Source organism: Carassius auratus, chromosome 4 (assembly GCF_003368295.1).
Source record: "Carassius auratus strain Wakin chromosome 4, ASM336829v1, whole genome shotgun sequence".
Classification (NCBI taxonomy): domain Eukaryota; kingdom Metazoa; phylum Chordata; class Actinopteri; order Cypriniformes; family Cyprinidae; genus Carassius; species Carassius auratus.
The window spans coordinates 1,387,059-1,520,775 of NC_039246.1; the positions used below are offsets into that span (position 1 = coordinate 1,387,059).

The 133,717-nt window shown below is 38.0% G+C and overlaps 6 protein-coding genes and 1 long non-coding RNA gene across 11 annotated transcripts; 4 read left to right on the plus strand and 3 right to left on the minus strand.

The window, feature by feature from the left end:
• Positions 1-18,541: 18,541 nt before the first annotated feature.
• LOC113066629 (gastrula zinc finger protein XlCGF8.2DB-like) lies at positions 18,542-26,750 on the minus strand. Of its 2 annotated transcripts, XM_026238573.1 has the most exons (3): positions 26,679-26,750; positions 26,071-26,391; positions 18,542-20,437 (listed from the first exon to the last, which is right to left on the minus strand). In XM_026238573.1, the coding sequence occupies exons 2-3, from the start codon at positions 26,312-26,314 to the stop codon at positions 19,536-19,538; spliced, it is 1,146 nt and encodes a 381-aa protein (XP_026094358.1). In that variant the 5' UTR covers positions 26,315-26,391; positions 26,679-26,750; the 3' UTR covers positions 18,542-19,535. The 2 variants fall into 2 exon arrangements, with proteins under 2 accessions (XP_026094358.1, XP_026094350.1); XM_026238565.1 differs by having other exon boundaries at positions 26,071-26,724.
• An 18,460-nt stretch (positions 26,751-45,210) lies between these two features.
• On the plus strand, positions 45,211-48,502 carry LOC113066098 (CD209 antigen-like). The gene is made up of 5 exons (XM_026237737.1): positions 45,211-45,490; positions 45,742-47,034; positions 47,170-47,285; positions 47,425-47,528; positions 48,061-48,502. The coding sequence occupies exons 1-5, from the start codon at positions 45,367-45,369 to the stop codon at positions 48,194-48,196; spliced, it is 1,773 nt and encodes a 590-aa protein (XP_026093522.1). The 5' UTR covers positions 45,211-45,366; the 3' UTR covers positions 48,197-48,502.
• A 10,672-nt stretch (positions 48,503-59,174) lies between these two features.
• Positions 59,175-67,489, plus strand: LOC113066740 (gastrula zinc finger protein XlCGF8.2DB-like). Of its 2 annotated transcripts, none has more exons than XM_026238752.1 (3): positions 59,175-59,293; positions 59,780-60,048; positions 66,033-67,489. In XM_026238752.1, exons 2-3 carry the CDS (start codon positions 59,892-59,894, stop codon positions 66,953-66,955), a joined length of 1,080 nt encoding a protein of 359 aa, XP_026094537.1. In that variant the 5' UTR covers positions 59,175-59,293; positions 59,780-59,891; the 3' UTR covers positions 66,956-67,489. The 2 variants fall into 2 exon arrangements, with proteins under 2 accessions (XP_026094537.1, XP_026094545.1); XM_026238760.1 differs by lacking the exon at positions 59,175-59,293 and adding an exon at positions 59,589-59,688.
• A 10,659-nt stretch (positions 67,490-78,148) lies between these two features.
• LOC113066513 (uncharacterized) lies at positions 78,149-80,865 on the minus strand. Its single transcript, XM_026238379.1, has 3 exons — positions 80,070-80,865; positions 79,549-79,831; positions 78,149-79,378 (listed from the first exon to the last, which is right to left on the minus strand). Exons 1-3 carry the CDS (start codon positions 80,381-80,383, stop codon positions 78,716-78,718), a joined length of 1,260 nt encoding a protein of 419 aa, XP_026094164.1. The 5' UTR covers positions 80,384-80,865; the 3' UTR covers positions 78,149-78,715.
• Positions 80,866-112,551: 31,686 nt separating this feature from the next.
• On the minus strand, positions 112,552-117,749 carry LOC113066953 (gastrula zinc finger protein XlCGF7.1). Of its 2 annotated transcripts, XM_026239104.1 has the most exons (4): positions 117,546-117,749; positions 117,115-117,214; positions 113,700-113,733; positions 112,552-113,615 (listed from the first exon to the last, which is right to left on the minus strand). In XM_026239104.1, the coding sequence occupies exon 4, from the start codon at positions 113,608-113,610 to the stop codon at positions 112,801-112,803; it is 810 nt and encodes a 269-aa protein (XP_026094889.1). In that variant the 5' UTR covers positions 113,611-113,615; positions 113,700-113,733; positions 117,115-117,214; positions 117,546-117,749; the 3' UTR covers positions 112,552-112,800. The 2 variants fall into 2 exon arrangements, with proteins under 2 accessions (XP_026094889.1, XP_026094884.1); XM_026239099.1 differs by lacking the exon at positions 113,700-113,733.
• A 740-nt stretch (positions 117,750-118,489) lies between these two features.
• On the plus strand, positions 118,490-130,042 carry LOC113067482 (uncharacterized). Its single transcript, XR_003279356.1, has 3 exons — positions 118,490-118,544; positions 124,245-124,383; positions 129,755-130,042. It is a non-coding gene; the product is annotated as an uncharacterized LOC113067482 (long non-coding RNA).
• LOC113066913 (uncharacterized) lies at positions 118,614-123,834 on the plus strand. Of its 2 annotated transcripts, none has more exons than XR_003279232.1 (2): positions 118,614-118,803; positions 123,672-123,834. XR_003279232.1 is itself a non-coding variant. In XM_026239043.1 (2 exons), exons 1-2 carry the CDS (start codon positions 118,645-118,647, stop codon positions 123,815-123,817), a joined length of 918 nt encoding a protein of 305 aa, XP_026094828.1. In that variant the 5' UTR covers positions 118,614-118,644; the 3' UTR covers positions 123,818-123,834. The 2 variants fall into 2 exon arrangements, 1 of the variants encoding a protein (XP_026094828.1); XM_026239043.1 differs by having other exon boundaries at positions 118,614-119,416.
• Positions 130,043-133,717: the final 3,675 nt, after the last annotated feature.

Here is a 133,717-nt window from a genome sequence, read left to right on the forward strand (position 1 = left end):
TCAAAGGCATCCAATATGGTTTTCCGGCCTTGACCCTTATGCACAGAGATTGTTCCAGATTCTCTGAATCTTTGCATGATGATAACAAAACTCTTCGCACTTTTCTCTGAGAAACTGAAAACTTTCTGATATTGCTCCACTATTTTTAGCCGCAACATTGGGGGAGTTGGTGATCCTCTGCCCATCTTGACTTCTGAGAGACACACACTGAGAGGCTCTTTTTATACCCAATCATGTTGCCAATTTACCTAATAAGTTGCAAATTGATCCTCAAGCTTTTCCTTTTACAGGTGTTTCTCAATAAATTAGGATGTCTTGAAAAAGTTCATATCAGTAATCAACTCAAATTATGAAACTCTGGTATTAAATAAATTCATTGCACACAGACTGAAGTAGTTTAAGGGTGCTTTTACACTGTGCTCGTTTGCTGCGGTCCGAGACAGAGCGTGATTATTCTCGGTGCCACCCACAATGTTGGTCTGCTTTTCATACTCAAACCCAGAAGCATTTGCAGTCACCTTACGTCATCGCAAACGCACACGTAAAACGCTTGGAGAACACAAGGCGACTGAGCATAGTTGTAATTTTTTTGTTATTTTATTGCTATTATGCACAACATAATAATTAATTTATTTCATTTTAATTTAATTTTGACTTTTAGGAGTGTGTGGAATCAACCTTGGCTCTCTAGTCTAGTTGTGCGCACCAGGGTCCGATGACAGCGTTCACATTACCGATTTTCATGCGAACTGTTCCCCGTTCCACACTAAACTGCCAGTGTGAAAGCCCCATAAGTCTTTGGTTCATTTAATTGTAATGATTCGGCTCACATTTAACAAAAACCCACCAATTCACATCTCAACAAATTAGAATATGGTGACATGTCAATCAACTAATTAGTTCAAAACACCGGCAATTGTTTCTTGAACCTTCAAAATGGTCTCTCAGTTTGGTTCACTAGGCTACACAATCATTATGCACAACCAACATCATTTTCCAGTAGGATTTGGCACCTGCCCACACTGCCAAAAGCACCAAAAGTTGGTTAAATGAAATTAAATGTGAACGGATTAAATGGATTGCCATTTTGAAATAAATTTAGTAGCAGAGCTGCTGCAAGCGATTTTTTTAATTTATTTTTTTATTAGTGCTGCAAAGAGAGAGAGCAAGAGAGAGAAAACTTTATTAATCCCGAAAGGATTAAAACATACAGCTAACAAGCACACCACATAGCTAACACACATAAATAAATAATTCAACATTTAAAACCTATGAAAAACATGATTAAGAGACCTAAGAGACATGATTATAACAAGATACAATTGCACAATTCAGGAATGTAGGGCAAAGAACAAACAGTTCAACAGTTTGACAGTCAACAGAGTTCATTAAAATATCTGACCGCTGCAGGAACAAAAGTCCTTCTCAGTCGCTCACTGGAGCACCGAGGCATAATTAAACGCTCACTGAAAGAGCTTCTGAGTCCATTAAAAACACTATATAGTGGATGGCCTTCAAAAAACATAACAACTTTTAATTTCGACCTCATCCTCTTCTCCACAATGACCTCAAGTGAGTCTGGGATAAGACAAATAACTGAACCAGCTCTCTTGATCAGCTTATTTATCCTATTTTTATCATCAACAGATAAGCTGCCCCCCCCAGCAAAGGACAGCATAAAAAAGAACACTAGCCAAAAAAAAACATCTAAAAGCTTTGTACTAATGTTAAAAGATCTCAGTTTTCTCAAAAATAAAAGTCTTGACTGAGCCTTCTCAAATCCATTTATCCTTCGCTGAAATTTCCGCGTCTTCATGGACAGAGCACGTCATGGTTGCTTAGCAATGACAGACGCCCCAGGGGCCCCAAGCGTTATGTACATTTAACTCTTCTGGCCTCTTATTGCTACCTGTCCCAAATGTTTTGGAATGTGTAGCTCTTATGAAATCCATAATGAGACAATGTTTGAGGCAAAATTTCAGAATGTCTCACTTTCAACATTTGATGTCATCTATAAGTTTATGAGATTTGTAAATTAATCCATTCCTTTTTTTACTCATTTGTACCCAATTTGAGTCAGGTTTGTATATTGTATATACTATAAATTAATATATTATATGGGTTTGTTTACACTTCGCAACCTCGTATTTCCAGACACGGGGGAAGCCTCGCGATACTTCACAACTCGATTTATAAAACATCCCCGCTGTCTGTACAAAACTATGTTTCTTTTGAATCGGCTGCACTACTCATCAGCAGTCCAACACCCACAGTTTTAGCTGTTATTTACCGGCCTCCGAAATACTGCAATACTTTTTTTTTTAAGTGAATTTTGTGCATTTTTAACCCATTTGTGTACCTTATCACCCAATCTTATTCTCCTGGGTGATTTTAACATTCATATGGATACTGCCAGTAACCCACTCACAAGGGATTTCAATTCTTGCTTTTTTTCAATTCTAACAGTTTTGGTCTCCAACAATATGTGAAATTTCCAATTCACTCTAAAGGCCACACTCTGAACCTCATCTGCTGTTCAAGCTGTCCGAGCGCATTTTGATGGAAGAACAAATTAATGGTAAGCATATCAATTTAAGACCTGGCTAAATGTTTTTTTTTATTACCTTGAATGGAAAATCAGGATGTTTTATGACTTTTTATGACCTTAAATACTTATTGTTAAATTTTTTACTTTTTATGGCCCCGCGGAAACCCTGCCTTCTGTTCTGACTTCCGCAATTGCTGATTTTCCACTCAGTGACCATCTCACTTCTCCTGAAAATTTGGTCTCCTTTTAGAATTAGAAATTTCTCAGTTAATTTATCAATCTAATTCTTCCACGTCTACTTGATCCTATACCAACTGATTTGGTAAAGGCCTGTTTTCCCTCTTTATCTTCTCTTATAACTCATACTATTCACACTTCTCTCAGCTCCGGCATTGTTCCATCATCTTTTAAAACAGCTGCCATAACCCCTGTTCTTAAGAAACTTGGCGCAGACCCAACAGTTTAGATAATTACTGTCCTATCTCAAATCTTCCATTTATTTAAAAAATTCTTGAAAAGGCAGTGGCAGCACAGGTTCATGCTCATCTTTGTAATAATAACTTGTATGAGTGTTTTCAGTCAGGGTTTCGTCTAAGCATAGCACTGAAACTGCACTAGTGAAAGTAACGAATGACCTGTTAATGGTTGCTGATGGCGGGTTGTTATGTATTCTTGTTCTACTTGACTTGAGTCCAGCTTTTAACACAATTTCACACAGTATTCTCTTGCATCGACTATCTGGCATTGGTATCACTGGTATTCCTTATGCCTGGTTCAATTCATACCTTTCAAACCGCACAATTTGTACAACTAAAGAAATGTAATTCCCAACCTTCTCCTGTTATCTGTGGTGTCCCCAAAGGCTCTGTCCTAGGCCCCCTATTGTTCCTAATTTACCTTCTCCCACTCTGTAATATTTTTTCAAAATTCGGTATTAAATTTCACTGTTACGCCGATGACACTCAGCTTTACATTTCTACAAACCCTGATTCCATTCTAACCTCCCACCTGTCTTACCAACTGCCTTCATTAAATAAATGTTTGGTTTTCTGCCAATTTCCTCAAACTTAATGACAGTAAGACTGAAGTACTCCTCATTGGTACTAATTCTACTCTCTCTAAGTCATGCAGTTTTTCATTATCCATTGATGGTTCTTCCATTTCTCCTTCCCGCCAGGCTAGGAACTTGGTGGTCATCTTTCACAGTACCTTATCATTTGATGCTCACATTAATAACATAACCAGGTCTTGTTATTTTCATCTCCGCAATATTGCTTGCCTCTGTCCATTTCTCACTCCGCATAGTTCCTCTATTCTTGTTCATTCGCTTGTCACCTCCCGTATTATCTGGTCTACCAGACAAATCTCTTCATAAACTCCAGCTGATTCAGAATTCTGCAGCTCGTATCATAACCCGGACTTCACCTATTGAACACATCACCCCATCACTTCAACAGCTACATTGGCTTCCTATCAACTTTCGGATTGAATTTTAAAATTCTCCTCCTCACATACAAATCTCTTCATAACTTTGCTCCACCTTACCTTTCAGACCTCTTACATCCCTACATGCTTTCTCGAACTCTCCGTTCCTCTTCACTGGGTCTCCTCCATACACCGTCAGCTCGCCTTACCCCCATGGGCCATAGGGCCTTTAGTCGTGTTTCTCCTCTTCTTTGGAATTCTCTCCCAGTCAACATCCATAATTCAGACTCTTTAGCTCAATTTAAAGTCAAACTTAAAACTAATTTATTCAGAACTGCTTATCTTCTATGATTACTTTGTGCACTCAAGTCCAGTATTTTTATTTTTTCCTTATTTATTATTATTGATGTTTTTTTATTGACATTGTTATTTGCTGTTATTTTCTGTTTTAATATTGTTACTGTTGTTACTTTTTGTACGGTGACCTTGAGTGGTTTGAAAGGCGCCTTAAAAAAAAGCATTATTATCATTTTTTTTTTTCATGTGGGATTGTGCTGTGATTTCAGCTATAATTTGGATGTAAATTAACTAAGGTTTGAACATTTCACATTTACATCACACCCTGAATGTAAGCCAGAGCAGAGCAGTCTGGACGTGAAGGTATGATCAACTGCTCTGACTTCAGCTGGCAGCGACTGCTGATTGAGGACTGGGTGTGTGTTTGGGCATGGGGGTGGGGTCCACGGCAACAATCCGCTGCTCATTGAGAAGAGTAAGAACGATATATGCTTTCTCGTCAGAGTCTCCAATAACAATAGGCTTGTTTGAGATGCGCCTCGCCTGAAATGTAAGCAAAATATAAGCTGCAGTGAGGGGAGGAGTTAAAAAAGTGCAGGCAAGCTGGACACTTCCTGAATCTCGCTGTGTTGTGGACTGCAAATGTCAGCAATGGATGAGATTCTGTTTCACGTTCTTTATCGCGTACAAAGTGGGTGCAATTGAAATGCCACTGCTTTTGCACAAAGATGGTTATGATGAGGAGAATCACCAAAGGTGAAGTGAATAAATGAAGTGAAGTAAATAGTAGGGATATAAATCTATCTGGTCTTGGTTTGTTGCAACGTGAATAGATCTAATGAAAATGAACAGTCCAGACTGCAGATAATTCAGCACTAAATAAAATAAAGGTTTAAAGGATTTCATTAAAATGTAAATGAAGCCAATAGCAAGTTGCTTTTGAGAGAGAGGTCATAAGAAATGTTTTCTGTCTCCTAGGAATGTCCCAAAAATTCCTCACTTTGTTGAGAATGTGGTCCATTTGTTCAGTCCTTCTGAGTTTCAAAGTCATTTCAGACTTTCTAGAGGGCATGTGGAGGTATGTAGGCAAACAAAACATCATGTTAGGCATATGCTGCCCCCCCCCCATGAAAGTTAATGTTTCCTTGTTTTTATTATAACTAATTTTTTTATCTTCCTAATGCAATATTTGTATAAATACAATTGGTCCTTTTTTCATGAATAAACAGCAGACTAAGGTGCCACTGACAAACCGTATACTTGCCTCTCTATGGACTCTTTCCAACCAAGAGTCCTTTAGAGCAGTGGTTCCCAACCCTGGGGTCGCTAATAATTTTCGAGGGGTCGCCAGTCGCCAATCATTTTTTTTTTTTAAACAGCACGATAAATTAATTCTGATTAAAATAATTCTGAAAAACAAAGTGTAAAAAAATTAAATATGACAAAAAAAAAAAATCCTTAACGCCGAGAATTTTGCAACATATCGCGAGAGTGGGAAGATACAGACGTAACTTCGAAAAAAAAACGAGGCAAAGAGAAAATATGGCAAAGCGGTGAGGAGAAGATAAAAATGAATGCGCTAAAAAGAAAACAAGGCCTTATTTAGACAGTTATCTTGAATTTGGTTTCATTGAAGCGATGGACAAGGTGAGAATTGAGTGTGTAATCTGTGGTGAGAGACTAGCGAATGAAAGCATGAAGCCCTGCAAACTAATGAGACATCAGAGCACCAAACACCCACAGACGGTGGGTAAACCTACAGAATTTTTCCTGAGGAAAAAAGAACTTGTTATGTCAAATAGACCCCAGAACATAATAGATGTTTTTACAAGAGCTGGAAATGAAAATAGACAGGCAACGGTTGCATCCTTCGAGTGCGCTCTCTTAATTGCCCAATCAAAAAAGCCACACACCATCGGGGAAACTCTGCTCAAACCCGCAGTGTAAAAATGGCAGAAATAATGTGCGGGGCACAGGCAGCTTCAAAACTAAAAACTGTACCTCTGTCTAATAATACAATAAAGCACAGAATCGACAGAATGGCAAATGATGTTGAGAACACACTGATTGAAAAGTTAAAGATGCACCCATTTTCCATCCAACTTGACGAAACGTCTACTGTGGCGGATGAAGCAGTCCTCATTGCATATGTGCAGTACGTTGATGACTCCGAACTAAAGCAGGACATACTTTTGTCGACTAATTTGTCTACAACAACACGAGGAGAAGATATTTTCCACGCGATTGACACGTACTTCACAAAGAATCAGATTCCCTATAATAATTTAGTCGCATGCTGCACTGATGGAGCTGCTTCAATGATGGGAAAAAACAAGGGCTTCAATGCACGTTTGAAAGAAAAAGCACCCTACTGTCTTGTGTTTCACTGTATGATACACCGTCAAGCCTTGGCCAGCAAACACCTCTCTGATGAACTTAATGAAACAATGAAGACAGTTGTAAAGATCGTTAACTTTATAAAAGCCCGCCCGGTAAACAAGCGAATCTTTGCGGAGCTGTGTGAAGATGAGGTGCATCAGACACTCCTCCTTCATACCGAAGTGCGCTGGCTATCAAGAGGCCAAGTGTTGGTTCGTTTTATTGAACTAAAAGAAAAAATAAAAGAGTTCCTGAAAATGAACAATCAGAAGCTGTTTGACGAAATGACAGATGCATTTCTCATCAGAACGTCATACTTGGCGGATATTTTCAGCCTCTATAATGAAACAAACAAGCGCATGCAGAGCGCGGATGCAAATGTGCTGGAATGCAAGGAAATTATTGACGCATTTGTGCATAAAGTGGACTTTAGGAGGAATAAGCTGATGAAACGAGACCTACACCATTTTCCATCACTTCTTAAACAGACCGGGGGAAATTTGCCTGAATCCTTGAGCAAGGAGTTCATACTTCACATGGAACGGCTACAGAAAGAGATGACGTCACGGTTTTCGGATGTTGATGAACATGTCGCTAAATGCGCATGGGTAATGGATCCATTCACTGCGCAGGAGGAGGACGTGGAGTATTTACAAGCGGAGGACGAGCTCTTGGATATCAAGTCTAATTCTCTTCTGAGGAGATTCTTCAATGAACACGGGTACAAACGGTTCCGGCTGGTGAAAGGACCTAACGTCGCACCCAAGCTTGCGCACCATGCTACAACCAGACTCATCCTGCCATTCGCCACAACATACCTGTCCGAGACTGCTTTTAGTTCTCTGGTAACCATCAAAACGAAGGCACGCAACAAGCTGGATGTGCACCATGACTTTCGTATGGCTGTCACGAAAATCATGCCTAATATACAATCTCTAGCCCTGGATATGCAGGCCCAGACTTCACATTAAATAGTCACATTAAAACAATTAAATAAGGGCTTTAATTCAACCAGGAACAAGAGAAAAGGCATGAAAAAACATAACTTACAATATGTAAATATTTATTATGCAGTGGTTATTGTTGTGTTTTAATTGGTGAATGTTTTTAGTTTTTAGAATGCAAAACAAAAAATACATTAATTCTCTGAATAAGTGATATTCATGTTAGTAAATTTTAATTTGCTTCTGTTTGTTCATCAGTTAAAAAGCACAGGCTGAAAACAAAAGTCGGTCATTGTGAACCCTTGCATGTTGTTACACGTTTAAGGTAATAAGTGAAATGGATAGATTTGATATTTACGCTAACAGATTAAAATGTGCTGTTATTTGCTCAACGGGTTTAGGAAAATAAATGGAATCTGTTGTTGGAAAAACTCAGTAGTTGCAAGTTGCAGTTAATTGTTTGCATTCTGGTGTTATTAAAAACTTAAACAACTGACAGTCACATTAAGCTGATGTCTATACTGGTGTATTTGAATGGGGGGGGGGGTCATGGGGGTCGTTAAGATTTTTCAGTGTTAAAATAGGGGTCTCTTGAAAAAAAGGTTGGGAACCACTGCTTTAGAGGAGTGGCAGACAGATTTAACATAACCAAATCTACAGTTTAACACACCTGCATGAGTTCTGTTCTCTTGTAATAACACATTTGTCACATTACATATCCTGGCCCAGAGGACAAGCCCTACACATATCACAGTTACAATTCGAAACAGCTGGGTTTCCTAAAACTGTCTGTGCAGTTGATGGATGCCACATTCCAATAGTAAAACCACACTGTGAGAATCTTGTGGCCTATATCAATAGGAAACAGTTCTATTCTGTTATTCTTAGAGGATTCTGTGTTCAGCGGCGGTTCTGTCATGTCAGTGTGGGTCACCCTGGTAGTCGGCATGATTCAAGGGCATTTCGGTTGTCAGAGGTAGGCCGACTTCTTGAGGAAGATCCACGTTCCCTGGTTCCTGAGGACATGCATATAATTGGAGATTCTGCATACCCTCTCTCGCTTCAGCTTATGAAGCCATACAGAGACAATGGCCACTTGACTGTCAGGCAGAGACGCTTCAATAGGAAACTGAATTCTGCTCTTGTAGTTATTGAGCATGCATTTGGAATTTTAAAATCAAAATTCAGGAGACTCTTCTTCTGCAGTCACAGCCTGTTGCATTCTTCATAACATCTGCCAGAAATCCAATGACCAAATTGACGAAGATCAGCAGTCAGATGTTATGGAGGATGACCCATACCCACCAGAAGCCCACATTCACAATGATGCATCACATCATAGAGATGCAATCTGTGGCCCCCTGTGAACATCACATTTACTTGTTGTACATTCAACAATAAGAACTTGTATAAACTTATCTTAATTAGCTTTTTGATTTTAATGTTTTGTGAGCTGATGGATGGGATTGTACAGGATTATTTTAAGCACTTACTATCAAATGATTGACATATATTCTGCTAGTCAACCACTGTTCCCTGTCTAGGGAGGAATGTTTTGTGTTATCTCTATAATAATGATGTGATAAGCAATAAAATGATGATACACATGGAAATGGGTTAAATTGTTAAACTTTTTTAATGTATCGATTATCATTTCCTGGGATTTACTGATTTATTTTGGTTGTTCAATGATTTCTCCAAGGAAGGTAAGAGATTTTTTTTCAAACATCCTTCTCCGCCTTTCTTTAAGCCTTCTTCAGCGCTCCAAGTCAGGCCACGCTAGTGACTCTAGAGCGGCTGTTCTCCTCTCTGAATGTGCTTCATAAACTTCACAGAATGTGGACGTTGTTTGTCTCCTTCTGTGCATTTTTTTGGAGGGCATAGCAGTGGAGGGACCTGGTTGTTCTTCTGGGAGAGGCTGTTCTTGGGAGCCTGTGGCCTGTGCAATTGAGGACTTGGTTTGGGATGAAGTAGTGTGGAACAGAGTCGAGCAGATTGTGCCTGATGGTGCACTCCCAACTCAAGGTTTCCCAAATAAGTCTTCCATTTCCTTTGAGAAAACATGTAAAATAATGTAAATAGAGATGCTTTAGAAATAATTTTTTTTATGTAAACCCAGTGATTTGCAGTAATTTCAATACAAAAAGCAGACTAACCTTGTAATACTCCCATGTAACTCTTTCCTCTCTTGTTAACCGACACCGGTCGTTAGCCCTTTTGTAAGTAGTGATCATGTTGCCAAGTTTTTTTGCACAATTTTTCATTGCTGATGTTGTAACCTTTTTCTTTGAAGGCTTGCTCCAGCTTTTAGTAAAATGCTATTTTATTTCTGTAGTACAAATTTTTAAATAATTTGAAATGTTATTATGGTTAAATAAAAATGCCTTACCTTGTTTCTGTGCTGCAGATCTCACTTGTTGCATTATATATGCTGCATATTATGCTACTATAAAAAACAAATTTTTAATCAATAAAAATAAAATGTATTATTTTTACATCATCAAGCAACCAATCTTGTTTTTTGTTTACTTGCCATTCTTTATTCTCTCAGCAATTTCTTTGCTTACTGTTAATGTGATTGCTCCCTGGGAGTCTGATAGTGTTAGTAACATATTCTCCATCTTGCTAAAATTGTTAACTTTGTGGATGCCTTTTATAATCAAAGCCATAATGAGAAATGATGAGCAAACAGATATTAAATTTGCATTGTTATCTCTAATTATGGGTTAAAAATTTAAGAGTGTGACATTCACGTTTAATGACCAATAAAATTGTGTACAGCTAATTAATATTCAAAAATTATATAAAACAAAAACACATTCTAAATTAAGAAATTAGCATGCATGTGTGGGTTTTGTTTACTGCACTCCTGGAATAAGACATACCTAGATAAAGACCTCGGATAAAAACACAAACATGAGGCCTTATTGTAAAACCAAAACATTAGATATGCATGTTTGAATCACAAATGTATTTAATGGATTAATGTTGTGCAAAAATGTAAATGTACAAAATTAACACAAGCATGCAATACAATAAAGAGAAAATTACAACAAAAAGAACTTAAAAACCAAGAAAATAAAAGGGTATATAAAGCACATGTCTTAATTGGCATGCATCTGATTTTTCTCAAACAAGCCTAATGACAACTGCTACATCAAATATGGTCAAATATTTGAAAGTTGAGCAGCGAGTTCATTGTCTATGGATACTGGAGAAAAGAAATCAGCTGTGAAATGCAATGATGTGGTTATGCCTTGGGGAGTTAGACCTATCGGACTGCACCATCTAGCGTTTCATCCCAGAACTTTGTATTTATACACACTCTTGAACTTTATTGGTCTGGACTGCTAACTGATTAAAGAGTTTCCTTTTCAGTTTCTGTAATTGGCAAAAAAAAAAAAAAAAAACTTTTATTAGCGGACTTGACTTTTGCTACAACAGCAACAATTTAAACATTTACAAAAAGTTTACAACACCACCTGTTAGAATTAATACAATTGAACCTCATTTAAATGAACACAATCCACATTATTGAAATGGATTCAACATCCTTCTGCAGTGAGCTGAATATCCTTTTTATATAAATACTTTAAATATTTCCACAAAAACAGTTCCTTTATGCAAAAATACTGGCCATAAAAAACAGACGAGGGATGTAACACAGTCCACTACAGGAGAGAAACTAGGGTTAGTTTGCTGACACTGAAGCTGTCCGATAGTATAAATGAAAATATGCAAAGAAGATTTAAGGTGTTGTAAGAGGTTAAGTCTGAAAGAGATCACAGATTTAACACGATGAGAATCCAGTCATCTGAACTCACAGGTACAGAGATTAATCAACAATTTATTAAAGTATATAAATCAATGTATGCAACAGGTTTTCTTTTCTTTTTTTTTTAACACTTTACAATTGTTTCATAGATAAACGACCATTTCAACTGAACCAAAATATAAATGTATGGTATTGTGAATGATAGTATGAATAAAGGTTCAATAATGGACTCAGAAGACCAAATAGAAAGGACTGTTGATATCTACATCAGTGCAGACGCTGTAAGAGACATGAAACACAAGAAAGACACAGAGGACTACAACACAACAAAATCCAACACACAGGTAACTGTGATTAAAGTAATAATTCATCCAAAAATTAAGAGTAAAATTTGTTTAAAGTTAGCACGTTTTCAGTTGATGTGAGCCGTATGAAATGAGGAAGTGAAGAAACTAACATATCTATCATCTTCAGTAAGTGATCATTTGAAGATCAGGAGCTCCAGAGCAGGTGTGGTGTGTTTGGTGCTGCTGTGTGTTTTCCTGCTGACCGCAGTCATAGTGCTGTGTGTCACCTTCAATCAAGAGAGACAACAGATATTAACTAAGATGACCAACCTCAGGGAGGAAAAAGACCATCTACTAACCAACAACCTGAACCTCACAGAAGAGAGAAACCATCTACTAACCAACAACAAGAACCTCACAGAAGAGAGAAACCACTTATCAACAACATACCCTTACAAAAGAGAGAGACCAGTTGAACTTAAGAAGGTTTTTGCGAGTAAGTTCCTTTAAGGCAGACTCAAATTTTAAAGTGGAATGAATTGGATCTGTTGTGCTGGCGTTATGTGGCTCATATTGAACTTGCTTTAGCATCATGTTTATAATGATTAATGATAATATTCAGTTGAGGGATGTCAACTGAGTCTAAATATTAATAGATAATTTAAGACATTATTGTAGTGGATAAGTAAATCGTTAAATAGGCATTGCAACAAGTGGCTTCATAAGTATTTGAGCATACAGACAAAATTAGACTGACTGAAATTGAAAATACAGATAGGTCAGAATGATGTTCAAGGATTGAGACATATACATACACTTTATACACACACAGACACACACAGATATATACATATACATTTACTCACGTAAATGATTATTAGGGACACCATACTAATACTGTGTTTAACTCCCTTTCGCCTTCAGAACTGTCTTAATTATACGTGGCATTGATTCAACAAGGTGCTGAAAACATTCTTTAGAAATGTTGGCCCATATTGATAGGATAGCATCTTGCAGTTGATGGAGATTTGTGGGATGCACATCCAGGGCACGAAGCTCCCGTTCCACCGCATATCAAAGATGCTCTATTGGGTTGAGATCTGGTGACTGTGGAGGCCATTTTAGTACAGTGAACTCATTGTCATGTTCAAGAAACCAATTTGAAATGATTCAAGCTTTGTGACATGGTGCATTATCCTGCTGAAAGTAGCCATCAGAGGATGGTACATGGTGGTCAGAAAGGGATGGACATGGTCAGAAACAATGCTCAGGTAGGCCGTGGCATTTAAACGATGCCCAATTGGCACTAAAGGGCCTAAAGTGTGCCAAGAAAACATCCCCCACACTATTACACCACCACCAGCAGTCTGCACAATGGTAACAAGGCATGATGGATCCATGTTCTCATTTTGTTTACGCCAAACTCTGACTCTACCATCTAAATGTCTCAACAGAAATCATCAGAGACTCATCAGACCAGGCAACATTTTTCCAGTCTTCAACTGTCCAATTTTGGTGAGCTCGTGAAGATTGTAGCCTCTTTTTCCTATTTGTAGTAGAGAGGAGTTGTACCCAGTGGGGTCTTCTGCTGTTGTAGCCCATCCACCTCAAGGTTATGCACGTTGTGATTGGTTGATTAGATAATTGCATTGATGAGAAATTGAACAGGTGTTCTAAATAATCCTTTAGGTGTGTGTATAATACTAGCCTAGTGGTTTTTGGATATTTTACTGCAAATACCTTAAATATTTTACCTTTAACTTATAACTTTAACCTCATTGTGGTTAGTCTGCACAAGATCAACAAGCTTGTCTGCTTTGCGGACACTTTAAATACAAGATAAGCATTCAATCTGCGTCAGAGCATTCATGAATCTTTTGCAGCATTGTTAGCAGGGCGGCAAGAGCGATTTTTGACACTCTCAATGGCGGCGGTGTAGCCAAGATGGCTGGGTACTGCTCTAAAAATCTCTTCATCATCAAGAAAAGGGAGTTCCACTGTGTTCTAACATCCAGAATCATGTTATGTTGTGGCAGATCTGAAACACAAATGCACATTTTGTATTACAATATACTTAAGAAGTTTGAAACAAACATAACTTTCTGAGATATATATTGACTACGCTACTTACTGAGAAGTTGCCGCTTCTCCCGCAGCACGGTCTTAGCTTTGGAGGATGTCCTCAGTCACAGTACAATAGATTGAAGTCTGGCACAACACTTTGTAATGGCCATGATGCTGTAAACCTTATGTGCAGCCAGGTTTAGGGTGTGGGTAAAGCACCCCACCTTTAAAAACGTCTCAAGTTACGAATGTAACCATGGTTCCCTAAGTAGGGAACGAGACACTGCGTCCAGTAGGGGGCGCTATGGGGAACACCTCGTCGTGACCCATGTTGGAAGCATAGATTGAAAAAAAACAGAGTTGGCCGGCAACAGCCTCTGACGTCACTACCGACGCAACTATAAATAAGCGCCAGGAGAAAACGTCACTCATTTCGTCATCCGAAGCATGGCAAGGAGCTAGAGGAGCAGTGTCTGGTTCCCTACTCAGGGAACCTTGATTACATTCGTAACCTGAGACGTTCCCTTTTAAGGGAACTTCAAACTGCATCCTCTAGGGGGCTCTATGGGGAACAGTATACCCACACGCCGCCACGCTGGAGGAGTGCAGGCCAGAATCATGGCAAATACTAAATACCAACTCTACCATTTCCATGGGAGTTACCCCTGGGATGTTTAGACGGCTGTCCATGACGTTATCCCTTATGGCCAAACCCCTAAGCTACAAACAGTTTTTATTTGTTAGGACCTCGGCCCGGGATAGAGCTAAACGCTTGGAATCAGGAAGGATTCCTTTAAAGGGATATGGCTAGGAACCCAGTATTTATACAAGGTCTTGCCTGTCACACAAGGGCTACTGCTTGCACTTGCATAAGCTTGATGAAGGAGCTTTCTCAACAGATCCCTGGTAGCAACACACTTTTTAGATAGGTATCCGAGGATACCTAATAGTGTGGCACCCAAGGTGTCACTTTCCCCCTCTTACTGAAGCAATATAGACTATAGATTGTCATCTTATCTATTATTACATTTAGTAACCTTTAATAAGCACTAAAACAAACAGTGGAAGTGAAAGAGACAAACTACTAAAAAGAGTTACTAAAAATATATATATTTCCATGCTTAAATTGTATTTGTTCAGTGAATACATCCAAATAATTTATTTGAAAACTAAAAAATGAATACTAAATGTTAATATTAGATAGGTTATTTAGATAATGTAGACATCACCGTAATTTATACAGATAGATTAAGTACTTTTTTAAAATAATAAATTATACTCTAGCCTAGCTGAAAATGCTGTTTTTATTTAAAAAAAAAAAAAAAACTTGTTCTTCAGAATTTTGAAAGTCAGCCCCTACATTGCAATGTCAATGTACAGTCGATCAGCTCAGATTCAAAGCATTAACATTTTTGAAATCCGGCAGTAAATAATATTTTCAAAAATTACTGATGTGAATCAGCAGAATGAGGCTCCATTTATTTTAATTATATACAATCAAAATACATAATAGCTAACATATCTGCATCACAAGCTGCGCTTGTTTAGCTTTTCGCTTAGCCTCCAGGGATGTACTCATTTCTGTGCCATTCGGCAATATGCAGGAAAGTTGCAAAGCCTGTGTTATACTTTCCGAGCCCACTATGGTAGGCATGATATAAAAAAGGGTGTGCACGGAGGGTCTGAGCGGACAACTGCGTGCCTCCTAGTTAGTAGGCTTCAAAAGCACCAATTGCACATGCGCAGGCAGTGTGAAGAAGCCTGTTGTTACTTAAACCTTTACAATCCTTCAATAAAACAATATGAAGACACCCAGATGTCCAATAATTCTGGGCAACTGTTTGTTCACATGATTGTTGCGGAGCAGACCATCAGTGTATGCTTTCAGTAATATAAATACAAAGTAATCGGCGTCTGCACTGTCCATGTACGCATCAAGATTGCTCATGTGAAAAGTATAACACAGGGTTAGAGGGTTAGTTTACCCGTGAATAAATATTCGTCCATCTTCTACTTGCCCTAGAAGCTTCCTAGGTGTATGTGACCTACCTCTTTCATAATTAGGGTTGAGAACCATTTAACTGTGTAAAAGACCTGGAACCGTTAGCAATTTCTAAGTTTTAGTTCCGAAAACGGTTCTGGTGCTACACGTGACCAAGCCCTGTGAGCAGCCTTGTACCAGTGTTCTGATGATTAGGCATTTCCCCTGAAGGATGTCCAAAACCAAATAACGGAGTCGCCGCCCTGCCTTTTTAACCTCTTAGCCTGCACCCCTTTTCCTGAAAGCCTCTCAACTCGCACGTGTCAGTGTTTATGAATAGATTAAATGAAACGGGACAAATTTAATCTTGACAAACTATGTATCATCATAAAGATCTAAGCCTTAAGCATCAACGACAAATCAATGGAAAGCTTATGAAGACTGTATTTGCTACATTTGTGTAAGCAGTACACATAAAAAACTTGAACATTAGAAACGCTGTACATCCCATAAACACATCCACAGCTGTAAATCCCAGTTTAGTTAGAAAGGTAAGGGTCCACTGAACGACATCTCATGAAGCAGGTTTAGTCCAACAAAGCAATAACGTTGTAATATGGATCATAATTCCTTTGTTTACTTTTCAGTTCTTCAGCGACAAAACTGTTTGCGTCCATTATGGAATAACTCACGGTCGGAAACTGCGTCTTGGTAGTAAAAAAACGGCATGGTTTTGTAGCGTACAGTGTCACAAACAGAATGAGACAATCCACCGGAACAAAGAATGAAAGATAGGCGACTGATAGTTTATTTGAATTTGAATTTGAATCTCCCTCGTGATGCGCTCTGACGCACCTGTCAGCTGATGGAGGCGGAACTTACAGCGATCGCCTTTGTCTTTGTTTCTTTTAATTTTCGACAGTTTTTTATATATGTGAGAGTGTGTTTTATGTTGAATATGAATGTATCTGCATGATTACCATCTGTTTGAGTGCAAATCAGCCCAAATCAGCTCACTATTACTGTATGATCACGGCTAACAAAGTGAACGCGTCTATATGAATAGAGAGAATGGATTATTTACTTTGGCACATTTGTGTTATTACCATCTGTATAAGTGGCCATCAGCACATCAGCACTTATTTGCCTCGTAATTCATTGTAAATACTGCATTTCTAGCAATCTCAGGATGTTCTGTAATTGGCAAACAAAGTTAAACCTTTTTTTATTTTTCTTATTATTCTTATTGTATTTTTCTAGTGCTCAAATAAATCACTTATATGATGTCTAAGTTTCTGTCTAGTGCTTTATAACTGAAAATAAAAACTATGCATTGGTATGTTTACTGACTAAATAGTTTGTAGAAGCCTTCAATATTATTGGGAAATATATTTTCTTGTATTTGGGGGGTGGGGGTCTAGACATAAATATTAGCAGGAGTCTCATTTTTCATGACATCTTATTCAGATTTGAAATAGAAACTTATGAGACATGTGGCTTTCAACCCATTACTTTTCTAGATTGCTCCAGGACTCATTTCGTGTATTTTCATATCAAATACAAAATATTTAAGTGTGGTAAAAAAAAAAAAAAATTCAAGGCACTTCAGTGTCTATAACTTTTTTATATTTTTGAGCATTATCAAGTCTGGTTTGAAAGCCCAAAGGGTCTTCTTTCCAAAGACACCAAAATTATGTTTGTAACACACTGAAGTAGGAAACTGTTACAATTATAAGTTTGGTAGAGCACTTTCATCTGTGAGTCCCATAATGGGGGGTGCTGGCTAACAGTTTAATTACTGAGCACATTGATTGCAATGACCCGCATACAAAAGACACGCTGCGCCGCATGGCGTCTGTGGCGAGTGGGGCGTCTGTGGCGATTTTTTAATTTGTATTCTGTAATATATGTTGAATCTTGACATTACCAACCTTTAAATTAAGTTGGCAGTAATTAATAAACCGTATTGAGCATTGAGTAGTGGAGTATTGTAAGTGATCGTAACCACAATTTTTGTAATAGTCATTTAATAATTCTAATAGAACCGGAATTGGAACTGGGAAATCTCTAACGATTCCAAACGTTATACAGAGTACTCTAATCGGTTCAAGTTAAATTAAAAGTTGTCCTTGCTCTTCCAATCCTTTCAATGGGGTACCCTGGTGTTTGTTTTCAACAGTTCAGAAGACATGAAATAAAGTGCGTGCATCTGTAATAAAACGTCCCTAACATGGCTCCGGAGGGTGAATAAAGGTCCCCTGTAGCGAATCTATGCATTTTTAGAAGATAAATATCCAGATTTCAAACATAATATATACACTTTTTTTCTCACTTCTGCTGACTGGGGAACTGGAAGACGTGCAGGAAGATGTTGTAGTTCGTCAGCCCTGCGTGTTTAGTGACAAGCATGGAGAGGGAACAAAATAAAACACTGGTCATGAATTAGAAGCATAAAACAAGGATTTTTAAAGGAAAATGGAGGATTTCTAAATAAGCCAAGAAGAGACTGGTTTTGAAGAGTAAGAACAATTTTTCTTATATCTTTGGATAATTCAGAAAGAGGAAAAGTCACACACACCTAGGCTGATTCGAGGGTGAGTAGAAGATGGACAAATTTTCATTATCGGGTGAACTAACCCTTTAACTGTACACAGTCTCTTCATGCATTCAGGAAGTGGAGAACCACATTTAAACAGTGATATTAACTGGTTCCTTTTTAGGCAAATATCCAATGGACAAAGAGCCTAGTCTTACGCTGCCCATCTTGATTGGTGAACTAGTGTGCATTAGCTTACGATTATGAATGGCCCCGCCTCGAAGCCTGAGAACCTAAGCAATTGCTTGCTTTGTTTATAGCCAACGCCAGCCTTGGGTGTGTTACTAGTGAACCGTCCATGATTAACTGTCCATGATAATCCATGTTATTTAACAAACAAACAAAAATTATGGTATATAATATTTCTATCTTGCAGACAACACCAATCTCGTTGGAGGTCCAAACCTTAAGAAGAACAACTGGCGGATGATGTGGGTAGTGGCCTCCTACAGTGTTCGGAAAGTGGAAAAAGAAAGCACTCCAAAACATGACTCTTAAGACCCGTTCACACCAAGGATGATAACTATAAAGATATAGTTCTTAAAATCGTTCTCATTTAAAAGAATGTCACCACAGCTATAAGAATGAAGGCACAGAGAAACAATATAGCTGGAATCACTTTCAGAACGATTTTTTCCAGCTGATGAACAATGAAAACACTGACAGCAATTCAGAAAATAAAAATGAATAACTTAGAAAAAACAGACGTCATATAGAATAAACAAATATTGTTTGTTGGTGTAGACGCTAATATCATCCTTGGCATGAACGTGCCTTTATGAAAGTCATAAAAAAGTAAGTACAATATGTCAGTGAATCCAAAATAATTGTTTGATAAAACTTGGTTTGTTTTTTTACAGAGGCAGTTCTGATGTCCAGGTCCTGGAATCCAGCACGCTTTGTGATTGAAAACATGTTTACCTGTGCTTTCACTCTCTAAAGATGAATCCGATACGCAGTGCAATGTTCATTGTTTCATTCAGTTTGTCCTTTTATCTATCAGTTTCTATTGTCATTGTGCCATTCAAAGCAAAGTAGAACATTATGTAATATAATGAGCATTAATCTGAATCAAATAGTGATGCCTTGATTCAATCAATTGATTAATTGGTACCATTAGAAATGGCTAAATTTTAAAACTCTTTTCAAAGAACAAAAACATCTGCATGACATGTTAAAATACTCTCTCTTTATCCGGAGTTAATGCACAGATGCTCAGTTTTTTTAACCCCATCACACTTATGAACTATGCCCAGAATGAGATTGCTGATGACGTTTCAGCTCTGGGATATATGCGAAACTGATATCACACTGATCACATGTGTACGGTTTCTCTCCAGTGTGAATCCTCATGTGATTCTTTAGGGTTCCTTTAACTGTGAAGCTCTTTCCACACTGAGGGCAGGTGAAAGGTTTCTCTCCAGTGTGAGTTCTCATGTGAATCTTAAGGTTTCCTTTGTTTGTGCTGCTCTTTCCACAGATATGGCACATGAAAGGCTTTTCTCCGATGTGAGTTAGTATGTGATTCTTAAGGTGTTCCTTGTCTGTGAAACTCCTTTCGCACTGATGACAGTTGAAATGGTTTTCCCTTAAGTGAATATACATGTGACAATTAAGGTTTTGTTTACTTCTGAACCTTCTTCCACACTGATCACATGGGAACAGCTTCTCTCCGGTGTGAGTTCTCATGTGGTCATTAAGGGTTGGTTTCCTCCTGAACCTTCTTCCACACTGATCACATGCGAACGGCTTCTCTCCAGTGTGCATTTTCATGTGGGTATTAAGGGTTGCTTGATGTGTAAAACACTTTCCACACTGAGGGCACATGAAAGGCTTCTCTCCAGTGTGAACTCTCATATGTTTTGTAAGGTTTCCATTTTCAATAAAACCCTTTCCACACTGTTGGCAGGTGAAAGGTTTCTCTCCAGTGTGAATTCTCATGTGGACCTTAAGTCCTAACTTTCTGGCAAAACTCTTTCCACACTGTTCGCAAGTGATATAACTTTTTTGTGAGGGACTGTTTTTAGTTTGAGCAACTAAAATATCGTTTGCCATTATGAAATCATTATGTTTCTCATACAGATGTTTGTCTTCCTTTACATCATGCAGTTCTTGACTCTCCTCTTTCAGCAGCGTCAGGTCTAAGGTAAAAACAAACAAATACACATTTAACCCCAGTTTAAATGGCACACATGAAAACATTTAGTTATTTTTAAAAGTTTTTGGGGCCAGCGCCCCTTACCTATTATCCAGATCCCTTACTACCCTATTAAATAAAATGTGTTTCTGCAGACCCAAGGGAGTGCATTAATAAACTTTTAATAAACTGAACAGCGCAAGCTGGAAGCAAGCATGCCTCACGCGAGCAGGGCTTATATCCTCAGAGCACTGACACTACACTAGTGATACAAAGCACAGGTCTCTTAAGAACAAATTATTATTAGGCTGTGCTGCTGTACGTTTTTATGACTGCCATATTTTGCAAGCAAATTTAGTGCATGTTATTATCTTGTGTAAAGTTATTGACGAACATGGCGGATAAAAGGAACTTTTTTTTAATTCATCAAAATATTTTAAAAGGTTTTCTGCATGGTTAAAATACGCTACACATTTAAATAAAAAAAAAATTTAGTAGAAGAAAAAGTGTCATGTACAAATCGCATTTTATTATTTCATTCAGAAATAGACCTAATGCCGACACAAAATGTTTACAAACATTATAATAAACACTGTAAACATAGCTAGGTTATTTTAGTTCGCCTCATTTCACAACAAATTATTTCAATTAACAGTATTTAGAAAATAAATTAAGAATAAGAAGCTATAGCAATATAAACGACAAGCTAAATCTAGTTTCTTTAGGTTAAAACAAATGTGAAACCAACGTTGAGACTCCCATTCAAAATAAAATCAAATGTTTCTGCATTCATGGTGTATCTGACTGTTAAAATATTTATTTTGTAGCCTACTACACTCACTTTCCAATATCCACGTAAAACAAAATGTTTTGCATAACATCATGGTGGAACATTGATAACGCTTAATGGCACATACCTTATACTACATTTAAACTGAGAAGTGTGTTTTTTTTCCCATATGTTTGACTGTATTTTATTATGGTAATGAACAGGCTGCATTATCAAGGTAGCAATGCTTATCCTTGCATGCATGCAGTGGAAGAAACTACTCTTTTTAGTCATAAAAATTATCTATTGTAAAAGGTTTGCCCTAATTTGTATATATTCACAATAGAAACAAAAATTTGTGCTTATGTAAAATAAGCTGGAATTCAAAATTGGATGCTACTTTCTGCCGTGTGGTTTCCTTTTGTGCAGCACGAAAATGAATCAATACTCTCCACACAATGCCACTTATTGCAGTTTTTCCTTAATATATTATCCAAGTTAAAATATATTTCTTGTTTAGTCTTCATTATATATAGATATATTAGTGGTGGGCATAGATTAATTTTTTTAATCTCATTGTGATCTTGAAATTAATCTAGATTAAAATGGCTCATTCGAATGCTGCCGACGGCATTCAGAATATGTGTGTTACCAAATAAAATTAACAAACAGTAAGTCTTTGAGAAGGGGTTTATCAAGCTAGATGGGGCATTAGAAAAGGGGCTCATCTCCTGTTTCCAAAATGCATCAAAAACTGTTTGAGAAAGCTGTAAACTAATTCCACATTGCACAAGGTGCAAACAACCTTACGCCTGTTTCACACGTACTCCGTCTTCAGTGCGTACGCGTTGTATATTTTTTTACACACCCATGTTAACGGATTCCAGTTGCATTCCAGGAGCATTGCGTCTGCAGCAGTGAAGCGATCATTTACGTACCGAGTAGCGAACTGCAAACATGTCCTGTGTGAAAGCACATCGAGTCCGTGCTGCACCACATACGTAACACATACGGACTGCATACACACTGCAGATGGAGTATGTGTGAAGCAGGCGTGAGCAAAGCTGTAGCTGGGGTCAGCGGGGACCCAGTGAAGGTTGTACCAGTGGGCCCTGTTTGAAATTGTTTAATTTGTATGTTCGATTATTTTTATTTATTTGTGCTATTTACACAAGTTTTTTTTCAAGTTTGTAGGTGTCAAGGTACAGAAACCAAATTGTTAATTGATTGATTGGTTAAATGAGTATGCTCCCAATTATTGTAGTTTCCTCTCAGGTGTGTTTGTCATGTGTCCATGCCATGTGATGTTCTATTTAAGCAGCACCTGTACCAATAAACAAATGACTGTGTTCTCACTGCAACCTGTGTGAAGCCTGTTTGTCTTTAGCCGGTATCTAGCCAAACTCAACACAAATAATTAAATGTAAAATAGCACTGGATAGTCTTCAATGTAAAAATGAAATATACAATCAAACCTACATTTATTCAGACACTTTCAACATGTCTCACATTATTACAGTTTTGCTATATATATAAAAAATATATATCTGGTGTCTGAATAATTTTTGGTAGAAAGAGAGCTCGGTTCAGTGTCGCTGTCTGTGATACGCGGCTCTCTCTCTCTCTCTCTCTCCGCACCGAACACAGCGTGAGTAACCAGCTACTCTGTTCAGCTTTTCCGCGTCTTGTGTTTGGATGCTTTAATGTTTAAATCGACAAGCGATAAGGCGTAAAACATGTGTAAAAGCTAAGCTTTCATGACTGTGTGCAGCAGTGGCCCGTCAACTGTCCTGAGCATCTTTTTAGGCTGTCCTCAGCCAGTCAGTTATGTAAAATATCAAGGTGAAAGTCATCATAGCCTGCTTAGAATTGACCCAGCTCTCAACCCAACTTTGAGAATAGATTAACGGCGATATTTTTTTAATCGCACGATAAGAGTCTTAAAAGTTAGTATTAAAAGTTAACAGCTGAAGTTGTTTCTGGATTAATGATTATTGGAGACGCGAACAGTTTCAAACGATTCAGTTCGATTTGGTGAACTGGTTCAAAAAGATCTGGTTACATCGAGTGATTCGATGTGAACCCGATATCACAAACTGCTTTGATTTGAACTCTCTCACAACAGACACAGAAGAGAATAATGCCGAATAAAGTTATTTTTGGACCAAAATGTATTTTCTATCCTTCAAAATATTCTAACTGACCCTCTGATGTCACATGGTCTACTTTGAAGCTGTGTGTACGGTCTACTGTCCATGTCCAGAAAGGTAAGAAAAACATCTTCAATGGAGGGACTGAGAGCTCACGGGTTTGGAACGACATGAGGGTAAGTTATTAATGACCTCATTTTCATTTTTGGGTAATTGTCCCTTTGGGTGAGCCATTCCCTAGTTTAATGTGAAGTAGAGGAGAATATTTAGGCCAAGTTCACGTAAAGTCTTCTCTCCGCTGCGGTCATCCATTCAGCATTCAAGCTGCATGTCACGTTTGGTTAGCGATGAAACTCTCTTCAAGATTGATTTAAAATGATTAAAAGAAAAGGCTCAATAAAGTATCGCACAGATGTAATACACTACGCATGACCATAGCCAGCTATGAGGTCCAGACCTCGGTACATTTTTTATGTTCGCAAATAAAATTTGTTCTGACTGACTAATTTGCAGCTAAACTCCTCATATGAATGTCTGCATGTATAATTCAAAATGTTTAGCGTCCGTGGTATGAAAATGATCGCTGCGAAACGCTTCCTAAGTGAACGAGTCTTCAGAGAGTTGTGAGCGAGAGTGCGAGACGCAGCCTCGATCCAGATCCAGCTATTACAAGCGTTTTTGACTTCGTTTTCCCACTAAATTGAACACTTTAGAAAGTTAATAAAGTAGGAAGCTGCGGTTTAGGGTCAGCCATAACTTTAATCTAATTACAAAAATATTTGAAATAATTTTGGTTTTTTATTTATAGGTTTTTGTTTATTTTAACAGCAACATTGCATCGCAGGCATTAGTCTAGCAGTTATCAAAAAATCAGCGGCTATTTACACTTAGTGCAAACATCTATAGATTCCATGTATACTCTGTTCAAATAGCAGGATTTTCTGATATTTATACGATCTGCAAATAGTGGCAATTATCTGCACCTCAGTATTGTAGTACATTATAAAACAGGATGCAATAATAACTTGAGTCTAATTTAATGGATGCCACCTTATTGGGACAAAAAAGCCTTCCCTGAACCTACCCTTAACTTTTTAATTAATTTACTTAATTTTCATTGAAAAAAAAATGCTTTTCTAATGAGATTTGAAATTTGAAAAGGGAGAAAAAAAAAATTCGCCAAAAGGTGTCTTCGAACCCAGGTCAATCACGTCAAAATATGTGTGAAACACATTTGACCTTCTGCGCCACTGGAGCTGACTGTGAGGTACTGTCTTTTGTAATTTGTACTGTCCGAAAATAACAAGTTTGGTGGGCAATATGCATGTTTGCATGAATTATAAACAAATTATCCACCACATAAATATAGTATTAACTAACTTTAATGCAATAAATAGGGTTTGATTTAAAAATGAGCATCCCTCCAAAAACATCTAGATTTCTGTCTCTTTTCAAGTGTTAACCCTCTTTCACACCGCAAGTGTGAGCTGCATTTTTTTCGGCGTCCATGTTAATCAATGAGTGCATTCACACCAGGAGCAGCGCGTGAACAGCAGTGCAGCGTGAGTTTCAGCATCCAGTCTATTTTTGCTGTGCAGCTCACGCTCATTTAAAGTGAAAGCACACTTTTGGACAAAACAAATGTGATTTAACAAAAAACACGGGATGCACATAAAGCGCTTTGCGCCATTCTTTATTGGAGCCATCTTTTTTGCTCTGTTCTATTATATGTTGCTGCCTTCATTACTACACTATGCATTTAAAATACATACATATATATATATATATATATATATATATACACACACACACACACACACACACACACACACACGACTCCTTGTTTTACATGAATTTGTTTTACAATACAAAGAGCAATGTGTAACCTTTAATCAGATTTTGTTCTACGCTTAACTTTTGTTTCCGACGACATGTTTCAGCAAATGTTTAGTTTAATTTTTTTTTTATAATTGTGCATTTACAATTTTTCAAGAATAGCTTTTGCTGCTGAATTACTAACCTAGTTTATAATATATATATATATATATATATATATATATATTTTTTTTGTCACCGATTAGGATTATATTTTTTCATTTGTAATTTTTCAATAAAATTAAGTTGTCTATATTTATTAGATTGTGTGTAACACAAAACGGATGATCAGGTGAATACACAATAGTATAGAAATTCTACATTAAAAAAAACAAAAAAACTGAGTTGGCATTGATTCTGAATTTTTTTTTTTTTTGCGTCCCTACTGACAGGTCACATGACCTACCACAGGCAGCTGCCAGATCACGTGACCTGTGAGTGATCTCCTAGCCCTTACGAAAAATAACCATGGTTTTATTATAGTAAAACTGTAGTGGTTTTTTGCTGTGTTGACTACCATTTGTATAACCACAGATTTACTACAAATACAATGGTTTAACTATGGTTAATATAGCAAAACCATGGTTAATTTGTGGTTACCATAGTTTAACTGGCTGACGAAAATTAACCATGGTTTTACTACAATAAAACCAAAAAACCATGGTTAATTTTCGTCAGCCAGTTGAAGATTGAACCCCTACTCCAAAATTAAATAGGCTAAACATCGATATCTATATAAATGGAAACACCACCGTTTTTCCACATTCCATTATGTTTTTCCCTCATCTGGACATTTTAATAAGGGTCAGATGAGTGATTTCAGTTTTGAGAATAAAAACCAACCTGTTTGTGTCTCAGTATCTTCTTGTTTGACTCTGAATGTTTCTTCAATCTTCATGTCTTCACTCTCTTCTTTCATAAACTCAATCTTTGTTTGTGTCTCAGTATCTTCATGTTTGATTCTCAATGTTTCTTCACTCTCTTCTTTCATAAACTCAATCTCTGTTTGTTCCTCAGTATCTTCATGTTTGACTCTGAATGTTTCTTCAATCTTAATATCTTCACTCTCTTCTTTAATAAACTCCATCCTTATAAAAAGTGAGTCACGTGGATCTCAGTCACTTCAGCAGGTGTTTTTTTGTGTTTTTAACGTTATACACTGCCCTGTTTAAGATGAGAATAATTAACAAAAAAGGAAGGTAAATCGAAATTTAATCTCATCTGTGGGTGCGTCTCAATCAGCTCCTTGAAACTAAATGTTCTTTCCTAGCAGCAAGTAATAATTTAAACAGCAGATTGCCAGTGATTGAATTCGTGTTAAACATAAACTGATTCACGATGTTTGGAACGAAATTAAACACATCTCTTCTCTGTTACTCGTGTGAGGGTGCGCTTTACTCGCACAAAACGGTTGGCATCAATTTAAACACTTTAATGGCGAAAACACAAACCTTTCTTCAGCAGAATGACAACAAACGCAGAAGCGCGGCGCAGCCTTATGACGTCACGCCATCCTATCAAAATAAGAGTCTTGTCTAGTGCAAGGTTTAAGTACATTAAATGTACACGCAGGGGAAAAGAGTGATGAAATATGCATGTTGTCCACTTAAGTGCTGAAAATACCTATCAGTGAAAAAAAAATTATATTGACAATCAGAAAAATACTTTGGCAAAATGTTTTGTATTTTAGAATGATTTGTGAACGATCATGTGACACTGAAGATAAGAGTGATATATTTGAAACTGCAGTTTATTTCTGCAATGTCAAAGTTGCATTTTCAGCATCATTAAAGTAGAAAACAGTCATTTTAAACTTGGTAATATTTCAGAGCACTGCTGTTTTTGTATTTTGTTTGAAATGAAACACTGCTTGCCTTAAACTCCAAAATATCTGTTCTAAACTACAGTTCAAATGTTTTAGGTTGGCAAGACTTTTATATACATTTTATAATGTGCTAAATCAAACGTTTGGCAAGCTCAAGCTATTAATTACTTTTTAAATATGTTAATGAATATTAACATTTGATTCATTATTTTGTCAGCTGTGTTACGGACAAATCCTGTGTCAAATGAAACAATGAAGTCATACATGTCTGATTACACATTTGTTTGAAAGTTTTTGAGTCTGTTCACCAGAGGTTATCTAACTGATTTGAAAAGATTAATTTGGGACTTCATAATGGGTGTACTGTGGGATGCTATCAAGAAGGATGATCCTTTTCTTTAACATAAATCCAGAGTATGCAAAATTTAGTGTTATTCACCATCTGTTTTTGTTTTTTTACAGTTGATCTCTAGGTGGGACCATTAACCCTTTAAATAGGCCTGTGCAAAAAAAAAAAAAAAAAGGGCTTAGTTCCTGGCTTGTATATGGCGTTATATGGAGTATAACAGCAAATTATAGTGTGTGTGTGTGTGTGTGTGTGTGTGTGAGAGAGAGAGAGAGAGAGAGAGAGTGTGAGAGACCTTTGTGCACTTACCTTGATGTACCTGAAAAAATCCAAATATGCACCTCATGTAAACAACAAAAAAAGAAGTATGTTTATGCACCTGCTGCCTTTTGATGGTGAAAAGTACAGATGGCCTATGTGTGAAATGCTTGTCTTTTCTTGATGGTAAAGCCAGTTTAAAACCTTAAAATCATGTTAAAAAAAATCTACTTTGCATCAAATATATGAACATAATGTTTTATGAGCCAAAATGCAATACCAACTTCAAATAAGCTGCAGCTCACTGGAGGGGTCAAGCTGCATAATCATTTATGAAAACTTCAGTACAAATCAAGCCCTTTCTCGTTTTGCTTGCTGCTCTTCTCACCATTAAATGACCAGCACGATGGCATGCAAGTGTTTAAATTCACGTACTTTGCTTTTGTTTAGTCTATACTTATCACCACCATTAAAAGGCAGCAGGTGCATAAACACACTTTTGTTTACTCGATGTTGTTCTGAGAGCTGAGAGTTTTCATCCCGAACATAACGAAAGGGTAGTGAATATGAACAATGCACAAGATATATATATAGAAACTACTGCCAGGTGGCGGAAACGGACGGATTGCGAAATTAATGGAATTATAAAATGAGATAGGAGTAAGTAAAACAACAATAACCTTATGATATAACATTGTAACATAAAAAAAGAACATAACATTTTTTACAATTTGTTAATTTTTAAAATGTAGGATAGTCTTAGGCTACAGTCTACTAAACAAAAATTTAAAGACCTTTACACAAAGAATCATATGTATGCAATTTTTATTAAACAGTAGATAAATATATGGCCTATATATATATATATATATATATATATATATATATATATATATATATATATATTAGGGGTGGGCCGTTATCGCCGTTAATGTGCTGCGTTAACGCGAGACTCTTATCGGGCGAAAAATAAAAAATATCGCCGTTAATCTATTCTCAAAGTTGGGTTGGGAGCTGGGTCTATACTAAGCAAGATATGATGACTTTCACCTTGATATTTTATATAAGCGACTGGCTGAGGCCAGCCTAAAAATATGCTCAGGACAGTTGACGGGCCACTGCTGCACATCGTCACGAAAGCTTATCTTTTTCACGTTTTTACGCCTTACCGCTTGTCGATTTAAACATTAAAGCTTCCAAACACAAGACGCGGAAAAGCTGAACAGAGCTGGTTACTCGCGCGCTCTGTTAGGTGCGGAGAGAGAGAGATCGAGAGCCGCGTATCACAGACAGCGACACTGAATCAATCTCTCTTCTGCGAAGTTCTCCTCGAAGTCCCTCCTGCACCTGAACGAACAAATACAAATCGCAGTTTCAACAAACACAAAGATGTCAAAGTCAAGTCAAAGTTTATTTATATAGCACAAATTTAACACAACTGTAGCTGATCCAAAGTGCTTTACAGTAAAACATGATTTAAAATAGAAAAGAGTGGAGATAAAAGCAAATATCATATACAACAGACAAATTATACATAAAACACCAACTATATATACATAAAAAGAATAAAATAATATAAATACATAAACAGTATCACTCAAAAGCTAAGGTATAAAAATATGTCTTTAAGCTAGTTTTAAAAACATCCAGTGATGGAGAAGCCCTAATACTCAAGGGTAGACCATTCCAGAGCTTTGGGGCAGCTACAGAGAAAGCTCGATCACCTTTTGATTTGCAGCGAGAACGAGGAACCGATAAAAGTAACTGATCTCCAGATCTTAATTGCCTAACAGCTGTGTAAGGTTTTACAAGATCAGAAATGTAATCCGGGGCCGAGTTATTCAATGCTCTGTATGCAAAAAGAAGGATCTTAAAATCTATTCTAAATTTTATGGAAAGCCAATGCAATGAGGAAAGGACAGGGGAGATATGGTCTCTTTTTCTAGTTCCTGTCAGCAATCTAGCTGCCGAGTTTTGAACCATCTGTAAACGGGAAAGTGTAGATAGAGGTAGGCCAATATAGAGCGAATTGCAGTAGTCTAGTCGAGAGTTGTTGGTAGCAGCAGGACCCAGTAGAAGCACTTCGGTTTTGTTTTCATTTAGTTGCAGTGAGTTATTTGACATCCAGGATTTAACTTCATTTAGACATGAGAACAGACGGTCTAAGGAAAGGTCGTTGGCATATTTGATTGGAAGATATAATTGAAGGTCGTCAGCGTAACAGTGATAATTTATATTATATTTCCGGAATATTGAACCTAAAGGGCGCATGTAGAGGGTTGTTCAGTATCCGTACAGACTGATAAAGAATTGACAGTAGAGTTTGAAATGAGATGTGAAAGAGCCCAATTCAGTACTCACGGTGTTCTGTTGTTCAGGGCTCACGCAGAGAAAGGTGTCTCAAAACACGAATTTGCTTATTTTTGCTCTTGTGCCGACAAATACATATAAAATATGTCAAAATATACACCTTGGAAATTATGCTCGAAAAAACTGTCAGTTATTTCTTACGTGAAAGTAAACAGTTGAGGAATAAAAATGGGATGTGTATTATATTGGATGCGTTCATCGTCTCTTAAAGTGACCGCGCCTAATTTAGCTACTGGCTGCTGTAATGTTAATCCAAGAAAATGAAAATGAAAATCACTCACTGCTCTTGAATGAATTACTTTGTAGTTTTAACAGTCAAACCAAAAATTATTCAGTCACCAGGTATATTTTTTGATATATATAGCAAAACTGTAATAATGTGAGACATGTTGAAGGTGTCTGAATAAATTAAGGTTTGATTGTATATTTCATTTTTACATTGAAGACTATCCAGTGCTATTTTACATTTAATTATTTGGTTTCTGTACCTTGACACCTACAAACTTGAAAAAAACTTAAACATTGGTGTGAAACAGGCCTAAGGTTGTTTGCACCTTGTGCAATGTGGAATTAGTTTATAGTTTTTCTAGATTAATTTCAAGATCACAGTGAGATAAAATGTTTTAAATGTTTTAATTTCATTTTCATTTCTGTTCATTCTTGGTTTAAAAAAATCTTCAGGTTCCATATGCAGAGCGAAATGGGAACGGTCCAGCATTTAGCAATAATTCGTATTAACTCTGTTATTATTCTTTGCATTTTTGAATTATGCCTTATGTGTGACCAAAAATTAAGTATTATTTGTTTCAGTTGTTTGATCGCTGGTGCCTCGCGCACATATTCACTGGAAACAGCAGTCGTTCACCAGACATTTGGCGTGAGCACTTTGACATATTGTTAATTATGATTTTTTTTTCATCGATACTGAAACGCACACAGCCTATTTACCTCATGAATAATAGTTAAGCTTCAAATGGGCAAAATCACAAATATGGAAACGTTTGGATTTCTCCCGATTGAGAAAGCCCAAGCTTACCTTATGCTTAGCTTTAAATTATTATTTTTTTTATTACTAAGCCTATATTATTATATACTGCAATTATATTTATCCATTAGAATCATATATTTTTAATTATTGTTTTGTTCTGATATGTTAAAATTTAAAGGATTTGTTGTAAAATATTTTCTTATAGCCTATTTTTTTCCTCTCACAAACTTTAGCGTTTTTATCAGTTTGTACAATTGTATTTTTTACATCAATTAAAAAAAAACATTGGCCTGAGTAATTTTGACCATTATAAAATTGTGACTTTAAAGATTAGTCATTTAGGAGGTGAAAATACTGTGAAATTAATAATGGCATGGATTTTAGAGCATAACAACTGAAAGTTTATGAAACATTAGCCAATAAAGCATTTTTTTAAACAACGGAACTTAAAGTTGTGAACTAAAATATTATTTCAACCATACAGCATGTGAATAAATAAAATGCATAACGTTTCTGGTGTTTGGATATGTACTTCAATATAATGAGCTCCAAGTTTAAGAATAGCCCTAGACTCGTTTTTCTCTTTCTCTCTCTCTCTCTCTCTCTCTCTCTTTAACAGCATTAGCTCAATGATATTCGTCTTCCTTCCGTTAGACTTTTCCTGCCTTGCTAAATGTTGGGCTCATGATCAAGTTCGCCTCAATCTGATTCAGTAAAGTCAAACCGCAGACAGTGAAGCCTCGGAGACCCGCGCGCTGTGAGGCGGGAACAGAGGACTCCGCTTGGTCTTAAAGCCTCCCGCAAACATCCACCATCACAAATAACAATGATTTTCGTAAAATAATGATTAATTATTAATTGATGATATGTTATTATCATTATGGTCCTGTGAAAAAATAATATGGCCTGCGAGAAAATTATGAAGTGTAGTGCAGGCATGTTTCAGCACAGTAACACACCGTTCCTCAGAGCCAAAACACAGACCGAATTCTGTTCAGCTGGAGGGGGTTGGATTTTGGATAGTTATTCATGGCTTGTGGGATCGAGATAAAGGTGTGAATTGCTCTTTCATATGGACAGTGTCTTGTGAGGCTTTCACTTGCTGAACCGGTTTATATAGGACTGTTGTTTTGGTTATATTCACAGTGCTGGCTCTCTCCGACGAGAGAAATGCAACATTCACACATTACACTATTCCTTTTCGTTTAAAAACATTTCAAGCTTTCTGTAGATATATTTTTAATCTATGTCAGACACCACGATATTATGTTAATTAAAAATTATACATTCATTATCATGTAAACATTAAAGTGATGAGACGGCACCTCCCTGTCATTAATGCACATTAATAATTTTTGCACAAACACTTGAATATGAGCTTCTTATCACGAGTAAAATTCATGCCAATAGCCAACATATTTAGCTTGATCAGAAGGTTGACTGCAAGAGTCGAGCGGGATGTTAAGAGTTTGTCCGTTTCTTTTACTGATTATTTTCGGGTTAAAGCATGATTTAAATTCACACTCAATCGCTTTCGCAATAATGCGTTCAAACAAATGTAATCTTACAGTGCTACACAGGGGCGGAGGCAGACAATGTAAACATTCGGGGCTTAGCCCAAACCTAGGGGGGTCCAGGGGCAAACTCCCCCGTGGAGATTTTTTCCCCCCATACGTCAGCTAAATGCACTATTTTGGATGCTGTTTGAGATAATAGAATGCCTAAAAATCAATACACTATCTGGGGAAAAAAAATCACCCAGTAGACTAGAGCCTACAACCTATTTTGTATTTAATTGTTCTCCAGCTATAGTGAATCCAAAACACCAAAAATGTTAAGGGTGACTCATTTTCACCCATGGCAACTAAAAAGAGGCAACCATTATCTGACTATTTTTTAGTTAGCCTATAAGCCTACATAGGAAATATTGGAATTTGGTGTAAACATCATTACTAATCTTAAGAGTTCAGTTCTGTTTAGTTTGTGCTTAGCTGACAAATTTGCTACATCAGAATCCATGCCATAATAATTTAGGCTGCTCTACTAGCAAACAGCAAATGCTGCAGTGCCAAGTAAATGTGCTCTTCAATACTCTGAATCGAATATCAGGCCAACAGAATAACATTTACTAAAATGATATGATATTTCTTTGGGAAATAGCACAGTATGATAAACAACATGACCATATATTACTGTGTTACGGAACTTTATTTGTTTGACTAACTTCTCTTAACTTCTGCTTTTCACTTCTTTCTCACTCCCCTCATCATCTCTCCTCCTCGTCCTCCAGCTTCTCCTGCTCCACGTGTATTCGTGTCCTCGCCTCTTCACTCAATTATTTTTCCTCCTTGCTCATTTTCAGACTTATCTCCTTTCTCCGAACTTATATTAAATATATACATGTAAAAAGCTATTAACCATTCAGAAATTCTGTATATCTAACTTATTTAGTAACTAGCATATTAAGTATCTCCATTCTTTTGCTACTTTTTCACTCTCCATTCTTTTCCTCCTACACACTTTCTTCTATTTCTTATTTGCATTCCTTTCCAACTGCCGTGCCTCCATTCTTTCTCTCGCAAACCCTTTAAATCTTTGCTCTCCTATTGTTGTCTTGATCAAGCATTTTTTGTCGTCTTCTATTTCTGTTGCGACAACACAAGGCTGTATCGACGTGGCTTTAATTGAGCGAATTTGTCAATAACGCTGTCAGGGTTGATGTCATTCAAATTGTCCTTTTCAATTGACATGATGGCCAGGTCGTTGAGCCTGTCTTGACCCATGGTGTTCCTTAACCATGTATGAAGACGGCGCAAGGCACTGAAGGAGCGTTCACAGCTGCAGCTGCTTACTGGAATCTTCAGGGCAACTTGGAAGAGAGCCTTCAGGGTGGGAAACATGTCTTCATCAAGCAGTTGGAACACAGTGGAGGTGTCAGGGACTGTCTCTTTCTCCATCCTTCTATTGATGAAACTTTTAGCCACTAGGAGTTCTTCTGGCTTCAACTGAATCTTGTAATGGGAGGCAAGGCTTTTGAGGGCTTCTTCAGAGAGAAAGGTCTCTGTGGTTGGGTTGCAAGCATGAATACCTGACATAAGTGCTTCTCCCAGTCCTGAAAACCGATGGGTGAGTTCCTCTACCTGGCATGGTCCAGGCATGGATAAAAAAGCTGTTGTCTCAATTCATCTGAGGTGGTCAGATTGGAGGTTGACCCACAGGCTGACTCCACCACAAAACCATCATATCTTTTTTGTTTTTGCCTGGGACAAACAGGGAGCTGGATGTCATTTGCCTCACATAAGGCCATGGCCCTCCTGAACACATCTTCACCACCAGAGTCTGTGCTGAGCTCTGTCAAAGTTTGAAGGACTGCCGTCTTGTACTGAACTGCTTTGCCCAAGTCCAAACTTTCCCCCTGCAGGTACCGGTGTAGACCTTCAGTTATGCCGAGGAGTTTGGAAAACATCACAAGCATGTAGAGTGTCTTTGTCTTGCAGAGCTTTGACCAGATCCCTAGGGCCATGGATGTGTTCATGTTGCGGAGATATGCTAAAATGGCAGAAAGGTTGTTCAAGACAGCATTGACAGACCTCACCTGGCACGCCCATCTTGTTGTGGAGAGCTGCACAAGTTCAGATGGCCTTAATCCAAGTTGTTTCTGGATTTCTATGAACTTGTTGTGGTTCACAAGTGAGTTGCTGAAAAATGTGTACACATTCTCCAGCAGTTCAAAGAATGCAGTAGCTTCAGGTATAGCTTTGCATGTGTAGCACAGAACAAGGTTGAGTTCGTGTGCATAGCAGTGCACATAAACTGCTTCAGGGTGTCGCTCTCTAAAGCGGGCTTGGACACCCCCCACTGCTCCACTCATGACAGATGCCCCATCATAGGCTTGTGCAACACACAGTAGGTCACCCAAGTTGTGCGACTGTAACATTGCCTCTATCTCATCTGCAATGGACTTTGCATCAAAGCCCTGTAACTTCGGAAGCCCAAGAAAACACTCTCGCACTACACCCTTTTGCGTAACAAAACGCACACAGACTGCAAGCTGCTCTGTGTATCTGTCTCTGGCCTCGTCTGCCATCACAGAGTACATCTTTGCAATCTTCATTTCCTTGATGATGCTTTCTGTGATTTCTTGTGAAATGCTGGTTATCATTTCATTTTGGGAAAATTGAGAGAGGTAAGTGGTATGAGAAGGGGGAGTATATTTTTGTAGAAATGGGTCAAATTGTTTAAGGAGCTTCATACATTCAATAAAGTTGCCTTGATTCTGGCTAGATTCCTGCTCATCATGCCCCCGGAATGGGATGCCTTGTTTTCCTAAAAAGGTGGTTGCTGCCACAATACGGTGAAGGTACTGACGCCTCTCTGAGATTTCTGCTGCACTAGCAGTTTTCAGCTGCTCAATTACATCCCCATGAGTTTTTGTGCTTTTCAAACTTTGCCAGCATGTCATGGTGGAAATGTGGAGGGCACTTCTTTCATGCTCCCGGAAGGATTCCAAAGCCCTCTTCCAATTTGAAAACCCAGAGCAACTGAGTGCATCTTTATTAGCGCGAATGTTTTGCCTTCCGTATAGGCGACATGAAAAACAAAATGTGCAGTTTCTGGTTACAGAGTGCTCCAGCCATTTAAATTGCTCAAACCATGCCTTGTTAAATGCTCTTTGTTGAGCTCCAAACTGGCTGAGGGGGTACTGTGGGAGATGAACCTGCTTTGGGCCACTTTCCGGAGTCCCTAGATCACTAACTGCAGTTAATCCACCTGCTGTCCCTTGCTGTGCTGCCTGTCCTTCCTCTTCCCTAGCTGACTCCTCTGTGTGACAAAATAGTCCCTCAAACACAGTAAAATCAGAAAACATTAGCTAGCGAATAGTGATGGGCGAATGAAGCATTATGAAGCTTTGGGGCTTTTTTTTTCTAAGTGCCAAAAAAGACTGGAAGCTTGGGTGGCTTCAAACTCGGCAAACATCTAGTGGCGTGTAAAACTTATAACAGCCCTTTTAGCCCAAAACGCCACCATAACTCGCTGATAATAATTTAAGTCTCATGTGTGCAATAAAAGTTCCAAAAACATGTGTCTTATTATTAAATATGTATACTTTTTGTTCAGAATTTCTGCATTAAATATAGATGATATTGTGTAATATGTTACAGTAAAATAATGATGCACAGTCCAAAAAGCTTATTAATTTAATTAGCAATACTCTGCTGCTTTATTCATTATTACTTTTCACCATAACAATTCATTTAATTATGTAAATACTAATACATTTATTATATTATTACAGGCACATCTCAATAAATTTTAATATTGTGGAAAAGGTCATTGTGCTGCACCACCAGAACAAGAATGACAGATTAAATTTGCAGAAAACCTTTGCAGGTGTTTTGAGTTGATTAGCTGATTAGAAATCTTGTCAGATCAGAGATCTTGTATAAAAAAAATATTTGTTCTAAAATTCTAATACATTTTGAGATAGGTGTACTGGAGTTTTGATTTCCATGATTTATCATTTTGATTTATCATCAAGATTAAAACAATAAAAGGCTTGAAATATTTTACTTTTTATGTAATGAATGTAGAATATATTAAAGCTTTACTTTTTAAATTAAAGTATGGGGGGAAAATAACTTTTCCACGATATTGATGCATCTGTACTAGAAATTGTAGTCATCAGGAGGAGGAAATATACTTTCTCATGTCTTTCTAATCTTCTTTATCGCTATATTTCTCAATTAGTCTCTTCTTATCCCACTAATGTGCCGAGATTAGCTGTAAAACATGCCCTGAGATAGTTTCGGTTTTACGTGTTTCGGTTTTACGAGTGAACCCCGCCCCCGCCCCCCAAATTATCCGACAAATCATCTGACAAATCATCCACCCATCTCTATTAGCAACTAGGCTAATTTATCTTAATAACACCTAACGTTAACTCTCTAGGTAGCCAGCAATACAGTCACGGATTCACAAACCTGTAACACTGTAACCTGCTTCTGAATCTCTCTCTGGCCGGTGAGGTTTATTGTTAGTGTTCCGTATAAAAAACTTTGTTATGTCCATAACTTCAGCCGGTTAGCCGGTGAAAAACAGTAGCCCGCCAGTAACAATAGTAGTAACTATAGTAACAATAGCCCGCCAGCCCCTGATGACAACGACGAAGAAGATTTATATTCTTCTTCGTTAGTTTTTATTGGCAGTTGGCAAACAAGCTGAGTGATGCGCGATGCATTACCGTCCGCCACCACGCACGGTATGTGCTTTTGTTTCATTTTTTGCCGCTCCAGTCAGAAAGACTGAGAGGAAATTAAACAAAGTTGAAATTATTTTTAAAAACCTAAAAGATTCGGGGCTTTTGACAAAACATTCGGGGCTTAAGCCCAATTAGCCACCCCCCCGCTCCGCCCCTGGTGCTACATTATCAGCATGCTATCTGATTTTGAAATCTTGAAGTTAATCGATCTGTTTAGATAAAATAACTGACAAAGTTATGCTCGACAAAGATGTTATGCTCGACAAAGATGTTATTTTCATCACATACAAAATTTTCACAGCAGAAAGCAGCAATTAAAGATGTAATGCTTACAATGTTATTAGTTTGGCATGTGATATAGGGAAAAGCTTAAGCCACTTTGAAACTCTCCTGTTATTTTTTTAATTATTATTATTATTTTATATGCTATGTTATGAACATAACATTTCAAACATACTGAAATACTTTATTCACAGAGTGAAGGCGGAGCGTGTTTCTGGTATCAGTGCGCACCGAGGGGAAGTTGTTGCTGCTCACAGACTCTGCTGCCGAGTGAGAGAGATGTTTAACCTGACGAAATGTAGACGACCGTGGGAACACAAGCACAGCACATCCGCCAAAAATCAACCTGCAGCAATGCTCGTTCATCGACTCGCCAAGCTTTACTTTTGTAGGTCGCATGGCAGTAAATAATTCGATAATATGACCATGCAGTCAATACAGATATTTAATAAAAACATTAAAAAGCAGGGCTGTAACATAACCCATTAAAAAACAAGCCAGGTCTACACCAAACACAAGTGGCATGATCCAACAAAAGACAGCAGAACCCAGTGATGGATACACTGGACTGATGCTCGTTCTGTTCATGATGAAATTTTCTGACACTGTGTTCAGATGATTTGACACTATAGTGTGATGTCATCAAGTTTAGACACACTTTTCGCTGTGGGACACAGATGACAACTCTGGCGTCCGGTGTAGACACACAGAAAGTTTCTGCTCTATTTACTCTATTTAAAAATCATCTTGTTGCATTTATAAATTTAACTGCTAAATGAATGATAAAGAACTATATTAAAACTTGTTTTGCAAAATTTCTTTGTCATTTGAATATTGATTTAAAAATTGGTTTAAATCATAAATCAGATTTTTTTTTTCAAAAGCAAGTAAAGAAGGTTGCCTTTAAAATCACTTAAGTTGTCAATTACTAAAGCTTTTTTTTTTTTTTCATCGTGTGAATGTTGTTGATTATAATGAGAGAAGTTGAGTTTAATCGTGAGGACGTTTTATTAATTCTTTAAAGTTTCAAAAATTTAATTGTGGCGGTTTAATTTTATTTGTTTCTTGTTTTAGGCAAATTAGGCCTAAATAAGGGGAACCAAATCATACAGTGCTTCACATTTAAATATGCAACAATTTCTTAATCAGTTTACGGATAAATGTTTTTTTCTCAATAGGTTATGTCAAAATAAAGGACAGGTAACAAATAACAAAAATGCATGTTGTTTTATTAAAGGAAAAAATATATTTATATTTAAATTATAAATTAAAATATAGGCATAATATTTTAAAATATTGACATTTTGCATATTAATCCATGTAGCCTACCTCCCTAAAATAGGCTACCACTTTTAATGCTCAGATGCTAAGTAAACCACAATTTCTTTAAAATAATGTAACGCATAATTAATATAATATAAATAATACTGCACACCTTTTAAATGTGTCAAATCTAAAATATGGTTTAATACCATCTAGCTTAGAAAATATAAGCACAGACTCAGGCACAGTCTTGACATTTATCCTGCTTGAATTTGTTCTAAGAAATGCACTTAACTTCATAAATACCAAACTTTCATCTGTGAATATTAAAGATTTAAACTATAGTGTTTTTCTTTCATTTTCCGTGACTGAAGCAGTGAAATGTAACACATCAGTGAGGGAAAACTGACATCGATTTGCGAAAATGTGCTTTGATGCGCTTGTTTGATAACTTGTGGTTAAAGTGCCACTCAGCGGTCAAAGGCTGCAAATGCACTTTATAAACGGCGCGGCGGCGGTAAAAGAGGCGTTTTCGATGTCTACTTAGTGTAAATGTCATGTGGAGGGGTAAGGAGGAACTCAAGTGCAGATAAGATGTACTGAACACAGGATTTATTTACACAAAAGGGGAAAACAAAACCCACGAGGGGGAAAACAATGACTAGGGCAGATACTAAATTACTTAACAAGACTGGGTAGACACGATAAATAAAGACTCGAAACACAAGAACACTAACTACAAATAAACAATTACAGGTCTCACAACATCTTCTTCCAAGAGCGACACAGAGTAACAATATTTCACAGGAACATGTAGAGACACATATCACAATGTGGAAACAATCACAATGAACCGACAAAAGACAGAGCACACTAGGGGATCTAAATAGGAGAACCAATTAAGACACAACAGGTGGAACAGATAAGGCAATCACGACAAAACTAGGATAGAAAGGGGGCGGGGCAAGGGGATGAGACAACACAAGCACATGGCCCAAAGACAAGGCCATGTGCTTGTACACAAAACACGGGTCTGTCAAGATCCTGCCTCAAGACTAGAGAAAAGTCAGGACATGAAGGCAGAATCATGACAGAACCCCTCCCTTAACCCCTTACTAGTAACCCCCCTTTTTTGGCATGGAGACCGAAATTACATACCCAAAATAAAAAGGTTTCTGCTCATGATTCTTTCTGACTAGATACATAATCAACCTTTGTTCACAAAGCTGACACTTTAAAGTTTACTGTTCAGGAATCAGAATCACTCAGACTGTTATGATAATAGAGATATATAAGCTCAAACATAAAAACAAAAATAAAAATATTAAAAACATATGTTTTAAATGTATTTAAAAAAATGTTGATGTAGGAAATGAGTTTGAAAACACAGTGTAGCTAAGGCCACAAGTCTTCCAAGACTTCATAAAAAATTTCATAATCGAATCTGTAAAACTGTGAATTTTATGAAATATTTTCTAAGGCCATGTCATGTGTTTTTAGAGAAGGCTAATCAGATTGATTTATGGCACTTGTCATCTCTGTAAGATCTCACATGTAAACTTTCCTGTGCTCTTTGTGTATGTTTCACTGTTGAAAACTGTCCGTTTCATGATTGTATTGTTCTCACCAAACGGTTCTTTCACACCTCCGCCAAGCATGACACATTATCCGCATTATTCTTTTATCATTATTCTTTTGTTTTTATTCCACCTTTATTAGCCTTGATTGTGGTTTTTCAGGCTTTACAAAGCAACAAAGCAGCGATCTCATTTCAGTCTCTCTTTGCATTTAGCCCTTATTTATCAAAAGTCTTACTATAAAAATACAACAAAACATTTTCTTACGACCTTACGTGAATTATTGAGACAAAAAAGCATTATGAAGAAGAAAAGCACCTGCTATTAGTAGCATTGGTGCTAACGTTAGCATCAAGCTACATCTGACAATTTATGAAATTATTAGTACACTTTTACTCAAAACTCACTTTAAACCCCGATCGAGTGTTTATAATAACTTCCTTTAGCGATCAGGGGTGGAATTTGGTCGTTTACTGTTGTAAAAATATGTTATTTGTAGCCTTTTTCATCGCTGCACAAGTTAGCATTTCCGATGTACATTTTCGATTTTTTTATAAAAACGCCCCAGATCTCAAGAAATTCTCATACCAAGCTTTACTATCGTAATCGCGGGTTTATTATTCGGTTATTTCGTGTGTACAGAGGTGTTTCAGTGTTGTTTTGGCCATATAACTACCAGGAAGTGTGCAGGAAGCATGTGACACGATGGGGCGGTGTCCAGATATGAAACTCTAAGATTGACGTTTGAAAGACCCAATCAGAGTCTGAGTCACACACCGCACGAGCTGCCGGCACTGCGCACACACACACAGATCACTGGGAGAGGCTGTTTATCATCTGATCGCGTAAATCCGTGGAAAATGAATAGAAATGACGATTCTGTCTGAAGAAATATGAAGTAAACATCAGTAAATATATCCATATATCTCCGCAGATATGCATCTTTGGTCTGTAAATCCTTATTGACGCTGTTCATTGAGTCTATGTGAACACAAATAAACCGCTCTTGACGTGACTGAATATGAGTGAGTTGTGAATTTCTATTCAAAATGTGGCATAATACGGATTTATTATTTTGCACTCCTGACATAAATCACTAAATATCTGTCACTGCAACAATGTTTTATCAAAATATTGGTCAAATATCGAAGCTTGAGTCTTTAAACTTTCCATTGATGCACAGTTTGTCCAGATGAAGTAAGACAGTGATGTTTAATGTGCTGTGAAAGTGAAACAATAATAAACTGGGGCCGTCAGCGATGTTTGCACGCAAAGGGGTTAAGGAGCGGCTTCCAGACGCTCCTCAAGGGAACATCAAACACGGGACATGACTGACTGAGACAGAGACAAAAGCCAACAAGACACGACAAATAACAACAAAGGCAAACATGAATATACTACGACAGGGTTAGGGTGACAAATCAAAAAATACAAACAGGGAAGGGGAGGAAGCGGGACAACAAAGTTCAAGGGGGGGGGAGTCCAGGGTGGGTGGGAGGGGGCAGAGGACAGATGACATGACAGGAGAAATCACAGGGCACGGGGCAACATCTTCTGGACTCTGGACAACATCAACTGGACACATGACAACATCAGTGGAGACAGAAACTGGGTCTGGAACCGCGCTAACTGCGGCTGGCTCGGGATCTCTGGGGACAGGGTCTGGGGACAAGACAGGACTGGTAGGGACTTCAAGGATCTGAACAAGACAAGACAAATAATCAGACAGAGCCCTGGCAGCAATAACAACAGGCATCTCCTTACGAGCCGAGACAGACTGTAACAATGCTTCTGCTGCAGAGTCGGCTGCGGCTCTCTCCTCCGCCCTCACGACTGAGGACTTGGAAACAGTTCTCTTAGTCGCCGGTTCGGGGTCAAGGGTCACTGCTGCTGGCTCGGGGACGCCGGCGCTCACCGCTGCTGGCTCGGGATGCCTCGCCGACTCAGGAGGAGACAGAGACGCAGGACCTGAAGACCCCTTCTTCCTCCTCTTCCTCCTTGGCCGCGGTGCAGAGGTCACAGCTGGGTCTGAGACTGGTTGGGGGAGTTCGGTCTCAGGCAGGGCAGACTCCCACGAAAACAGTCTCCCTCGCTTCTTGGGGAGACTGATGGGTGTGGGAGGCACCTAAGGACTTGGTGGGGGATGTGCCTGATCCCCCAGAGCGGCCACGGCCAGGATACGACCCTCTGGGATCACTGGCAGCTTGGCCGAAGGTGGGGACCTCGTGGGGGAAACTTGCGGCTCCTCCTGGGAAAACCTCTCCCACAGCTGGGCAAAATTCCGCAGGATCCACTCGCCTTCTGACGAGTATGGGAGGGCAACCCTCTTCATGTCGGTCGGGGATGACCACCAGCAGCGCCTAAGAGGCTCCACTCGCTGCTGATGATTGGACTTCCAAGAGCGACACAGAGTAACAATATTTCACAGGAACATGTAGAGACACATATCACAATGTGGAAACAATCTCAATGAACCAACAAAAGACAGAGCACACTAGGGGATCTAAATAGGAGAACTAATTAAGACACAACAGGTGGAACAGATAAGGCAATCACCAGAGATGTATAGTAACGAAGTAGAACTACTTCACTACTGTACTTAAGTACTAAAAGGCAGTATCTGTACTTTACTAGAGTATTATTTTTTTCTCCTAATTCCACTTTTACTTCGGTACATATTTTCGCTGAGTTTAATACTTTTACTCCGATATTTTTTTTATGTGCTGCATCGTTACTCGTTACAATTATAATAATGTTACGAATCATTCCATTACAAACCACTGCCAGAACTGTAGATGGCAGGTTTGATGAAGCTGGCACATCATTGAGCGAATCAAGCGAGACTGCGCGTGCTGACTGAACTGCTGTGAAGAGAGAGATGAACACCGAGCCGAGCCAGATAATGACTCGTTCACGAGTCAAGAACCGGTTGCATCGGTTTTCGGATGACCAGTAACGTTAGTTCTTTCTGACAGTTCGATTCAATAAACCAGTTGAAGAAAACAGTTCACCGGTTCTTTTGCGCTCGATGCAATGGCGTCATTGGCGTTGACTGCACATGGGCTCATAACATTAACACAGAATCAGTTCAGAATCAATCACCAAAAGAATCAGTTCGGTTCCAGACGCTCTGTGTGTCGGTTTGCTTCACGCTAAATCACACATGCGCAGTATCATCAGCTCCTCGGTTCACGAATCAGACGCGTCTGACAGAAACAGTTCTTGACTCGTGAACGAGTCATTATCTGGCTCGGCTCGGTGTTCATCTTCAGTTCTCTCTTCACATCAGTTCAGTCAGTGTACTGTTTGAGTCAATGAATTACTCCGGGATATTGGTTTGTTTTAACTCAGAGGGAGTGTCAGACACATTAAACAAGTTAACATCTTAATTCATCTGTGGATTAATGCGTATTGGAGACGCGAACTGTTTAAAACGATTCAGTTCGATTTGGTGGACTGTTTCAAAAAGATCCGGTTACATCGAATGATTCGTTCGCGAACCAGATATCACAAACTGCTTTGTTTTTAACTGTCTTACAACAGACACGGAAGAGAAGACAATGCTGAATAAAGTCGTAGTTTTTGCTATTTTTGGACCAAAATGTATTTTCAAGGCTTCAAAAAATTCTAAATGACCCTCTGATGTCTTAGGGGTTTGAAACAACATGAGGGTAAGTTATTAATGACATCATTTTGCAAATTGGGCTAACTAACCCTAGTAACCGTTCTTTTGTTTGCAAGAAGTTACAGTCAAAGGAATTGTGATTGTCCTTTAGGTTAATCATTTGAAATAGTAAAAACAATATGTTCAAACTTTTGACTACTTTCTTTATTAGCTACATAACACAATACTTCTACTTTTACTTTCAGTACTTGAGTAGTAAATTTTAAAATAGACTACTTGCAATTCTTAAGTACAAAAAATGTTGAATACTTTAGTACTTCTACTTAAGTGTGGTGCTTAAAGAGCACTTCTACTTCTACTCAAGTCACTTTTTTGATAGAGCACTTGTACTTTTACTCAAGTATGGGTCTCTAGTACTTTATACATCTCTGGCAATCACACAAAACTAGGATAACAAGGGGGCGGGGCAAGGGGACGAGACAACACAAGCGCATGGCCCAAAGACAAGGTCATGTGCTTGTACACAAAACACGGGTCTGCCAAGATCCTGCCTCAAGACTAGATAAAAGTCAGGACATGAAGGCAGAATCATGACAGTAAACCTAACCCTACCCCTAATTTATCCCTAAAATCAGAGGGGAATTGATAAGTTGAATAACAAGGGCATTGAAGAACCTAGCTCTGGTTGTAAAGCTAAAATTGACATTTCCTGTAAACGTATGCCTCAATTCTGATTGGTTGATTGGAATGTTGTTCCAGGATCAACCAGGATGTTGATTCAGGAACATGTTGCACTTGCTGAAATCACAATCACATACAGTATGTGGGCAGACTAACCAAAAGGCTATTGGTGCCAACCTGAGAAAATCCTTTTGACCTCAGGATCTGCGCTTTGGCTACATAAATTAAGCCAAAATCAGCCTTAATCTACTGCTGTGAAATGTGCAGTTAAGTATCACAATACAGAAGAACCATGATAGCCTAATGTGGTGGTTAAAACTTTTATTTTATGTAAAAAATGATAACATTGTGCACTGTTTCTGAAAGTAATTGTCCTGTTACTCCTTTTACAAGCATACGCTGAGCCTTCCTTAGGGCAGTGTTGTGACATACATGTTTCAGCAGATTTCCTTTTGAATTCAGATGCACTTGATAATAATTCAGAGCAACCTGATGTTGTGTGATGTAATTTCCTCCAAGTTCGGCAGTTTGAAAAAAAAAAGGAAAAGCATTAGAATAGCATTAGAATAGCAACTGTCTTTTGAGAGAGAATTTAGAATTTGAACACATCAAATCGCTGTTCATTTGAACAAAAACTAATCTCAAAGGAAGAGACAGTAGTAGTCATGGACCTAGAACAAGATGGTGAACAAAAGACCAATAGCAGCTCTAGTGAGAAGGAACTGGACAGAGATAAAGATATTTTAGATGATAAAGACCAGAACACCAAAGAGGGAGCCCAAAACCGCAGTAAGCAAACTTTTATTATTAATCAAAAGATGTGAAATATTTGAACTGTTGTTTGAATATTTTATTGGTGAGATTTGGCAGGTAAAATTTCAGTTTTTACTGAATATATTTAGTTTAGTCATTTTCAGTTTTTGTTTTCAACTATTGTATATTTTTTGATTTTTGCATTTATGGACACACTTTAAAAGTTCATATAGTTTAAATTAAAAAAATAACCTTCCTATTTAAGATTTTGCTTTTGTGTTTTGCAGGAGTGGTTTTGATTGTAGCATGCTTGGGCTTCATATGTATATTTCTTTTAGCTGCCATTGTAGTACTGCATATCAAACTCATGGCAGATAAAGATATAGAAGTTACACAGATGTTACAGTCCAATGCAAGATGTCAAACTGAGAAAGACCAGCTACAGCACACCATCAGCTCTCTGAGTGAGAAGAACCAGAAGAAAAGAGTCAACGATCCCACTTTTGAAATAAGCCAGTTACTGAGGAATTTGGACTTTTTCAAGCAGAAGAATCAGGAGTTGGAGAAAACAGTCGATCAGCTCTTTTCTGAAAAAAGCCAGTTAGAGAGAAAATATGATTATTTGAATCAGACGAAATTGGAGCTTGAAAAAACGTTCAACAATCTCACTTCTGAATACAGCCAGTTACAAAGAAGTTTTGAATCCTTGAGTCAGAAGAATCGGGAGTCAGAGAAAAGATTCAATAATCTTACTTCTGAGGAAATCCAGTTACAAAAAAATATGGAATCTTTCAATCAGAAGAATCAGGAATTGGAGGAAAAAAACAATCAGTTACAAAGAAGTTTTGAATCTTTGAGTCAGAAGAATCAGGAGTTGGAGAAAAGAGACAACAATCTTACTTCTGAAAAAAGTCAGTTACAGAGAAAATATGACTCTTTGAATCAGACAAAACTGGAGCTTGAAACAACCGTCAAAAATCTCACTTCGGAAAAGAGTCAGTTACAAAGAAGTTTTGAATCTTTGAGTCAGAAGAATCAGGAGTCGGAGAAAAGATTCAATAATCTTACTTCTGAATGCAGCCAGTTACAAAGAGGTTTTGAATCATTGAGTCAGAAGAATCAGGAGTCGGAGAAAAGAGTCAATGATCTCTCTTCTAAGAAAAGCCAGTTACAGAAAAATGTGGACTCTTTCAAGCAAAAGAATCAGGAGTTGGAGAAAAGAGTCGATCAGCTCTCTTCTGAAAAAAGCCAGTTGAAGGGAAGTTTTGACTCTTTGAATCAGACGAAACTGGGGCTGGAAATTCAAGTCAACAATCTAACGTCTGAATGCAGCCAGTTACAAAGAAGTTTTGAATCCTTGAGTCAGAAGAATCAGGAGTCGGAGAGAAGAGTCAATAATCTTACCTCTGAGAAAAGCCAGTTGCAGAAAAATTTGGACTCTTTCAAGCAGAAGAATCAGGAATTGGAGAAAAAAGTCAATGATATCTCTTCTGAAAAAAGCCAGTTACAGACAAGTTTTGACTCTTTGAGTCAGAAGAATCTGGAGTTAGAGACTGAGCTAAGCAAGTGTTTTAAGAAAGGTTTGTAGCACAGGATTAGTATGTAGTTGCAGTTTTCTATACAGTATAAATAAAATACAATAGTATTGTATTTAGTATGGAAACAGCTGGTATTCTTTTCATTTCCATTTTAAAAAGTGTACTGCTGTGTTTCAGATTTTTCAGGTTCAGGTTTGTTCTTGTCCAGTGAAGCAATGAACTGGTCTGACAGCAGGAAGTACTGCAGGGATCGTGGCGCTGATCTGGTCACTATCAAAAATATTGACAAGCAGGTGGGTTTAGGAGCAAATACTAGCAACTTCGTTCTATATCAGTTAAACAATCCCAGATAAAGAACGTTATTGAAGTTATAGAAATGTATTGAAGATCACAAACACTGAGATTCTCGCTCATGTCTTGTTTCATACACAGAAGTTCATTTCTTCATTCGTCAAGGACGTTGTGTGGATTGGTTTGTCTGACATAGAAAACGAGGGGAAAATGAAATGGGTGGATGAGTCATCACCGAAACAAGGGTAAGTTTTAAAACGCTCAAAGAAAACCACTGTGCAGCGTATGCATTTGTTTTAAACCTGTCTTTGTTTACTAGTTGCTTATTAGCATACTTATTTTTAACTTATCGGCTGCTTATTAGTACTAATAAAGCACATATTCTCCTGGTTTAAAAAACAGCATGTGCTGGTTAAGTATGTTTTGAAGCTGGGATGCTGGTTTATGCTGGTCATGTGCTGGCAATGGACCAGCATCCCAGCATCAAAACATACTTGACCAGCATATGCTGGCGTTCTCAGCAGGGCTTCGTGACCATTGTCATGCTTATGGACTTGTTTTGTGTGTTTTCTCCCCATGTGCTCCCTGTGACCCAGTTTCTAAACAACTACCTTGCTAACAATTAATTAGCAGCAAATTAGGAGTTTGAGGCAAATGTCGTAGTTATTGGTTTGTTAATAGCGAGAATTGATCCTTCAAATAAAGTGTGATCTTTCTTTGTATAATTGCATGACTTAGTAAATACTTGTTCAGGAACTGAATCTGTGCGTTATTCAGGTTTTGGGCTGGGGGCGAGCCAAATAATGCTGGTGGAAATGAAGACTGTGTTGAACTGATCCCTTCCTCTGATGTCCTGAAAAACTGGAACGATGCCTCATGCGCAGATAAGAAAAGAGGGATTTGTGAGAAGTAGCATTGCTTCCTTCATCTTCCTGATGTTTAATAATGCTTGAGCTATTTTTAGTTGTTTTTATATCATCTTTTAAGCTATTTTAATAATACAGTTGTAATTAATTTTTGTGGTTTTGCTGTGTTGGTTTCTTACTGCAGTAATAAATCTCACAGCACTCTGTTACACATGGACTGCATTATGGGTAATCTCAGACAATAACATTTCTTATGTTCTTCATCAGAAGCAGCTGTATGTAAAAGAGCCACACAGATGGGAAATCAAAAATTACCTGTATTACAGTGTATGATGTAGCTGTCCATCAGTGTAAACAATGTGCAAAGTAATTAAACCAAAAAGTACACTATTTATAAAGTTATTGGCTTCTAAAGTAAGGAGTCGACTCTGAATCGCTGAAACGAGTCGTTATAGATTTCAAATATTTTTCCCATCTCTATGTACGTCACTAGGAACACTTTGCATAATAATCTCCGCCTACCGTCCTGGGAGAAACTGATCTCTGACCTGCCCCCCCCCCCACACACACACAGACGCTCTGTTTGGTGTGATAGCATCATGTCGAGGAGACAGTGTGTTTTTAATTGTAAAGGCAAGTTTGTTTTATTTTCACTGCCAAAGAATGAAGATCAGAAGAACCAATGGCTAAAATTCATTTTCACCACAATACCAGAGCAGTAAAACAAATCCCTTTTGTTGTGTTCACAACATTTCACTGATGACTGCTTTTCTAATTTCGGTGAGTACAGCGGGATTTTCAAAGCGTTTGGCCATAAAAGATGGTTCATTACCAACTTTATTTAGACCAACGAGCATCTCAGAATCACAACGCGAAGTATGATTATGAAGTTATGTGTCTGTTTTCTCTCGAGCGTCTTATCAGTATGTGTGCTGTCTGCAGCCTGTCTGCGCTGATCGTCATGTACAAACACGTCATTAAAATGAAGTGTAACTCCGTGAATACTCAACGAAGAGACATGAGAGAGATATCTATAGAAAGCTTGACATGTCTACTTTAAAACTAAACAACCGAAAACAGATATTCTGTGATAAAGTAATCCATATGAAAACAACGCAATGTCTGTTTTTCTCGTCTCCCTTCATTATATCTAATGTGACCACACCCCCGCGCTGAACGCGTTATTCAGATTCAAACTGAAGCGCGCGGCTTTAACACACCCACACAGAAGAAAAAGCAGCGAGACTGTTCAAGTTTTTTATTTTACTGTTTGCTTCGCGATGAGAGGAATAAGACATAATTCACCCCAAACAGATGCTAACGCATAGTTTACCGTGGAGGTGTGTGTGGAACAACCAATCAAACCTTACTATGTTAGTTGACCAATCAGAACACAGTATGCTACCGAAAGGTGGGGTGTAAGGAAACTGAATCTTTTGAACAGCTTCGCGCGAACCGTTTGGGGATCTCTGAGAATTGAGGTAATTTTAAAATGATAATTTGACAAAATGAAAATGTTTTTTAACCTTGGATGGATTTAAACCTATTGTACAGGACTTATAAACAGTGATAGGAAGCTTAAAATTTTCATCTTACTGGCTCTTTAACACAATGTTATTCTAGCTGTTATCATGCTTCTAATTTCTTTATCTGAAGTGCTGAAGTGACAATCACAGTGTCCAAGTGTCCAGATTTAACTAATTCACCTATTTTATTCTGATATTGAGTGTCTGTAAAACTGGTTTTGAGCTGAAATGCTTTCTCTTTTAAATAAAACTTAAATTACCATTACCACAGTAATCCACCAGGATTTTTTTTTTATTCAACAAAAATGTCAGTTTATAGATATTTGTGTGTTTCTTTCATTATAAATTTAGAATTAACACTAATAACCCACTAATAACTGCACAAATAGACAAAGATTTTTTGTGCAGGCCTAGGCTAAATAAGTATAAAAATCTACGTATTCTCTTTTTTCAGTTTTTCTCAATCACTTTGGCTTAGTGCTCAAATGAGTTTTTATGTATATATTTATATATATATAGAGAGAGAGAGAGAGAGAGAGAGATTGCAACCCTAATCTATAGCAGCTACAGAAGTGCTGTATAAATACATTTATATTTGTAAAGTACATTTGTATTACATGTAAACCTGACACACAGTTGTTTGTGTATAAGCATTAGAAAGATATGTATGAATGAATGAAAACAACAGAATGTTTACATGTAACACATTACTACAAAAATAAATGTACTGTATAAATAAAAATGTTCATTTCCTTTTTGTGTACTACACATTTTTACCTAGTGTTGAAATACCTATCTAAAATGCTGTGGGATACACAGAAGAAAATGCATACAACAAATATGAAATAAAATATGCATATAACAAATATTTCCATGCTGCCAAAAGCTTCTGATGAGGATTTGCTCTGTTTAACTTGCATTAACTTCTCTGATAGAGGGTTCAAACAATAACCTTCCAAACCGTAATGGTACAAATAACTTTCTTTAGGTGAAGTTATCCACCCAGTGACAATAAACTTTTGTCGAACTAATCACACAATGTTTTTTGCACAACTTTAATCAACTGTTAAGGAATATTTTGCAAGGGAGTGAGGCACACCCGTTTTTCTGCAGTTTCACTACTTCATCTGTTAGAAGATTGATGCAAAGGGGAAAAACTATGTAAGTTTGCAGCATTTCACAATTTTATACTTTGTTTTAAAAAGAAATTATGGCCCATGTTTGGCTTTCACATTTTGTACGTTGATGCACTTGTTTTGCAAAAAGTAACAAAAAAGGCCAGCATTTGAAAGTTCAAATAGTGACATCTATGGGTGCCTTTAAAGGGTTACTCCATCACAAAAAAAAATTTTTTTTTTTTTTTGTCATTCATCACTTACCCCAATGTTGTTACAAACTTGTAAAAGCTTAGTTTGTCTTCGAAAAACAATTTATGATCTTTTGGATGAAAACAGGGAGGCTTGAGACAGCCAAATAAATAATAGTGTCAAGGTCCATGGAAATATGCAAGACATCTTCAGAATAGTCCATCTGCCATCATTGGTCTGCCACCATCTGTGTACTGCTCAGAATTGGCAAAATGGCGCTATGCTGATTTGGAGAGACTCAGAGCAAAGGAATTGTTGAATAAAGTCGTTATTTTTGTTTTCTTTGTGTATGAAAAGTATTCTTGTCGCTTCATAACGTTACGGTTGAATCACTGATGGCAGATGGACTATTCTGACAATGTCTTACATACTTTCCTGGACCTTGACAGTGTAAGTTATTTGGCAGTCTATGGAACAGTCACAGGCTATGGAATTACATTTGTTTCAATAATAATGAACAAAACTTTATAAAACTGAACGTAACTTTTTCAGAAACTATCAAAAATATGCCATTACAAAAGAAGAAAAACAATGAAAACGAAAAAAATGCAGTCAGTCGCACAAATTTAACAGCCTCTTCAAATATGTTTCATTCTTTGTTAATGTTTTTCAAAGATTCGTTTTCGCTAATCGTGGATTCTGAATGCATTGCCACCGATTTTGCTTACGTTTCGCAGTTTTTCGTTTGGTGTTTTGACACAAACCTCTCGTGGGGGCGGGGTTAACAGTGATCTACTCTGATTGGACAGTGAGCTTTTGATGGACAGGTGCTCTCTGACCGGGAAGTACAGACGCCACTCAGTGGCGCACATATTAGAATATAATAGACAATACCCCTTCGAACAGATGACCAAGGAAATAAGCTCGGCTAAAGCCTCGGCTGCAGAGGTTATTCTTTTGATAGCAGCACTGAAGCTTCTGCTGGGAAAAGAGGTGGAAACAGATCACGGTGTAAAAACATCTAAAAAGACTCTTTTGGAGGCTGTTAACAAGCGCTTTCGAGACACCGAGTCCAACCCTCTATACTGTATTGTAACTATACTAGACCCGCACTTTAAAGAAACATTATTTCGACGAAGAGAGCTGACGGAGATTGAAACATCTGGTGAAGGAAGAGACTCGATGGGGAGCGCACCGCAAACGGTGCTCGAGAAACGGTCACGTACAAGTGAGGAGGCGTACACTCCCTCACTTTCTGAGATGTTTGACGAAATTTAACAGGAAAGCACCCCAATTCGTAGCGGTGGTGAAACAAGCGCAGCCGCACAACAAATAGACATGTATCTAGCTGAACAACCCATTGCCAGAAGCGACAATCCTCTGGACTACTGGCGCGCAAACAAAGACCGCTTTCCATTGCTCGCACAGATTGCACGCAGGTATTTATCTGCCCCAAGCAGCAGCACAGATAGTGAGAGACTATTCAGTGCAGCATCTCATGTTCTTAAGGAGAAGATGAACCGTCTTTCTTGTCAAAAAGCTGAGCAACTTCTGTTCTTAAAGAAAAACCTGACACATTTACTTAAATAAACAGCAGTCAAATTTTCTGTTTATATAGTTACATTAAAATTTGCATAGCACTGCACAACTGTGTTTCCTAAGACTACATAGGCTTAAATGTTCTATACAGTTTGAGTTTGGTTCTATTGCTGTTTTTGCACTGTTGTTTTTCACAGAAATTTAAAATGCAAATAAATAATTGTTTACATGCAGCAACAGAATAGAGGCCCACTGCCATTTTGTGATATTTGTGTGCAGTTATTTAAATAATTGTGGATTGTTTTTTCCCCCCACAAATGTTAAACTATTTTATTAAATGGAAGAAAACTTGAAGAATAATACTATTTATTTTTTGTTAAAAAATATTTTAGTTTTTGTTATGTAACTGTAAGTGTTAATAAAAGTTTGATGATAATTCTATTGGTTTGTGATTTTTTTTTTTTTTTTTTGGATGTAAATCCCATGGCAAAACATAGAAACAAATAGAGACATCATTAGCATAGCTGCTGATCCAACAAAGTAAAATTAATAAGTTTAACTTAAGCTAAAGAATAAGAATGCACATTTGATCAGATGCAACTACACTCACAATTTAAGAGATACATTATTCGAATGCTTGGCGAAAGAGATGTGATTTTAATCTAGATTTAAACAGAGAAAGTGTGTCTGAACCCCGAACATTATCAGGAAGGCTATTCCAGAGTTTGGGAGCCAAATGTGAAAAAGCTCTACCTCCATATGTATGTTTATACCTTTTGTATGTTTTTGTTCTCTGCATTAATAAAAATAGAAAAAGAAAAAAAAAAGCTCTCAAGGTATATAATATTTGATAATATTTGACCTTTGTTTGTCTCAATAAAGATGAGCTTTCCAGGAGACAGAGACACGGAGCTGCATCATCTTCCTCCTCCGCTTGTCCTTCAAGGCAGCTTGAAGTAAGTTTGTGTTACTGGAGTAACCAATAACATTGATACAAGTTTTTCTTCAAGCTGCCTTGAAGGACAAGAGCTCATCTTTACAGACTGAGACAATCGAAGGTCAAATATTATTTACATATCTAGTAATACAAATCACAATCACGAGAGCTTTCCAATATACCCAACACTGGGTGACGTCTGTACTTCCCGGTCAGAGAGCACCTGTCCATCAAAAGCTCACTATCCAATCAGAGTAGATCACTGTTAACCCCGCCCCCACGAGAGGTTTGTGTCAAAACACCAAACGATAAACTGAGAAACGTAAGCGAAATCTGTGGCAATGCATTCAGAATCCACGATTAGCGAAAATGAATCTTTGAAAAACATCAACAAAGAATGAAGCATATTTGAAGAGCCTGTAAAATTTGTGCGACTGAGTTAATTTTTTTAGTTTTCATTGTGTTTTTCTTCTTTTTTAATGGCATATTTTTGATAGTTTCTGAAAAATTTACATTCAGTTTTATAAAGTTTCGTTCATTATTATTGAAACAAATGTAATTCCATAACAGGCCTCCAGGTTTTCACCCAGAATATCTTAAATTGTGTTCCGAAGACAAACCAAGCTTTAACAGGTTTGGAACAACATGGTGGTTAGAGAGTAATGACACAATTTTTCATTTTGGGATGAAGTATCCCTTAACGTCTGAAAAAAAAGTCTCCTGTCCAGTCTCTTGCAATCCATAGCCCAAATACATAATATGTAAATTTTTAATTTATGTGTACCAAATAGAAAAAGTGAATGCTGTGCATTTTCAATTATCATGAAAAGTGCAGCCAAATCTGAACATGGCTAAACATTTTGACATCTTGGTTAACCAACAACAAGAACACAAGGACTTTTCATTCTTATTTATGATAAATAGGCCTATATATTTTTTTATTACATATTTTTGAGAGATAAACTAAGGATTTTATGCAACACAGGCTTCTGCAAAGTAATCCATTTTGTGGTGGTGTTTGTAGGTGCAATCTGTTTTGAAAAATGCACTTACTGGTAAAATGTATCAAAGAAAAACTGTAAGAAAATGCCTTTAATTTGTTTTCATTTATACTCAAGCTGCTTATATTAACACAGTGAAAATGTCAGGAATGAAATGTCATATTTATTCATATTAATCATATTTAGGGTTCTATGAACAATTGGCACTGGTTTTATATTTGGATGTCATTGTCGTTTGTGGAAATAACAGATGCTTGTGCAGATAAAATTAAGACAGGATGCAGAAGTGACTTCAGCTATTTTCTTAACTTGCATTTATATATATATAAAAATAAAAGGGCTTTCTTAAATTTTAAGCTGAAACTGAAGTGGGTGTTATTTTCCAATTTTTTTTAAGAGAAGCCAGTACAGCCCAGTCATTTCAAAAGCAGTTATCTGATATGAAAAAAAAACTACCTATCTTTCTAATCTTTTTATATTCTGTCTGTTTTCTATTCATTTATTAAACAATTAAAAAAAGCAAAAATATGTCTAAAACTAGCTTGCTTTATCTTTTTTTTATTCAGTTTTATTTTATTTTATTATATTATTTTATTTAAAAAGCCCTTGCTATGTGTGATGCGTTTAGCTTACTGCGACTTATTATAGCACATGATGTACGATTGTTTGGGCTTGTAGTGTGTGTGTGTGTGTGTGTGTGTGTGTGTGTGTGTGTAGTCCCTCCCTACCTATGGGTGTCGATAATGGACAGTGTTATTCCTGTGGGTTTGCGGGATCCTGGTGCATGTTGTACCAATGGGCCCTGTTTGAAAGTGTTTATTTTGTATATTCGTTCTGTTTATTTGTTTGTGCTTTTTACACAGTGTTTACGTTTTTTCAAGTTTGTAAGTGTCCAGGTACAGAAATTGAATAATTAAATGTAAAATAGCAGTGTAAAAATTAAATGTACAGTCAAACCAAAATTTATTCAGACACCTTCAACATTTCTCAAATCTAAAGTTTAAATGCTAAACTGTCAGAACAAATTAATCTTGATAATATCATAACTTTGATATAAAGATGTAATGGATTACAATCAAACAAAACTTCAGATAAAACTGTCAATACTTTGACCAATTATCAAGCAATGATTAATTTTGTTCAGTCTATGGTGTGAAAAGTGTGTAAGGTCAAAGTGTCTGAATAAAGTTTGGTCCCAAATATATCCGTTTTCTTAATCAATTTCACTAGTAGTAAACTTTATGAAACATTTTTGGGTATAATATGTCACAGTTCACTTTATGTTGTGACATTTGACAAGTATGGCAAGTGGCAAGGCTTAATAACATGTGAAAATGATACGCTTTCGTGTCGACACGCAGCAGCGTTCTGTCAACTGTCCTGAGCGTCTATTTAGACTGACCTCAACCAAACGTTTGAGATCGCTGGGGGTCCACCTCTGCCGTGGGCTCCTATAATCGTCACCACCTTTCACCCCACTATCGACGGCCCTGGTGAGTGGAGCTCCACTCTCTAACAGGAAATATGCCACCTCCATAGTTAATTTTATCTTATCATCGCAACAATGGCGAACTAATGCTGTCGTAACATGCAGTGCAAGCAGAACGCACAGGACTTGCGTGGAATTACGCCCAAAAGGGTTCAAAAACTAGCGAGTAATGTTAGCTGATGTTGCATGAACACAGGTTGTTTTCACATTAAATTTTTCACTCACTTCCAGGGATAGGATTTGCATGGAGGATGGAGCACTCTATACATTTTAAATGAATGTTGCTACACTAAAAACATTTATTTTACATATGACATTTGTTATTCTGATTTTACATAGGTGCAGATTGCCATGCCATACTGCAGGGCATCACCACATTACCACTGCCCCAATTGTTCACAAACAGTTATAAGGAGAGTGGACATGGAAAAGCTTTGGGTGCTTTTGTGCTCTCATATTCGCTCTTTAGGCTAAAGTAAGGAGACTGCTGCAGAGGCATTTCTCAGAGAAGATACTCTGTGGGATATGATGGCATTCAAATATTTGGAGAGGCAAAGGCAGCTAATTGTTTGAAGAGGCAGAAGGCTGCTTGTGCAGTGCATGTTCCTCTTTGTGGCCTGTGGACTTTGGTGGGTCTCCATCACATATATGGTTGTTGATTCACCTGACAGGAGCCTGACATTCATAATTTTTGCCTATTTTGGAGGATAATCGTCACCTATGACACTCAACGGAACACCTGGTATTGACCTTGCTCAAAGCCACGGACATCTTGTCCACACATACACATACTAATGTGGCGTCTTTTCCAAACTCAAAGAGACCTCTTCAAGTCAGAGGTGACCATAACACCAAGCTCAGATGCTTGTAGTCTTCTCGACATCACTTGTATGAAGAGAAGTGTGCAGTACATTTTCAAAGAGAAAAAAATTCCAGAAGCGCTGCCAAAAGTTACAACATCGAGAATGAAGATGGCATACCCAAAGAAATTCTTTCCTCTTGAGACAACACGCCAGTTATGCACTGGACATCCTGTGCTTGCAGAGGCTGTGCTTGTTCCAAACACAATTCCAAAAAAGTTGGGACACTGTACAAATTGGTACATGAAAATCACAGATGTCAGGTGGTAAGAATCGAAACTCAAACGTAGTTTAGAAAACTAGTCCCGTCCGAATAGTGCTTATGTTGTATTCTGGTGCATTAGTCTCCATTAGTACCTCTTAACAAAGCACTGAGTAAATTGGTAGGACACATATGCAGCCTTTGTTTAGAGACCTTCAATGCATCTAAAACTAACAGTACATAAGCGTTTCCAAAAATGTTGTACAACTGAAATTGCATGTAAATGGCGTGCAGTAAAAAACGGGCAATAAAGATGCGCACCATCAATGCCAATTCAAGAGCAGAAGAAACTGCTGTTTCTGAATGCAGCCCTGCAAGATGTGGACTGCCAAACTGATTTTATGCTGAAGTCATCACAGAAAATGCAGAAGAGGGATGGATGCTACAATGCTTCGGCCAAGAATTTAATAACAATTCCTGGCAAGTCCAAGTTGGTCATCAATGTGGTCCAAGTAGAGAAGGAATGTCAACATTTAACAAGCAACAAGTTCCATTCTGTAGTCCAACACAGTACACCATCACACCTTTCTGAGTTTAAGTGTGAGAAATATTGGATGAGCTACAGTTCTCCAGTTCCTAAAATGTGCAAGTGCTGCAAACAGCATGACAAGCATAACACAAAAGGTGCAAGGGTCCATAAAAGAAAATCCTGGAGAAGAAAGAAGCCAGAGGGGACCATGGCTGGCCTGATACTTCTTAAAGCAAGGTCAAAATTATGGCATTTCCTATGTTCTGAAATTCATTCAGAAACACAGTGGTGTAATTAATCGACAGATTAAACAGGACTGGAGTTTTTGTGAATCACTAAGCAACTCTAAAGAAGGAATTTTAAATGTAAAATTTAGAATAGAATTTTAGAATGAAAAAAAAATAACAGCCCAAGCTTTGAAGACTTGTCATGTTAACTTCAATTCACACCGAGGGCACCAGTGCAGATCACAATTGATAATTTGGATCTCACAGTGGCACCATATACAATGACCACCAATGTCTGGACTACCGTTGGTTGCTGATGGTGGGGAACCATGAACGAGTGACAGCTGAGGTCTTACTCAGAGAGAGCTTGGAGTCTATAATGAACGTGCCACTGGCGGAAATTTTACCAAACTTGGAGGACAGACAGACACTTCACTCAGAATTTAAAGAATTGGTTTGTCGTGTAGTAGCTCAGCGTTTCACTGCCAATATTCATGCCAACCTCTTTTCTGTCAAATGAGAAGAAGCAAGATTGGTTTGATGAAAAATCCTTAACATTGTTGACACGTATATTCTCAATGAATTTTCAGAATTTCATAACATGTTGCAAGGCGATCTCCAGAGAGTACAGTTGTACCTCAACTAATTGAGTGTCAAATGCCGAGGTACAGCCATCCACCTTTCAAAAGTCAACACGATCTAACAGAGCATTTCAAGAAGGGCCATGACATTTCTGTGTCTGATCATACCAAGAAGAAGATTGTGTTTTCAATAATCACAGTGCCTTCTTAAAGATGGGCCTTTTGGAGCATGACTACCAAGTGTGAGAGAGGGGATTAGAAAAAAGGACATAGCGCCCTTAGGAAACTTGGCTATATTAAGGTTGACTATATATTTATCTTTTAAAAATTTCTTTGAGCTATACTAGTCACCATTCAAAGTGTCTCAAACATCTACTTTACAGACTACCTATGAAGAGGAAAAAACTATCTGCTGCTGCTTCCTCTGAATGGGAGAAATTAAAGGTTTTGATGGAGATGTCTGCTGTTTTTCAGACAGACAGAATCAGGCCAGTTACTGACAGCAGCTCAGGTACAAGTAACAGAGGAGCTGAGGTTAAATCAAAACAGTGCCATTTGTACTAAAGTAAAGAGAAAGCTTATGAATTACTTGTATGAAGAAAGCGATCATCCTGCTGTCTCACCATCTACCTTTAAATCACACTGAGATTTTATATTTTACTTGTAAATCACATTTGTCATTGTTTGGTTTTTAATACTGGTATGAATTGTTTCTAAACCCAGACATAAAGTTCTGCCTTTTAGACACAACCTCTTTCATTTTGTGTTCCCTTAATATTTCCAACGCATTATTAGACAACATGTTTTTAAATATGTACTTCATCAAGAAACCAACTCCTCTGGCATTTATGTTTGGATAATGACAGGACTTTTATTTTGATTTAGTGGTGTGACGTCATAGAACTGCGCCGCTTTCCGGCATCTTCTGTGATTCGGCTGAAGAAAGGTTTGTGTTTAAATTTAAGCTTCTAAATCAATGCTGTGCAGGCTATTTTATACGTTTTATAAGCCAGGTAAATTAAACGTTGTGATACTTTTTCTAATATAAATAAACGTTAGTTGTAATTTGTAAATGTAGCGAATCAGTTTATCATCAAGATGAGTTCACTCACTTGCAAGTAGAACAAGCCAAATGATTCGTTCACTCCTTTATGAAACTCCGACTCAATTGAACCGATTGATTCGCAAAACGATTCAGTGATTCGAATCGCAAACTCAAACGTGCAGTGATAGCTTTTACAAACCAGTAGAACATTTTCCGTAAAAACGAAATGTATTCATACAACAAATATTAAAGAGACATGTAATAATAATGTAAACATGTATGGCTAAATCTGAAATGTTCGTATAATATGTTTTCTTTAATCCAATTATAGTGCTAGTTTTGAGTGTTCTTTCGTGTTAACTGACCATTAACTATCACTCTTCCCAGTGCACTGAACTCAACTAGGGAGCAGATTGAGACGCAAGGAAGGTGTGTCCAAACACACAGGAAAACTCCTCCTGAATCATCTGAGATTCACTGACGAGACACACTAATTAAGATGGAGTTCATAAAAGAAGAGAGTGAAGATGTGAAGATTAAAGTCAAATATGAAGATACTGAGACACAAACGAATATTGAGTTTATTAAAGTAGAGAGTGAAGACATGAAGATCGAAGAAACATTTGTCAAACATGAAGATACTGAGACACAAACAGGTTGGTTTTTACTCACAAAGCTGAACTCACTCAACCTGATCCTTATTAAAATGTCTAGCTTCACAGAAATTAATAATATTATTGAATAATGCCACATGAGCATCCTAAGTTAAGCTGCTTTATTTGACTTGGAACAGGTCCTCGTGTTGAGATCACATGACCAGACAATAACATGTGTTTGTGTGATATATATATATATATAAAAAGACGTTCACTCGCTTCAGTGCCCTCCGAACCTCGTCCTCCAACACTGTGATCACATGATCATCGCTGCTCTGATGGCTGCTTCCTGATCAGCAGACTCGCACTGCTTAGATTGTTTTCAATGCGGCCGTAGAAATTGTTTAGCTCGTCATCCAGCGAAGGATCTGCTCTCACCTCTGCAGAGGTTTTATTTCTAAAGGCACAGATGGTCCTTAGTCCTTGCCAAATGTGTCGGGAGTCATTGAGTTGGAAATGAGACTCTTATGTGTTCCCTTCATCGGTGTTTGGCGGCTCTTATTGCGTGTAGGAGAGCATAGCACGATGCTTTTTACTCGCTCATGTAAGCAGCAGTGCATTTGTTTACTGCTGCACGGATTGATCTGTCCACCCACAATTTCTGATTAGAGAAGGTCCTTACAGTTATTGTTTCAGTTGCTTGTTCAGCTACCGTGTTTACAAAGTTTATTCATACATCCGTGAACTCAGTGACGTCAGATGAATTTGCCCAAAACATGTCCCAGTTAGGTATGTTGGTGCCGTGCCAGTGGTCGTCTTGTAGGCAAGCATCAGTACTTTGAATTTGATGCGAGCGGGTACTGGTAGCCAGTGTAACCTGATGAGGAGAGGAGTAACGTGAGATTTTTTTGGCTCATTGAAGACAACCCTCGCTGCTGCATTCTGGATCAATTGCAGAGGCTTGACAGTACATGCAGGAAGGCCCGCCAGGAGAGCATTACAATAGTCCAGTCTGGAGAGAACAAGAGCTTGGACGAGAAGTTGGGTGGCTTGCTCTGACAGGAAGGGTCTAATCTTCCTAATGTTGTATAAGGCAAATCTGCAGGACCGGGTCGTTGTAGCAATGTGGTCTGTGAAACTTAACTGATGATCCATCACAACTCCTAGGTTCCTAGCTGTCCTCGAAGGAGAAATGGTTGACGAACCCAGCTGTATAGAAAAGTTGTGATGAAGCAATGGGCTAGCTGGAATCACCAGGAGTTCTGTCTTCGTAAGGTTAAGCTGAAGGTGATGGTCATTCATCCAGCTGGAAATGTCACTCAGACAGGCTGAAATGCGAGCAGCTACTGTTGGGTCATCAGGCTGGAATGAGAAGTAGAGTTAGGTGTCATCAGCGTAGCAGTGATAAGAAAAGCCATGCTTCTGAATGACAGATCCTAATGACGTCATGTAGATGGAGAAGAGAAGTGGTCCAAGTACTGAGCCTTGAGGAACCCCAGTAGTAAGGTGTTGTGACTTAGAAACATCACCCCTCCAAGACACACTGAAGGATCTGTGAGAGAGGTAGGACTTAACCCACAGGAGTGCTGTTACAGAGATGCCCATCTTTCTGAGGGTGGACAGGAGAATCTGGTGATTAACAGTGTCAAAAGCAGCAGACATTTTATATAAATGTGTGTATATATAAATAAAATAGTTTTATAATTTGGTTCTCTTTCCCTTCTGTTAAAGGGATAGTTCACCCAAAATTTTTCCAAATTCAGTCCTTGATTCAAATTTCTCATAAGCTTAATAGATTTGGTCTAAAGAGAGAAGAATTACGTACACAACATGATTTATCATATTATTTTTTACTATTGATTATTACACAAATTCAGCAATGCTCTATATTAGCTCTATATATTCTATACTAGAAAATTGTAACCTGAGTATCAATGGCATAACATTGTGAATTATAATGATAATGTCCCTGAAGGTCAGGATATACAAGATAAAAGCAGAGGACCTAATACTGACCCCTGATGTACTCCTTATTTGTGTTTGATGAAATGTCTACGTGTTTGCACAAAGTATTCGCAGTCTGAGAGATTTAAGACCTAAAACATACTAATGCTTACTGACAAATTAAAACAATTCTCAAGCCCTCCAAAAGAGTGCTGTTATGTTTGTTTAAAGAATAGCACTAGAAAAAGATATACTCATGATAAGATGCCAAAAGCAGCTTATGTATAAGTTTAATAAATGATTGTGCTTAAATGCTGATTTAAAATTTTCATAAGTTTAAATCTGAATTTTCATCAATGTCAAAGGTCCGGAAAAACTGATTATTAATTCAATTCATGAATGGTTGGGTTTCATTTATTACAAAGCTTTTTTTCTCAGTAAAAATGCATAACAAATAAAGACTAATTTATAAAAATAAATAATAATAAAATGCCTTTTGCATTCAAAAAACTATAAGTGCAAAAGTGGCAAAACAACTAATTTCATGTCATTTATAGAGGTCTACGGATACGTGATTTTCTCTGGCCGATGCTGATATGTAGAAATCAGGGCAGCCAATGGCCAATTATGATACCAATTATTTTTTATTTTTGGTGGATATGTTTGGCCGATTTTCTTTTTTTCTCCATCATATAAAAGCAGAAGTAAATGTTTATTGCAGGGGAAAATATAGTAATAGTAACAGTAGTAGTAGCCTAATTTATAGTAATAATAGGCCTACATAGCTCAAAACTAAAGCACCTTCTCAAAATAGTTCTGAAGCATCCTTTTTGTTTGTTGACAGACACCAGTGTTTCCCAGACTTGCAATTGAAAATTCATTCTCCGCTGTTGGAGTGAGAGATAAAGTGGTTCCCTGGTTGATGGCTGTAATCTAATAAGCGCTGCTCTCACAAATGCTACTTTATTACAAATAACTCAATGTATGCAGGGTTTCCACGTGGTCTTAAAAAGCCTCACATTTAGTTGTATCAAATTTAAGGCCTTAAAAGTCTTAAATTGTACAAGAAAGTTTTAATTATGATATCAAGAGGTCTTTAATTTGGTGACTGAAAGACCAGAATTGTGATATGCTGAATGTAATGATTAAACATAAAAAGGCAATGATTTAATTGACTAAACATGAGTGCTGCACATTCAAAGTCCGGTGCTGCATGTTATGCTGTTACCGGGAAAATTATACTTCTACCAAATGCTCCACCTGCTGGCAGATTAAATGAAAATCAACCCATGTTTTTACCCTGCAAAGACGCAGAGCTTTAAATGTGAACTGGTGGATCGATAAGACAATGCATTACAAATATCTAAACATAGGGGTGTGTGATATGTATGGTCTGTCATAATATTAACTATGTGTGATTTGATATTATGATTATATCATGAAAAGCAAACACAAAATGCACCTACAGAGTGCACGCATACATTAGGTGATAAATTCTAGTAGGTTAGACACTAGTGAGCGTGCACATTTAGACTGTTCTTTCACTGCATGCATTAATCAGTCTATTAAAATGCATTTAAAATTATCACATAATTTAAGAGGGCAGGGGGCAGATATTGTATATATTTATATTATTTGATATAGTTAATATAACACAAAGAGTTGGGGGGGGGGGGGGGTGATGTCATCAAAAGTAAGCATGATCACAAATGTGATAAAGCCTCCATAACAGTCAAACTCTTGAGAAAATCATTGACATTAACATTTCTGTGACCTCTTCAACAAAGGCTGGAGAGTATTTTGGAGGCCTGTAAATAATAATAAACAGAATGTGTGGAGCACCTTTCAGCACAATCCCTACATATTGAAAAGACAAGTACTGACCAAATGACACTTGCTTGCATTGATAGACATCTTTAAATAGAGCAGCTACACCCCCACCTCTCCTAACAGTCCTGCAGACTCTCATGTAAGTGAAGTTAGGAGGGGCTGCTTCATTTAGGATTGTTGCACTGCAGCTGTTTTCTAGCCATGTTTCATTTAGAAACATAAAATCCAGATTGTTTGTGGTTATAAAGTCATTGATTAGAAATTATTTATTTTTTAGTGAGCAAATTTTTAAAGATGCTAACTTGATGGCTGTGCTTTGTGTCTTTACATCAATCTTAGTTTGATGCATAATTGGCCGCAGATTAGATGAGTTTGCCCTTCGGCTTGAGATGGCCTTAGACTTTCTATCACGTGATAAAACTGATATAGAGAAAGCCACAGGCACACTGGGTTCAGACACATATCACTTTCTATCACGTGATAAAACTGAAATAGAGAAAGCCACAGGCACACTGGGTTCCGACACATATCACTGAGTGCTGCTATCAGTTGTTTTGGTTCACCTTCAGCAGATAGAGGGTTTGGGCCCTGGCGTTGTGGCCACAGTCGGAGAGCTCTCATAGGAGCAGGGCCCACAGGCTTTGATGGTTGGGGACCCGCCGTTTTTTTGTTGATATCTGCGTGCTTTCAGCAAATGAGTGAGAGAGTTTAGTCCCAGCATACACCAATTCCTCCATTTTCTGTGAAAAGCACAGAAGTGGAGATGCTGGAGAGAGGGACAATTTGTCTGGTGAGATGGGCTGTGTCTCTGGTGTTTCCTGTGGCTGTGATGTGTTGTCCTGGCTTCCCTGGCTGTTTTCCAGAAAGCTGTCCTTGGGTGAATCTTGTAGCTGTTTTGATACATCACAGTCTGTCTGTGAGGAGCTCTGTTTGCAGGGCTCAGCCGGGAAAGTGTCTATCACCAGTGCTTGTTTTGGCTGCATGGTGTTATCAGTGTCCTTGTGGGATATGCCAACCACATGATGACTCGGACCCAGTGTGTGTGTGTGCTGAATGGATTGACACACTCTGCTGAATGATGACGAAGGGAGAAGTAGATATTGTCCTTAAGCACTCTAGCACCAAGTTTGTTTGGTTGGAGGCCATCCGGTTTAAACAGTTGTCAATGTAGTCAAAGTAGTCAATGGCCCCAGAAAAGATTGAAGTTGTTGATGAAACTGACTCCTTTTATAAGACACGATCTTTGTAGCCATGTGTTCAGCCCAAGCAAATGTGAAAATATATTTGTTCCCCTTGCTGGGAGAGGTCCACTGATGAATGATTGAACTTTGAGTCTTCGAAGAGTTTCAAAGAGTTCACTGAAGTTCTTCTTAAGGAATTCTGACTGCTCTTTCCAAATATCATTCTTTCACACATGGATGATGAATCGATTTTCAGTCTTGTGCTTCATCAGAATGTTCTGAAGTTCCTTGTTCACATCATAGACCGTTGCTTGAGGAAGGCAGCATGTTGTTGTAGTCCTGCTATGGATGTTTCTGATAACAGAGTCACCCACTATCAGAGTCCTGGGCTCGGCTGTGCTCTGAGCTGAATGCCGCTGTCTGCTTGTCCTTGAGCGCCTGTTAGTAGCAGTTTGCTGCTGGCTGATCAGATCCATGTTTATTCACATTTGGGGATTCCTCAGCGGCATTTATTAATGCTTCAAATCTGTTCTCAAGTTGTATAGGAGGTGGTTGAATGCCAGTATTCACAAGCCTTGTCATAGTCGAATCTAGGGTAGAGGAACTATGGCAGCAATACCAGAAACTCGTGACAATCTGATATCTCATGTTCCTTTGGGTCTCGCTCCCTGTTTTGCCATCGATTAGTGTGGTGATCAGTCTCGGCTTGTTCCTCTACACTTGGTTTAAACGGTTGAGATTCAGAAGATTCGTGGGAGTCACCAGCTGAATGCTGAGAGGGTCTATGACGATGGTCTGCTGAGTGTTCCACCAAGTAACTTTGTTTCAAGAATACCAATCCTATCTATCTCACCCGAGTTCACAGAGCACTCAACTCATGAGCTAGTGAACTGAATCAGGTCTGTCAAATAAGGAAAACATTCAAAATAAGAAGAGCAGTGGGTCTCTAGGACCAGGAGTGAAAGCCACTAGTCTATAATAAAACAGTTTTGAATATAATGTTGGTTATGGTGATTCAGTACTTTTATCTTGATTTTGATGTTTGTCGGTTTAAGCCATTAACCTATATTTGTTCTTTTTTTACCTTAGACCTGGTGGCTTTGAAAGAAGAAAGGCAAGAACTGACAAAGATAGAAGAGAAAGATCAATATGATAGAATTGACTTCATGACTGTTGAAAATTCCATACAGACTGAAACAACTCCACCACAAAAAAAAGTTCAGCAGACCGAATCTGACAGTTGCCTCACTTGCCTTCAATGTGGAAGGATGTTCAGTCAAAAATGTAACCTTAAAAGCCATATGAGAATTCATACTGGAGAAAAGCCTTTCACATGTCAACAGTGTGGAAAGAGTTTTAGACATAAACAAGGCCTTGATTCCCACATGAAGCATCATACTGGAGAGAAACCTTTCACCTGCCAAGAGTGTGGAAAGAGATTATCAAGTAAGGAAAACCTTAAATACCACATGAACCTTCACACTGGAGAGAAACCTTTCACCTGCCAACAGTGTGGAAAGAGTTTCTTACGTAAACAGAACCTTAAATGCCACATGAAAAGACACACTGGAGAGAAACCTTTCATTTGCCAGCAGTGTGGAAAGAGTTTTGATCGAAAACACACCCTTAAAAGCCATATGAGAATACACACTGGAGAGAAGCCTTTCACATGCCAACAGTGTGCAAAGTGTTTTAGACATAAACAAGGTCTTGATGCCCACATGAAACATCATACTGGAGAGAAACCTTTCACCTGCCAACAGTGTGGAAAGAGTTTTAGACATAAACAAGGCCTTGATTCCCATATGAAGCTTCACACTGGAGAGAAATCTTTCACCTGCCAACAGTGTGGAAAGAGTTTTAGGAAGAAAGAGTCCCTTAATTCCCACACAAAGAGCGAACACCCAGGAGAGAACGGTTTTATATGTCATCGGTGTGGAGAGCGTTTCAGTTGTAAAGTAAGCCTTAAAACTCATGAGACTTCACACTCCAGAGAAGCCATTGGCATATAATCCGTGTGGAAAGAATTGAGGACATAAAGCAACCCTTGATTAAACCCTTGTATACATCTTTCACGTGCCATGACTGTGGAAAGAGTTTCAGATTTAAAGGAATCCTTAAGGTCCGCTTGAGAATCCACAGTGGAGAGAAACCCTTCGCCTGCACTCAACTGTGGAAAGAGTTTGTCATAAAAATAGCCTTTGGATTCAAGAGGCTTCACACTGGAGAGAAAAGTAGAAAAGTAATGCAGATGTGAGACCATATTTGTGTTCTGTGTGGAAAGCTTTTTAAATGGCCCAGCAGTTTAAAACAGGTTATCTGTGTGAAACTAAAGCTATGTTCAATAAGGCCCAGATCTGATAGTCCACATGCTTGATCGAATGCATTCTCAAATTTTTATGAACTTGTCTTTTTTTTTTTTGTATTGTACATATGAACTGCTGTGTGTTTGTGCGACCATCTGCTTTGTTATAGTTCAGTTCTCAAATTTTTGGTTTGTCAAAAGACACTTTTGTGAAAATTCACGTCATAATTAAAATTAATTATTATTGTCATTATTTTCTGATTTCATTATTGAGTTTCATAACTGATGAACTTCACAATTAACATCATCTGATCTAATAATTTCGGTGGTGCATTGCTGCCACAAACATAACTTTTTCTACTCATTTGAGTTGCAATAACGAAATGTAATTTAAACATCTTTCTAATTAAAATGACATTTAGATATTTTTTCTAGTACTATATATTATGTCATTAAAAACAATGTTTTACTGTTATAATTTATGAATTTATAGATTGTCCGCACTGCTGTTGCCACAGTCCTGTCATAAACAAAATACAAAATAATGGTATCCAATAACTGTATTAAGACCCATAGTATGGATATGATTCAAATTTTTTAATAATCGACTCTGGGCTTGGAATATGTCTTTATATTTGAATTACTTAAGTTTGATTTGACAACAAATAGAAATAAACGAATCCTAACCTAACAAACATAAAGAAATAAAAATATTGTATAATATAATAATAATAGGCCTATTAATAATAATAATTTTTGTTATTATTATTTTGTTTGTTTGAGAAACGGAAAAATGAAAAGGTATATGTTTTGTATTTTTGTTCGTAGGTAAAAAAAAATAGCTCATGCTTTAATATTTGTTTCACATGCATGGGCAGCCTTAATAGTTTTGTCTTATACATTTATATATTAATCAATATATATATATAATTAAAATTAGACATTTATCTGAATCAAGCCACGCATCATATCGCATCGCATTCTTCTGGGTTAAATTCCAGGATTTTGTATTTAAAGGAATAGGCTTCACTGGGGTATGAGTACGAATGAGATTTGGTTTCGATTGTTTTAATTAAGGGTTTCTTTAAGTGAAACGTCATAAATCCTTAGAATTTCTCTTAAGTATCCCTTTAAAATCCATTAAGTGTTGCAAAAAGCCCCTTATATGTCAATTTCCGAAGGATAACATAAGGGTTGTAAAATGTCACCTTCAGTGTTACACAAAAGTCTTCTTCAAGACATGATCGGCTGTTATATATGTTAAACAGAATTTAATTATGCATTTATTCACATATTAACATTGGTCACATTACAAACAGCACATAATTACCTCAAAAGTGAGTGCGTCACACTCAAGAATATATTTATAATATTTTATTCCTGTATTTTCCTACATATTACATGGAGATGAATACACACATAAACCATATATTGTTGAAATCATGTGTTTATTATCAGCTTTTTATTCAGCTTCTATGAATGTAGTTTAGACTCTACGTTTCAGAGCGCCCCCCGGCTTTGAGTATGAATGAAATACACTGTATGACAGGCTTAGTGCTTTAAAAGCAGGCACATCATTTCAATTAATTTTTTAACAACCTGTCATATTCAGATTTGTATATTAAAAAAATTAATGTCAAAATATTTGTGCAATTGTAATTATAGTGTAAATGTCTCTTCAGGGGCAGTTTTTTGTGCACACCGTTTTCATTTGATCGGTAACTGGTAAGCCAGAAACTAAGCCTTTTTTTGCACAGGCCTATCTAAAGGTTAATGATCTCACCTAGTGATCAACTGTAAAAAATAACAAATGTTACCTCTTCCCAAAAGGGAAAACCACCAACAATCAAGAATCTCACACACACACAAACACTATAATTTGCTGTTATACTCCATATAACTCCATAAACAAGCCAGAAACTAAGCCTTTTTTTGCACCGGCCTATCTTAAGGGTTAATGGTCCCACCTAGTGATCAATCATAAAAATAACAAATGTTACCTCTTCCCAACAGGGAAAACCACCAACAATCAAGAATCACTCACACACACAAACACTATAATTTGCTTTTATACTCCATATAACTCCATATACATATGAGGTGTCCAAGTCTCAACATCTAACTACTGGGGTGCCTCAGGGCTCAGTTCTTGGACCTCTTCTCTTCTCTGTCTACATGGCATCATTAGGTTCTGTCATTCAGAAACATGGCTTTTCATACCACTGCTATGCTGATGACACTCAACTCTACCTCTCATTCCATCCTGATGATCCGACGGTAGCTATTAGCATCTCAGCTTGTCTAACAGACATTTCTTCCTGGATGATGGACCATCACCTTCAACTCAACCTTGCCAAGACAGAAATGCTTGTGGTTACATCAACTCATCATTTCATCACAATTTCACCATCAAGTTAGGCACTTCAACCATAACTCCTTCAAAAACAGCTAGAAGCCTTGGAGTTATGATTGATGATCAGCTGACTTTCTCAGACCACATTGCTAAAACTGATAGGATTGACGGTTCTCTATATAGACTAGGCTACACATACATATGCTGAAGTCATTGCTTGCTTTGCTAGATTATACAAGTAACATGTCATTGACTTTCAGGCCTTTCTCCATCAACATAAATATATATAAAAATGTGTCCAAGTCCTACGGATGCATAAAGATCAATAAAAATAAATCCCTTGTTTCACTGGGTATTGTTATTATTTATTTCACAAAATGATAATATTCAACAATGTAGAGTAAATAAATTATTATAAATTAAATTACTCCCAGAAACATGGCATTGACTTTCAGCCCCTGTTCATAGACACATTTTAATAAGAATTTTTCCATATCGTCATGATTGTCAAAGACAAACACACAGGCATCCCTTGCTTTCTCAGTCTCTCCTTTCAGGTAGTCTTTGATTATATTAGACTGTTTTTCTTCAAGAGGCTCTGTCACCTCTCCATGGAACAACTCACGGTGACTCTGAACCCAGCACCATGATACACCAATGTCCCTTATGAACTTCCTCTTCAGTTCCACTTCGATCTTCTGTTGAAAGTACAAAATAAACTGAGTTTGTGGGGTAAATCTAAAATTACTATCATTATTTTCACAAAAAAAAGTTTTTACCTCATCACTGTCATCTTAACCCATCACAGTTTCCGTACTAGCTGGCTGTTTGGTGATGGTGGACTCTGACAACCTAAAGACAGACTCAAAGGTTAGGTAAATGGACCATTTGTAGAGCATCTTTAGTATTTCCAACCACTCAAAGCATTCAACATTGTGGCCTCTCCAAAGTTTTGTTACTGCTTAACATTCTAGGAGGAAACATTTAGTGTGTCTGGGTAGTTTGAATGCAGAAGAATTCATTTCATTAACCAGTTGTGTGTACCTTTCATGTGACATGTTTTGCAAGAGCAAACGACACCACCACCTTTGGAGCTGAGGGATGTCATCCTAACAGATAAAACACAAAAACTGAGAATGCGTTCGAAAAACCTTCTAGAAAAAAACAAATAAATAAAAAAGCAAAACCTTCCAAATGAAAATTTGAGGTAATCACCTGGCTAAAGTCAAATTTCCAGTCCAGGGCCATATAGAGTTCATACTGAAACAGACAACAAATACCATTGAGAAAATTAACTGACACCAATTTACTGTACCGTACAGATAACATGACCGTATTCATCTAAATACTGCATGTAAACGAAACTTTTGCCATCACCATAACTGCTCAGAATCTGTAGTTCAAAGCTTACCATCAGCATGAACAGACCACAATCCAGTCCCTCTCTCTGGCTTGGAATATTCTATCAAATATTTAAATATATAATGAATTTTTAACATACAACTTCAGAACAAGTATTGGAAAAAAAATGATTCATTTGAAGATGAAGTAACCTGAAGATGAAGTAACCTGATGAAGTAACCTGAAGTATCCTTCGGATGAGACGTTAAACCGAGGTCCTGACTCTCTGTGGTCATTAAAAATCCCAGGATGTCTTTCGAAAAGAGTAGAGGTGTGACCTCGGCATTCTGGCTCAATTCGCCCATTGGCCTCTGACCATCATGGCCTCCTAACAGTCCCCATATTCGCTGATTGGCTTCATCACTCTGTCTCCTCTCCACCAGTAAGCTGGTGTGTGGTGGGCGTTCTGGCGCACTATGGCTGCCGTCGCATCATCCAGGTGGATGCTTCACACTGGTGGTGGATGAGGAGATACCCCCTGTCTATGTAAAGCGCTTTGAGTGCCTAGAAAAGCGCTATATAAATGTAAGGAATTATTATTATTATTATTACAGAATTGTAGAAAAAAATTTAACAAAAGTGTAGAGTGTACACAGCAAGTTACAAAACACACATATAAATAACAACAATATTCTCATCACTTTAGTGGTTCCCAAGAAACTACAGCTCATCTTGTTGTTCTTTGAGATTCACATACATATTTAGATTATACAACATACATACACATGTATATATGATTTAAAAACACAAAAACCAATCAATATCTAAAGACATGCTCTCACTATACCTCAATGCTCCACTGCATGACTTATGTGGTTCTCTAGGTGAAGTGTAAAAGAGAACTTCTCTTCAGTGGTGAAACTGCAGCAAATCACAGCAGAACTGTTCTGGATCAGCTTTGGACTGCAGATGTGTAGGATACTGTAAAACATGATAAATATTATGTGTATTAATATAGAAGGATACAAACATTTGCCACGAACAGAGAGTTATCAGGTAAGACATAGTGAAATTGTGTGGTTGCTCAAACAAGTTATTGAGCAAGAGTTGTCAGTGTATATCATTAAATATACTCTATGTGTTTTGAGTGGGGCCAGTGGAGTACATGTATGTGAGCGAGGTGAAGTGTGTATGTGTGTGTGAGAGAGATCAGTATTATGTGTCTGGGATATTAAAAAAAAACAAGAAGGATGAATCAATGCACCTACATTTTATCAGGATACAGTTAGGAACATTATAGACATTATGAAAGTAAACACAGCAGTGTTGGTAGAACGTTGCCTGTGTGAAGTCAGCCTCTTGTCTTTGTAACTTTACTAAGGCTCATATCAAACCGTAGTAACAGTTATCATTGTGCTGTTAGTTTCACTTCATGTCTAACAAAATATTACGTGTGCTACATTACAATCCTTGATAATGTAATGTATACATTTTAACTATTGACGTTAAGCAGAGACATAAAGTGTGACTAACACTTTTGGAATTACACTGGGCTAAGAACCAAATTTTTCATTACTTACAGCCATGGCAGATAACTTCTTACTCTTCTGGGTGACTGGAAACATGGAACACAACTTCTTCTTTCTGGCGATGGCAGATGGCAAAACAATATTTCCTTCTTTTACTGATGAAAAACAACACAAACTTCTTTAATGTATCTTCTTGTCTTCTCAATGCTTCTTCCTGTTTGAAATGTAATGAGAACGTGACGTAGATGGATATAGGTGTGGTTTATGATGGCATATTCGGGTGGGCAGGGTGGATGTGTGATGGCTTTGGATGTGGGTGTGGTTTTCTGACATCACACTTGGATGTGGGCGGGGTTGGATGTCCACCAAAGGCTGTAGTGAGCCCTACTTGGTAGCCTCTCCCTGAAAACATAGAGCGCCCTCTCATGGCTGTAGACGGTAATGTTTTCTCTTGGTTGTAAATAAATGCGACTTATAGTCCAGTGTGACTTATATATGTTTTTTTTCATCGTCATGACATATTTTTGGACTGATGCGACTTAAACTTAGGTGCGACTTATAGTCCGAAAAATATGGTACCTAATCTCAGATGGATGTCTTTACAAATTAAAAACTACATGAATGCAGCGAAGTGCTGTTACCTTGATGGTAAATGCAACTTTCTTTAGTTGAAATTTTTTTATATTAATAAAAGTGAAATTACTGAAAAACTAAAATACCAATGCAGGTCTCTGCAATAATATAGAGTAATATTAATTAATTGAATAAAGAAAAGAAAAGGAGCAAGAGGGGCCAAATCAGTCACCAGGTCTAATGGTGCCCCCAAATTATGAAAATCTGGAGCCAAGTCTGCTCCGCTGTCTAGTTAGGTTGAGCAGTGTTTTCAGGTTGTGAGGAAATCTAAACCTAAGTATCATTAGCATAGCAGTGAAAATCTATAATAATGTCCCTTAGAGGGTAATTTACTAAGAGAAAAGCAGAGGACTGAATACTGAGCCCTGTGGCACTCCATACTTTGTATAAATGAAGATTGCTTGTGCACAGATCCCAACAAAATAATCAAACTATACAAGATAATGTAATGGTCTGTCTTGATCTATTTTGCACTAGCAATTGACGTAGTTGTGATGAGATGCCAAAACCACGGTTTATATGCTATGAGGCTGAAAGGGATAATGATTATTTTAATGCGTTTTAACATTATTAAATTTATATTTAAATTCTGCAAGCACATCAGAGTTGTCAGTTGTTAGGTGTAGGAATAAAGGCTGATTTATAATTCTGCGTCGGACTTACACTGTAGGCTATGCGTCAGTTTTCATTTATACTTCTGCATCCACGTGCAGTACACATCCAAACCGTTAGTCTGCAGTGTCCTGGGGCATGTTGCTGGTGTAACTCAAAGTATCACAACAAAAGCCGGAGAAGAACCGGCTTGTCAGAGAAGCATTATATCCGCGACAGCTGCAAATAAATATCAAATCATTATATAAAACTACAAAAGGAGACAACAATGGAACAAGAGAAGATGGCATTCTTTCCATCTCCACAAAGAACTCGTACCACGGCAAATCAACATGGTTGGTCACGGACAACTAGTGATGTATAAAGCTGTGTAGTATAATATATAAGACACTTGCTCTTTGTTAAGGGTAAACGAATACTGATTTTTCAAAGTTGACTTTTATGGGATGAAAGTCGGGTTTAAGTCAACTAGTCGCTGATGACGTCATTAATGAATAAATAAGTCTAGAGCTGTGACAAACCGCTTGTGCACAGCTATGGCATATGACACAGCGCTGCCCACATGGCTATTGCTCCTATAACAGCTCATTTTTATCAGTTCTTTTGCCTTTTGGTCATTTTATTTCTCACATATTTTTGTTTGTTCTAAATCAGATACAGATAAAGAAGCACAGTAAAGATTACATTTATATGAATGCATTAGTGAGAGTGATTGCGTGTTAATTATTTCTACATGACAGCGTCTCTCTAGTAGTAGTGATGCTGTGGGATTTAGTTATCAACAAATGTATGCTTGAACTTTACAGTTTCTAAGCTATTTTGTTGAGAAATCACAGAACAGCGTTGACAGTACATCTCCGCGCTGAATGATTCTGTGCACAAGCGATCTGCGTGTGACACGAGCTGATGTCTATATGTGTGTGCGTTACAGTGCAGCAGCGCATTAGATTAGAACAGCGGTTAATTTACCTGTATAATATGCTGTTTAATAAGCTTTTTAGAATGTGGATTCTCCCGTTCAATTTCTAGCATCCAGTAATATAATCACACATGTCCGTTTACCTGTTTTTAAACAGTGCCTAAATGTGGAAGTCCTTCAAAAATATAAATATATTAAAGTGCACATGTACACACACAAAACTCAAGTACATACGTAGGAATGGTTTCTAGCAGACCAATCACAGTGCTTGCACTCCTATGGTATAGGTTCAACGCAGAAGTATAAATTGGGCCTAAGATAAGGCATGGATGTTGAACAGAGGGCTCTGTAGCAACCCCTTTTGACTAAATGTGATGCAATCAGGGAAAACCAGTCAGATGTAATGCCGTTTTCAGCAAATAAAAAAAAACAGGTTAAAATAAGGGTTTCAATCAATTATTACTCTGTAACATCTTGTCTATCATCTCTGAAAATATTTTTGCAAAATTCACTTGTTGAGTGCAGAAAAATACTATTTATTGCAGCAAGCAGAATGTCTTTCATTTTAAGAACACGCTGCAGAAGTGCTTTCTCTTAACACCACAAAAACAGTTAACCTATCAAAATAAATCACGTAACATATTTAATAAATGCACATTTTCCGCCGTCTGCTCAGTCGTGGTGATATCAGTGCCTTAAATGACGTTATAATGGACTATTTATTCTACAGTTTTGGAAAGTGCTTGAACTACGCTTTCAAAACCTAAAAAGAGTTTTTAGTTAATCCTGGTTTAATGGCACAGAGTATGAAACATGGCCTGACTTCTTGACTTGACTCTCCTCCAGACACCCGAGATGCAATTCCTTCTTTTTCATTGCCCATTTTCCTCACCTCATCCAGGAGACTTTGCTTCACATTATCCTTTGGAGAGACAAAGCTGTTCTTAAATCATGGATCAAGGTAGGTTGCAGTGTTCAAAAGAAACCGCAGCTGCAGGTCATGATAGCGATGCTGAAGATACTCGTGTATCTTTTCCTTCATGTCTTGGGCTAATGCAGAGTCACTTTGTTCATGACTGTGACACTCAAATATTTTCCAGAGTAACGGCAAAACTGAAGACAGGGTGGTATGTTTTTCCTGGTGGAGGTGGAGATTGTGTCCAAAACAAGGAATCCAGGTGTAGTCCTCAAAGGCTTTATTGTTATTTGTGGCATTGTCTGTTGTGATACCTGACATTCTTGCAATGTCCAACTTCAGGTCTTCAAGTTTTTCTTCAAAAGCCTCCTTCAAACTTTCAGCAGTGTGATCTGTGTTGAGACCACAACAGCCTAGACACTAGGATTGCAATTCTCACGATTTAGTAAAATGTGCTGCAGAGCTACGGACATGAAAGTGTCGGCAGTTCTACTTGTCCAAAGATCTGTTGTGCAGCTGTAAAACGGTTTATCTCTGAGATGCTGGATTATGAGATCTGTGGTGTCATTGTAGATGCGGGGAATCTCAGTGTACATAAAAAAGTTTCGACTTGGAAGCTGGTATTTTCGGTTGAAATGATGGAGCATTTGTTGGAATCCACATTTTTGAACTGTATAAATGGGCACTTTATCCATACATATGAATTCAGCAACAGCTCGGTTCAGCTTTCTTGCCTCAGGCCGGCGACACACTGGATGCGTGGCGCAAGCGTGAGACGCGCGCAAAACACGTGCATGCTAGAAATAGAACCGATGCCTATTTTTCAAGCGACACGCGCGCTTGTTGGAAGCGTTTCCAGGCAAAATATAATAGGAAAATGTGTTTATATGTAATTTTGTACACAAATACATATGAATTCACGATATTTTGATGTTTGAAAGTTTATAGGTTGACATAAATTCAGATATAAATGTAATTAATTTTTTTTTATAAATAATTATCGATTTTCAAATATTGCACCTGTCAAACATAATCTATTTCGCCTCTACAGCAGCAGCGTGCCAGCCACGGTTCTGGTGTGTAAAGACACAGAAAACGCGAGGCAGCCACCACGCTTCTGGGACGCTTCAGAAACGTGACGCTCACGCCACGCAGCCAGTGTGTCACCGGCCTCAGGTGAGTTTTTGTCATATTTTTGCTGCCACTGAAAAGCATCTGTAACTGTTGCCTGTTTATGTTTGCTGGGGTGTTCCATGGTCTTCCTCAGCCTTCAGCTGTAAAAGGAAAATATAATAAATATAATTTATAAGTATAGAAGTCAAAAACGGGATCAAAGTCTGATCAAATGAAACATTAGTTTTTCAAACCTCAGCTTTTATAATAAATCTAGATAAGTTAAAAAAATTAATTAAAAATTATTATGTACTCATACATTTATAAAATAAGTTTTCATCTTTTAACTTAATTTAATGCAAAATGAATAAATGTGAATGATCAAGTGTTTGTATTAACATCCACACAAACATTAATTAACGTTGGAAAATATATTCATTCACTTTAAGTTGATATTAGATAATGCATGAAGTAGCATAATGTTAGTGAATGGTACTACTATCATAAGTTTTTTTAATGCATTTTTATTTAATCAAACTGTGTTCATATTTTATTTTATTTTTTTAAACCTGCTAGTTATCCAGCCAAGAATAAGCCTAGGCTAGAACTGCTTTAAGTTAGATGTGTTTCCTCCTTTTGAGAGAAAACTTCGATGACATCGTTTGCAAATGGGTTTTTGATTATCAGTGATGTTCCCCTCGTCATCATCCGCAAATCCGAAATATTCCCACACACGGTTCTTTCCTCCTTTTTTCTCAACAAGTGGATTTACAGCTACCACATCAGCAGCACCGCCGGTCGCCATGTCTCTCAGCGCTTTACAGTTTTTCTCCGTTGGTTTGGCTCATTTCTTGAAACAGAAATTACATTCTGAAAATTCTAAGATCATTTGGCAAAACAGTCTTACAGTTCAGCACAACACTATAGCTCACTTGCAAAATCTAATATATCTCCCAAAAACGTTCACTCATGCTTCAAAACTAAATTCCTTTCCCATGTAAAGAGTCAATGCCACAAAAATGGCAAAGATCCTTCTCAATTGCTTTGGCTCATTTCTTGAAGCAGACCGGACGTTCTCAATACTCTTGGTGCTTTTACCAAAATAATGTGGATGGTTCGGCACAACACAATGGTTCACCTGCAAAAGCTCATATCTCTCCCAAAACAATTCACTCATGTGTCAAAACTAAATTTCCTTCTCATTTAAACAGTCAGTGCCCCCAAAACACTTCGTCCCTTTGGCATTGTGTAAGCACTGCAAGACAAAATGATTAGATGTTTTGTCACTATAGCAGAGGACCATTGAAATATCCCTCATGTCCACCTTTCAGTCTTAGCTCAGTCCTTTATTGACAATAGTTACTGTACTGTTTTTGTATAGCTAACAGAATACAATTTTGTATAAAACTGAAAAAAAGAAAAAGGATTTTAGGGTAAGAGTAGCCTCTTAGGTTTACAGTTTTTCTCAGTCGCTTTGGTGCGTTTTTCACATCATCCCTAACATGTGCAAAATAATAAGTGCATTCCTCAGAACAATTTGTACAAATTGCAATATACAATAGATATGTTTCTAAAGCTAGTCAGTCACTAAAAATCCTTAGTACATCTCTCAAAAGTAAATATTCATGCCAACGATCATGTCAGTGCCATCAGAATGATAAGTCATTGAGTCATTGTTCACGAACAAGCTCGTCAAAATGTTTAGGCATGTTGTCAATGTAACTGTGTGTACTTTGACAGTATTACCAGATGTAAACTTAGGCTACAGTTTGGATGACGGTTACTGTACTGAAAATGCACAAGGCTGCACTTCTATGGCATAAATCAATTTCAACAGTACTATATACATATTACTCTATGTGGGTTATTGATTGAAAGAGACAAAATTGATTTTGTTTTTCACAGCTTTACTAGTGCTACTTTATGAAAGAAAACAACAAAATAATTTACAGTAAGAAAAAGACAAGGGGCACAAAGTAAAATAAAAACTAAAACACAGGAAACACCCCTAAGGCACAACTTTGCCTGCAGCACTGTTTCTAGTGCTGTCTCTACACATCCAGACGTTCCTGTCTGTCGGCCCACATATTCTCATCCACATCACACCGGATATTTTCCCTTCCAATGCAACGTGGAAAGAATCTTTTGGAATGCCTTATCCATCCTCTGCAGGCATCTACTGTGATGTCCTCACATGCTGCATCCATTGCAGCCAGCAGGGTCATCTGTGTGTGTGGCTGATGATCATACACCTTCCACCTCCATGCTGAAAAGAACTCCTCAATTGGGTTAAGGAATGGAGAATAAGGTGGAAGGAATTCTATGAGCATCCTCGGGTGGGTCACAAACCATTGCCTTATGATGTTTGATCGATGGAAACTCACATTATCACAAATGACAACATACTTTGGCAAATCCTCTCTAAACAGACCCCTCTCATCATCAGGGATGAGAGCCCTGTAGAGAGTCTCTAAAAAGTTGAGTAGATGCTGGGTGTTGTATGGTCCTATAAGGGGGATATGGGTTAGGACGCCATGCTCTGAAATAGCAGCACACATGGTGATATTTCCTCCCCTTTGGCCTGGCAAATCCACAGTAGCTCTCTGACCGATGACATTCCTACCCCGCCTTCTGCATTTGGTCAGGTGGAAGCCAGCCTCATCCATGTATACAAAGTTGTGAGAGGGTTCACTTGATTCCAACTCCATTATACGCTATATCCCAGGACACAGTTGAATTAGTTTTGGTAAGGAAGAGTGACATAAAATGTGCATATATTGTATGTTCCTTCCACAGCGATGGAAGTGTGTGCAGTTTATGCTTACTGTACTATGTATCACAATAAAATTATTCTGTAAAATAGTTACATAGATATATGTTTTACCTGTACATACTGGTACCGTATCTCCTTAACTCGGTCCTCATTCCTTTGGAATGGTACACGGTACAGCTGTTTCATACTCATCTGGTTTCTATGCAGCACCCTGTCAATGGTTGAGATGCTAACAGTACGGATGTTTTCAAAGACATCGTTGTCTTCTATAATGGTCCTTTGTATTTCCCTGAGTCTCATAGCATTGTTTGCTCGGACCATGGTGCATATAGCCTCTTCCTGTTGAGGTGTGAAAAGGCGTCCTCTGCCACCGGTTTGTGGTAATTTTGCTGTCCTATGTGGGGACAAATGCAGTGATGCATTGCACACTTTCACATAGACAAAAATTATGCAAACACATTTTACTGTAAAACATACAGTTGGGTGGATGTAAAGTGCAGTATCTATCTGTATAGAGTATATTTATGTATGCTGTGAAATACAAGTGGACTACTGTAATAGGAAGCATTATAGGAAGTATACAGTATACTGCTTATATACAGTAACAGTGCACTGTACATTGGTGGACATACCGGTTCTCTCTTCGAAACGTTTGAACTATTGAGGACACGGTTGATCTCCCAATGTTCGGCTGCACCCTTCGACCCGCCTCAGCCATAGTAAGGCCATGATTGACAACATGGTCTACAATAGTGGCCCTTATGTCATCAGATATGCGCCTATGTCCTCTTCTGCCTCGTCCTCTGTTTTGCCTTCCACCACGCATCCTTGCTCCTCTTCTTCCTCCTGGCTGTTGACCCTGTTCGTTTCCTGGTCCATCCATTGTTGGAAAGTTGCAACTCTGTGTTGTGGTCTGTCTATATATGCTTCCCAATTGATTGTTCATGAGATGCACCTTTGAGCAATTTAGACAACTGGTTGATTGTTGGTTGAACTAACACTTTACATTCCTTGAGTGAGGGTCAATTTCACCTGCACGATTCATCAATTCACATCTTTGTACAAAAAGTCTAATAAAAAAAATGTGTAAAACTATGCCTGACAGTTTATGACAAATAGTTCAACAATTTTGCATGTAATGGCTTATGCAAAGAACTAATGCCTAGATATTTTGAGGGGTAAGACTATTCAACAGAGAACCATTTACTACATTTTGATCAACATGACATGAGCAATTGAAAATGTGGAAAAAAGCTGACACTTGTACATTATCAATTGCAATATGTACAAAAGCAATTGCAATTTGTTCAAAGGAATAAGAAATTGCTTTAATGATGTGCACAAGTGACTAGATGATTTGGAATTTGTACAAGTAGTATCAAGAATTGCACTTTTGATCTAAGAAATGCACCAAAGCGATTGAGAAAAACTGTAACAGCACACATTGCATTCATACTGCCAAGGAAATTGTAAGCATTATCATTCACACACATAAAGTAACTTTCATACATCAGAGTAACCTCCGAGGGAATTATCGCCTCTCGTTTCCCCTTGTACACTGCACGAACACTGCACGACAAATGCTGAAATTCGGCCCTACCCGAAAAAGAGTCGCACGAGTCAGAATTCGGCTCAAAATTGGATGAAAATCGCACAGTGTATGCCTGGCCTTAGTCTCTTCACAGTGGATAATAATCATTGTCATAAACTTGTGTTATGAAGGTGGATTTATGGCCCAGTCATTGTGTTTTGTAAATAACCACATCACAGCAAGTACCCACTGTGGCTGTGGCTTCTGCCGTGTCTATCAAGAATCACTCCCGAAGTCTTGGATTTTGATACCAGAATTTAAATTTTATTCTCAATAAACAATAAAACCGAGAAAGCTCTGCAGAACAGTCTGTGGAGTCTGTGTTGGTTCTCTTTTTTATACATTGCTTCCGAAGGCGTGCCATTGTTCAATACATTTCATACATATGGTTCTGTTTATCAACTCTTTTACCTTTTGTGGGGTAAAAAAGCCAGCTTTTAGGATGTAGAATTTATTTGAAGTGAAACAAGGAGGCCTAATCATATATTTTATCTTATGTCTAAACAGGACATGCAACTCTACCATATGCTGTATTTTTGCACCAAGGAGGTCTCATCATATATTTTGTGTAATGTCCAAATAGGGTGTGCAGCTCCACCAAATACCATACCCCTGATACATGATTATAACAGCAGAACAACTTGATACATAAATGGCAAACTTGAAACTTGAAAAATGACTGGTGATGTTTTGAAAGTCTATTCTCTATTCTCTAGAGTATATATATATATATATATATATATATATATATATATATATATGTGTGTGTGTATATATAGTTTGAATGCATAAATTGATTGATTATTCTTATTTTTCTCTGCCAACAGTGGTTTGAGCTTTCCTACATTCATGTGAGGCCAGAATTCCTCTCCTCCAAAACAGGAAAGAGGAAAAGAGAGGATTTAGAGGGAGAAGAGTGTTTTTTTTTTGGTCTATTTCAATGCCTCAAATGACTTAAATCGGCTTCACACAAAGTAAGTTAACCCTAATTTCCTTATCTAATATGTATTTCAATTAATAGTTATATCATGTGAAAATCAATATTAATATGCTATCTGTATTTCAGATACCAACTCAAGCCAGTGACCAGTCAAAAAGCCCTAAAAGTCTTTGAGACAGTGTCAAAGAGTTTGGCCGAGGAGGACAAGTCACTGGTGACTGACTACCTCACCTGCTCTATTGAGAAACACAACAGTGTGAAAGCTTGGTCACTGATCCTCAGTGCACCTGTGTCATTGGATGGAGAGTTACCAAGTAAAGAGGCATGTGCCCATCCTGCATTGAGCTGTCAGCTGTATGAACGATGGCTAAAGGCACCGATGAATCTACGTGTGGAGAATGTCCTCTGTAAGTATTTTTTTATATTACCAAGAATGTACAAAAAAAAAAGCTAGCTAATGTTGCTAAAGAGCTAATGTTGCTTAAATTAACTATTTACAATGAGCAAAAGGGTTAGTATTGTTAAAATTATTAATTTAATATTATTCAATTACATATTTGATGAAAAATATTTTATCAGTATAATTTTTTCACCATTTCTGTACTGTATATGGTAAATATCAAGAATAAAATTGAAGAATTAATACCAATTCTGGTGTTACTATTAATTTCCTAATTTAAAATTGACTATGTTTGTGTATTATTGTCATGGATTCGGTCCCCCCCCTCCAGTCCAGTTTCGTGCTCCAGTCACAGGTCAGATCTAACGGTGCTCTGGGTTAACCTATAGCTCTGCTCTCTGTCCAGTCCTGCTGGTGCTGACGGGTACTCTGGACAGTTACCGTACCTGCCGCCTGAGTTTATCCAGCTAACGCTAATCTCAACACGCTGCCCGAGCGCCGGCCCGTTGATCTACAAGAACTCTCTGTTTGCCCTTTCACGTAAAAGACTGTGTTTACATTTTGGGTACCGGCTCATCGGCCGCCTTTTGTTGTTATTTCAAAGACTTATTTCTGTTATAACGTTACTCTATTAAAGACGCTTCCTTTTTGCATAATCGCTCTTGGGTCCTCATCTTTCCACACCACATAATAATCAAGCCAATAATGGACCCAGCGAGTGCAAACCCGATTCAGACTGCCGTTGAGCTGCAAGGAGTCATGCTAGGAAGACATCACACGGAGCTAGCCACTCTTCGGCGCGCGGTAGATTCTCTGGCCGCCCAGCTCACGGATTTGTCTACGCAGGTTCACCAACTTAAGGCGGGTTCTCCTGCTTCCAGGGGGTTGGAATCCCCAGAGCCCAGAGTCAACAACCCTCCTTGTTATGCCGGTGAGCCCGCACAGTGTCGGACATTTCTCACCCAATGTGAACTTGTCTTCTCTCTCCAACCAGTGACCTACGCTAGAGAGCGAGCTCGGGTCGCTTACGTCATCTCGCTCCTGACTGGACGTGCACACGAGTGGGGAACTACCGCTTGGGAGGCTGAGGTCGAGTTCATCGCCAGCTTTGACTACTTCAAGGAGGAGATGATTCGGGTGTTTGACCGTTCGGCCCGTGGAAAAGAGGCGTCTCGCATCTTGTCCACCCTCCATCAGGGCAGACGCTCTGTCGTGGATTATTCCATTGAGTTTCGTACCCTTTCGACCACTTGTGGGTGGAATGAGCCGGTGCTCGTGGCACGTTTCCTTCAGGGACTCAGTTCCAACATCAAGGACGAGGTCCTCGCCCATGATCTGCCGACTCATCTTGACCTCCTCATTGATCTGGCCTATACGTACAGAGAAGAGGTTTGATCTCCGCCGCCGCTCCAGGCCCATGGATCTCCCCACTCGTTCCGCCGCTGCACCTGTCTCTTCCCCCCAACCTACTCAGCCTGAACCAGAGCCCAAGCGGTTAGGTGGACTGCGCATTTCCACCAGGGAGAGGGAACGTCGCATTATTCATCGTCTCTGCATGTATTGTGGCGCAGCCAACAACTTCGTGGCATCATGTCCAGGAAAGGGCAAGCGCTCGTCAGTCGGTGAGGGATTACTGGCGAGCGCTACTTCAATCTCTCCTTCAGGATCACGCACTGTCATTCCCGTTACCCTGCAGTGGTCTGGTTTGTCAGTCTCTTGTAATGCCTTAATAGACTTTGGGGCTGAGGGGAATTTCCTAGATGAGTCCTGGGCCGGCAAGCAAGGTGTCCCTTTGAGGGAGCGGGAGGACGCCACTCCGCTTGTTGCCCTAGATGGAAGTCCCCTACCCAGGGTTCATTCTCGGTCTGCTCCTTTATCTCTCACTGTCTCTGGTAATCATCACGAAACCATTTCCTTTTTAATTTTCCGGTCCCCCTTTGCTCCTTTAGTTTTAGGACATCCCTGGTTAGTTAAACACAATCCTCACATTAACTGGTCTAATAATAACATCCTCTCTTGGAACCTGTCTTGTCATGTCGAATGTTTATTGTCTGCTAATCCCCGTTTCCTCTGTTTCTGTGTTTCAGGAGGAGCCGGGTGATTTGACCGGAGTTCCAGAGGAATATCATGACTTGAGGGCGGTTTTCAGTCGTTCACGGGCAACTTCTCTCCCTCCTCACCGGCCGTACGATTGTAGTATAGAACTTTTACCCGGGACCACACCCCCTCGCGGTAGATTGTTCTCTCTATCCGCGCCCGAACGAAAGGCATTAGAGGAATATCTGTCCGAGTCTCTTAACGCCGGTACCATAGTCCCTTCCTCCTCGCCAGCCGGGGCAGGGTTTTTCTTTGTTAAGAAAAAATACGGCTCTTTACGTCCCTGTATCGATTTTCGTGGGCTTAATGACATGACCGTCAAGAATCGCTACCCCTTACCGCTCATGTCATCCGCTTTTGATTTGCTTCAGGGGGCTAGAGTTTTCACCAAGTTGGATCTTCGCAAAGCGTACCATCTCATTCGTATAAGGGAGGGGGATGAATGGAAGATTGCGTTTAATACACTGTTAGGGCACTTCAAATATCGGGTGCTTCCGCTCGGGCTCGTGAATGCCCCAGCTGTTTTCCAGACATTAATCAATGACGTTCTTAGAGACATGCTTAATATCTTTGTGTTTGTGTATCTTGACGATATATTGATTTTCTCTCCATCTCTCGAGGTACACGTACAGCAGGTGCGTCGAGTCCTTCAACACCTACTTGAGAATCGCCTGTTTGTAAAGGCTGAGAAATGCACTTTTCACGTGCCCAGCGTCACCTTCCTCGGTTCCGTGATCTCCGCAGATGGCGTTAGTATGGACCCTGCTAAGGTTCGGGTGGTTTTCGATTGGCCAATCCCTGACTCTCGTGTTGCGCTCCAACGGTTTTGGGGGTTTTCTAATTTTTATCGACGTTTTATACGTAACTTTAGTCAAGTAGCGGCTCCTCTTACAGCTTTAACGTCAGTCAAGTCATGTTTTAGGTGGTCAGAGTCCTCTCAGAAGGCATTTGATCACTTAAAGTCCCTCTTTATCTCAGCTCCTATTCTCGTGACCCCTGATAGCTCTAAACAATTCACTGTTGAGGTCGACACGTCAGAGGTGTGGTGGGAGCCATCCTCTCCCAACGCTCATCCGACAATAAGTTGCACCCCTGTGCTTTTTTTTCCCACCGTCTCTCACCTGCGGAGCGCAACTATGACGTAGGCAATCGTGAGCTGCTGGCCATACGTTTGGCCTTGAGAGAGTGGCGTCATTGGTTAGAGGGTGCTTCCTTACCGTTTATCGTGTGGACAGATCACCGTAACCTAGAGTACATTCGCTCCGCTAAGCGGCTTAACGAACGTCAGGCTCGATGGGCTCTATTTTTCGCCCGTTTCGATTTCTCGATCTCATATCGCCCTGGGTCTAACAACGTGAAGGCCAATGCTCTCTCTCGCCTCTTTGATTCCTCAGACTCACCCTCCACCTCCAAGGGAATAATCTCTCCCTCTCGTGTTGTTGGTGCGGTGGTCTGGGGAATAGGGAGGGTAGTTACATGCGCCCTGTCTCACTCCGTCGCTCCGTGTAATGTCCCTAAGAACCTCCTTTTTGTTCCCGTTTCGGCACACTTAGTAGTTCTTCAGTGGGCTCATTCCTCCAAATTAACCGCCCATCCTGGCGTTCGGTGGAAAACACTCTCCACTCTCCACTGACCAAATCTAGCAGTTCTCCGCCGGCGGGTCTCTTAAGACCACTACCCACTCCGTCCCGGCCCTGGTCTCACATAGCCCTTGATTTTATTACTGGCTTACCCCCGTCAGCAGGTAATACTGTCATTCTGACTATAGTGGATCGATTTTCTAAAGCCGCGCACTTTATCCCCCTTCCTAAACTTCCTTCGGCCAAGGAGATGGCTCAGGTTTTGGTCAATTACGTCTTTAAGATACACGATCTCCCCTCTGACGTCGTTTCGGATAGGGGCCCTCAGTTCACGTCCCAGTTCTGGAAAGAATTCTGTCACCTCATCGGCGCGTCTGTCAGCCTCTCCTCTGGGTTTCATCTCCAGACTAATGGCCAGGCTGAACGCACCAATCAGATCGTTGGGCGCCTTTTACGCAGCTTAGTCTTTTGTAGCCCATCATCTTGGTCAGAGCAATTGCCCTGGGCAGAATATGCCCATAATTCTTTACCTACGTCCGCAACCGGTTTATCCCCGTTTAATTCTTGCCTTGGCTATCAGCCTCCTTTATTCTCCTTGCAGAATGCAGACTCCAATGTCCCTTCAGTGACGGCGTTCATCAATCGCTGTAAGCGCACCTGGAGAATAGTTAGATCCGCGCTTTGTCGCACCAAGTCCTGTACTCGAAAGTACGCCAATAAGCATCGTATCAGAGGGCCTAAGTATCATTGTGGTCAGAAAGTGTGGCTATCCACACAGAATTTACCTCTCCTGACTCCCTCCCGCAAGCTGGCCCCCCGCTTTATCGGACCTTATCTGGTTTCTAAGATCGTTAGTCCTGTCACGGACAAACTAAAACTCCCTCCCAATCTGCGTCGCATCCATCCCGTTTTTCATATTTCATGCATTAAACCGTTCGTACGCGCGCCTGCTCCCACCCCCCCATCTGTCCCCATTCGTGTCTAGGATGCCCCTGTTTACACAGTGCGTAAACCCCTGGATATGCGTCGTCGTGGTCGGGGTCTCCAGTTTCTCGTTGACTGGGAGGGTTACGGTCCTGAGGAGAGAAGTTGGATCCCCTCCCGGGACGTGCTGGACCACTCTATCATCGATGATTTCCTCCGCACTCGCCAGGTTCCTCCCTTGGGAGCGCCAGGGGACGCTCCTTATAGGAGGGGCACTGTCATGGATTCGGCCGTTTCTCATCATCTCTCCTCTGTCTCGCTAATAGATTCACACCTGTTCTCGCTTCTCCCTAATCACCCTGGCTATTTCTAAGTCCCCTTTTTTGTGTTCTCTGCTTGATTATTTCGCTTGCTGTAGATGCTGATGCTTCGCAATCATCTTGTGCCAGTCCTGTCTAGTCCTGTCATGTCGGACCCTATCCTGCCTTTCGTGCTCCAGTCACAGGTCAGATCTAACCTGGGTTAACCTATTGCTCTGCTCTCTGTCCAGTCCTGCTGGTGCTGACAGGTACTCTGGACAGTTACCGTACCTGCTGCCTGAGTTTATCCAGCTAACGCTAATCTCAACACGCTGCCCGAGCGCCGGCCCGTTGATCTACAAGAACTCTCTGTTTGCCCTTTCACATAAAAGACTGTGTTTACCTTCTGTTACAACGCTACTCTATTAAAGACGCTTCCTTTTTGCATAATCGCTCTTGGGTCCTCATCTTTCCACACCACAATTACTATATGACAAGCATTTTAAGAGTACATGGTTTGTAATACAAATAGTTTTCTTTATGTTTTAGATATGATAGATGGATGTCAAATCATTTTACAGTTCGAGACCATGCACTTTTCTGGCCTTAGTGCCCGAAAATCCTGAGGACTCAGATGCGGATCTGAGTGATGATGACCCTGTAGAGGATCCAGATTATCTGCCCACACCAGCAGAAGAGACTTCTTTTAATTCAGTGGATGAGGAGGAGGTTGCCTCAACAAGTTCATCCTCTAAACCACCATCCAAAAAGAAGAGGAGAATGGGGAAAAACTCCCTGAAAACTGTTTCTTTGGCAGAGCTACAGGACACACCTGAACCATCACCCCCAGATGAAAAGGAAGGCAGAAGAAGATTGTGGCGGCATGAAGACATTGAGACATTCCAGGTTCCAGACTCAAGTTTTAACCACCCTGAAAGAAACACCGCCGCCTCTCAAAAAGTTCCGTCTGGCAGTCGCACACACTATGGCTCAAGTCAACAAGCCAGCATCCAAAGTTGGCCGACCTTCATGATCCTCTCCACCACAGATGTGGTCAAAGCAAAAGTCCAATACCCCAAGACCCTCCCACCCACAACCAGATGTACAGTATGATAATTTCGGACATTTGCCATTTCACTCAAACAAGCGGGGGCGATGCAACCTTTGTCCAAAGGGAGTGTCGAGATGGAAGTGCCAGAAATGTAATGTATTCCTGTGCATGAGTGCAAAGAAGGAATGCTTTGCAGCATACCATCACAAATGAATGGCCAAAGACAAAATAAGTGCTGTTGCACCCCTATGCTGTAGCATGTCAAAAATATTTGTTGTATTTGTTTTAAATCGTCTATGTAACTGTGTAATGGAACATTATCCATCGTATCAATAAGTCCACCAGTATTTGTTTCAGTGACGATAGTTATTTATTCCATGTTTTGAACAATGAGACCTGTGTTATGTTACACTGTATATAGTTAAATGAGTATCATAAATGTGTGTCAGCAAGGTGACTATTGGCTTTATCTAGCTACCATTCTTTAATCTTTAGTCGGGGTAGCCCTAATTCCTACAGTAATCGTGAATTACATCTCAACTGCAATATCCCTCAAAATACTAAATATGTTTTTACCACATTCAGCCCTTACTGAACAGTGGAGGCTTTCTTTTTCTCCCACTGACATAAAAAAAATAAATAAAAAAAATCTGTGAAGTTTTGCACCAGCACACACACACACACACTTGATGTGTTTGGAGCCATCAATAGCAGTCATCAGATTTTTATTGGCCAAGAACTTGCACTTAATATGACTTGTTCTGAATGTTGTTATTTTATTGTGAACAGACATCTCAACCGTTAGGTAGAGGACTGTATCTAAAATACTGTAGGGTCTCATTAAAAAAAAAATCTACTGATTGTTGTTATTGTTATCATAATTGAATAATAAATGCAAATAAATAATTTTTCCTTTGCTTTTTTCATAGTGCGTACCTTGAAGGTGTTTGTGTCATGATTGGTGACACTGGATGTACATTGTATTATACTTGTTGTTGCATTCTTTATTTTTTATGTATTCTTTATTTTTTTGCTTTTTGTAGCGCTTTGGGTATAAGAAAAGTGCAATATAAATACAATTTATCATTATTATTATTAATGAGGTATGCAACATTGTTGACAAGGTGTTGAATTAACATAAATACTATGTTTTATGTTATTAATCTAACATTAACTGATTATCATAATCCATATTCACTGAACAATATTTACAGTCTTGCACAACTGTCACTGTCCATGGTTCTGAATTTTTCATGTTTATGAAGAACATGTTTTGTACATTTTCCATGTTCCATTTGATAATAAGCTAAGTGCATTGCTTTTTATAGTTGCACTAAAACAAACTCATTATAGCCTACCTACCACAGCACAAATATTTGTTAATGGAAACACTTTCTAAATAAATTCCTTTGACCTTCAGATGCAGCATGCAATTTTGCTGGCCATGCAGTTAACAAAGGACATTTCTCAACTTTTCACAACCCTAAAATATCATTTTAATTGCTATTCCTTAGTAGTGTTTGTCATTTACATTTGTCATTAACATTGTTTAGTACTTTAGTACTTTTTTCATTGCATGTTTAGTTTTTCTTGTGTTGTTAATCACAAACCAAATCTCAAAACCCTTTAGAAAACCATCGGATTTCCTTCCTCCAATGCTAATAATTTTTCTTATTGTATGATCCATTTGGATCATTTGATATTGTTAAGGTGATATTCCTTAGCTGGTGCCCCGAGGTAAAGGGACAGAGAGGTCATCTGACACACACACACACACACACACACACACCTGAGATGAAGAGGGACCAAACCCACCTCTAGTGTCTTGTGTATACCACACAATTGGTACCGTGTGAAGATCACTACATACAGTGCCCTCCACAATTATTGGCACCGCTGTTTAAGATGTGGTCGTGGACTTCTAAAAATTCTCCTTTTTTTTAAACAACATAGAACCCAAATGCAAAAAAGAGAAAAATCCAACCTTTTATTTAAGTACATTACTTTGGTGGTAAAAAAAAAAGCACTGTGGACAGTAACAGTCCTGCAAAGCTGTAAACTAACTCAGTCCACATATATAATGATATTGTGTGAGTTCAATATAAAATGAATGCTAAATACATCAGGGAAGTATAAAAGAGAGAATATTAAGTTGGTTCATTCAACAACATTATGTTCATCAGGCTGTGTCAACTAATCCAAACTAAGGTTTAAATGGAATGTGCTTTTTATTGAGACAACTTATCTTATTCTGCAGAATCTTTTGTTGTGTGTTTTTTTATTTTATTATTTTTGGTAGTGTTCACATAAGATTTTGTGGGAATGTACCTCTGTGGGAGGTACTTCTATCCATTCAGGACAAATTGGAGCAATCATCTGATGAACAGCAGGTGTTAGATAAGCCAAACCTTTAAAAGGTGTAATACTGTGGGTTGTTTAGAGCAAAACTAAAGAGCAAAAAGACTACGGTCAAAATCCATCAACATGGGTAGACATAAAAAAAGGAAAAGTAGTAAAAAGGACAGATGTATGGGCAGAAGCAGGAGGAAAAGAAGCCGTTGTGTTTCAGTTTTTGAAAGCTGGTATTTTAAACAAGGGATATTTATCTGACATATGGTGAGATTTATCCATTGCTTTGTTTGGTGAGGACACAAGAAAAAATCAGCACTGGTTATGGGTCATATGGACCAAAATCATATGGATCAATCCAAGTGAGCAAACAACACTGGAGCCAGGAGACATTATGCCAAACGAAGGTAAATTATCTTGTTTGCCTCTATAATTACGTCATCCAACAGCAATTTTATATAGTGAACCCACAACATATTAAAACAATTTAGCTGTGGCCCAACATATTGTTAAACAATTATTAATTAATTGCTTTAAGAACCATACTATCAAACCAAATAGAACCATAAACAAATGTTAACAGACTGTTTATAAAAGAGAACATTTTTTGCTTTCTTGTAAATAAAAGCATAATATATTAATCATGGACAAAGATATTCAAACCACTGTTGATACCACACCAGACTTTTATTTCCATTTAACATGTGTACCAGCAATCATTTATTCTTATATTGTTCAGATTTAAATCAAAACAAGTGCTGATCATAAATATCTCATTTTCATGTTGAAATGTTCATGAATATACACTTACTGTTCTACCATAGACATGGTAATGAGATGGAAAGAGGACACTGAGGCAGATATTGTCCAAAATAAAATGGATTCACAGGAGGACAGAGCAGACCTGGGAAGAGAGAGTGTAACTGAGGATAGAGATCTAAATAACATTGCCCCAGAGGATACCAGAGTGAAGCGTGAAGGAACTGAAACAAGTGAGAATGCACCATTGGCAGTTTTCCATCACTCTTAACAGAAAGGAAAGGAACAAAATAAGACCTTCGAAAGGTTCCACTAAATTAAGGCCACCCTGGACGCACTCTCTATAATGCATTTAAAAGAGAAAATCCCTGTTGCACTCTATCTTTTGAATATCAGAACATAAAATCTGCCCACAGCAGGAAAACAAAATGTCCATATTTACACATTGTAGCAATTTGCACTTTCTCATCATGCCAGGCAAAATACAACTTCACACTGAAAACCAAACTTGAAAGAATGTGCAAAATGGTAAAGATCCTGGTCAGTCAACATGGACAAATAAAACACCGAGAGGGTGAGAAAAGGTTTAGGCCAGCAACAAACCTCAAAAGAGGAGCACTTGCAAGAGCAATTACACGTGGACCTAGTCATTATTTCTACTCCACACTCAAAACCACACGCAAAGAAGAACTTGTGTGTGGAAATATGTCCAGCTGCCTCAACAGGAATGTGCTGAAGGTAATTCGCTCGGAAATTAGGAAGAAAAAACTACTCCACACTGATGTGTTAATGGAAATACATCTCATGCAAGGAATACGAAGAGGATGTGACACCAGATTTTTTAAATTACCAGGATACATACAGCATTTTAGCATGGACCCCTTTGGTGTTCATATGTACACTGAGCTTGGAATCAGTATTCATGTCGACCGTTTACGCAGTAGGCTTCCTGCGTCCTTTTATCTGGATGCCAATGGAGGAGTGGTCTCAAAAATTACAGACCAGCCAAAGCAAATCCTGTACTATTCACTCACACTTCCAGGACGGGGTCGGGATGCTCCCCCTTTACCAATCTGTGAAATGCTATCAAATGAGCATTCGGTACCTCCAATCACATATTGGCTCATGCAATTTACATTGCATTTGTCCAAATACACACAAATGCACACACACCAGGTTGAGACCGACTATAGGCCCCTTTTGCGCGGACGTCACAGGTACGTCACGGCGCTAGCTGGAGGCAAAACAAACGGAAAACTGGAGGCGGCTAATACAAACCAACACAGGGTCGGCTACTCAAGGAGCTTAAAATGTCGTCTTGTTGTGTTGTTGTGGGCTCTCATGCAAAGTGTTCTGCTAGCTTTCAACAGAGAGCACATCACTACTTACCTAGAAAGAGCTTTTGATATTTGCACAGGCAAAAAAGCTTGTCAGGATGACATGAAGCCTTACACTGTGCTGCACATATGTTCTGCTCACATCCTCAAAGCAGTCAGACAGGCAATATCAAAGAAAACTGATGACCAAGACCTGAGAGACTCTGTCACATTTACCTTTGCAAGACTGCAGAATGCCTGTTCACTAGATGAAACAAAATGTATCTTTAGTGCACTGTGTTCTGTACTGACCACTCCAAAAAGCAGTGAAACTCTCAAGGCAAGCCGGCCAATTCTTGAAAGTGCAATTGTTAAACCCCAAGAAGGCAAGCTTGGGAAGGGCTGTGAAGACCCAAACAATGCTACTACAATTGTGGATAGCTCACCCTTCATACCGTATATCAGACAGACCTTTGAAGAAGCCAAGGAACACCCAGAAAGAGAGACATCTTTCTCTAAGGACAACAATCCATACTTTGGTCCAGGTATCAACGACATGCTGTTTGACCGCTATCTTGCCATTTTTCCTATGTGGAGTGGTTTGCTGTTAAGACATCTAGAATGTGCATCACCTGATCAGAAGGACATAAAAACAAAATCACACGAGACACTAATTGCCATGTGGAAAGGTGGTTTGAAATTGTAAAACATACCATCATGAATTCGAAGAAAAAGCTCAGACCAGGAACTTTAATCAGAAAAAGGCATTGCTCCATGCAGTCAAGATACACCAAACACATCATTCAGCACAACCTCTCCGAAGATATTTTGCTAAAGCCACGGCCACCAATGGACATCAGTCATTCACAGGAAACATGGATGAAGAGAAGGAAAACACAATTATCAGGGAATAAATCCAAATACTTTTCAGCACCACACAACATACCAGTTCCAGATAAAAAACAAAGGACCCAGAAGTGTGGAAAGGACCTGGCAAAGAGCCAGGCAACAGGTTCAAATCTGGACCAGCAAGATCTACCTGCAGAGATCCTTTCTGTAGAAGATGAGGTAATACTGTCATTAATGTAAACATTTAAAACTGTGTACTTCATTTAATCAATGAAGTTGAGGGAAAGTAATTCATAAGGCGGATGTTATCGTAGGTTGAAATGCCATGGACAAAACCCTCCACAGATCTGGTGGTTGCCATTCTGAGGTCCCCTGATCACCAACAGGAGTACCTCTTTCATCATAGTGCATTCCAAACATTGCGGCCCCATGACTGGTTATTTGGAGAGGTATGTCTATCGGGAATAAAGTATGAATGGTCAATAGTGCACCATTTGGCAAATACACTCAGTGTAAAATGTATGTTCAATTTACTAACCGAATTAAGTTGTTAAATTACAATTTGTATGTGCACTTTTCCAGACTATTGAATGCTATCTAAGAGCAATTCTTAATGCAATGGGTGCATCTGCTAAACTCTACCGAGTCATTACACTGCAGGTGTAGTTTTAAACGGCACAAGAGAGCGATTGGCCCAACAAGGATTAAAAAAAGTGAGTGAAACTTTAATTATGATTCTAAGTATTTACGTCATACATACAATATTGGTTATATTTTTGAATATCATACAGGTCAACTTTGAGCAATATGATGGCGTAATTGCTGCTGTGAATGTCGACAATGCACACTGGAAGTTTGTGGTAAGTAGAAAATAAATATCTTGTTAAAAATGCATATTACACATGAAGACATTCCAATATTAACGTTTCTGCACATTTTATTTAACTATGCATTCTTTAGTCTTTTTAGTATGACCATGCTGTATCAGAACAAATTTCTGTGCTTGACCCTCAATGTGGACATAATGAAAAGGAGGCAGCCGCACGGGCCTGTAAAAAATGTGGGTACATTAGCTTTCTTTTCAAATGACCTATAACTTTTCTGCTCTGTCAGAGCACTCTGTTGTTGGTGTAATTGGGAGTGTGCAGAAGAACACCAAAATCACAGTGCATTGTTTTTGGCCAACAACAGGGAATTCTTCAAAATGAGCAGAAATCGGCATGGAAGAGAAGAAATGGCAGTCTGGCACAATAGACCATACATTTCAGAACGATGATTACAGCTGTGGTGTGTTTGTGATGCAGGCAATAAAAATAGTTGAATAATTAAACTTTTGTTTTCAGCTTTTTCCACATCAGACCGTGTTTCTAATATTAATAATTAATGCTTTTTGTGTAGATGGCCGATTGTGGAAGACTTTCCAAAAATTCCGGAAAGCATTGACATAGATCCCAGCAAAGGCGGGAGAAATATGGCAAAAGACATTCTACTAGCAACAGGTATTATAGCTTTGTCCTGTTTATTTGTTTGACAGACCATTTATTAAAAGCATATCTCTATGTTCATTTTAATTATTGCAGTCTCAAGGGAAGAATATTGTTCCATCTGTGGAAAAAAACCTGCACCGAAAAATGATTTGGGTAATCAATGTCATGATTTCAGAAGTGACAAAATAGGAAGTGAATTTAAAAAAGAACAAATCTAACAAAGTGTCCTTTTTGTTCTCAGAGTCAGTGTGAATTGTGCCAGATGTGGTTTCATGTAAACTGCCTTAACATAGTGGTCCCACCAAAAGACCAATCATGGTGCATATAATTTTTGTAAAGGAGTTCATTGCACCTGTGTTTGTAACTTTTCTTTTTATTTGTTCGGCCAAATGCATAAAAAAACTACATTTTCTGTCTGTAATGTTTATTATACCTTTGGCCTTCTGGCTCTATGTTTACATTAGTTTTTTGAAGGATACACTTTTTTTTTTGCCTAATCAACTTTCGTGTGTGGGGTTTTTTATTTTATTTAGTAATTTTTATTTGTTATATTGAAATTATTGATTTGAAATGACTAAAATGTCAACACATAAAATTGCTAAATAGTACTTTATCAGATCATTTAGGTAATCTCTGTAAAAGCAGCACCATGCAGAGAGGCAGCATTAACGGTGTTGTTATTTCTTCGTAAAATTAGCGTCATCAAATTTAATTATGATCATTTGAGCTCTAGTACACATATCTATCTGTAGATATCTATCTGTTTGTACATGTATCCAATATTTTTAATGACATTTCGTATTGGTTTTTTTCAATGACACATTAAGCAGTTCAATAGCATTTTTTTTTTCTTCAATGAAGAAATATTTTGTTGAGATGCTCAGTTTCTAATAGCAGTGTGCTGTGTAGATTTTTCAATACATATCATCCAGTTCAATAGATTTTCTTTGTATGGCTGAAGTGCTCTGAAACTAATTCGACTTTACGCAACAAACTACAGAACAGGGGCCTAAATTATAAATCTTTACGTATAATTCATCCTAAAAGTGCATGTACGCACGAAAGCTAGATTCTGCACAAAAGTGTTCAGATTTATAAAACCATGCGTACAATAGAAGCTGTGCAAAAATCCTTTTCCAAATCCCAGTTAGAGAAAGATTGTGCGTACGTGGATTACACCTCCTCCCAGAAATCACCATATATGGAGCTTACAATGCCTAGTTTTGCTATGCATAACCTTATCTGCATATTATTTCCATGCGTATTCTCATTCACAACACCATGTTTACCACTGTCAAAGGTACAAGACATTAAGGAAATCTGAGATATGGCTTATACATGTAATTTGTGCAATACATTTTTATTACTAAAAATCATCTAATAGCTGAATAGAAATGACGATGAAAAGGAAAATGCATAGAAATGACGATTCTGTCTGAAGAAATATGAAGTAAACATCAGTAAATATATCCATAGATCTCCGCAGATATGCAGCTTTGGTCTATAAATCCTTATTGACGCTGTTCAGTGAGTCACAAGTAAACCGCTGCTGACGTGAATGAATATGAGTGAGTGGTGAATTTCTATTCAAAATGTTTAACGTGCTGTGAAAGTGAAACAATAATAAACTGGGGCCGTCGGCGATGTTTGCACGTAAAGGGGTTAAATATATAAATACTAAATGTATCATATATAAACATGCTCTGGAACGTTTTTAACTTTTGGTGCGCACCCGGGTTCGATTGATGTCAGAGTTCGGTTCGTTTGGATGATGTGAACACTGTCTTCCTTACTCGGATGCGCACCCGCACACCGTACCCGAGTCGGCTTAAAAACAGTGGTCTGGGGGTACGCTTCATGTGAACTCTGGTACGGTTCGCTGCTCATGTGAATGCAATCGTACCAAATCGCGGAAGTGAACTGCTTTTAATCAGAGGTGTAGTGGTAAAAAAAGAGGTGGGTAAACTATAAATTCTGGGTGACCACATCGTGGTCACGGTAAGTGGGCCACTGCCTACCGGTGTATGTGTATCCTGATGACATCGCTATAGGCTATCATTCGATATTACTACCCAGGGTATCACTGGTTGTTCCCTCATATAGGTCACACAATCAGTATTCAATTCATCTAAGTTCTTGTTAAAGAGACTCAAGAAGGAATAATAAGGTTGAAATCTATAAAGTTTACTAAACAGAGAGAACTATTTTTTTAAAGAGGAAATAGAGAGTGATTAGGGATTTGGGATTATTTTCGTAGTCAATTAATCTCTTGAATATTTTCTCAATTAATCGGGTAGTTGTTTGGTCTCAGAAAAATGTGGATCAGTGTTTCCCCAAAAGCCCAGGACTGGTCCTCAAATGTCTCGTTTTGTCCACAACTCAAAGATATTCAGTTGAGAGGAGAGAAGACACTAGAACATATTCACATTTAACAAGCTGTAATCAAATATTTTTTAAATTTTGTCTTTCATATATTTTATCAACGACACAGACTGCAATGACACAGACAGCTTCATTGCAGAAGGACATCCTTTTGGTCACGTGGTTCACGTGAGATGATTGACAGCTTTACAAACTAATGATATTGCACTGATGTCAAAGCTGACGCGAATCAATAAGAGGAGAGTAATCGTTAGCTCTGTTAGCTGTTTGAGCTCTTCAGATTGCATAAATCATTGTAAAATGAATATAAATGTTATTCTGTATGAGAAATATTTTACAAACATGTCATAAAATTATTATCTCTTCAAATGTGCGCACCATCGGACTATATTGGCGGATCGTGGATATTGTATGTATACGAACACAAATAAACCGGAGATGAGATGAATGGCTGCTGTAAGAGTGATGATTTCTATTCAAAATAACGAACGTTATTATTACTATTATTAATTGCCGGATATATGCTGAACGAGACTCAAAGATCCGAGTCAGTAAAATGATCCGAACTTCCCTCTACTACTGACAAGGTAAAGCGAAATATGAAAGACTTCAGCTGCGTCCGAAATCGAATACTTCCCTACTATATAGTATGCGAAAAACAGTACGCGAGCAGAGTAGTATGTCCGAAATCATAGAATTCGAAAAACAGTAGGCGAAAAGTACCCGGATGACCTACTACTTCCGGCGAGATTCCGAAGTGCGCATACGATGGACACTTTACTATCCCATGATGCCACGGGGGAGGAGTTTTCGTCGTTATATTTGAAAATGGCGGAAATGGCGGAAAGCGGAGACGTGGCTCTATTCAAGTGTAAGTACTTTATAAAGCATTTTTTGTGGTTAAATTTTATTTGTTTAACATCATATAAGTAAACGATTGGCTTGTTAAAAGTTAAAAAAATTTAAATTGAGGGTGTCCTTTTCCAGCCAATTCAGAAAAAATATAGTTTTATTATTATTACGGAATAGTCCGAACAGATGTAAATCAGCTAGCTAACACTGTTTTCTTTAAACAAAGAAGTTCGTTGTTTAGCAGTTTAATGAGATGGTTACAAAACTACAGTAAACTAAAACGTTTTTATTTCTCCTTTACCAGTGTTGATACTATGAAATATTTGTTGGTTACATAGCAAGCTGCTGTTAACAACTGTTAACAAGTTAACGTTACCTCAGCTTTTCCATGAAACATTAATAGATTTACCATGGTTCATCACGTTAAATTCTGTGTTGATTTTGTAGGGACTGATGAACACACCCGTGTTCTTATACAGTGGAGAGTGGCTAATGAAGCCCTCTTCACTGGAAAAAGAAATGCAGCAATTAAAGGTTTTGAGTAAGTAACGTTATACAAGACAAATGTAATATGTTAATTTATTCTAGTGTAGATTCAATAGAATCATGCTGATGTTTGGCCCTGTAATGCGATCATTTAATAAATCATATGTTTACAATGTAATTGACTGTCTTGATATTCTGTTTTCAAATATTTGTAGGATCTGAAATGTCCACAGACTGGGGTGAGCACTGAGGATGGGGGGGTTACAGCAGCATCCTGGAAATGGTATTCTGCCATGGATGAGGCAATAGGGGGCAGACCCTCCATCACACCACCCACCCTTATTGCCTCATCTGGCCCGGATGTTGCTGTTACCTCTCTATCCTCAGTGAGGTCAGAACGTGAAAGAGTAGGGAGGAAAAGTAAAGATTTTGAGGAGCTGATTCGAGAGATGGAGGAGAGGGAAGCTGAAAGAGAAAGAGATGCCATTGAAAGGGAGGAGAGGCGATGGAGAGAGATGGAGGAAAAGGAGGAAAGAAAAGAAAGAGAACGAAGAGAGCATGAGAAGAGACTAGAACAGGAGGCCAGAGAAAGAGAAGAAAGAAGAGACCGAGAAGTGAGAGAGAGAGAGAAAGGGAGACAAAAGAGAGAGAGGAAAGATTTCTTCAGCTCTTAGAAATAATTGCAAAAAAATAAAGGAATCAAATGGTACACACTCTCTTTAATTTATTTGTTAATAAGTTCACTGTGTCATGCTGGTTTTGCAAGTTTTATTACAAAACACTTAATTCCAAGGGATTTGCAGTAGCTAGATTGCCAGTTGTAAAGTGCTTAATATGTGGCATTGAGTAATTAATATTTTTTAAGTGATATGTATGTGTATTTTGTAGCAGATTCCAGATGGTTTTTGAAACAAGTGCCGCACTGTAGATAAATGCCCACATACTCCAGACACCGGTAAAATGTATTTGTTTTATTTTTGTGTATTTAACTTTTAAATGGATACACAATACAAAGCTTAAAACAAAATCACATAATTTTGGCAAAGTAGTATAATAGAGCTTAAAGCACCACCAAAAGGAAAAGTATTAAAAACATTTTTATCATAGTGTCATGATGAGGAAAGAAAATTAACTTCAGCAGCTTCAGTAAGGTAATTTTCACAGGTTTCTTAAAGATCTAAAGGGACTTTGATACTAGCAATTTCATTTGTAGGGCATCGCTTTAAAATAATTCAATGTATGTTCTTTTCAAAGCATGTGTACAAGATGAGGACTTTACACCTTGGGAAATTTTGGATTTAAAGTAAATAATTTGTAATTTAAATCAAGTATTTGATATGTAGTTATAATGTCAAAGATTTGGTATACAAATTCACACACAGCCTAAGGCAGTGTGCCAGTGGTTGGTGGGTGTCACCTCTAGGGACCACTGTAGCTCCGACATCCCCTGTCGATTAGCCTGGGTCTGTAATATCCCCAGTTACCATGTGCAGCCGCGAGTTATACAGAAAACTACCATTTGCAAAGAAACGTAAAGCAATGCAAAGCATCTGCTCGGATTTAAGAGCATGGCTATGATGGCTGATGTTTCTGATGTAAGGATGGATGAGATTATGGATGTATCTTATTGACTGTAAAGAAAAACGTTACTGCTCAAATAAAAATGCATAGGGATATGACAAAAATTCCACTCTGGGCCTCAAAATCCTCTCCTCCTGTAAAATTAACTCCCTTGGAATTAATACAGCCTCTTCAGCGACAGGATCGTCCATAAAAGGACATGCCATTTAATTCCCTTTAATGCTCTCTGCGTAACTGAAATGTGTGCAATACATGAGGTGTTTAAACACCGCTTTCTGTTTAAAAAAGGAGGAGGAGACCGACAGAAACTGTTGAGAAACCCCCCCATTCTGAAACAGAAGACCTAGTTTCCCTCATTTCAGGGTTAACATACTCAAGAGTTTTCACTTAACCTCCTTTGTGAAACAGGCATCCTTGCCATCCTGAGAGCTTTTACTCCATTTGGGGTTGTGGAAAATTTGATACGATCCTCATTAAGAATGCATTCTGCAAACTATATACATACAATTTGTGAATGGTATTATGGTAATGGTTCAGGTGAATTTCAATAAATTAGAATGGCATGGAAAAGTTAATTTATTTCAGTAATTCAACTGAATTTATTTGAATGTTTGTGGCTTTCCCTCCTTGTGAAGGGTGTCAATGATTGTATTCCCCATGATTGTGTATCTTAGTGAACCAAACTGAGAGACCATTTTGAAGGCTCAGGAAACCTTTGCAGGTGTTTTGAGTTGATTAATTTAAATGATTTGGCATGTTATCATATTCTAATTTGTTGATATAGTGAATGGTTTTTTTTGTAAAATGTGAGCCAAATCATCACAATTAAAAGAACCAAAGACTTAAAACTACTTCAGTCTGTGTGCAATGACTTTATTTAGCAATGAACTTTTTGACAATATTCTAATTTATTGAGATGCACCTGTGTATCCCATAAAATTCGTGTGATGTTTATAGTGTCTGCTAAGCTGACAAATGCTTTGCCATTGTATTGACATGGAATCACAATCTTGCCAATCAATTATGTTTGGAACCATTTTTATTGAGTTTTTTTTAACAAGAGGCAATCTCACAACCCTAAACTACAGCAGCTACAGCAGTACTGTATAAATAATTTATATTTGTAGGGTACATTCATCTGTAGAAATGTATTACATGTAAACTGAACATTCACAGTTGGTTGTTGAGGAAGAGCAATGTGAAGATATGAAAGTATGTGGTGGTGTTAGAAGATGTGTGTTATGTCTTAAGTCAACGAACGTATTGACTTGTAACAAAAACTGATTAGGCTTTATGAAATTGTGTGCATAATTGCATTAAATAATGTCTAAATAAATTGTTCAGATGAACAAAGCATGAGGTTTTCTTGCATAAGTACATTTTAATTGTTTGGTCAAAGTTCATATAGGCTATAATATATTCACATGAATAAATCAGGGATTAAACGTGGAGTATGCTAAATATGAAAACAAGCGCAGTAACTATAACTGCACTTTGTATCTGCTGATTGCTAATCAAGATTGACATGCTAAATGGCCGGTTGACCCTGTATACTCTCATTCATTTAAATCACGAACAAGATGTATCAGTTCATCCAATCTGTTCACGAACGACATGTACCAGTTCAGTCAGATCTCTCAATCTCATTCAGACTCAAATGAAACTCGTTCAGTGAAGGGCGTATTGGTTCACTACATTCAACAAATCACATGCTCTGTCACATGTCATACTTAAAATCTATTGGGTCGAGGTAGAGTAACTCTCTGACAGGAAGAAACAGTTCACAGATCGGTCCCATACATGCACTGCTAATAGAGGAGGGAGGAACTTCAGTGAACGAGAAATATGAGTCGATGAATTACGTGAATGATTAGTTTACCTAAAAGATTCATTCATGAACGAATGAACATGAAACGTCAGACAAGTGATTGAAATAAATTCTATGAGATAATGTGGCTTCTTGCAAAGAATAAGGCATGCAACATATTGCATAGTATAACGTTGGAAGGATTTGTTCTGTAGGGCGAATTTGGAGTTTCCCTCAGGCCTTCAGATGGAGATTTAATAATAATAATAATAATAAACTTTATTTTCTATAGTGCCTTTAGTTCTAAAGTTACGTCTCAAAGCGCTTTACCAAGGCATATAAAAAAAAAAATATTGAAACCAACAATCAGAGAAACCGAGTTAGGGAGAGAGTTCCAGAGTTTAGGTGCCACAGAAGAGAAGGCCCAGTCACCCATAGAGTGTAAACGAGTTAGAGGAATAGTTAAAAAGCCAGAATCCAATGAGAGAAGATTACGCATTGAGGTGTAGACTGTTATAAGTTAAGTCAGATATTCTGGAGCTAAACCATACAGGGCCTTGTAGGTACGCATAAGAATTTTAAAATCAACGTAAAACCTGACCGGAAGCCAGTGCAAGGACTCTAAGACTGGAGAGATGTGCTCACTTGTCCTGGAACTTGTCAGGATTCTGGCAGCTGCGTTTTGAACATACTGCAATTTGTTTAGAGTAGATTTTGAGATTTTTTTTCCCCCAAGAGCAAAGCATTACAGTAGTCAATTTGAGAAAAGACAAACGTATTGATCAGTTTTTCAGCCACTGAAAAAGATAACATGGGATGCAGTCTTGCAATGTTTCTAAGGATAAAAAAATTATACTTTAATCGTGTTCTGAACATGAGGATCAAAATGAAGTTTGAATAAAATATCACCCCCAGATTTTTTAATTTTGCTTGAAACTCAATAATAGACCCATCCATCTTTAAGTTTAAAATACTAGCTATACGTATTTGATGGGGTGAACCAATCAGCATAATCTCAGTCTTCTTGCTGTTGAGACAAAGAACATTTTGAGACATCCATAATGTTACCAATATGTAATTTTGAAGAAAGGCAACAGCTGAATTATCACCAGGTTTTGAGTGAATATAAATCTGAGTGTTATCTGCGTAAAAATGAAACTTAAGACCAAGTGATTTTAGAAATAGCCCAAAGTGGAAAATGTACATACTAAAAAGTAAGGGACTCAAAACTGAACCCTGTGGAACACCAAACTGCACTGAGCCAATATTGGACCTGCAACCACACAGGAACACAAACTGCCTATGATCTGATATATAAGACTTGAACCAATTTAAAGCAGCGTCAGTAACACCAAAAACTTTTTTCCAATCGAGAGAGTAAAAGAGAATAGTCTACAGTGTCAAAAGCTGTGCTGAGATTGAGTAAAATCAGGATTGACAGAGAGCCAGAGTCAGCAGCAATCAACAAATCACTGGTGACTTTAACCAACGCTGTTTCAGTACTATGCAGTTTACGGAAGCCAGATTGGAGGGGCTCAAAAAGATTGTGCAAAGTAAGATGAGTATTTAACTGAGAGGCCACAATTCGCTCAAGTACTTTAGCCAAAAAGGGCAAATTGGAGATGGGATGAAAATTATTCAGAGGGTCTGATAAAGAAAGGCCGATTAAGGAGGATTCAATAAAATCAGAGGAGTCATGGAGATCAATGGAGTTCCAATTGCAATAATTTACAGTACGAAAAGAGAAAATGTTAGTATGTGACAATTCCATATTAAAAAGAATAGCAAAATGGTCAGACAATATTAAATCCGTGACAAAAAAACTACGACAAGAATGATCCATGAGAGATAACCAGATCTAAGGTGTGCCCCTTAATAAGTGTTGAGCAATCCACATGTTGCTTCAAATCAAAACATTCCAATAAGGACACAAGGTCCTTAGTCATTACAAAGTCCTTTATGTCCATGTGGATGTTAAAGTCCCCTAGGATAAGAGTCCTTTCAAGTCATGGATCCTCTTCTGACTATTTTTAATTCCTCATTGTCATTATGATATGTCCCCCAAACCTTCAAACTGGCTGTTATTAAGCCTCTCATCAAAAAACCACAACTTGACCCCAAAGAACTTGTTAATTATAGACCGATCTCGAATCTCCCTTTTCTGTCCAAGATACTAGAAAAGGTGGTGTCCTCACAATTATATTCCTTCTTAGAGAAAAATGGTATATGTGAGGATTTCCAGTCAGGATTTAGACCGTATCATAGTACTGAGACTGCCCTCCTTAGAGTTACAAATGACCTGCTCTTATCTCGATTAGTTTTATTGAATCTTAGTGCTGCGTTTGACACAATTGACCACAACATTCTTTTGCATAGACTTGAACACTTTCTTGGTATTAATGGAAGTGCATTAGTATGGTTTAAATCATACTTATATGAACACCATCAGTATCGATCACAAGTGCAGTATGGAGTACCTCAAGGCTCAGTACTAGGGCCGCTACTCTTCATGCTTTATATGTTACCCTTGGGAGATATCATCAGGAAACATGGTGTTAGCATTCACTGTTATGCTGATGATACTCAGCTCTATATTTCTTCGCGGCCTGGTGAAACACACCAATTTGAAAAACGAATGGAATGCATATTCGATATAAAAAACTGGATGACGAGTAATTTCTTACTGCTAAATTCTGAAAAAACGGAGGTGTTAATTATAGGACCTAAAAACTCTGCATGTAATAACCTAGAACACTGTCTAAGACTTGATGGTTGCTCTTTCAATTCTTTGTCATCAGTTAGGAACCTAGGTGTGCTATTTGATCGCAATCTTTCCTTAGAAAGCCACGTTTCTGTCACGGTTCATGAATTCTCTCTCTCTCTCTCGTCTATTGTGTTGTTATGTGTGTGTCTATGGGCGTGGTCACTGATCAGCGATGATCAGCAGCGCCAGCTGGTTTCATTTGTTTGTGGCTTATTTAAGTGCAGTAACTGGTGTTTCATGTTGTCAGATCGTTGTTCTCCCTGCTGTGCTCCCGTACCTGTTTCCTGTGTCTTCCTGTTGTCGTCGGATCTTCACGCTTCTCTGGATTCTTTACTTCACCTTCACGAGGATTGCACACTCACCGGGATTCGAGGGATCATCACCGAAGCAGCACCATCATCGTTGCCCACCGAGGTCCCTGTGTCACTGTGCCATCTGCCTTGTGTCCGCCCCAGTGTTGCCCTGAATATTGTGACTTCCTGACTTTTTGAGCTTTGTTAATAACCACGCCTTGCGATTACATCCTGTCTCTGTGTTACGTAACAGTTTCTAGCATTTGTAAAACTGCATTTTTCGATCTCAAAAATATATCTAAATTATGGCCTATGCTCTCAATGTCAAATGCAGAAATGTTAATCCATGCATTTATGACCTCAAGGTTAGATTATTGTAATGCTTTATTGGGTGGTTGTTCTTTACGCTTAGTAAACAAACTACAGCTAGTCCAAAATGCAGCAGCAAGAGTTCTTACTAGAACCCGGAAGTATGACCATATTAGCCCGGTCCTGTCAACACTGCACTGGCTCCCTATCAAACATCGTATAGATTTTAAAATATTGCTTATTACTTATAAAGCCCTGAATGGTTTAGCACCTCAGTATTTGAATGAGCTCTTTTTAAATTATAATCCTCTACGTCCGCTACGTTCTCAAAACTCAATTTGATAATACCTAGAATATCAAAATCAACTGCAGGCGGCAGATCCTTTTCCTATTTGGCGCCTAAACTCTGGAATAACCTACCTAACATTGTTCGGGAGGCAGACACACTCTTGCAGTTTAAATCTAGATTAAAGACCCATCTCTTTAACCTGGCTTATACATAACATACTAATATGCTTTTAATATCTAAATCCGTTAAAGGATTTTTAGGCTGCATTAATTAGGTAAACCGGAACCGGGAACACCTCCTATAACACCCGATGTACTTGCTACATCATTAGAAGAATGGCATCTACGCTAATATTAGTCTGTTTCTCTCTTGTTCCGAGGTCACCGTGGCCACCAGATCCAGTCTGTGTCCAGATCAGAGGGTCACTGCAGTCACCCGGATCCAGTACGTATCCAGACCAGATGGTGGATCAGCACCTAGAAAGGACCTCTACTGCCCTGAAAGACAGCGGAGACAAGGATAACTAGAGCCCCAGATACAGATCCCCTGTAAAGACCTTGTCTCAGATGACCTCCAGGACAAGACCACAGGAAACAGATGATACTTCTGCGCAGTCTGGAATTGAACTACTGGTTTCGTCTGGTCAGAGGAGAACTGGCCCCCCAACTGAGCCTGGTTTCTCCCAAGGTTTTTTTCTCCATTCTGTCACCGATGGAGTTTCAGTTCCTTGCCGCTGTCGCCTCTGGCTTGCTTAGTTGGGGTCACTTCATCTACAGCGATATCATTGACTTGATTACAAATAAACACACAGCCACTATTTAAACTGAACAGAGATGACATCACTGAAGTCAATGATGAACTGCCTTTAACTATCATTTTGCATTATTGAGACACTGTTTTCCTAATGGATGTTGTTCAGTTGCTTTGACACAATGTATTTTGTTTAAAGCACTATATAAATAAAGGTGACTTGACTTGACTTAAGACACAACATAGACAGAAAATCAGCAAATTCAGTTAAAAAGTGTTCAGCAGTCTTAGGTCTGTGCTGTAGACTACGGCTATGACAGTCGAGATGGGCGCAGAGACACTCAGCACAAGACATTCAAATGAATTAAACTGAGGAGTGACCACAGGACTTGTAGTGAATTGTTGATTATACGTACAACACAATAAGTCCCCCCACCCCTGACAGAGGGTCACAGGGAATCGAACAATCCATAGGCAGATGGCGTAAGTTCATTAAGCACAAGCCCATCAGATAGTCTATGCCATGTTTCCATCAAGCAGACCAAGTCCAGTTGGTTTTCGTTGATGATATGTGATAACAGCAGCACCTTATTGTTAACAGAGCGTGCGTTGAAGAGTGCCGATTTCACCAGGCACGGGGTCATAGGGAGTGACGGAGAAAGCTCCATGTGTTTAAGCGGTAGCACATTATTAACATCCACCCCATTGCACTGAAGTCTGTTGGTTTTACATTGAAATACCGGCACAGAGAAGCAGTCTGACGCATCATGGATAAACTTGTGCCTTGATGCTCGATGTATGTATTGCGGTGGTCGAAGAATTCCGACATTACAGCAAAGTTGTCCTTTGTCCAAGGGTGTCCTTCGCTAAATAATAGTTCCTTTTTAGGCTCAGCAGATTGCAAGCAGCCTACTTTAAAGCCATGAGGGAAGGATCCACACCAATGGCAATCATGTGATAACGTGTATCGTGATCCCGGCAACAGAAGAGTTGATTCCAGCTGATATGGTTCAAAAATAAAAACAACAGGCCAAAGATTAAAACGTAGTTCCGCATTGAAATTGAGTGTATATTAAGAGGGAACTTCCAAAGCTCAAAAACTCTCTTTTAACACTCAGTCCAATAAACATTAAAATGAATAAATCCAGAGATTTTAATTTTCTACTGATCACAGAACCATGCTTCACAGACAGCTTTTGCCTAATAGCAATTTCATTGCAATTTATTGTGCAGTCCTGCTTCTTGCTGTAAGGCACCTTTGGAAGTGCTGGGAATTTGAGATCTTGGCAAATGGATGCTGTCTCAAGTGTAATTAGGACATAGACAGTACTACTCTGCTCCCCAGGGGTATCACGTCTCTTTCTGTCTTATTAGTATCCCTTCCTATTGGCAAGTACCTTTGGGAGTGCTGAGTGCTAGTCTTGCCTACACTTTAAAAAATGAAAGGATGACAACAAATTTCTCCAACTTGGTGCACAACTCTTGAGTTAACTCAAGTCACTGAGTAAGGCCACGTCTCTTTTTTTGTTCAGCTGACACAGTTTTGTTAGTTAAAAAAACTTGAAATGCTTTTCCAGTGTGTCTCAATAAATTATGTTCTGTGAACTTTTTGTGTGCAAAGTTTTACGGACAAAGATGTTTTGTTCTAGTTAGCATTTAGACAATGTTATAAAATAAAACTATAACTGCAGGCTTCAAGTTTTGTTTATTATCTTGAATGTAGAAAGAAATACAAACAAGGCCAAATAATAATCCCAAACAGAAAAAAATTACAGAAATCCTGGAAAAAATGTAAAATCGATAAAAGATTAACTTTTAAGCTTTGAACATATAAAGGCTTTGACTATTCCTTAAATGTTTAAAACATTAAAACGCCAATAAACTTAAAATACACAGTTTTCAGAACTGCAGCTTTAAAACACAGCAGTTCAACACTGGATGGTCTGCCCACCTTTCAACAGAGTAACATATTCCTTACAAAATACATTGCAATCAGCATTAAAATAAAAACAAAGAATAAATAAAAAAAATTTAAAAATACAAATAAAATGGCACAGTTATTAAAGAATCTGGTAAGATGACAAATAAATAAACGCACAATCAACTAAACAAAAATTTACAAGAACATGTGAATATAATTTTTTTTTACAATCCTTTTGAATAATTATAATTTTATCATAAAGATGCTAATATTTGTTTAATTCAAAAGATGTTCACAGCAAGAGTTTAGTTTTCAGGGACTGTATGTTGCAGAGCAGTGAGTGCCAATTTCCATAAACACCTTCTCGATTACATCAAAAGTGTATTAGAGTTCTTTTGGTATTTAAAATCAAAAAGTGCAAATAAAGGTATTCCACCAAATCTGTGCTTATAAAGTGGTCTTAAACAATCGTGCATATGTATCTTAGTATATTTGTGTGTATATATATATTTTTTGTATTATAGGTTGCTTAAATCTTCCTTTAAATTAAGAAGAAAAACAAAAACACCCTTCAGTTAACATATAATAGAGAAATACACTGAATAAAATATTATAAATAAGGACAAGATTTCCTTCAGCAGTAAGTGTCCACACACAGCCCCTCATTGTCAGGACAGCAGGAACCTGGGAAGAATCTCTTTAAACAGAAGAACGAATGGACTTCTCCATGATCTCTCTCTCTTCAGGCGTGGTTCATGCAAGAATTTCACATTTTTGGATTGATTCAGTTCTGCAGAAGCACATCGTAGGTTATTCCTGTCTTTTCACATGGCTTCACATTGTACATGCTTGTTTCATGATGAGAGATGATGCCACTCGCCATCCACTGAGTAACTCCTCCATCCATCCGTGCCCAACCAGGCCTTTTCATCCAGATACTTATCCAGAACTTTTATGGCAATACGTTTCCACCCAAAGTGGCATTTGTACGGATCATTCACATTAATGCACGTTGAGTCATCCTTTAAATCTGTGTAATCATACTCAGATCTTGGGTCTAGAAATTCATCTATATCCACAAATAGCTTACTGAAAAACATTTTAGTGAGACGTCTCCAGGAAATGTCTGTTTCCTAACAATGGCAGAATATTAAATGCAGGGAGTTCATGACCATCCTTTGTTTCTTCTGAAAGGAGATTCACACTAGCACCTGTGAAGTTGAAGAGAATTCTGCTGTTCACTAGAGGCATACTTCAGTTGTGGGTTAATGATCAAACAACAATGAATAGACAAAAATATCTGCTCAGTCAGAACGCAAACCATGCAATTTATACCAACTCAAATATGATGAAATAAAGTGGTTCCTTGCAATTTCAGGTATGCGATATAGGGAAGCTTAAATGTATAAATGTTGCTTCTACTAAATTTGGAAGGCATCTTGCAAATGATCTGTCCTCAACATTTTCCAAAAAGAAAAACAAACAAGAAACTTTAAAATATATCACGCTAACCGGAATACGTTGGTTGGGAGAAGGGTTATGGAGTGTGGGAATCCTTAAACTTTTGCATATGCAAATATGGCCTCTGAGGGGAACTGACTTTACTTGAAAGTGATTTTGGTAAAGAGACATTTTATGAAATGCAGGAAGAGACTCGATTGGTGCAGAATCTTGCCACTTTACTCCAGTTTAATCAGGGATAACATAGTGTCAAACCAAACAAGTCCCATGCTGGTGGAAGAAATTTATAAGCAGATCATATTGAAATGTGATGAGGTCAGTGTAGTAAAGTAGTTAAAAATCTCCAGGATTTTGCAACATCAATCAAATCAAGCTAATGCTGCAATTTTCACAATTGCTGCAAATTTTCGGAAGGATTGGGGCTTAGACGCATCCCGTGACGTCATCTCAATGTGCATTCAGTCTAAGAAAGGTTGTTTTTCAGTTCCAAAAATGGAATGAACAGCCTTTACAGTAAAACTACAGGAACAATTCGTGGCAAAAATGGTCTAATGTTTTCGAGTGATTTTAAATGCTTCACACAACTTTTCCCAGCACTCCAATGCTTTAAAAGTGCCATCTGTAATGTTTGGCAAAAAAAATCAAGTCATACTCCACATTCCATACCAGATGGGGGCAGTATGCCTCAATAAAGTGAATTGGTCTACTCTAGAGTAACAAAAGAGAAACGGCATAGTCTCTGTGCTCCGCCCCTACTTTCACAACAACACTACAGCCATAGCCGAAGCCTAACTGTGCGTTCACACCACCGGCGTCTAGAGCATCAAAAATCGTTCTTGCCGCTCTGCTCACGACGCTGCAGAAAGATTTGTGAGCGTAGATCGAATGCTTATTTTGTATTTAAAGCGGCCGCAAAGCAAACAAGCTTGTTGATCTCGTGCAGACTAACCACAAGGAGTAATAAGTTAACCTCATTAAATATTGTTGTGGAAGAAATATTAGGATCCTTTACTTAAAATGAACAATCTCAGACACCTTGGTCCACGTATCACTTTTAATTTATTTTTTATGTCCCTGTACGCAAAACGGGGCACATCATAGATAAATACAAACGCTAAACGGCAATAATCAACCTGTCCTTTATTCTGCTTGGGAAATAATGTGCCAACTCTCAAGCAAAGACGCATTCAGCTTTTTTGACTCTTTTCACACGCTTTCACGCCACACATCAATTTTTTCATGCCACACATCAATTTTTTATATAATAAAATGGGTAACGTTAAGTTATAGCTAGCTAATTATCAAATGCAGCTATGGTTAGCCATCGCTAACATTAGCACGTTTATCGAACAGCCTTGGATACCTTGCTATGTTATAACTTCCCGAAAACAAATACACAAACATATAAAACAAACTTCTAGCGAAATACTAACAGCATCTAACTTACTGTTAGAAATGTTGCAAGTTCGGAGTCGAACCTCATTTCTTTATGGTCCATCAGTTGTCTCCAGCGATTGAAAACTTTGGTTGGATGTTTACTTTGGTTCGGCTCCTTTTCTTATCGGATTTGATTTGTGATTCCGAGCGCGGTTGTTTCCCTGTAGCGGGTGGTGGTGGTAGGGGTCTCTTTCCAAGGGCTTGAGACATCCTTTCTCTCTCTTCCCTGAACTGAAATGAACTAGTGGGCTGTACTTTCCACACGATTGACATCAGGTTCAAGTACACGCCCACAAGCCCTGCGAGTTATTCGTGTATAGCAGGTTGGCTGGTGGTTATGTTGCCCGCATACCACCTCCCATGGTCGAAACTGGTATTACGACACCTGTCGGGCCGGGGCTAGTGATGCTAATGCTAATTAAGGTTGATATCTCTGCAGCACTATAACTTGACATTTTATTGATGACATCATCGCCCTTATTTCTTCTCATTCTTTTGATGCATGTAGGTCATGTTATGGATATTTTAACCTCAATTTTTGCATATGGCACCTTTAAGTATTACTGGATTTGAAAGTTATTTTTAATGTGACGATTTTAAAGTGTACATCCTTAATAGTGGACTAAAGCAAACAAATTTTTTAAAAATATAAAAGATTAAATTACCATTAGTGGATGGTTGCAGAGAAGTACTTATAGGCCACTCCTTGACAGGAAACAGATGAACAAGCACTCTTAAAAACCCATCTTGCATATGTAAATGCAGACATTAAATAGACATCTCCAAGATGTAAATGTGTGATTAGTGTTAGTGTTTTACTGTCAGGTGCTGGAGCCTTTTTCTGTAGGTCTTTATGGCTCGAGTGCTGGCGTCACAAACGTTAGTCTGGAGACCTACAGTGGTTCTCCATGTCAGAAAACCATAACAGTGATAGAAGAATGTTGTCTGTGGCATTATTTTCAATGCAAAATAAAAATAAATCCCACAAATATCACCGTAAATTTTGATAAAAGCTGCTGCAAAATCAGTCATTTTAGGCCAGAAAAAAGTTCAGCGAAATCCTGGAGGGACTGATATATATATATATATATATATATATATATATATATATATATATATATATATATATATATATATATATATATAGTTTTGTGCATGAAATGGATGCTGACAGTCAAAAAGTGCAAAAAAAGAAGAGTCATGGTCAGGCAGATGAGGAAGCAGAGACATGGGTGCAGCTATTAATAATTTAACATCAAAACAAAACAAAGGAAACCCACAAAGACAAAAAATGTCACTTTTTCAGTGAAATAAAAAGTTGGTGTTGGTGTTTATCTCATCACACTGAGGAACATGTCACAGATGCTAGATTTGACACTGGATAAACATTTAAGGTCTCTCTCCAGTGTGAAGCTTCATGTGAAGCTTAAGTTTTCCTTTAGGTTTGCAAATCTTTCCACACACGGGGCAGATGAAAGACCGTTCTTTACTGTGAACGCTCATGTGAGTCTGAAAGTTTTCTTTAAACTTGAAACTCTTTCCACACTCAAGGCAGTCGAAAGGTTTCTCTCCAGTGTGAATTACCATGTGAACCTTGAGGGATCGATTGTCCGTGAAACCCTTTCCACAGTGTTCGCACATGTAAGGCTCGTCTCCAGTGTGAGTTATTACATGATTCCTGAGGTGGTTCGGGTCTGTGTAACTCATTCCACACTGACGACATGAAAAACGCTCCAATCTTGAATGAATCTTCCTGTGATTATCAACAGCTGCTTTATGTCTGAAGCGCTTTCCACACTGATCACATGAAAACGCCCTATCGCCGGTGTGACTGTTCATGTGAAAGTCAAGGCTAAGTTGTGCAGTGAAGCTCTTTCCACACAGTTCACAGCTGTAAGGCTTCTCTTCGGTGTGAACTCTCATGTGTCGATCAAAGTTTCCTTGCTGAGTGAAACTGATGTCACACTGAGGGCAGGTGAAAGGCTTCTCTCCAGTGTGAACCCTCATGTGGACTTTAAGGTTTCCTTGATGACTGAAACACTTTCCACACTCTGGGCAGATGACAGGATTTCTAATTCGAGTCTTCCGAGCTTTTTTGTGTAATGAATTCTCTTCAGTCGGTGAACAACTTAAAGAGTTTTCTCCAGTACTGCAATCAAGTTTCTTATACCGATCTCTACTCTCCTCTATCAGCGCCATCAGGTCTAGGATGAAAAGAGACAGATACAAGTTAAACCCTGTTTAAAAGCAAAGAGTTTTCTCCAGTACTGCAATCAAGTTTCTTATACCGATCTCTACTCTCCTCTATCAGCGCCATCAGGTCTAGGATGAAAAGAGACAGATACAAGTTAAACCCTGTTTAAAAGCACAGAAGAGAGTAACAATGGCAAAATTAGGCAAGCCATTTATTAAGGAAGTTCAAATTATACTGTCCAGCTTGTTGACAGTAATTTTAGTCATTTTTTAAGACCTTGATTCAATTGGGGTTGGAGCTGAAAACTGTGGCTTTGGGGTATCCCTGGTCTTAATGTTCTTTCAACAATGTTCAGTGTTACAGATGTCTTGATATCAGTCAGGATCTAAGCCCCATTGTAAACCAGCAACTGAGCTTACTTATGTTATATTTCTTCTAGAGCTATTAGATCTTTGACAGCATAATCACAACACTCTCATGGATAGCTTGATAATTACTAGACATTCCTGGACAAGAAAGGAATGTGGTTTATGTCCTAATATGATTATGACAACTTTGTTCGTGTAAATGAAGAGAGTCATCAAACACAAGTATGGAGTGCTGCAAGGCTCGATATCAGGCCCTCTGCTATTCTCCTTTTCTGTTTCCTCTTTGAGACATTATCATTAGATCTCACTGTTACGCCTATAACAGAGTTTTGGATTTCCCCACAGCCTGAAGAAACACACATTTCTAAGTTAACGGAGTGTATTAAAAACATCAAATATGAGATGGTTTGTAATTTTCTTGCATTAGATTATTTGAACTAATTTCAAGAATGTTATTTACCACACAGTCCTACTGCTAGCTCATGTTAAACTGTTTTTCAAATGTGTAAACCATACATTAAAGACACATAATAAGTGGGTTTTACACTTATTTCTAGGATCTAGCCAGCAGGGTGGTTTCCTAGAGAACCAATTTCTCCCTCGGGACGTTTTCCTGGTTACACCGGCAGCAGGAACTCAAGTTAATAACTACTGAATGGAGGATACCATGATCTGAGTTGTTTCTGTTGTGTGTAGTGGTTTCGTGATAATGGAGATAGAATGTAAAAACAATTAACGGGACATGAAAGAGCAAAAAGTTGTGCTAAGAGATCCAATGATCTATGACAACTTGCAGTGTCAAATCATTGAGGCTTTGAGAAGAATGCGAATAAAGTGATTATCCTTCATGAGCCCAACATCTAGCCAGATAAGAAAATATCCTGAGTGAAGACGTGATCAAAAAGACAAGTTGTCTGCCACTATTTAAAGTTAATATTGTTAAATAGAAAAAAAATACACATTCTATTAATGGAATAAGTAATAAACTATAAATGTGTTCCACATTCTGCAACAAATATTCTTTTGATTTTCTTGACAATGTTAAGTCATAAAATGCGCAGGATATATTAAAAGTAATCACAAGCTTCGGTCAGTGATTTTACACTGTAAATCTGTGGTGAAATGTGGAACTGTAGCACATTCTAATCAGGAGCTATTTGGGCAGTTTTGAGACTGCCCCACTCATTTTAACATTATCTAATCTCGCTCCAGACCAATATCATATCAGTCAGCTTTAGCTGTATGTGTTTGAATCAGGTCAGTTTGGCATTTTTGTTTGTCCTATGTGCAGTAGTGGTTTAAGTAAGGGATAATCAATGGTTTGCCATGCATTAAAGGATTTTAAATGCATGACATGGAGGCCAAGAACCACCCGACGCGAAGCTGAGCAATGTGTTGTAAATATAAACAATTTCATTTACGCCAAGCTGTTGATTATCCCACTTATTTAATGGTCACTTGCTTAGTTATAGAGAAGTTAAATCTAGTGTTGCTCTTTGTAAATCAATATTTTACTGAATGGGTAATTTAAAAAGTAATTTTCATCAGTTATGTCTTATGAGTGCTCGCAATATGTCCTCTTCAAATCGGACACAGAGAATAAATGAAAGTGTGGTGAGAACACATTTATTTAGATTAATTCTAGCATTTTTTACAATTAATTATCAATCGAGAGTAAGGTGCATTATCTGCGGCTTGCTCTACAAACAATTAATTAGGCTACTTAAAAAAAACAGTGATTTTACCACCTCGTTAGCTAATATAATCTAGCAAATTTATATCTAGATTATTTTAATAATAAAAAATGCGAGGAAGCATTGACAACAAGTTTATGTGTGCAAAGCACAATTTGCAATCTCCAACTTCACTTTCTCTAAGCGTGCGAGTGATTTGTGTTGGTTAGTGTGCATTAATTAAAGCCGCACATTAATATGTAACGGGAATTAAACTGACTTGGAAATACCTGTGAATTAAATAAACACTCCACTTTTTTTGAAAATAAGCTCATTCTCCAACTCCCCCAAAGTTAATAAATTGAGTCTTACTGTTTTTGAATCCATTCAAACGATCTCCGGCTCTGGCAATAGCACTTTTAGCATAGCTTAGCATACATAATTGAATCCTATTAGACCAGTAGAATAGTCTTCAAAAAAGACCAAAGAGTTTCAATATTTTTCTATTTAAGACTTTAGTCTTCTGTAGTTAAATCGTGTACTAAGACCAGCGTAAAATGGAAAGTTGCGATTTTTTTTGTAGGCCGATATGATTAAGACCTATTTTTCAATTCCAAATTCATTGAAATATATATAAAATGCACTCTCTATTTTAAAAAATCTTGATTGAGCACATTTAGGAAAAACCGAGCTTACATTGGCAAGTGTGTGCGCTAGAGACAAACGCGGTGCGATTCAGTGCACATATGCATGCTGTGAGATGTGTGTGTATTGGTTGACCTGTGCCTCCACCCACCGCTATTTCACTGTTTTACTTTAGTTATCCTTTCATTTCCACGTTTGGAGTGCAGTACGCATTAGATGCAGAAACTCACGCACTGACAGACTGGCCCCTGCTGAAATCTGATTGGCCCCTGACTGGCAAGATAATTCCCAATGTCCATATGTGTGCACATAGGTAAATGGTCCAGGTCTCTGTGCCGCTGCACGGAGCTCATATGGGTCGATATTTTGGATGCCTGAGAGCTTCTCCAAATACTCATTTTTTGCGCTTAATGTCCCGTTACAGACAAATCCTAGAACCGCCACAGCTGAAACTCATGGTAAAATGCACCTCCGGATACTTCTATGACATGAAACTGATGTAAACGCAGTGAGTTGTGTTTTCAGAGCAGGGAAACTATTCTCACATGTCCTAATAGATCTGTGCATTCCTGTTAAAGCTGCCATGGTCAATGATCTCATCAATAATCATCAAACAACAATAATGCACTAATAACTAAATAATAATAGGAAACATTTTCACATCTTATCAGCTGCACTTGAAGGCAGCGTCAGGTGTCTGGTCGTGTGATCTCACGTCTGTCCACATGAAGAGACCTGCTCCACGTCTAATAAAACCACTTTAATTATCACACTCACACGACATGACTTCTGCAGATTCACAGCTTTGATGATTAAAACCAACCTATATCTTCATCCGTATCTTCAAGCTTCACGTCAAATGTGTCTTCAATCTTGATGTCTTCAGTTTCCACTTTAATAAACTCCATCTTTATCACACGTATCTGTGTTTAAGAACACAGAAGAAAGAAAGAAATAACAATGACAACTAAGTCTCTGTGTGTTTCAATCAGTTCTAGTTCAGTGAGATGACCTGACTAACCACAAACACTAACACAATTCATTAATAAAATAGGTCAGACTCTTCATATTTAGGCTTTAATGTGTGATTATTGATGTATGGATCACATTTCAGAGTTCAGTTTCGTCAAAAACATTCTCAGTTGGTTTGTAAAGGTGCTCATTCCACATGTTTCTGTTTGTGTGTCAGTGACTGAACTCGTGTTCCTGATAAACTGTTTGATAATGAGATATATATAGATATATGAGACGCACCTTTCTGTTCCTGATGTGCTGGATGCGCTTTACTCGCACTAAATAAGAGCAATGATGTTAACGTTAGATTGATTACACAAGACTCCTACACATTTGTCGTGGCCAGATGGATTGCGTTTAATTATATCTCTATAAACGCTTAATAAACGCAAACCTGTCCTCAGCCGAATCACAACAAATAGTGGGAGCGCGGCGCCGGCTTATGACGTCATTCCGTCAAACCAAAATAAAAGCCCGGTTCAGAAATAGAGGAAAAATACATAATTGAATACATGACGTTCAATCGTGTGATGACACTAACAACTGAAAACCATACAAAGAAATTGTGTGAGATTCTGTCTAAAAGGCGAAAAATATCATGTGACTTAATTAAATGTAACCGTTAATACTTTAATAATGCAATGTATGCAATAAAATAACTACTGATTCAGACTAATACAAATTATTTTTAATCAAATTAATAGTGTCTAAAATTACACCTTCTGAACTTCACAAAAAGCTCTGGAGTTTTACCCAAAAATAAAATAAAAGTTTGTAATGTTTCTTGTGTATCTTATGTATGTACATAGATACATCATTAGATGGATCAAACAGCATCTCTTGACAACACTGTATTGACACAAATCATGAAGCCAATTTTTTGTAATACTTCAAGGGTTTTTATTAAAAAACAAATGAGCAAACTCAGCCCAAATGCAATGTAATGCATTTCTTCTTATAGAAAGTACTTAATGAAATGTTTTTTTAAGGAGTAATGCAACACTGTCATGGGTCACTTTTAAAAGTCACTTTCTGTGTACATTTTTATGTATAGGTTGTATCAACCAAGAAATAAACTCTGTTCTCATCCATTGTATTATTTAAGTGTATTTATGTGTAATTGGCTATGAACTGGAGTGATTTTAGGGAGCAGTGTGTGAAGGGGACTTTTATTTTGGATTTGTGGCGTGACGTCATAGGGCTGCGCTCCTGCATCTGTCGTGATTCGGATGAAGACAGGTTTGTGTTTTTAATCATTTAAATGGTTTTAATGGATATTAAACATTCAGTAGGCTGATTGATTGGTGGTGACGCAGGACTGGGTTGGACTGGAGCACTGATGGCAGGAAATGACGGTAGCTCTGGTAGTGATCCGGAAATGGAAGATGAATCGTGTAGCGGGAGTACAGGAGGGAATGAATGGTGGAAAGTAGTAAATCGGAAAAGAAAGAAAACTAATAGTCAAGGATCATTTACGGATAGTGGAAAGGAGGATCATGTGAGTAGGAAAAACATTGAAGAATATAAAGTGATGATGAAATTTGCAGATTCAGGTATGACGATTAACCCAATTAAACTAACTAAATCGCTAAATAAAGCCTTAGGTGAAATTCATAGTGCAAAGACTCTGAGAGATGGTAACTTGATTATCATATGTAAGGATGAAAAACAACAAAAGAAGGCTCTAAGTATAACCTCGATGCTTGGACTCTTGGTGTCATGCACTTTGATGAAGAAGAAACCTTGGGTTAGAGGAGTAATAACTGGAATTCCTACTGATGTGAATACTGATAAAATTAAAAGTTGCGTTGAAGGGGCGAAGGTAGTTGGAGCAAAACGACTTCAGTACGTGAAAAACAAAGAAAGAATGGACAGTTTGTCAGTAATGCTTCAGTTCGATGAGGAAAGAATGCCAGAGAGGGTAAAAATAGGATACGTAAGCTATCCAGTAAGACCTTATGTGCCTCCTCCGCTTAGATGCTTCAAGTGCCAGAAATATGGACATGTTAATGCTGTTTGCAGAGGAAAACAACGCTGTGCGAGATGTGGGGGTGACCATGAATATGGTAAATGTGGTGAAGGAGTGAAGGCTAAATGTTGTAATTGTGGAGGTGAGCATAGTGCTGGTTTTGGGGGATGTAGTGTTCACAAACATGCTGTGAAAATTCAAAATGTGAGAATAACTGAGGGATTAACTTACGCTGAAGCAGCACAAAAAGCAAAACAAAAAGAGCAGACACACAGAGAGGTAAAAGTACAAGAACAGGATGAAAATACGTTGGTTCTAAGTAAGACAAAAGAGGATAGTTTGGTGATCGGGAAATTGGAATTTGTCTCATTTATGGCTGAAGTGGTAAATTGTTCTGCTCAAACTGAAAGCAGAACAGAGAGAATTAAAATCATAATTCGAGCAGCTGAGAGATACTTGAAAGTAGCTGGTGTTACATTGGAAAAAATAAATGATATGCTAAAGTCTCAATCAAGTACTCAATCAGCATGTGGAAGTACATAATAATAATAATTATGGTTTTAACAATCCTGCAATGGAATGTCAGAAGTCTTATTGCAAATGGATCAGAATTTAAAAAGTATATAGACTTATTAGAGGTGAAACCAAACGTAATTTGTCTACAAGAAACATGGTTAAAACCTAAATTAAACTTTGTTCTGCAAGGGTATAATATAGTAAGGAAAGATAGAAAGACAGGAAATGGAGGTGGGGTGGCCACTTTTATAAAAAATGAATTAGAATTTAGAGTTATTAATGAAATTGAAGAATATGAATTGGTGGTTATAGAAATATATGCAGAGAAACACAATATTAGAATAATAAATTATTATAATCCTTGTAATAGATTAAGTAAAGACTTAGAAAAGGTTATAGGATCAGGAAATCATAAAATAATTTGGTGTGGAGATTTTAATGCACACAGCACTTTATGGGGAAGCAGTAAAGATGATCATAATGGGGATGTTGTTGAAGAAATTATAGATAGTAACGGGTTAGTTTGTATAAATGATGGTAGGAACACAAGAATAGATTTAGTACGTGGTATTGGGTCAGCTATAGATTTGACATTGGTCTCTGAAGGGATAGCTGGTAAATGTGTATGGGAAGTTCAGGAAGATAATAATATGGGGAGTGATCACTATATAATTGTATGTAAGGTAGGGATGAGTGTTAAAGAACGTAATGTGATTTTAGCTCCAAGATGGAGATTTAATCAAGCAAACTGGGAAGCATATCAATATCTAAGTGAGGTAGAATTAACAGCATTAGAACTGAATAAGATGGAAGACATAGATGAATGTAATGGGGAAATATGTAAAGTTTTGTATGAGGTAACTGATAAAATTATTGGAAAAAAGAGACTATGTAAAAAGAGGAAAGCAGTTCCTTGGTGGACAGATCAGTGTAGTGATGTTATACATAATAGGAATAAAGCATTTAGAAAAATTAAAAAGTCTAATTTATTTGAAGATTTTATTAAATATAAGAAATCACAAGCTGAAGTAAGAAGAATAGTAAGAGGAGCTAAAAAGAAGTACTGGAGAGATTGGTGTTCTACAATAGGAGATGATATTGAAGTAAGTGAAGTATGGGGATCAATTAGGAAAATGGGAGGAATTTATAGAAATCTGACTTTTCCAGTTTTAAAAAATGATGAAGGAAGAATAGCCGTGACAGATAATGAAAAAGCTGAAATGTTGGCTAAAGTTTTTGTTAAAGTCCATAGTGATGATAATATATCAGATGACATTAAAAAGAGTAGAAATCTGAACAAAAATAAATATCCAGATCTAATGATGAAAAGAAATCCTTCTGGTGATGCTTTAGATGCAGATTTTAATATGTATGAATTAAAGATGGCACTATGGGGAGTTAAACATTCTTCTCCTGGGAAAGATGACATATGTTATGTAATGATCCAACATTTATCAGATAGATCTTTAAATATTATTTTAAATCTTTTTAATAAGGTTTGGAATGCAGGGAAGATTCCTTCTTCATGGAAGCATGGGATAATTGTACCAGTTGGCAAACCCGGAAAGGATAAATCAAATCCAATTAATTATAGACCGATTGCTTTAACTTCTAACTTATGTAAACTGATGGAAAAAATGATCATACGAAGGCTTAATTATATATTGGAAATAAAAGGTCTTATATCACCATATCAGAGTGGATTTAGGGCAGGTCGGAATACTATGGATGCAGTTTTAAGTTTAGAAGGCGATGTTAGGAAAGCTCAGGCAAATAAAGAAGTTTTGGTGGGGGTTTTATTTGATATTGAGAAAGCATATGATATGCTTTGGAAAGAGGGACTTTTAATTAAACTTAAATGCATGGGAATTGGAGGAAAATTATACAACTGGATTATGGATTTCCTTTTAGAAAGAACAATACAAGTTAGGATAGGAGTAGAGTATTCTGAGACATACTCGATAGATAATGGAACTCCACAAGGAAGTGTATGTAGCCCAGTATTTTTTAATATTATGATCAATGATATTTTTAGTAATTTTAAGGGTGATATTGGAAGGGCATTATTTGCTGATGATGGGGCAATATGGAAAAGAGGACGTAATATTGCATGTGTGTCCCAAAGTTTACAAAAAGCTGTTGATAAAGTGGAGGTATGGGCAAATGATTGGAGTTTTAGATTATCTGTGGATAAAACCCAAGTTATATGTTTTACAAAGGGGAAGAAAGTACCAGAGGTTAAGTTAAAGTTGTATAACCAGGAGCTGGAGCAAGTCTCTATAGTTAAATATCTTGGTGTATGGATGGAATCCAGATTGACATTTGCAACTCATGCTAAAAAACTGATCAATAAATGTAAAACAGGAGTAAATATTTTAAGATGTTTATCTGGGATAGAATGGGGAGCTTGTAGAATGTCTTTGAAAAGAATTTATTGTACATTAATCAGACCAAGTTTAGATTATGGAAGCATTATTTATGGATTTGCAGCTGAAACTACTCTGAAAAAGATTGAAACAATGCAGAGTCAAGCTTTAAGAATATGTTGCGGTGCGTTTAAAACATCTCCCATTGCAGCCATACAGGTAGAAGTTGGGGAAGCTCCTTTACACCTCCGTAGATATTCAATGAGAATGAATTACTGGATTAATTTAAAAGGGCATAAAGAATGTCATCCAGTAAAGGGGGTAATTGAAGAATGTTGGGAGCATGGAAATAAAAATATTAAAAGCTTTGGGTGGATTGCTGGAAGGGAAGCAGGAGTAGTTGGTATTGCTGATTGTGATGTTAGTCCAACTGTGGTAGTATCCAGAATTCCTCCATGGTTTTTTCCTATGCCTAATGTAGATTTTCAGATACAAATAAAAATGAAAAATGAGAAAGCTACCCCCAAGAACATTATTGTCCAGGAGTATTTGGAACAGAATTATTCATCATGGTTAAATATATACACTGATGGTTCTAAAGAACCTATCTCTGGTAGAACTGCTGCTGCAGTATACATTCCACAATTTCAAATTAAAATTAAGAAAAGAATAACTGATCATGTATCTGTCTATGCCACTGAATTAATTGCTATGGTGGTAGCCCTTCAGTGGGTAGAGGAGGTCAAACCAAGCTTAGTTGTAATTTGTTCTGATTCTTATGCAGCATTATCTAGTCTTGCAAGTGGATTAAAATCATCAAGGCAAGACCTTATATATGAGATTCTGGCAAGCTTGTTAAGAGTAAGTAAAGTAAGTTTGATAAAATTTATGTGGGTTCCTGCTCATGTGGGAGTGGAGGCTAATGAAGTGGTTGATAAGCTTGCTAAACAAGCTCTTAAACATACAGAAATAGATATTCATGTGACTCTGAGCAAAAATGAAGTTAAAGGGAAAATAAAAGAATTCATGAATAACAAATGGCAAGAGGAATGGAACTGTGATAACAAGGGCAGGTTTATGTATAATATTCAACAGAAAGTAAATGGAAATGGAAGAAATGTTTTTAAGAACAGGAAAGAAGATACAATTATCTCACGCATTCGAATAGGACATACCAGATTAAATCATTCATTGTTTAAAATAGGAAGACATGAATCAGGTAAATGTATTTATTGTAATCAGCCTGAAACTATAGAACATGTATTAATGAAATGTAAAAAATATGAAAAAGAAAGGTTAAAGCTCATTAATGAAGTTAAAAACATGGGTGTTGAATCATTCAATATGATAAGTCTTTTGAACGAGAAAGCAGGACAAAGAAGAATATATGGTGTTATTATAAAATACATTAAAGAAATAGGAATAATTAACAGAATTTAATATACATATATAATTTTTTTTTTTTTTTTTTTTTTTTTTTTTTTTTTTTTTTTTTTTTTGTCATTTGTCTATCAGTGCTTCACACTCCAGTCCAGTCGGTGGCGGTAAATGCACCAAAAAGTTGGTTTGCCATCCGCCATAAAAAGTTAAAAGAAGAAGAAGAAACATTCAGTAAATTTGGCAGCAACTGTAAAATGAATAAGTTGTTATTAGCATTGTAATGCTTTATCTGACATTAACAAAGGATATGTTGTGCTCGTAAAGTTCATGAGACACAGATAATGTGCATCTCATTTCTCTCCACCTTAAAGATGAATTCAGTCACTGGATGGAGAAACGAAGCTTTCCCAAACTACGAGTCAACTGAATCAATCGATGCTTGAAACGATTCAGTGATTCGAATCAGCGCGCGCTGTATATATATATATATATATATATATATATATATATATATACACGCCTTATTATTTTTTTATTATTATTTTTTAATACTATTTTTATTTTATTATATTAGTTTGTTGTTATATTACAGGTCATTAACTCTCTCTCTCTGACTGACTCCCTCACCAGTGTGCTGACTACTGAACTAGGGAGCTGATTGAGACACAACCAGAGATTTACTTTGTGTTTATTTATTTTCTTAAACAGGACAAAGTGTACAAACGCACAGAAAACAACTGGAGAAACAGCTGAGATCCACACACGATTATAAAGATGGAGATTATTAAACAGGAGAGTGAAGACATGAAGATTGAAGTCAAACATGAAGATACTGAGACACAAACAGGTTGGTTTTCATTCTCAAAGCTGAACTCACTTTATTCTCAACAGAAATGAACAGTATTTTTAAAGAAAGTCATATGAGTGTCTCAGGCATCTCACGAGGTATGACAAGTGTAGCTTTGCCATCACTGCAAACTGGTTTGTCTATAAAATCAACACACTTAATCATATATTTTTGTCACATAGAAGTGCATTTGAAAGTATTTTGAGCTAGAATGCAGAAAATCATTTCCTAACCTTCACGTCATTCCAAACCTGAGCGACCTTCTCCTGTGGAAAACAAAATAAGATAAAAATAGTAGGGCTGGGAGATATGGGCAAAGATTCAAATCTCAGGATTTTCTGGCCGAATTTGTAATATGCAATATATCTTATTTGTACTTGTATTTAAAAAAATCTGTATTTAATATATACTTACTGCCTAATGTTGTCCAACAAAACAATACATATTAAAGGCTATGAATACAAATAAAGTGAACGTTACCATGTAAGCCTTTATATTTTGTGCAAAAAAGGGTTAAAGTCACATTTCATTCTAACGTTGTAACATTGCAATCAAAAAACAAAAATAGGGCTTTTAAACCAGAATTGAAATTCACTAAACTAAATGTAAATAAAAGAGAACAAAAGCACAGAGTTGTGTGAGGCTCTTTTGAGGATTCCATTAGTCTCTTTACAGTCAGTGCTATCATAAAAATACACTTAATTGTTGTTACCGTATTTTTCGGACTATAAGTCACACCTGAGTATAAGTCGCATCAGTCCAAAAATACGATGATGAGGAAAAAAACTTATATAAGTCGTACAGGACTATAAGACGCATTTATTTAGAACCAAGAACCAAGAGAAAGCATTACCGTCTCCAGCCGCGAGAGGGCGCTCTGTCTTCAGTGATGCGCGGGTTGATCCAAAATGAGCGGGTGCCTGCGGTCGCCATCATTCAAAAAAATCTTTAATGATATTCGGGTCGCGGTCGGTCGGGTCCTAGTACTAGACAAATTTTTTAAATACATAGGCCTACACTTTATTGGCTGAATAACTGGCATGAAGATAACGCACAAGCTCAGTCTGCACGTAGAGATGGAGGCGACAAAGAAGACTGCATGGGGAGCAACGTTACTGTTTTTGGTAAAACATGATTTTGATGACTTCATTACGTTTTGTAAAGACAATGTAATAAGACGCCGGCACGATCACTTGCATTGCATGTGATCCGGAGGACGCAGAAACTCAGCTTGTGCCTCACAGATTTGAGAAATATAGGCTATATATTACAGAAAGCTTGAAATGTCATCTTTTAAACTAAAATATTCAAACCAAAATAAATGGACTACTCTCTGATGATGTAATTCATATGAAATGTGCATTTCTCTCTGGCGTTCATGTCGAGTCTGCATCGTCAACTTCATCTTTGTAGCGACACAGAAAACACCAGTTTATTACTACTCAATTAAATGACTCCATTTAAATTTTGGAACCAGCAGGCCATTCTGGGTTGAGGAAGACCCCACGGAATGAGCGAGCGGAGCAGGATATTCAGAAATGCGCTCTCCGCTCACGAGCTCTGATCGGAACAAACCCGAGCCTCAATTTCTGCTGCTGACCTCGCAGAAGCATACAAATAGACATAGCCAGACTAGACTATTTTAGTACAAATAATGAGCTTAATGACGATTTTTTTTATAATTCTTGACAAAATTATAATAAATTAAGTTTTTTTTTTTGCCTGGTTAGTTTTGCCTACGTTCTCATGGCCCAATGACGCTACGATGAGCATTTACTGCTTTTGGAAAATGCAGGTCGGGTACAATATTTTATTTTTATTTTTTTGCGGTCCGAGTTGCAGGCGGGTTAGTTGAAAACGTCGGTCGGGTGCGGGTTGTTTATACATTGACCCGCGCATCACTGGTGTAGACTACAGGAGCACTGAGCAGCATAGAGCGCCCTCTGGCGGCTGTAGACGGTAATGTCTTCTCTTGGTTCATTTCTCCTGGTTCATGTCAAATTAATTTTGATAAATAAATCGCACCTGACTTCAAGTCGCAGGACCAGCCAAACTATGAAAAAAGTGTGACTTATAGTCAGGAAAATACGGTAATTCTACAAGTCACATTTATTGGCCAACTACAAATATTTCAGTGAAATGTATATTTTAGTCAAAGTTATTACGCTCCTATTCAATCGAGCTCGGCGGCAACGCTCATTCACTGAGGTCTGTGAAGTTTAGCGGAGAATCTTAGAAGGCTCATGCACTTCTGACAAAAATATTTAAATATTTCCTATTTCTGTCATTAACAGATGGAGGATATACCTGTGAAATGTGTAAGTTATGCGTTCAGGAAGACGGCACATCTCTAACACATTAAACTGTGCAGCCTTTCTGTGACGGCTGAGCTGCTTAAACTAATATGTGAAACATTACTATAAACCATGTCTTAAAAGCCTTAATATGAAGCGTGTCCCATGTTTAGAACGAATTGGTTTATGCCACTGATCTATAATATAGAACTGGATTGCTCATGACGTCATTAAAGTGAAGCCGCCACGCCGCCATATTGGTGTGCGAAAAAGTTCCATTGAATTAATAGGAATTTGTATGTTTTCAATGAGAAAACTTCACCAAACAAGTCAGTGATTATAAATATGAAGTATCACTGTACATAATTACAATGCAAACACCCTAGGCATGTAAACGGTTATTTTTTAAATGTTGGGAATTTCCCCTACTTATTAAAAAGCTACGTTCTTTACAGTAGTGAGCATCAATGAACATGATAAACATCAGACGGACACGACCTCAACACATATAACAAACTACAAAGTGTTCGTTCTGAAATCTGAATTTATTCAGAGAAATAACTGACTATATACAGTACGGATCTAAGAAATAAATACAAAGCTTTATTTCCCAGATAGTAAATTATTATTTTTTATTTCATTATAGAGAAATATTAACAACATAATTGTATGATTCATTGTAATATATAAAAATCCATTTCTGATACTAATACGTTCGTTTAATAATTCCTGAATAATTGTACATAAAGAAATAAGCCATTTTTGTGTTTGATCGTTACCTGTGTCGTCAGTGCGCAGCAGACACACCCACCTACACGATTTAAATATATCGCTTATCCTGTCCCAAAAGACCGTAAACACTGCAGATAACATCTGAAGTAAACATTACTTAGATCAGTGGTTTATGCCCTTTCTCCGCTGCTGCTCAGTTATTGACAATAAAGCAGACTTGAACTTGAACTTGAACAGATCCTCAGATGAGACGTTAAACCGAGGTCCTGACTCTCTGTGGTCATTAAAAATCCCATGTCTTTCGAAAAGAGTAGAGGTGTGACCTCGGCATCCTGGCTAAATTTGCCCATTGGCTTCTGACCATCATGGCCTCCTAAAAAACCCATATTTGCTGATTGGCTTCATCACTCCGTCTCCTCTCCATCAGTAAGCTGGTGTGTGGTGGGCGTTCTGGTGCAATATGGCTGCCGTCGCATCATCCAGGTGGATGCTGCACACTGCACACCCCCTGACAACGTAAAGGGCTTTGAGTGCCTAGAAAAGCGCTATATAAATGTAAGGAATTATTAAATTATAATTATTAAAGAAGACAAGAGGTCCAAGCACTTAGCGTTGAGGCACCCCAATAGCTAGATGTTACGACACACATACATTATGTTATTGAACTCTAGTAGTTTAGAATGGATTGTGTTCGCATTTAGAGTGCATTCTTTCACTGCAAGATTCATTCTGTTAAATTGCATTTAGAAAGTACGTTATTGAAATTCCAGACCTGCCAACCTGTACGTTTTTTGCGTAGCGGCTACGCAATTTGCCCTCAAAGTACGCTGGTATGATTTGTCACTCTAAACTCCGCAAAAATTTAGTAATGCCTCTGTCCATTCGCAGTATTCAAAACAAGCAACAGAAAAAAGAAAAAGATAAAAAAGTTTTTTTTTTTTTGGTTTTGCATTTAAATAATTTCTGACACAAGTATTAAAGCTCCCGTTCTTCGTGATCCCATGTTTTTTAGAGATATAATCATGGCCTGAATTTCATTTTTTGAAAATGGGGCAGTTACTCTTGTAAGAGGGGAAGTAGAACGGACTGTGCTTTTACACAAAGAGTCTGCTACTGATCCATGGCTGTTTACCACAAACACAACATTTATCCATTATTTTGATTTCTACGAATCTATGAAAGATTATATTACTGTACTGTGTAAAAAAAAAGTAAAAAAAAAAAATATATATATATATATATATACTGGAAAAAGAATTTTAGATAACATGTCTGGATTTAAAAATCTTGACTGGATCTTCACTAAAAATAAAAAGATCGGTATCTGTGATAGTTTGGGAGATACTGCTTTCTGTGATCGGCTTCAAAAATCCCGAACTGAGCAAGGACAATTTTCTTTTAAAGGGTTAGTTCGCCCAAAAATGAAAATTAAGTCATTAATAACTCACCCTTATGCTGTTCCAAACATGTAAGACCTCCTTTTATCTTTGGAACACAGTTTAAGATATTTTAGATTTAGTCCGAGAGCTCTCAGTCCCTCCATTGAAGCTGTGTGTACGGTCTACTGTCCATGTCCAGAAAGGTAAGAAAAACATCATCAAAGTAGTCCATGTGACATCAGAGGGTCCGTTAGAATTTTTGGAAGCATCGAAAATACATTTTGGTCCAAAAATAGCAAAAATGACGACTTTATTCAGCATTGTCTTCTCTTCCGTGTCTGTGAGAGAGAGTTCAAATCAAAGCAGCTGGATTTCCGGTTCGCGAACGAATCATTCAGTTCACCAAATCGAACTGAATCGTTTTAAACGGTTCGCATCTCTAATACGCATTTATCCACAAATGACTTAAGATGTTAACTTTTTTAATGTGGCTGACACTTCCTCTGAGTTCAAACAAACCAATATCCCGGAGTAATTCATTTACTCAAACACTACACTGACTGAACTGAGAGCTCTGACTGACTGGACTGAGAGCTCTCGGACTAAATCTAAAACATCTTAAACTGTGTTCTGAAGATAAAAGGAGACCTTACATGTTTGGAACAGCATAAGGGTGAGTTATTAATTACATAATTTTCGAACTAACCCTTTCATGTTTTAGACCACCAATGTCAAGCTCCCAACCCTGCAGAGTTTAGTTCCTAGTCTAACTGAACACAGCTCAATCAAGGTCTTCATTACTTGAAAACTAATGCAGGTGTTGGTAAGCGATAGAGCAGGTATGAACTAAACTCTGCATGACTGTGACCCTCCACAAGCTGAGTTTGACCACCATTTTTAACTTTAATGGCTATTTATGGCATAACTATATGTTAACTTGTATTTTAATGTCTTTTTTCATCCTAGACATGATGGGGCTGAAAGAGGAAAGAGTAGAACTGAATGACATGCAAGATAAAAATCAGCATAAGAAACATGATTTTGTAACTGGACAAAAATCATTCAGTTGGTCAACCACTGAAAAAAATTCATCTCAAAACACTGGATCTAGAGGTCATTTCACCTGCCAAGATTGTGGACAGAGTTTCGGAACAAACCCGAGCCTCAATGTCTGCTGCTGACCTCGCAGAAGCATACAAATAGACATAGCCAGACTAGACTATTTTAGTACAAATAATGAGCTTAATGACGATTTTTTTTTATGGCCCAATGACGCTACGATGAGCATTTACTGCTTTTGGAAAATGCAGGTCGGGTACAATATTTTATTTTTATTTTTTCGCGGTCCGAGTTGCAGGCGGGTTAGTTGAAAACGTCGGTCGGGTGCGGGTTGTTTATACATTGACCCGCGCATCACTGGTGTAGACTACAGGAGCACTGAGCAGCATAGAGCGCCCTCTGGCGGCTGTAGACGGTAATGTCTTCTCTTGGTTCATTTCTCCTGGTTCATGTCAAATTAATTTTGATAAATAAATCGCACCTGACTTCAAGTCGCAGGACCAGCCAAACTATGAAAAAAGTGTGACTTATAGTCCGGAAAATACGGTAATTCTACAAGTCACATTTATTGGCCAACTACAAATATTTCAGTGAAATGTATATTTTAGTCAAAGTTATTACGCTCCTATTCAATCGAGCTCGGCGGCAACGCTCATTCACTGAGGTCTGTGAAGTTTAGCGGAGAATCTTAGAAGGCTCATGCACTTCTGACAAAAATATTTAAATATTTCCTATTTCTGTCATTAACAGATGGAGGATATACCTGTGAAATGTGTAAGTTATGCGTTCAGGAAGACGGCACATCTCTAACACATTAAACTGTGCAGCCTTTCTGTGACGGCTGAGCTGCTTAAACTAATATGTGAAACATTACTATAAACCATGTCTTAAAAGCCTTAATATGAAGCTTGTCCCATGTTTAGAACGAATTGGTTTATGCCACTGATCTATAATATAGAACTGGATTGCTCATGACGTCATTAAAGTGAAGCCGCCACGCCGCCATATTGGTGTGCGAAAAAAGTTCCATTGAATTAATAGGAATTTGTATGTTTTCAATGAGAAAACTTCACCAAACAAGTCAGTGATTATAAATATGAAGTATCACTGTACATAATTACAATGCAAACACCCTAGGCATGTAAACGGTTATTTTTTAAATGTTGGGAATTTCCCCTACTTATTAAAAAGCTACGTTCTTTACAGTAGTGAGCATCAATGAACATGATAAACATCAGAGGGACATGACCTCAACACATATAACAAACTACAAAGTGTTCGTTCTGAAATCTGAATTTATTCAGAGAAATAACTGACTATATACAGTACGGATCTAAGAAATAAATACAAAGCTTTATTTCCCAGATAGTAAATTATTATTTTTTATTTCATTATAGAGAAATATTAACAACATAATTGTATGATTCATTGTAATATATAAAAATCCATTTCTGATACTAATACGTTTGTTTAATAATTCCTGAATAATTGTACATAAAGAAATAAGCCATTTTTGTGTTTGATCGTTACCTGTGTCGTCAGTGCGCAGCAGACACACCCACCTACACGATTTAAATATATCGCTTATCCTGTCCCAAAAGACCGTAAACACTGCAGATAACATCTGAAGTAAACATTACTTAGATCAGTGGTTTATGCCCTTTCTCCGCTGCAGCTCAGTCGGGGTCCTCCGCTCTATTTTCAGATGCGCTTGTATCAAACTACTATATATTAATATAAATTGTATTGTCTCATATCAAATCGCTTGTGAAGAAAATATTGATGTATCATACAAACTCGATATACCACTCAGCCCTATAACATAGATATAACAGCAGTAGATATATATAGCAGTTGTTACCCCCGACATCTGAGAATACACAATGGATTACATCTGTTTCTGAAGAGAATGTGCCCTTGATCTCCGCACTAATCGTTTTTGATCCAGCTTCACCTCCAGAAGAATGAAGTGTAAGGTTTTTTAATAAATCTTTTGCAAATCGCCTTTCCTGGTAGTTTCCTAGTTAGCAAGATTCACGATGAATGTGGCTGAAGTTTAACTGCCTTGGAAGTATTTATAGTGTATGGTTAAGTTGTGATAAAACATTCGGTTGGCCAAAATCTCAAGCAATTCTGTCTAGGCTGGGTTAAGCTGAAAGTGATAGCCCTTTAACCCTCAAGAAGTTATGTTCACATTAAGCTGGACTGAGAAGGTGGAGTTGAATGTCATTAGCACAGCAATGATATGAAAAGCTATGTTTCTGAATGACAAGTCTTAGTGATCATGTGCAGTTATAGTTGTATCTACATTTTATATTTGATCAAGATTTTTAGGCTTTAATGTAAATTTTATCTGTATGCACCGGGTCTGAGAGTAACACAATTTCGATTCTCTGTATGTATGTACTGTACATGTGGAAATTGACAATAAAGCAGACTTGAACTTGAACTTGAACAGATCCTCAGATGAGACGTTAAACCGAGGTCCTGACTCTCTGTGGTCATTAAAAATCCCAGGATGTCTTTCGAAAAGAGTAGAGATGTGACCTCGGCATCCTGGCTAAATTTGCCCATTGGCTTCTGACCATCATGGCCTCCTAACAATCCCCATATCCGCTGATTGGCTTCATCACTCTGTCTCCTCTCCATCAGTAAGCTGGTGTGTGGTGGGCGTTCTGGTGCAATATGGCTGCCGTCGCATCATCCAGGTGGATGCTGCACACTGCACACCCCCTGACAACGTAAAGGGCTTTGAGTGCCTAGAAAAGTGCTATATAAATGTAAGGAATTATTAAATTATAATTATTAAAGAAGACAAGAGGTCCAAGCACTTAGCATTGAGGCACCCCAATAGCTAGATGTTACGACACACATACATTATGTTATTGAACTCTAGTAGTTTAGAATGGATTGTGTTCGCATTTAGAGTGCATTCTTTCACTGCAAGATTCATTCTGTTAAATTGCATTTAGAAAGTACGTTATTGAAATTCCAGACCTGCCAAACTGTACGTTTTATGCGTAGCGGCTACGCAATTTGCCGTCAAAGTACGCTGGAACGATTTGTCACTCTAAACTCCGCAAAAATTTAGTAATGCCTCTGTCCATGCGCAGTACTCAAAACAAGCAACAGAAAAAAGAAAAAGATAAAAAAGATTTTTTTTTTTGGTTTTGCATTTAAATAATTTCTGACACAAGTATTAAAGGTCCCGTTCTTCATGATCCCATGTTTTTTAGAGATATAATCATGGCCTGAATTTCATTTTTTTGAAAATGGGGCAGTTACTCTTGTAAGAGGGGAAGTAGAACGGACTGTGCTTTTACACAAAGAGTCTGCTACTGATCCATGGCTGTTTACCACAAACACAACATTTATCCATTATTTCGATTTCTACGAATCTATGAAAGATTATATTACTGTACTGTGTAAAAAAAAAAAAAAAAAAAAAAAAAAAAAAAAAAAAAAAAAAAAAAAAATATATATATATATATATATATATATATATATATATATATATATGCTGGAAAATGAATTTTAGATAACATTGTCTGGATTTAAAAATCTTGACTGGATTGTCACTAAAAATAAAAAGATCGGTATCTGTGATAGTTTGGGAGATACTGCTTTCTGTGATCGGCTTCAAAAATCCCGAACTGAGCAAGGACAATTTTCTTTAAAAGGGTTAGTTCGCCCAAAAATGAAAATTATGTCATTAATAACTCACCCTTATGCTGTTCCAAACATGTAAGGCCTCCTTTTATCTTCTGAACACAGTTTAAGATATTTTAGATTTAGTCCGAGAGCTCTCAGTCCCTCCATTGAAGCTGTGTGTACGGTATACTGTCCATGTCCAGAAAGGTAAGAAAAACA

Bases quoted from the DNA above. Each gene is read 5' to 3' on its own strand.
- LOC113066513 (XM_026238379.1), bottom strand. From the start codon at position 80,383: ATGAACAATCAATTGGGAAGCATATATAGACAGACCACAACACAGAGT. The intron at 79,832-80,069 runs GTATGTCCACCA...GTCCCCACATAG, and splicing joins ACGTTTCGAAGAGAGAACCG to GACAGCAAAATTACCACAAA. The intron at 79,379-79,548 runs GTAAAACATATA...CCTGGGATATAG, and splicing joins TACGGTACCAGTATGTACAG to CGTATAATGGAGTTGGAATC.
- LOC113066913 (XM_026239043.1), top strand. From the start codon at position 118,645: ATGGCAGGAAATGACGGTAGCTCTGGTAGTGATCCGGAAATGGAAGAT. The intron at 119,417-123,671 runs GTGAGCATAGTG...TTTGTCTATCAG, and splicing joins TAAATGTTGTAATTGTGGAG to TGCTTCACACTCCAGTCCAG.
- LOC113066629 (XM_026238573.1), bottom strand. From the start codon at position 26,314: ATGGAGTTTATTAAAGAAGAGAGTGAAGATATTAAGATTGAAGAAACA. The intron at 20,438-26,070 runs GTTGGTTTTTAT...TTTTTACCTTAG, and splicing joins AGATACTGAGACACAAACAG to ACCTGACGCTGCTGAAAGAG.
- LOC113066098 (XM_026237737.1), top strand. From the start codon at position 45,367: ATGGACCTAGAACAAGATGGTGAACAAAAGACCAATAGCAGCTCTAGT. The intron at 45,491-45,741 runs GTAAGCAAACTT...TGTGTTTTGCAG, and splicing joins AGAGGGAGCCCAAAACCGCA to GAGTGGTTTTGATTGTAGCA. The intron at 47,286-47,424 runs GTGGGTTTAGGA...TTTCATACACAG, and splicing joins TCAAAAATATTGACAAGCAG to AAGTTCATTTCTTCATTCGT.
- LOC113066740 (XM_026238752.1), top strand. From the start codon at position 59,892: ATGGAGTTCATAAAAGAAGAGAGTGAAGATGTGAAGATTAAAGTCAAA. The intron at 60,049-66,032 runs GTTGGTTTTTAC...TTTTTACCTTAG, and splicing joins AGATACTGAGACACAAACAG to ACCTGGTGGCTTTGAAAGAA.
- LOC113066953 (XM_026239099.1), bottom strand. From the start codon at position 117,199: ATGGAGTTTATTAAAGTGGAAACTGAAGACATCAAGATTGAAGACACA. The intron at 113,616-117,114 runs GTTGGTTTTAAT...TTTTCATCCTAG, and splicing joins AGATACGGATGAAGATATAG to ACCTGATGGCGCTGATAGAG.